This window comes from Erythrolamprus reginae, chromosome Z, assembly GCF_031021105.1.
Source record: "Erythrolamprus reginae isolate rEryReg1 chromosome Z, rEryReg1.hap1, whole genome shotgun sequence".
In the NCBI taxonomy this organism is placed as follows: Eukaryota; Metazoa; Chordata; class Lepidosauria; order Squamata; family Dipsadidae; genus Erythrolamprus; species Erythrolamprus reginae.
Window position 1 is genome coordinate 124,665,028 of NC_091963.1, and position 144,179 is coordinate 124,809,206.

General features: G+C 40.2%; 3 protein-coding genes across 3 annotated transcripts; all 3 read left to right on the plus strand.

Moving 5' to 3' along the window:
- Positions 1 to 9,309: 9,309 nt before the first annotated feature.
- LOC139154072 (origin recognition complex subunit 4-like) lies at positions 9,310 to 48,816 on the plus strand. The gene is given in 9 exon segments (XM_070728503.1): positions 9,310 to 9,369; positions 10,273 to 10,472; positions 10,614 to 10,843; positions 31,462 to 31,812; positions 40,738 to 41,022; positions 45,482 to 46,120; positions 46,123 to 46,352; positions 46,354 to 46,486; positions 48,533 to 48,816. Coding segments are annotated over 9 exon segments (2,412 nt in total).
- A 530-nt stretch (positions 48,817 to 49,346) lies between these two features.
- LOC139175864 (erythroid membrane-associated protein-like) lies at positions 49,347 to 104,294 on the plus strand. The gene is made up of 9 exons (XM_070767210.1): positions 49,347 to 49,439; positions 50,218 to 50,244; positions 74,687 to 74,713; positions 81,966 to 81,992; positions 82,987 to 83,013; positions 83,806 to 83,832; positions 89,463 to 89,483; positions 101,439 to 101,465; positions 103,358 to 104,294. Exons 5-9 carry the CDS (start codon positions 83,001 to 83,003, stop codon positions 103,870 to 103,872), a joined length of 603 nt encoding a protein of 200 aa, XP_070623311.1. The 5' UTR covers positions 49,347 to 49,439; positions 50,218 to 50,244; positions 74,687 to 74,713; positions 81,966 to 81,992; positions 82,987 to 83,000; the 3' UTR covers positions 103,873 to 104,294.
- Positions 104,295 to 105,407: 1,113 nt separating this feature from the next.
- On the plus strand, positions 105,408 to 105,713 carry LOC139154073 (brain and acute leukemia cytoplasmic protein-like). The gene has a single exon (XM_070728504.1). The coding sequence runs from the start codon at positions 105,408 to 105,410 to the stop codon at positions 105,711 to 105,713; it is 306 nt and encodes a 101-aa protein (XP_070584605.1).
- Positions 105,714 to 144,179: the final 38,466 nt, after the last annotated feature.

A 144,179-nucleotide genomic window follows, 5' to 3' on the forward strand; every position in this document is an offset into this window, starting at 1 on the left:
ATTCAATTCTATTTATGCATTAATCCAAATCAGTATCACCTACTACATATCTTATTATAATAAATACTTCTAACTTCATTAAAATATATCAACAATTCCTAGATTTATATATCTAAATAAAAAATAATAATTAAAGTTAAAAAAGAGTAAACAAAACAATACTCCAAGCTTAATCAACCTGTCATGCAATACCTCATTGATCAGTTGCATGAAAACTCCTGGTGCCCCCTGCAGGCCAAAAGGGAGTACCCTAAATTGGAAGCATCCCAACGGAGTGTTGAAAGTGGTTTTCCACTCATCTCCCTCTTTTATACTCACCCGATAGTATGCTTTGCATAAGTCCAACTTTGTGAAGAACTTCCCTTTCGCCAGATAAGTTAACATATCCTTCATGAGGGGCAGGGGGTACACATTGTGTGTACAAATGGCATTTAAATTTATATAGTCCGCCACTAGGTGGAGCGAACCATTTTTCTTCTCTCTGAACATGATGGGGGCCGCCATTTGAGGTCTGGCTGGTTCTATAAATCCCCTTTCCAAATTTTTATCAATGAATGGCCGTAACTCAGTCAGTTCCCCAGGGGTCAATGAGTACATCCGGGGTTTGGGCAATTTTGCTCCAGGTGCTATATCAATGCGACAGTCTGTGGCCCTATGGGGAGGCAGTTTGTTGGCTTCCTTTTCGCTGAAAACTGCCTTAAGATCCCAATATTCTCTCGGTATTTTTTTCTCTCCTGCAATTTTCTCCACTGGGGGGGAGCTTTCCTTCCCAATTCTGCCAGTACAAATCCCAGTTCCTCTTTCCCCTTGTAGGAGATCGTGACCACTTCAGTGCACCAGTTTACTTCTGGATTCCCTTTCTGTAGCCAGGGAAGCCCCCAAATGACTGCGCTATCAAGCACAGGTCCCACAATAAATTGCATAGTCTCTTGGTGGGAGCCCATGGTCATAATTAAAGTCCCGGTCTCCTGAGTGGAGGGCTTCCCCCCTGCTATGGTTCCATCCAACTGGGTGAAGGAAATGGGGTCCCTTAATTTCTTGAGTTTGAGGCCCAAACTCTCTGCCACCTCAGGGGCATAGTTCCCTCTAAGCTGAGCAGTGAGCAATGGCTCACTTAAAAATCATCATCAACTCAGAGTTTTTCAAACCTGCCCAGAAGCCGAGAGGGAAAGAGTGAAAGGGAAAGAGTGCCGCCCAGTCCCGAAGGGACTGCCGCTCAGACACTATACTTTTCCGCCCACCCCAAAAAAAAATTAGAGGGAACACTGCTCAGGGGACATCAAATTCCTGGTGCAGCCTGAATCCAGTAGGGCTACCATGTTTCCCCTCATCCCCCCGTTCGGGTCCCTTAAAGTTAGGGGAATATATACACAACCAGGGGGGGACTTACCGAGAAAGCTTCTTCCAGCTCACTTTCCAGGATGTTAGGACGATCTGGAGATCCCAACTCCTCCCTTTTTGGGAGGGCGACCTCTATGATTTCTTTTCCACTTTTGGCAGCCTCTGGGGATTTCTTAATCCATTGCTCTGACTTTTCCCCACCACTAGGTGTCACCCTCAGCACAGGTTTGGCAAAACATTTCGCAGCCCGGTGACCTTTTCTCCCACACTGGAAACATGCTGTAGATTTGGGCTTGTATGGGAAACTTTGGGGCATTTTCTTCAGGACCCTCTCTCCCCTAGGTGGGGGGCTTTTCTCCCGTTGATTTCTCTGGAGATCTATCTCCACCTGTGCCACCAGCTCGAACCATCTGCTAAGGTTTCTAGGGGTTGCTCTGCCTCTGCAATGCCGGTAAACCTCATCATCCAACCCATCCATGTAGTATTCCATCAGAATATTCATTGGGTACGAGCTCAAATAAGCTATCAGTTCCCTGAACTCCTGTGTGTATTCAGTAACTGATCTCCCTCCCTGCTTCAGGGTTTTCGGCTTTGATCTAGCTTTTCTCCCCACCTGGAGATCCTCAAAGCGTGCTCTGAGTGCCGTCATAAACTGATCAAAATTTCTGAGGACGGGGTCTCTCCTCTCATGTAATGACATCATCCAATTTGCGGCTTCAGCATCCAACGCCCGGGTCACCACCCTAACCTGGGCTGGGTCATTGGGGAATTTATCCTCATAATCTTCCATGTATTGATTTACATGGGCCAGGAATTACCTCAGCCCTGCTGGTGCTCCATCGTAATGCTGGGTGAAGGGGGGGCAGTTGGGGCCTTGCTTCTGCGGGCTCCTTCTGTGCAGGACATCTTGGGCTCACGGGGCTTTGGCCTCTGGGGGGGAGGGTTCTGGGCGGCCTCCTGTTGACGCTGTTCTCCCTGACCAGAGGGTCCTGGCATTTGATCCTCCTCCCTCTCTCCCTCACTCGGAACGGCTTTTAGGGAAGCCTGACTTTTCTTTTCCACCACTGCCAGGACATCCCTAATCCCTGACACCAATTCTATCAGTAGATTATCTTCCTGGTTAACCACCCACTTCTCCTTACTTTTCTTTTTCTGATGGGTCACATTTGCATCCAAATCTCTCATTCCCTCTCCAAGGAGACTTTTTGAGCCTACCCTGATGGACCATTATGGAACCCGTCTGGCAGGATCGTCTCCGCTGAGGTCTGAGGTCCGCTGAGGCTCTTAAGAGCAACTTCTTCTGAAGTCAACCCCTCACTTTCATTTTGAGACATCTTTTGCCAGTCCCTGATAGATTGTTCTCCAGGAGTGACTGTTAAGGCAGACTTTGCTTAATGTCAGATGCTGCCAGTCAGAATTCCGACAAATAAAACTCAGAGTCCTTCCATTTTAGGTTCAAAGTGAATTTATCAAAATCAGAACTTGAAGCATCAAAAGCAAAGCAAAGTCTGAAGAAAATGAAACTAAAACCTCTTTTTCAACCCCCCTGTTGGGCATCCGTCGAATCTCCATTGTCCAGATGCATCAGGTGGTCCAAGATGCTCCTCCCGGGCTTCTCAGTAATTTGCCCATCTAACAGTCTCGCTGACTTCTGGGAAATCGAAACTTATCCTAACAAAACTTTTCTCCTCCTGCACACTTCCCAACCCCCCTTATTATCTACTCGTAGCCCATCTCTATGACAACCAAGCAAAGAATGCAGCAGAAGGCAGCGCAGGTTGACACAACCCTTCTCAAACTCCAATTTCTTTAATTTGAGCAGAACTTTGATCTGAACCCTTTTCTTTTTAATTTTTTTGTATCCCCTTTTAATCACCTTTTCCATTTTATTCTTTCTATTTTTCCTTCTAGAAAGGAAGGACTTTGTTAGAAAAATAAAGGGGTTATTGGATCAAACTTTGGACACTTGATAACGTAGTTATGATGGTGGCCATGTCCCAGGGTTATGTGAACATCTTTTAGGGTCTTCTGACAAGCAACTGCAGGAATTCACTTAACCACTGTGGGAAGAAAGGTGGTAAAGTGAGGCAGAACTCACATAATAACCATCTTATTCAGGAGATAGAAACTTTGGCCTCCATTGTTTCTAACTGATCCACGCCCAGGCATGAAAATATGTCACTCAGACATTATACTTTTCTGTCCACACCAAAAAAAATTTAGAGGGAACATTGGTCACTACAATGATTACAGTTCTTCCTCCTGCATTGGGTTAGGCCTAATCTTGAAACAAACCGGGACAATTTAGTAGAGAAAAACATTTTTTGTAGTATATTCCAAGGATGCATATTTCACCTCAAAGTCCTTTACAATTCATAAACTATGCAGTGATTCGAGTAAAATGTGCTTACCAGGAATCTCTTTCCAGGAAGAAGCCATTTCAGTTTTTTATTGCACAAAACCACCCAAAACTGCAAGATCTGAATTTATAATGTGCCATAAATCCTAATAAATATATTATCATCCACTTTTTTGTGAACAAGGCAAATATCAGGTTTTGCTTGCTAATAATATCTCTTTTCAATTTTACAGGCATTCACTATTCAAGACAAGGCAGCTGTAATTCCCCATGTGAATTTTGCCCCTTTATATTCCTTTAATCTACAAGAAATTGTTTTTTCCTCAAAATTATTTCACAGCTCATTGTTTTAGATTTCACTATACTTACCAATTGCAATTTCCTATTTTTACAGAGAGAAAACTCACTGAATCCATTGACAAAACAGGAAAAACAACAAGAAACTCAAACTTTAAAATAAATATCCTTAGTTAAATTTGATTTGTTTTTAATCTTCATAGATAATCTTACTTCACCTCAGATATTTCTGAAATGTTCTTCATAGATAATCTTACTTCACCTCAGATATTTCTGAACACTTCATCTAATGATGGAAATACAATTTTGGTGAAATTTTATCAAACTTTTCCCGAGTAATTTTGTGTGAAGATGGAAAGGAAGTAAAAAGTCTGGAACAAAAAGATAATACATTTACATATAACTTTTATTACAAAATATCAGAAGATGGTGCAGGAAATATACAATTGGTAAAATTAAGAACATCAGATTGAAACAGAAATGAATAGATTCATTATTTTCTATTTATATCTTCTTCATTTTGAATCTCAATGAGCTTTAACAATATTATTCTTATTTTTCATTACATATAAAATTATCTTGCAATTCTCCTTCAGCACAAATCACATTATTTTTCATAATACAACATTTGTTTTCAGAAAAGTTAATTATATAAGCTTCAGCAGCTAGTTTTCCTACACTTAGTAGACAGCATTTAAGCGTAGGTACACAAATTACATTGTCAATTAACTTATCTAAACATGAAACATATGCTGATCTTGATACTTGGACATTTGACTTAGTTCCATCTGCCAAACAAACATGGCTTATCTGTGAAGACTTTAAACCACCATGTAAAAAGTTTTTATTATTAACAATATGTTGAAAACATGCAGAATCCAGGATCCATTTTGCTTCTTCCGGACTATCTCTGCCAGACACCAGCATCGGTGAACTTTCTGCAGCTGTGTGCCCCTTCTTGGTTGTAAACTGCTGGTTTCTTTTCTCATTGAAGCAATTCCTAGCTACATGGCCTATTTTACCACACGTGAAGCATTTTATTACGGCAATGTGCTCAGTTCTCTTTTTAACAGTCCCTTCTTGACTCTCAGCCATAAATTGTCTCTGTTTATCACAATCTAACAACTTGGAAGTCACAAAGTCCAAATTCAATGAACTTCCAGAAACACTCTGCATACTTAACACAAACTGCTCCCAAGTATTATCTAACGAGAATAACAATATATATGCTTTATGCTCCTCTGAATAATTCAAACCATGTGAACTCAATTCTGCAAACAACATCTTCATGCTTGTTAAATGTTCATTTATACTTTGGCCTGGCTACAGCTTCATATTATACAAACCTCAAGTCAAAATGACCTTGGCACCAGCTGTGTCTCTCTGATACAGCTCCTTAAATCTTTGCCAAACTTCAAAAGCATTATGTTCACTTTTCACATTAACATCATCCAAAACCAGAATAATAGTTGCCTTCACTTTTTGAATTAACCTCTGTTTCTCATCTTTATTTTCATCATCTTCCTCAGGAGGAGCCTCTATCACTTCCCAAAGTTTTCCCTAATTAACAGACTTTTCACCTTTATGCTCCATGCATGATAGTTTGTTTCATTTAATCTGTCAAATGGCAAATTTACTGCGGAAAACACCATTCTTAAACAGCAGGCAGGCCCCTTCCTACTGAGAAACAGTTCACTTTAAACAATTCTTCAGCAATCCACCAAGCTCTGTCTCTTACATAAACCTGGCTTGCCATACTTTAACTTTTACTTGCTTGTAGCAATTCTCACCAGCACTGACCACCAATCCTGGCTTCCACCAATCCTGGTCTTTTTGCTTCTTCTCCCACACAGGAACACAGGAACACTGTATCTTCAGTCTGGGCTAGTCTGGTATGAGCTTTAACTTGGTTACTTTGGGCTTATCTTGGCTTACTTTGAACCTAATCCTGGCCTACTCTGGATCTAATCCTGGTTTATAACCTATCAGACCCTGGGGGCCTGGTTTGGGCCCATAACCTATCCGAGCTTACATTTGCAGAAACTAGTCTGTTTGGGCCCAAGCAGTAAACCAGTCCAGCCTGCCCATCAGCCCAACCAGCCAGCCAGCCAGCCAGCCACAGACCAGTAGAAATGGAGTTGAAGTCTTCAATGAAACACAGCAACAGTAGGAAGTTGTGGAAAAATATATTTACTTCTTTATACTACTACTACTACTACTACTACTACTACTACTACTACTACTACTGTCTATACTATACATGCAATAAACTAGTATTACTAGTACCTTGCTACAACAATCTTAGTTCAATAATTCACAGGAACCAACTTTTATAGCATTACAGCTCCTTCAAAGCATACTTCCATGAACAGCAACAGCACATAAGCAACAGTGAACAGACAGAGAGAAAGAGCAAGGAGCTCTTGCCTAGTGAAATACTTTTTACATAATTGCTAGGTTGCTGCACGCTCAACTGCCTTCTTAACAGAGGCCTACTTTCTGCATTATGTTATTACCTCAGGGTTTTTAATTTCTGACATTCTAGTGTAAATAGGCAGAATAAAAATCAAAATATTAAATAATTACTGTGTCTGTTAAATTTGTATTTTTACCTAATGCAGTCTTTTGTTTTAATTGTACTGTTATTCAGTCAAATCTGTTTTTATGTTCTGTAACTCATCAAAAGATCCTATATATAATGGATGGGCTATAAGCATTTGCTAAAAATAAATAAATTTATTTATAGACTAGACTAGTTAAGACAAGCAAAGACAAGCAAAGCAAACCATTTGTGAAGAAACACATATGCACAAAACATGCATTAATTGCTTTAATTGCACTATCGTTAGAGATAAAGAATCAACACAGCCTTTGTACTTTAGAGAACAGGGTGTGGAATTCCACCTTTTCTCCACACAAAGTATTAGAAAATGAAAGTCAGTACTTTGGGCATGAAAGAACCATTTAGCAGAAAAATAAATGAAGTACAGAATCTAAAGAGTATATCCTGGACTTCTGCTTTTCAGGTAAGAAAAATGTGTTTAAAACTTTCAAAAAAAATAGCTGAGTCAAATTGATTACCATTCCCAAATCAATTTAATTGTTTAATTGTTTGAAATTAAAGAATTAATAACACACTCTTTGAAGCTCAGATTTTTTTCTGACATAGGATTAAAGAAATTGCTCTGTAGTTTTTGCTAGTCTGAAATCCCAGAAAAATTGCTATTTCATTTAGAGAAGAATTTATCACAATAATTAAAGAAAAAATAACTAAGTTAATTCAATATATACCATGTTTTTTAAAATGTCAATGAATTTTCATTATTAATGTATTGTGTGAGTGATAAAGTAGTAATTAGCAGCAATTAGTAGAAATTAGCAGTCAATGCATCTTGAAACATGGTGTTTTATTTTACAGAATCACACCTGAAGTCTTGTCCTTTCTCCAGCTCCATGTATTCCTTCTTTTCTGCAGTTTCCATCTTGATACTTATACAGATTTCACATATAGCAGGTAAACTATTGGCTTACAAAAAATCCATGGCAATGACAAATTTGATTTCAAGTAGCATATTACTTACTTACTTACTTACTTACTTACTTACTTACTTACTTACTTACTTACTTACTTACTTACTTACTTACTTACTTACTTGACTATTATGCTGCCCAATTCCATGGGACTCAGGCCGGCTAAGTAGCATATGAATGTATTTCACCACTGGGAGCAGCCTGAGGATAAATCGTCTTCTTGTTAATATTATGCCACCTCACCTAGAGAATATGACAATGATTGGGAACAGGGGGTCATCACATCAAACTTCATTTAAGAATCTATTCCTGATAGTATCTCACTCTTGCATCCCAATGCAATTCAAATGTGTGGGTTTTGTTTTGTTTTTAATTTCAGTAGTTACCAGCATTGCATTACACAATGAACCTGATATTTTAATCAGAACAAAAAGTCAAAATTTTAAACTAGCAGTCTGATGCCAAGAACAGTGCTCCCAGATTTGGACCCAAATGGAGGAGCAGGGCCATGAATTTAACTTCCAGTAGACCGAGGTTCTGGCCCTTGACAAAACAAAGGGAGGCCATCTCCTGAAAGAAGCCTGGATTTCAAATAAAAACCCTCTTAATTGACACACTGATATACCACAGGCATATCAGGCATTAAAATACCAGCAAAGGCCTAGGGGGATGGATCATTAGGATTAGATGGAGATCTGAAAAAAATCCCTCCCCCCCAATAAGCATAAAGAATAGCCTAATGAAGGTGGGGCAAACTCCAATTGCATGCAGGAGAGCAAGCTGGAAGAGCACAGAGACAGTGGGGGTGTAGAATAGTGCAGACTCAATACACAATCATGGGCAAAAAAGATGCTATAGGAGACAATGTGGGTACCTAAAGAAGGGAGGCATAACAACAAGGGGGATAAAATGGTGATTAGCACATCCCAAGTATTGCCTCATAACCCTACTCTATCCCCTGGGGAGAGAAAGAGGCAATACGCAAAAGATAAAGAGGGACCAGCAATTCCACCTGTTTATATGACTAAGCCAAAAACAACTAAACTAATTACAGGAGGGAAGGAAGGGTGTGGATTCTGATCAATGTTCCCTCTAAGGCATGTGGCCACATGGCCATACACACAAAAACAACCGCCAATGCAGTCTTTTCTAAAGCTGTGCAGAGGAGTCAGGAGTCAGAGTTGGGGGGAAGCGACAAGGAAAGTGCGGGGAAGTCTGCCACCAGCAAAGGTTTTCCTGCTCCCCATTCCACTGTCAGCCCACCATGCACTCCTGGGGTAGGTGGGAGGCTGAGCGCTCCACCTTGAACTTTACAGAGAAAGGCGGAGCCGGAGAGTCTCTCCCAGCAGCCGCAACTGGGAGGCTTGGCATCGGCCCACCCGCAGTGGGCAGTGTCGGGGGTGGCCATGGCTCCCTCTTCTCCCACCCCTATATCTACCACCAACACCTCCCGCCAAGCTGTCGGCTGTCACCGCAGGTTCCTCAAGCAGGAGCTGCCGCATCCCTCCAGGCAGCACAGTCATGCAGCCATAGAAAGTGCAGAGGGGGAGGTGGGCAGGGTCAATGGCCATGACGACAGGGAGCTTCCCTTGCTCTCATGAGGGTAGCTCTGAATCCCCATCGTCTGGGAGTCTTGGTTCTTCTGAACTGAGCCCTTACTTCCTTGCAAGGGAGGTGACATAGGAGATGCTGCTGGCGGTCCAATTGGGGGATCGGTAAACTCCCATCAGACAAATTGGCCTGTCTTGCACCAGCGGTGGTGCGAAGTTGGCCAGACAGCAATGGCTGTGCCGACAATAGTTGTGGGAAGACAACGCAATGCAGGTGATGAAAGAAAATCGGTAACATCTGGGAAGAGAAAAAAAGCTTGAGCATAGGCAAAGTGAAGAAGTACCTAACGGTGTGCTGGTGAGAATGGAGTGCTAAAGACTTTAAAAAAAAAATTATAAAAAGGAAAAAGAAAAGCCAGAAATGGGAATGTAGAGGCTGCTTAATAATGGAGGTGTGCAGCGAAAGCTACGATTCAGCAAATTGCCCAATATTTTCTCTTCTGCTTGGAAGGGCTTTAAAGGCTTTGTAAAATTGGAACTTGGCTTTGATTCGATTTGATTTGGATGATATTGGACTTTTTTTTTGGTTCTTTTTCTTGTCAGAATTATTTCCCTCTGTATTTAAGGAAGTGACGAATTGGTGTGGATTGGGTCTGCCGTCTTTTTGTCTTGAGGAGCTATTGCATTGCGATTCAAGATTTGCATTTCTATAGGTAAAAGAAGCTAATAGAGGATTAACAAATGGTTGTTTATTGGTTGTGTATCTTGCAAGGATGGAATCTCTTTGTAATCTTCTTAACTTCATGAAGAGAAGAGGACATTGGCATCTAAGTTTGTATACGTTGAATTCTATGTGGTAGAGACACTTTTGAATTCACATCTGGAGCTACAGTGGGAGTGGAAACATGAACGATAACAGCAACAGCAATCGTGGACGAAGGAATTTTGCAGAGACATGGTTACATAACTTGGTTATATAGTTCAGCAAGAAACTTTTACAAAAACTGCTTCTTTTATAATTAGTCGGAACTACAAATGGATTTATATTTGGAGAAAGATTTATGGACTTGAAATATGTTTGATAACGGATTGCACATGCGTCAAGGCTAGCGCGCCTCATTTTTTGAGCTCTAATTATTACATATTAAATAAAGGTGAAATTTCTCCTTAAAACACCATAAATCCTTCTTGAAGGAAAGTAGAAGAGTAAAGCATTCTCAGGAGATCAAAGAGAATCTAAAATCTGAGTTTCTAAGGAAGACGGGACTTCTTTCGCTATTACGAGTGAGTACAATCAATCTTAATAAAATGGCTGAAAGGTCTGAACCGAGCCTCGGCAAAATCGAGACAAAGCTGGATCAGCTATTACAAATTGTTTCAGGCTTTGAACAGAGGTTTCAGAAAGTGGAATTGGCTTTGGGAAATCTTTTTTTAGACTTTAAAACTGTTAAGAAGGAAGGAGAGGTGGCGGCAGAAAAAAGTTTGGGGGGAAAAGCTAAAATTCAGGATCAGACTTTTAAATAATTGAATTACAGAATTGCTAATTTGGAGGATTGTCAAAGGAGAAGGAATTTACGTCTGTGTGGATTTAGACCAGATTTTGCTTCAGGATCAAAATTAAATGAAGCAATTCTAGGTTGGATGCAAGCACAGGGTGTTCAGGTTCTTTCTGATGATATTATACAAGAGACCAGAGAAGAACAAGAGCCCAGTGGAACAAGAAAGCGAAGAAGTGGTTTCATCAGAGATGTTCTTGGACTGCAGTGTTAACTCTTATTTTTGTTGGGGGGAGATGGGAAAAAGGTAAAGGAAGTTAAAAAAAGTAAAAGAAGGAATCTTTTAAATGGATAAGGGAGAGTGGGAGAGGAATTTTTCTCTTTAATTATATTTAAAAGTGGTTGAAAGTGGAGCTCAGTAGGGTGGGACCACAATCCGGAGTAGTGCCTCATGATTCGACAAGATTTTTTCTTGTCCTCTCCCCTTTTGGTGGGGGGGAGCAGGGGGAAGGCACTTTGGGGGGAGTAACTGGGGTAAGGAAGGAGAAAACAAGCAAACCAAGAGTGAAACAAGAGGGGGAAAGGGATATTATTGTATATTATGAATGAGTGTAATATAATGGTTTTAAATGTAAATGGTTTGGGGTCTGATTTAAAATGCTACAGGATATTGAGAATGGCTAAGCAAAATAAGGTGGATATTATGATTTTGACAGAAACACATAAAAGACGGGGAGGAAGGGATAAATTGATTAATGATAGAAATTGGAAAAGGGATATGAATCTCAAGGAACGCAAAATAGTAGAGGTACAGTAATTTTTATTCACCTGAGGGTTTTATTTGAAGAGGTTGGAGTTCAGAAAGATAGAGAAGGAAGGTGGTTGTTTGTTAAAGGGAAAATTAATCAAAAGAAGTTGACATTGGCAGCAATTTATGGCCCGAATGTGAAAACAAAACAATTTATAATAAATACAAAAAGGAAGCTAGATAGCTTTATGGAGGACACAATGCTTTTGGCAGGAGACTTTAATATGCAATTAACAAATGGGATCAGAAATAGTAGGATGTTATACTTAAATAGACTTAATATGGTGGATCTCCATGCAAATATCCCAAATAGTTACGTATTATTCAGCAAGATATCATACATTTAGCTGCATTGACTATATATTAATGAATAGAGTGGGCAATACACAAGTTAAAAAGCTAGATATCAAAAGTATTTGGTTGTCAGATCATGCCCCACTATTGGCAAAATTGGAAATAGGTCAGGAATGCAATTAAAGAATTTGGAGATATAATGCAGTTGTAACTGTTAGTGAACAAGATAAAGATAAATTGCAGAGTTATGTGAATATTTTAGAATTAACGATATAGGTGATATTAAACAATCAATTGTGGGATGAATGCAAGCCTTTTATGAGGGGACAATGTATATGTATGGAAGCAGATATTAGAAAGAGGTAGGGTAGAGAAAGGGAAATGAAGATAAGTGAAATAGACGATACAAGAGCAGCTAAGATTAACTAATAGTAGGGATTGGAATAGTTTATTGACATTGAAAAGGAGACAATTGATGGTATATGATGAGATCTAATGGAATAAGATGAGAATGATGATGAGATAAAAAACTTTGAGTTGGGGGACAAAACCAATGCAACAAATGGCAAGATATTTGAAGAAGAGGAAAGAAAAATCATGTATATTAGCACTGAGAGACCCTAGTGGAGAGGTTAGATATGGTAATGAGCAGCTAGAGAAGATAATGAGAAAATATTATGAGGATTTGTATAAAGAGGAGCAGGTTAATATAGGAGTCCTCAGTGTTGGGAAAATAGTAAGCGAAGAAGACAAACAAATATTGAATGCAGAAATCACACAAAAAGAAATTGCTAGAGTAATTAAAGGGTTAAAACAAGCCAAAGCACTGGGCTCAGATGGGTTTACAGGGGAATTTTATAAAACTTATATGAATGTATTGTTGCCGTACCTGGGGAAACGAGATCTAAGAGAGCCTGGGTCCTACCGTCCTATCAGCTTGGCAAATCAAGATTATAAAATATTTATGAAGATATTGGCAAATAGACTTGAAAAAATTTTACTAAAAATAATTGGAGAGAATCAATACAGATTTGTGAAGGGAAGGAAAATAAGTGAACCAATTAGAAATGTAATAAATGTGACGCACCATGCTACCGTTACTAAAAGAAAATTAGGAATTTTGAAGTTAGATGTTTATAAAGCTTTTGATAAAGTTAACCACAATTATTTATATAAACTATGTAAGGAATTAAATATGGGGAATATATTTTGTGAAAGTATAAAAAGATTTATAAAGGGAATGAATGGACAAAGTTTGGGTCTGTGAGACCCGAAATAAAAGTTTGAGACCCTGTAAAACTTTTCCCCTGCATATCTGAAACTTGATATTTCACAGCTTTGCAAAATTTCAGGCGTTCTCTCTATGATAATTTTTTTTGGGGTGTGGGGGGCTTCTTTCTTGCTGAAAAAAAAGTCCCTAGAGCTCTGTTTCCAGGTCATTTGAAGAGCTTATGTGTGGTCAAATTGAAAACATTTTTCACTTGGAAAGTAGTCTGAACATTTCAGCACACAATGATATGAAATTTGAATTGAAAAAAAATATGCATATTGGTTTATTTTGATTATAAAAGGCAGACCCCCCTTTATTTGTGAACTTTTTTTCAATTTATAGATAGTTTAGCTTGCAAAATGTGTTCAATTTTACTAAAGTTGGTGTGGGATTGGTAGTTTGAACATTTATGAATATAAGAAAAATATAAATGAACTGAAAGAAATGATGCTTATTGGTTTTATAACATCAGAAATAAGGCTCTCCCCCGGCTGCTTGTAACCATTTTCACTTTAAAAAAATTTTAGGCTCCAAATCTAAAATATTTTTAATATCTTAGGCATTCATTTACTCAATTTAACATTGCTGATCATCATAAAAATATTTTGAGGGGTGGGAGCTAATTTTTTTCTGGGCAAAAAAAAATCACATTGAGTCTGTTTCTGGTCGTATACGACCCGGACAAAAAAGAATTTTTTTAGGGACTTGAATTTGGTCTTTTTGAAAATGTTTTTCACTGGGAAACTAGTTTGAACATTTATTAATGTAATGATATGAAAACTGAACTGAAAAAATTGATCCTTATAATTTTATTTTGATCAAAAAGCCTCCCTCCCCATTTTTTCAGAAATTCGTGTGAGTTTATATTTTTTTAGGCTACAAATCTCTAAGGAATTTCCCCCCAAAAGTTTTGATATACTAAATTGAACATTCCTGATAATAAGAAAAATAGAAATGAACTGAAAAAATGATGCTTATTTGTTTATTTTGGTCACAAAAGGGCCCCACCCCCCTCGCCCTTACTATGTGCCATTATTTTCACTTTTTATATATATTTGTCTAGAAATATTTGGAATATCATTTTGAAAAGCAAGCATTTTGATAGCCAGACAACTAATTTTATGAAAGAAATCCATTTTACTAAAAACAAGTATGTAATTTTTAAATTAACAGCATAGTTTCTATATAAATTGAAATAATTGAAAAAAGTGTGGGGAAGACTTTTATGTGCAAAATAAACAAATAAACATCAATTTTTTCAATTCAATTTTCATATCATTATGTTTAGAAATGTTCAAGCTACCAATCCCACACCAACCTTAGTAAAATAGAACGCATTTTGCAAGCAAAAGTATCCATAAATTGAAAAAGAAAATTCACAAAAATGGGGGGGGGGGTGCAATTCATCACCAATAAGCATTAATGTTTTCATTTCAATTTTCATTTCAATGTGTGCAGAAATGTCCAAACTTGTTTCCAAGTGAAAATAGCTTTCAAAAAGACCAAATATAAGTATCTAAAATGAACAATTTGCGGTCCATGTCCAATAGACCCGGGAACAGAAGATTAAGGTGTTTGGGTTTTTTGGTAAACTTTTACCTACACTTTTACTGTTCAGGTCAATTTGACCCGGGGGGAAAATTATTTTAGGTACTTGAATTTGGTCTTTGTGAAAACTTTTTTTACTGGGAAACTAGTTTGAACATTTATAAACGTAATGATATCAAAATTGAACTGAAAAAATTTATGCTGAAAAAATTTAAACAGTGGGGGGAGACTTTTATGTGCAAAATAAACAAATAAGCATAATTTTTTTCAGTTCAATTTTCATATCATTGTGTTCAGAAATGTTCAAACTACCAATCCCACACCAAATTTAGTAAAATAGAATGCATTTTGCAAGCAAAACTATCCATAAATTGAATTTTTTTTTCACAAAAACGGTGTGTGTGTGTGTGTGCATTTTATCAGCAAAATAAACCAACAAGCATTAATTTTTCATTTCAATTTTCATTTCAATGTGTGCAGAAATGTTCAAACTTGTTTCCAAGTGAAAAAAGCTTTCAAAAAGACCAAATATAAGTACCTAAAATAAACAATTTGCGGTCCGTGTCAAATAGACCTGGGAACATAACATTAGGGTGTGTTTTCGAACAGAACAGCAGGGTTAAATTAATATGTTGATTTAAAGTATTAATAATGTATTTTTTTTCTGTATGGAAATTTGACTTCTAGAATAAGAGGGGAAATTGCAACCCCAATTTTATGTTAAATGTGTGTTTGTATGTTTGTCAATTTTTGTGAAAAATCAATAAAGTTTATCTTTAAAAAAAGAGAATATAAGGAAAATCTAGAATACAAGAGTTAGGGAAATGAGAAGGAAAATATTACATAAGTGGTATTACACACCCGTTCAACTTGCACACTTTCAGCAGAACGTTAAAGGTATCTGTTAGCATGGGTGCCAAGATAAAGGAGTGTTTATGCATATGCTCTGGGAATGTGATCCAAGGATTGATTAAATGGTGGCAAAATGAGATACAAGTAGAGGTGCAAGAGATGGAAAATACAGTACAGAATATAAGGAAAATCAAGAATACAAGAGTTAGGGAAATGAGAAGGAAAATATTACATAAGTGGTATTACACACCTGTTCAACTTGCACACTTTCAGGAGAACGTTAAAGGTATCTGTTGGCATGGGTGACAAGATAAAGGAGTGTTTATGCATATGCTCTGGGAATGCCCAGTGCTGCAGAACCTTTGGCAAAAAGTGCAAGAGGATATTAATAGGATATTAAATATAAGATGTACGATTACTAAGGAAATGGCAGTATTAGTAAAAAGTAGTGAGATGGGAGAATACAGAGAAATAAAACAAGCAGCGATAGAAAGCGCTCAGGCGGTAATAGTCTTGGGGTGGAAAGATGCAACAAAATGGACAATGCAAAATTCAATTCGAGATTATGGATAAAAGGATGAATTTGATTAATGAAACTGATTTGCAACAGCTGATGGGGCGATAGGACAAGGTAAGACAATATATGGCGAGTTGGATCTGAGACCAAGGTATAAGAAACAAGTTGGAATCACTCTATAATATGTAAACAATAACAGCATCTTTAAAGAAAAAACATCTTTCTATTGCAAAGATGGCAACTACCTTAACTAAAATTAAATTTTAAGGAAACTTTTAGATTAGAGGGATTGTATTTTGATTGGGAGATAGAAGGGCTTGATGAAGGGGGAATTTACTAACAGGAACAAAGATAATTATGTTGTGAATAATATATAATTAAGATGTCTTTGCTTGCATCTATAAAACTATCTTTAGGGTAAAACTTAAAACATATTTTTTTAAAAATTTGGAAACAAGGGAATGAGACAAGTGGAGGTGGGCTATATTTTTTCTTGGAGGAAAATTAATATTAAGGTGTAATACAATCATATTGTTTTAAATATTCGGAGAAGGGGGGTGGAGTAGAGCTAGCATGTCGAAAAATGTAAGGGAAATATATTGATAATAATTGGAATTCACAGCATTGTCATCAGGTTTTTGTTATGTATAATCAATATGGAGCATGAAAGGATTGTAGAATTAATAATGGACTTAATGGAATTAATAGTGGAATTAATGGAGGTGACTTAGTAATGAACTGAAATATTACAGATAATATTTGGAGATTGAATTAAGATATTTAATTTACTGATTTATATTTAAGAAATTTGGAAATAGAAGATTATGTTGGTAATATTGGGAAATTGAACTAAGATTTTTAATTTAATGGTTTAAACTATAAGAAACCTGGAAACAGAAGATCATGCTTGATTTCTTTTTCTTTTTTAAAGGCGGTAAATTCCCCCACCATTGTCAGTGGTAATCACTGAATTTAGAACTTAGAGAATTATAGATTTTACAGATCACAATTTAGAAAGAAGGTTGAATTGAGGAAGGGGAACTTTCTTTTAATCTATTTGGATCAATACAATTAGAGTAGGGCACAAAGATTACGCTGGGTAAGCAGTGACAAAATTAGGATAGGGCATAAAGAGTCAGCTGGGTATGCAGCATTATACAGTGGTACCTCGAGATACGAGTTTAATTCGTTCCGGACCTGGGCTCTTAAGTCGAGCAGCTCTTATCTCGAACGACTTTTCCCCATAGGAATTAATGTAAATAATTTTAATTGGTTCCAGCCCTCAAAAAACTCACAAAGTTAGTCTAAATTATGCAGAAAGACATGTTTTCAATGAAGAAATGTACATGTACATATAAATGAATAATGAAGTTTCTTTCACTTAACTTGTAAACTTTCTTAAACTTTTAAATTTACATATGTTCAACTTCTCTGCCACCCAATCCTGTAGGACAGAGGTCCCCAACCCTTTTTGCACCAGGGACCGGCTTTAAGCGATCAAGAGAGGAATGGGTGAATGAATGGACGGAGGGTGGGAAGGAAGGAAGGAAAGAGGGAAGGGACAGGAACAGAGGAAGGAAGCAAGGAAACTTATGAAAGGGGAGAGTAAGAGAGGAATGAGTGAAGGGAGGGAGGGAAGAAGGTGGGAAGGAGAAAGAAAAGAAGAAATAGAGGAAGGGAAGGTAAAAGAGAGAAAGAAAAAGAGCAAGAAAGCAAGCAAGCAAGCAAGCAAGCAAGAAAGAAAGAAAGAAAGAAAGAAAGAAAGAAAGGGGGAAGGGACAGGAACAGAGGAAGGAAGCAAGGAAACTTATGAAAGGGGAGAGTAAGAGAGGAATGAGTGAAGGGAGGGAGGGAGGGAAGAAGGTGGGAAGGAGAAAGAAAAGAAGAAATAGAGGAAGGGAAGGTAAAAGAGAGAAAGAAAAAGAGCAAGAAAGAAAGAAAGAAAGAAAGGGGGAAGGGACAGGAACAGAGGAAGGAAGCAAGGAAACTTATGAAAGGGGAGAGTAAGAGAGGAATGAGTGAAGGGAGGGAGGGAGGGAAGAAGGTGGGAAGGAGAAAGAAAAGAAGAAATAGAGGAAGGGAAGGTAAAAGAGAGAAAGAAAAAGAGCAAGAAAGAAAGAAAGAAAGAAAGAAAGGCAACTTCAAAGAAAGGCTCACTGAGCATCTCTCACTCTCTCTCTCTTTCTATCCCTCTCTTTCTCTCTCTCCCCCCTCTCTCTTTCTCTTTCTCTCCCCTTTCTCTCACTCTCTCTTTCTCACTTTCTCTCTATCTCAGTATTTCCCAACCTTTTTTGAGCCGCGGCCGTTAGCCCGGCCGATTTTTCCCTGCTGCCGTTTTCGCGCAAAACTGTCCTGGACTCCCGGATCGCTCGCTTCTCCGGACCCCTCAGGCTGCTCCGCCCGGGATGAGGATCCTCTGGAGGGGCGCACGGGAAGGGCTTAAGCCGCCGCCTTTTCCCTTCCCCGTGGGAGCGCCAGACCTCTTGTCTGCCCGGCCCGAGGCACGAAACCGCTGCTTATGCCGGGCGGCTCGCCTGGAACACAAGCAATGCCGCCCGGCATAAGCAGCGATTTCGTGCCTCGGGCCGGGCAGACAAGAGGTCTGGCGCTCCCACGGGGAAGGGAAAAGGCGGCGGCTTAAGCCCTTCCCTGTGCTTCGGAAGCCGCCGAACGCCGTCAGAGGGGCGCGTCAGCGGCTTCTGAAGCACAGGAAAGGGCTTAAGCCGCCGCCTTTTCCCTTCCCAGTGGGAGCAAACATGCTTTGCACCTTCCTAACTCCCTCCCCCCCAGCCAAACCCCCAAAGCATGTTTGCTGCCACACGATTTAGCCAGGACAGGAGCGAAGTAACATGGAGGATTGGGGAGCTGAAACCGGGCGGTTTCAGCTTTCCAATCCTTCACGTTACTTCGCCGCTAACTCCTGAGGCGCGGAAGTTAGGAGTTAGCTCGCAAACGGCGCGGCTGTTTTAAAACGTCGCTGCCGGCCTGGGAGGCTTCCTAGCCCCCCACCGAACCCGGATTGGGGGTTGGGGGTGATCTGGAAAGCCCCCCAGGCCGGCAGCGACGTTTTAAAACAGCCGTGCCGTTTGCGAGCTAACTCCTAACTTCCGCGCCTCAGGAGATAGCTCGCAAACAGCGCGGCTGTTTTAAAACGTCGCTGCCGGCCTGGGGGGCTTTCCAGATCACCCCCAACCCGGGTTCGGTGGGGGGCTAAAAAGCCTCCCAGGCCGGCAGCGACGTTTTAAAACAGCCGCGCCGTTTGCGAGCTATCTCCTGAGGTGCGGAAGTTAGGAGTTAGCTCGCAAACGGCGCGGCTGTTTTAAAACGTCGCTGCCAGCCTGGGAGGCTTCCTAGCCCCCCACCGAACCCGGGTTGGGGGTTGGGGGTGATCTGGAAAGCCTCCCAGGCCGGCAGCGACATTTTAAAACAGCCGCGCCGTTTACGAGCTATCTCCTGAGTGTTTGGCCCACTCGGAATGTGAAATTCAATCCCCCCACCCCCAGCAGAAGCCAAGAACCCCCAGAGTGGGGCGGCAGGGGAGGCGACCGCCTCTCCACTCACCAAGTGCCGGGATACGAGCCGAGAAGAGCCGGACTGGCTTACTTTCCTTCCTTTCCGCGCTGATGCAGAGCCACTCGAACAAAGCGTCACGCCCCCCTGACGCTTTTGGCGGCAAAAGAGCCCAGCGTCACTTCGGAAGCCGCCGAAAGCGTCAGAGGGGCGCGACGCTTTGTTCGAGTGGCTCTGCATCAGTGCCGGAAGGAAGGAAAGTACTGTAAGCCAGTCCGGCTCTTCTCAGCTCGTATCGCGAATTTGAGCTCGGGAAACGAACAGAAATGTCTCTCCTCTCCCAGCTCTTATCTCGAGTAGCTCGTAAGTAGAGCAGCTCGTATGTCGGGGTTCCACTGTATTGAGAAATTGATTCCAGTGGGTTATTGGAGTTTTTTTCTTTCTTCTCCTCTTTTCTTTTCTGTTTATATATAAAGAAAGAGAAATTATTTTAGTGGTAATTATTGAAAACAGAATCTATGGAATTATAGAAAATACAGATCATAAATTTTGAAAGGTGTTTTAATTTATGGAAAGCTATAATTAATTTATATATAATGTCCAAGGATACTTTACCAGAAGAGCCCTTCATTCCTCCACTCAAAATAGAATACCCTACGAGACTAGACTTTCAATCCTGGGCCTAAAAAGCCTAGAACTAAGATGCCTTAAACAAAATCTAAGTATTGCCCACAAGATCATATGCTGCAACGTCCTGCCTGTCGGTGACTACTTCAGCTTCAACCACAACAACACAAGAGCACACAACAGATTTAAACTTAATATTAATCGCTCCAAACTTGACTGTAAAAAATATGACTTCAGTAACTGAATTGTCGAAGCGTGGAACTCATTACCAGACTCCATAGTGTCATCCCCAAACCCCCAACACTTTACCCTTAGATCATCTATGGTTGACCTATCCAGATTCCTAAGAGGTCAGTAAGGGGCAAGTACAAATGCACTAGAGTGCCTTCCGTCCCCTGTCCTGTTGCTCTCCTATATCTCCTATACCTTTCTTCTATTCCTATATCTCTTCTTCTATTCTTTCATTGATATGTTCTATTACTATATCTTCTTTTCTATTCTTTTGTAGATATATTTTACTATGAGTATCTCCTCTATAACCTTCATAATGTATTTTACTATGTGTGTGTGTGTGTGTGTGTGTGTATATATATATATATATATATATATATATATATATATATGTGTGTGTGTTAAATGTTTTTTTAGCTGGAATTTTTTTAAAAATTAAGGGAGACTAGTATGGTCCCATTTCGGCCTTGTTCTGGCCTCATCAGCTAGCCACACCCTTTCTTTATATATATATATATATATATGTTTTCGTAGATTTTCACGGGTACAGGTATGACGGTCTTGGTATATTCGGGTTTCTTCCCGTGTAGGATTTGGAAATTTCTGGCGACGTTTCGATGAGGTCTCACTCATCATCTTCAGGCTGGTGTTTCTGTCCTTTTTCTCAGGCGAAGACTGCGAGACCTGAGCTGCATTCCTTCTATAAATACTGGTGGCTGGGTGTGGTTTGATGGCTCAGTAATTGCCTGCTGTGTAGAAACTTCCTGGTGAGTCAGAGGGGTAACAATAGGGGTCGTTGATGTAGCTGAGGTATGCTGGTTAGTTAATGGTTGTAGATTAGGCGTGATGTCCTGTGTAGTTAGAACTTGTAGGCTGCTTGATTGCTTTACAATGTGTGTCCTGAGTCTGGTTTCTGTGGCTGGGATATGTTTGAGGGCTGGTTTCCAGATGTCTGGTAAGCGAGAGGTATCATCCCGCTTGTTCATATTTTGGGGATGTTTTTCTATCTCGATCGCTTCCATGATTATTCTTTTGCTGTAGTGTTCTGTTTTGGAAATTAATTTGGTACTGTCAAAATCAATTTCATGTCCTGTGGTTTTGAAGTGTTGGAAAAGGGAGGAGGTTTTTTCTTTTTTCTTTAATGCATTCTTATGTTCTGCAACACGTGCATTAACTCTCCTGTTTGTTTGTCCAATGTATGTGGCTGGGCAGATTTTACATGGTATTTGATAAACTCCCTGGTTTTCAAGTTGGATATTGTCTTTTGGGTTTCTTAGGATTTCCAGACATCTGGAAACCAGCCCTCAAACATATCCCAGCCACAGAAACCAGACTCAGGACACACATTGTAAAGCAATCAAGCAGCCTACAAGTTCTAACTACACAGGACATCACGCCTAATCTACAACCATTAACTAACCAGCATACCTCAGCTACATCAACGACCCCTATTGTTACCCCTCTGACTCACCAGGAAGTTTCTACACAGCAGGCAATTACTGAGCCATCAAACCACACCCAGCCACCAGTATTTATAGAAGGAATGCAGCTCAGGTCTCGCAGTCTTCGCCTGAGAAAAAGGACAGAAACACCAGCCTGAAGATGATGAGTGAGACCTCATCGAAACGTCGCCAGAAATTTCCAAATCCTACACGGGAAGAAACCCGAATATACCAAGACCGTCATATATATATATATATATATATATATATATATATATATATATATATATATACACACACACACACACACACACACACACACACATATATACCCACTAAAACTCTCATTGTGTGTTGGACAAAATAAATAAATAAATAAATAAATAAATAAATAAATAAATAAATAAATAAATAAATAAATAAATAAATAAATAAATAAATAAACAAACAAACAAACAAACAAACAAACAAACAAACAAACAAACTTTAAATTGGAATAAGGAAGGGGAACTTCTTCTTTTATCTATTGGGTCCAACACTCTTACATTAGGGCATGATGATTCCGCTGGGTTTGCAGCAATAAAATTAGAGTAGGGCATGAAGATTCCACTGGGTATGCAGCGATATACTTAGATTTGGTCATCAGGGGTTTCTTTTTTTTCCCTCTCTCCTTTTTGATTTTCTTTTTTTCTTTTTGTTGTTAAAAAATAGGGCAAGAGATTCTCAGGAAAGGAATGTAATTATTTCATAGGATATAGACATTAGGAAGGTTTGAATCGACTTCCGGTTTGGCGGAGATCGCGGCGGGACATCTTTGGCAGGGCTCTGCCAGGCGATCCCTTCTACCCCCTCCGAAGGTCGCATTTGCGATCGGATCGGGCTCGGATGGCCCGATCCCAGAACAGGGGGCTCCCCTCTGCCCGAGGAGCCATCGCTGAGACTCCGGAGGCAGCGGTTCGCCCCGCAGCTTCGAAGACGGGAGAACCGATCCTCTTTGCCTAAGAGGACCGGCCAGCGCTTTCTCCCCTCACCCAGCGGGAAGCTAAGAAAAATTTTTGAAGTGAAAGTTCTACATTTAACCGACTGAAAAAGAATACATTCGATAAAGGACTCAAGGTAAAAAATTTCCTCTTTGTTTCAAGACTAGAATTAGAAGATTCGATCGTTCTGAAGCCTCAAGGGAAAGCTTTCTTTAACAAGACGAAAGCGAAAGTTTTTTCTCTCTTTGAGACTCATCCGCAAATAACAGCCGAGACTAATTCTTCTCATTTTCATTGTTTCCATTTTGCATTTGAACTTTGGAACCTATAAAACATCTTTTCCATCTTATGCTCTAATAAAAGAACTTAAACTGGAAATGACTATTTAGAAAATTATAATGGCTAAAAGAAATCAGTAATGATGAGCAAAATTTCTTTTTTATAGTCTGCTAAAAACATTGTGTTCCGGGCTGACATTTCAACAGCGGAGGAATATAACTTTGTTGCCTTATTTTTTTTTCTCATCCTGCTGTCTCTGCAACATAATATAACAACTTGATAATAAAAGGGAAATAGAAGGAATTGACACCTTTCCTTTGGAATATTCACCCTTGGATTAACCTAGCTGGATTATCTGCTGATTGCCTTTGGATTACTTTGGATTACTTGCTGATTGCCTTTTTCTTGGGATTATTTTTTTTTGAGAACCTTTTCACATCTGCCTGGTCATATGAACTTCTGACTTCTAACCCGACTCCATTTTGAGATCTACTTTTTTTGCCTTTGTCTTGAATTTGGAAAAGAACATAGACTCCATTTTAATCACAAAGAAAATTATTAATTTGACTTTCTTTCTTTTTGAGACCTGCAACTGGGATTAAGTATAACTGTATCTTCTGACATTTGGATTTACATTTTCCATTTATTTAGTATAATTTCTTGATTTATAAGAAGACTATAACTACATATATTGTGTTTTCTTTTTGATTAATTAATCCTTTTTTGACCCCCCTCTGATTTTCCTTCTTTTTACTCCTATCTGTAAAAGAAGTTTGAATTGAAGACTATGCACTGTTAACAAACCTTGGTTTCCTGCTCTATTCTAATTATTTGAATTGAAATATTCCCCCTTTTTTCTTTCTCTCCCCTTTTTTCTCCCTCTTTTTACTTTCTTATTAAGTCTCTTTTCTCTTCCTCTTTTTTCTTCACCTCCTTAGAATCTCCCTTTTTAAAATAGTTATTATCTTTTCTTCGCTGTTATTTACTCTGCCTTCTTATTAGACCATTTATTTTTAACCTTTACTTGTTTTTTATTCCTAAAAGTCTCACATTTGTTTTCTTTGGTATTATATTTTTAAATTTTTAAATTTTTAAAATAATAACAATAATAATAACAATAATATATATTGGATTTTGAATTTTGAATTTTCTTGACAACTGAATAGTTATAATTTAAGGGTAATTGTTAATAAAACAGATTGAATAGATTTGGAATTTATAGAAATTTTCTCCCTTTTACCACACACAAATTTAGATTGATTTAAATTAATTTGAATTTTAAATAGTGGATTCAAAATTGATAATGTCAAGTTCTTCAACTTTTGTTAAAACGGTTAAAAAACAAACTACTGCAACAATCTCTTCTCCACAAGTGTCGCCGCGTCCTTCCCCGACGCACCAGGCGTTAGTTATGTCTTCCAAGGATAAAGAAAAAGATAAAACAATGCAGCCCAACTTTGCAACACTACAAGAAACTTTAAACAATATGCAGGACTTTATGTTTAAATCTCAAGAAAATGCTACCCAACAAAGAGAGGCTATAAAAGAGGATGCAACACAACAAAGAGAAGCTATAAAAGCAGACCTGACAGAATTTAAAAAGGAGATGGCCCAATTGAAAGCTGATATGGGCGAGGTGAAAGACCAGATAAGGGAGATTCAACAAACACTACAAGAAAGTGATGATCGAGTGAAAAAGGTTGAAGAGAAATCTGACAAAAATGCAAAAAGAATAGACTATCTTGAAGGGAGAGCTGATGCAAGACATAGAAGACATGATGAATCAATCATTCAGTTGGAGATGCAACGTGCTTCGTATGGACTATGATTTCAGAATATGAAAGAGGAAAAAGATGAAGATTTAAAAATGACTATGGCGGAAACTATTGGAGGAATACTCCAGGAGGATCCTGCTGCGCTAGCGAAAGAAATCGATGAAGTTTACAGAACTTCGAATAGCTACATCCGTCGCCACAACCTCCCAAGAGAGATTCATATCAAATTTACCAGGAAAACTTTGCGAGATGACATACTCCACTGGGCAAGAAACTCCAAACTCCAACATCAAGGAGTTGAAATAAAAATATTAAAACAAGTTCCAAGAAGTGTCAGAGAGAGCAGAAGAGACTACCATTTTCTTACCAGAATTTTGATCAAAGAAAATATAACCTATCGTTGGTTAATCCCACAAGGTCTTTCTCTGACATGGCGCTCTACAAGATACAAGCTGGAAAACGTAAAACAAGCTAGGTATTTCTTTGAAAATAGTGGCATTAGTCACATGGACTTTTCAGATAAGCAACAAGAGGCTCAACAACAACCAGCACAACAGCAACCAGGGGAGAAATTAGCAATCCAACAAGAAGAACTTCTGGGGGCCACTGCCCAGGCAATAGAGCAGGACCAAGGTGCTAGAAGAGTTCAACCTCAGCGAGAAACCAAAAAACCTACTAAATGACAACAAGTAAAGATCTAAAGATCTTTTCGGTAAATGTTAATGGACTTAATGAACCACGGAAAAGGAAACAAATCTTTTCTAAAATCAGAAGTCAAAATGCTCAAATTGCAATATTACAAGAAGTACATATTAAAAAAGAAAATCAAAAATTATTGTTGAATCCTAAAATTGGAAAAATGTATGCTGCATTAGCAGATCAAAAAAAAAGAGGTGTGGTGATGTATGTAGAGAATTCTATAAATTCCAAACAAATATACAAGGACAATGACGGTAGAATACTGATTGTACAAGTTGATATCGAACCTAGACCTATAGTGGTTGTTTCAATTTACGCTCCCAATGAAGATCAAATGACATTTTATAAAAATTTACATCAAATAATAATAGATTTAGCTATTGAGAATGTATTAATAATAGGTGATTTTAATGCTATTGTGAACAGGCAACTAGACCATTCAGGGGGGGGAAGTAATAATAAAAGGAAAAAAAGGAAAAAAACAAGAAGAAATTTACTACCTAGTACTTTCCAAAAAATGAAAGCAGAATTACTGTTAAATGATATATGGAGGGAAAGACACCCCCATAAAAGACAATTTACGTTTTATTCTAACCCCCACAAAATCTGGACAAGAATAGATATGGTATGGACACCAAAAATGGTCGCAGAACAAATAAGGGAGGTAGAGATAGATGTTAATACATGGGCCGACCACAATCCAATAGTGGTTTATATAAGAATGAATAATAAACAGAATATTTGGCGGATGAACAGAAATATATTAAACGATAAGAAATATAAGGATTGGATCGAAAAGGAATTAAAAATATTTCTTGAAATTAATAAAACTCCAGACACCACTCCACAGAATTTATGGGATACACTCAAAGCTTATATAAGAGGGTTAACAATATCCTATATAGCAAAATACAACAAGGAAAATAAATTAAAGTATGTACAATTAATAAATGAATTAAAACAATTGGAATTTGCATCGCAGCAACACACCAAGAACAGAGATTTTAAAACAGAAATAAATGTAATTAAACATAAAATCAGAATTATAGAACAAAATCAAATAACTGAAAAAATTAAAAGAGCAAAACAACATTATTTTGAACATGCAAATAAACCAGGCAGATGGCTAGCATATAAACTTAGAAAGCAGAGTCAATCCAAATTGATAAAAAAATTAGAAGATAAAGATGGTACAATAAAATATGATACAGAAGGAAAGGCGGACATTGTGTATAATTTTTATAAAGATCTCTATGCCAAAGATAATGTTAGTGAAGATGAAGTTTTTAATTATTTACAGGCTTCAAAATTACCACAAATAACAGAAGACCAACAGACTATTTTGGATGGACCAATAACAATGGAAGAACTCCTAACTATAATTAAAAAACAGAAAAACAACAAGGCCACTGGTCCAGATGCTATACCGGCAAAATGGTACAAGATAGAAAATGAAATAATAAGAAACCATATGTTAGAAACTTTTAATTTATGTAGACTTGAGGGCAAAATTCCGAAATCTTGGTCAGAATCGTTGACAACTTTAATACACAAATCCGGCACCGACCCAGTAAAAATCAAAAATTATAGACCCATATCTTTATTAAATGTAGATTATAAAATATTTATTGCCATTTATGCAGATAGACTTAAAAGAATTATAAATGGAATAATACACCAAGACCAAAATGGATTTCTACCAGGGAGACAAATTAAAAACAATCTTAGAACTGTAATAAATACATTAGAATACTATGAACAACATTCAGATAAGACAGCATCTTTAATGTTTTTAGATGCTCAAAAGGCCTTTGACAACGTCAACTGGACATTTATAAAAATGCAATTAAATAGAATGAGATTTGGCCCAAAATTTGTTAATTTAATAGATACTATATATTCAAAACAAACGACTAAGATAATATTAAATAATAATCAATTACCAACACTTGATATAAATAAGGGAGTTCGTCAAGGATGTCCTATATCACCATTGTTATTTATTATGACTCTTGAAACTTTATTAATTAAAATAAGAGCGGATTCTGAAATAAAAGGGTTAACTATAGGAGACGAAACTTACAAACTTCAAGCCTTTGCAGACGATTTAACGTTTATAATTGAAGAACCGATAACAACAGTTCCTTCTTTATTGCAAACTATTGAACAATACGGAAAGGTAGCAGGTTTAAAGATAAATAAAAGCAAAACTTTTTTCTTAACTAAAAATATGAATAAAATACAAGAAACTAAATTAGAAAATATCTCTGGAATAAAAACCGTAAAGAAAGTAAAATACTTAGGAATAAATTTAACAGCGAAAACAATAACATTAAAAAATGATAATTATATAAAATTATTATCAGAAATTTAAAAAGATTTAGAAACGTGGAATAACCTGAAAATATCATTTTTAGGAAGAATTGCCACAATCAAGATGAATATTTTGCCTAAGGTTTTATTTCTCTTTCAGGTAATTCCAATAAATCCAGGGGGAACTTTTTTTAGAACTTTGACAAATTTAGTTAAAAAATTTATATGGCAAGGGAAAAAAGCAAGGATAAAAATAAACTGTTTAGAAGACATTAAAGAAAGAGGAGGATTTGGTCTTCCAAACTGGAAATTATATTACCAGGCCGCCGCCTTAACATGGATTAAAGATTGGATAACTTTAGAGAATAAAAGAATATTAAATTTAGAAGGACATGATCTCATGTTGGGTTGGCATGCATTTATATGGTACGACAAGGAAAAAAATCACTCATATTTTAAAAGACACACATTAAGGAAGTATTTATTAGAGGTTTGGAAAGACATAAAGAAAAATCACTTCTTAAATGTTCCAGAATGGATAGCCCCCCTAGAAGCAATAACACATCCAAAGTCTATAAAAGACACGAAAATATTTTATAGATATAAAGAACTATTAAATGACCAGATGAAGCTAAAGCCTAGGAATAAATTACAAGAAGAAGGGATAATAATAGACTGGTGGCATTATGCCCAGATTCGATCCAGATACCAGAAGGATAAAACTCTTTACATTTTTAATAAAAGTAAGAATTTGCTAAGTAATTTAATTACCACCAATTCAGTAAAAATGATAGGGAAAATATATAAATTTCTTATTGCTCACAAAAATATAGAGTTGACTTTAAAAGATACTATGATAAGATGGTGCAGAAATATAGGTAAGGAAATAGATATAGATACTTGGGAAAAAGTTTGGATTAATAATTGGAAAATGACCAAGTCAGTTTCATTAAAAGAAAACCAAATTAAAATGTTTTATAGATGGCATCTCCCACCAAATAGGATAGCAAAAATGTTTCCCAAAACATCCCCACTATGTTGGAAATGCAAGAAAGATATAGGAACTTATTACCATCAATGGTGAACATGTGGTAAAGCTAAAATTTATTGGAAGATGATTGAGAAGATATTAAAAGAAATATTAAAGCATGATATAGATAACACCCCGGAATTTTACTTATTAGGAATTACCAATCAGACTTACAAGAAAGAAACTCTTTATTTAATCATACACATATTAACTGCGGCTAGAATAATATATGCGCAAAACTGGAAGGGGGAGGAAATCCCCAAGAAAGAAGAAGTTATAGCTAAAATATTAGATTGCGCCGAAATGGATATGATGACAAGACGATTAAACGATCAAGAAGATACTAAATTTTATGAAACATGGAATAATATATATAAATGGTTAGATAAGAAAAAATAAGAGATGTATCTGTTTTTATTTAGGTAATAACAATATTAATATTAGTTCAAATGTATTTGTTGATGATTATGATATAATAGTTTATTCACAAGCAACATATTAAGAATTTTGGTTTATGTATGTTTAGTAACTGAGACTTGTTTAAATGTTTGATTAGATGAATATATGGTTTATGTATGTTTAGTAACTGAGACTTGTTTAAATGTTTGATTAGATGAATATATTACACATAAGCAACATATTAAGAATTTTTACTTATACCGTACTAACATTGCACTTAAGATTTGAAAATTTTTTACTAGACTTTTTAACATTTAACAAATATTTGATTATGTATTCTTTTTTCTATTTGAATGTATACTTTCAAAAGAAGCGGGGAAATACATCCCCACTCTATGTTTAATGTTTGTATGTCTGTATGTCCATTTTATGAAAAATAATAAAAAAATTAAAAAAAAAAAGGAAGGTTTGAATCAATGTTTTTTTTTCTTTCTTAATTAGAATTATTGTTTCATGATTTAGACTGGGATGGAGGAGTTCAGTGGTTTATAGATGAACTTTAAGGTTCGGTAATTTTTGATGGTGTTATACTGAGCTATTTTGGGAAGTTGATGAGAGGAGGAGGAAAGATTCTTTTCCCTCCTCTTCCCTCTTCTCTTTTTGGTTTGATTTATCTCTTTCTTTTTTTCTATTTTTTTAGTAGTACTTTTCTCATTCTCCTTTTTTTCTTTTTACATATACTTTCCTCTTTTTTCAACACATGTTTCTTGCCTCTTTAAATTCTACTTTATTTTTTAAATTCTTACACTTTTTATGATTCCTATAAAGGAATTATTACTAATTAGGTTTTACAATATGGCTAATTTGGTGAATTATTTCACCAATATTGAGATTTTAATTGGTCCCCCCCCCTCCCTTGATTTGTATATTGGAAGGTGTTGGTGTTTTTATCTTTATTCTTTTAAAAAATTCCTTTTATTTTTTTATTTTTAAAAATTCCTTTTTAATGGGCATTTACTAATAAAAAAGGTTAATAAATATATATGAAAATTGAAATGGAAGAAATGTGGAGAAATTTGAAATACTACATTTTAATTAATTTGACAAATGAAAGAGAGTAAGGAGAGGGAGAGGTACCTGGGAGAGGGAAAGAATGAGAGAAAGGAAAAAGAGGGAAAAGAGAGAAAGAGAAGTGGAGAGAAAGAAAGAAAAGGGAAAGAGAGGGAGGGAAAGAGAGAAGGAGAGAGAGAAGGAGGGAAGGAAGGAAGGAGAAATGGAGGGAACAAGAAAGGAAGGAAGCAAGGAAGGAAAGAAAGAAGGAAAGGAAGAAGGAATGAGAAATGGAGGGAACAAGGAATGAATGAATAAAGGAAGGAGGAAGAATGAAATGAATGGAGGGACAGAGGAAGGAATAACTTTTTGTGGGGGGATTATTTTTATTTTTCTCTCAACATATATTCAAACAATACAGTGTACCATCTAATTTTCAATGAATAAAATGCAGTACTGTATTTTGTTAGTAACTAATATCAATCATCCAAAAAGTTGCAAAAGTTTTTTTTTCTAATTTTGTCATCCAGTTACATATATCTTCTTTTAGTTAAATTCCCTCCTTAACATTCCTTCAAAAAGTACAACACCAATTATATTTCTAACTTAATAATCATTATGCCAAAACGTTTCCCTCTTTCTTTATGCATTTTTCTATAAACCAAGAAAACCTTGTATAGCCAATCAAACGTTAACAAAAGAAAATTAAGAGAAAAGACTTCCCAGGACCATGATGGCGAATTAAGGGAAAAGACTTCCCAGGACCATAATGGCGATCATGCCAGAGGTGGCACACAGAATCCTATGTGGGCATGTGTGCTGTTGCTAGCTGCTCTTCCGGTTTCTGATGCACACATGTGCTGGAGCACTGGGAAATGGCCTGGAAATGGCCAAAAGCAAGGACATTTTTCAGGACATTTCTGGGCCATTTCATGAGGTTGTTTTCAGCCATTTTCTTAGCAGAAAACTGGCCAGGAACCTGGCCAAAAAACAGGCATGTGCTAACCAGCCAGCTGGTCATCAGGTTTCTGATGATATGGTGCGCGCACATGCACACATGTTCTGGCTTGGGCACTTGGTCCCAAAAAGGTTCACCCTCACTATCCCAGGAGAAACCATAAATATGAAATGTTCTGTTATGTTCACTTAGAACCTCTGGATCAGTAATTCATATCTTACAAGCAAGGCAATAAAACTTGGAGGAAATGGGGAAAAGACAGCATATTTCTTCACCATGATGACCTTTTGTTTTTTTTTCTGAAGGTAAATATTCAATCAGAAGACCAAATAACCCTGTAATTGGATACCTTGGAAAGGAAGTAATTCTGCCATGTATGCTAGAAACTCTAGAGTCACTTGCAAAAGTCAACATCAGCATTCAGTGGGTTTTGGAAAAATCAGAAAAAATTGAAGTGAAAAACTATAACAAAAACTATGGAGAAATACAGAATAGACGATATCAAGATCGAACTGAACTCTTTGTTTCTGAGATTAATAAAGGCAACATGTCTCTACTTCTGAGGAATATAAGTCTCTTTGACGAAGGACTCTACACCTGTAAAATCTTCCTTGGCTATTGGTATGACAAGGTGATGGTTCAGCTGGCTTTAGCAGGTGAGATTATTTTTTTATGTTCTTAAAATAAGTCAACATTTTTAGAATGCAAAAGATTGTGCTGCAAATAAGCTAAACTCTTTTCATTGCGATTTTATCAGCCTTAAATCTGATATCGACTACATTGTGCCAAACAGCAAAGACTGTTCTGGGTCCTATTCTTTTTAATATGTTTGTGAGTGACATAGGGGAAGGTTTGGTAGGGAAGGTTTGCCTATTTGCCGATGACTCTAAAGTGTGCAATAGGGTTGATATTGCTGGAGGGGTCTGTAATATGGTAAATGATTTAGCTTTACTAGATAAATGGTCAAAGCAATGGAAACTGCAGTTTAATGTTTCCAAATGTAAAATAATGCACTTGGGGAAAAGGAATCCTCAATCTGAGTATTGCATTGGTAGTTCTGTGTTAGCAAAAACTTCAGAAGAGAAGAATTTAGCGGTAGTGATTTCTGACAGTCTCAAAATGGGTGAGCAGTGTGGTCGGGCAGTAGGAAAAGCAAGTAGGATACTTGGCTGCATAGCTAGAGGTATAACAAGCAGGAAGAGGGAGATTGTGATCCCCTTATATAGAGCGCTGGTGAGACCACATTTGGAATACTGTGTTCAGTTCTGGAGACCTCACCTACAAAAAGATATTGACAAAATTGAAGGGGTCCAAAGACAGGCTACAAGAATGGTGGAAGGTCTTAAGCATAAAACGTATCAGGAAAGACTTAATGAACTCAATCTGTATAGTCTTATGGACAGAAGGAAAAGGGGCATGATCGAAACATTTAAATATGTTAAAGGGTTAAATAAGTTTCAGGAGGGAAGTGTTTTTAATAGGAAAGTGAACACAAGAACAAGGGGACACAATCTGAAGTTAGTTGGGGGAAAGATCAAAAGCAACATGAGGAAATATTATTTCACTGAAAGAGTAGTTGATCCTTGGAACAAACTTCCAGTAGACGTGGTTGGTAAATCCACAGTAACTGAATTTAAACATGCCTGGGATAAACATATATCCATCCTAAGATAAAACACAGGAAATAGCATAAGGGCAGACTAGATGGACCATGAGGTCTTTTTCTACCGTCAGTCTTCTATGTTTCTATGTTTCTAAGACAATGCACCCATTTTAATGTACTTAATGTTTTTTTTTATTATTCCTCTTCAATTTAATAAAATATACCTTTTATCCCTAGTTTCTATTTTATGACTCTGTAATATCTTAATTTAGAGTAGAGTGAGTGAGAATAGTTAGAGCTGAGTGTTTACTGGCCAGATGCCCTTTCTGATGCCACACAGAGTTTGCAGCAGATATTTTTTCTTTGCTTTCTATGAGAGAAATATCTACTGCAACCTAGGATTGAAATCTTAATCTCTGAATGGAAGATAAGCATCTTCATCAATAGGCCAACATGTGGTTTGTGCCTCTTATCCCTAAAGAATATTTATTGATATTTTCATAAATGGGTTTCATGGGTTTATCTACAGCAGTAATGGGTTGCTCCCAGTACAGCCCAGTTCTATGAACTGGTAGCAGAGTTGGAAGGCTTCACTCACCTGTCCTAGATGCTTCTGCACATGCACAGAATTGTCATGATTACAATGTATGCGTAAATAGTTAACGATGAGATTTGCAACCCATTGCTGACCTGTAATATGATGCAGCTAAGAAATCTTTCTGTGAGATCTTATCACCAATAATTTTCAATAATTCTGATATCCTAGAACAGTGATGGTGAACCTTTATTCTCGGGTGCCAAAAAAGTGTGTGTGTGTGCTACTGCCCACATCCAAATTAAATGCCTGGGGAGGGTGAAAACAGCTTCTCCCACCCCCGGAGGCCCTCTGGAGGTGGGAAACAGCCTGTTTCCCAACTTCTGGTGGGCTCACTAGGCTCATGTTTCCCTCTCCCCAGACTCCAAATGTTTCCCTGGAGCTGGGAGTAGGGTAAAAATGCGCTTCCCACTCCCCCTTTGCCCAGAGGCTCTCTGGAAGCCAAAAACATCCTCCCAGAGTCTCTGTTCAAGCCAAAAATCAGCTTGCCAGCATACACATGCACATTGGAGCTGATCTAAGGCAACGGCTCTCGTGCCAGCAGATATGGCTCCATATGCCACCTGTGACACCCATGCCATAGATTCACCATCACTGTCCTAGTCTAAAATTAAACTCTAAGGAAAAAACAAAATAGCAGTTTATTTCTTTATTTGTTTATTTATTTATTTATTTATTCATTCATTCATTCATTTATCTATTTATCTATCTATCTATCTATCTATCTATCTATCTATCTATTTATCTATTTATTTATCTATCTATCTATCTATTTATTTATTTATTTATTTATCTATTTATCTATTTATCTATTTATCTATTTATCTATTTATCTATTTATCTATTTATCTATTTATCTATTTATCTATTTATCTATTTATCTATTTAAGATATCCTTCCTGGCCGGCCAAAATGTGGACTCCAGGAAGGATGTCTTCGTGACGTCAAAGCTCCACCCATGGAATTCCTTATTGGGATTCCCCACCTCCTTTCCAGCCTTCCGACCGGCCTGACAGCTCCGCAGCTCTTTTGAAAAGCTAACAGCCGGGTGGCGGGGCTTCTCAGCGTCCTCCTAAACCCGAATGCCGACCCCGAACTTTTGCTGAACTTCCGGGTTTGGCGTTCGAGAGAACACCGAGAAGCCCCCCGGCTGTTCCAAAAGGCAACAGCCGGGCGGTGGGGCTTCTCAGCGGCCTCCTGAATGCCGAACCCGGAAGTTCGGCAAAAGTTCGGGTTTGGCGTTCGGGTTCGGGAGGACACCAAGAAGCCCCCCGGCTGTTTCAAAAAGTAACAGCCAGGTGGTGGGGCTTCTCGGCGGCCACCCGAACCCGAACTTTTGCTGAACTTCCGGGTTCGGTGTTCAGGCGGTGGGTTCGTAAGATGGAAAAAGTTTGGAAGAAGAGGCCCAACCCAGGACCATTTCAAGGCAGTTAATTTATTCATAGCCGACAACTATATTCTGTATGTATCAGCTGGGAAAAAAAAATTCAGTTAAAAAAAAAATTCAGCTAAAAACATTTGATACATACATACATACATACATACATACATACATACATATATATATATATATATATATATATATATATGTAGATTGTTCTGAGTTCGGGTTTTGCCCCGTGTAATATTTTGAGTGTCTATGCGATGTTTTGGTGAAATCACATTCACCATCATCAGGCTGAAGTTATAAGCTTCGTGCTGCTGTAAATATAGTTTGTTTGCAACTGCCATTTGTTCCTTATATATAGTGGTGGGGGTGGAGCTTTGGTTTGAATGTAGCAAGTAGATTGGTTGTAGGTGACCTACTTGTGAGTTTCGATGTTATATCCCTTTTTACCCAAATACCAATTAAAGAAGCCTTAACAGCTATCCAAAACAAATACAAGCCCCCCAAGTATATCTTAGATCTGACCAACCACTGTCTGACAAATACATACTTCATCTATAATGAACAAAGATATAAACAGATAGAAGGAGCCCCCATGGGATCACCCCTCTCACCTGTCATCGCAAACCTCTACTTGGAATATTTTGAAAACAATGCATTGGAACAATCTAAACACAAACACAAACTTTGGCTGAGATATGTAGATGACACTTTTGTAATTTGGCCACATGGTAAAGAAAAACTGGACAATTTCCTCATACATCTCAATAGCCTACACCCCAAAATACAATTCACTATGGAAACAGAAGCCAATGATCAACTTCCCTTTCTGGATGTCCTAATCTATAAAAAACCCAATGGCACCCTAAAAGAAAACCCACACCAACCATTATTTAAATGCACACTACCACCACCACCCTGCACCTCAGTAGCCAAAACTCTCATCACCAGAACCAAACGCCTAGCTGACCATGAGCACTTAAAAACTGAATTGAACAAACTCAAAGATGTATTAATGTCTAATGGATTTGAAAGAAAAACAATTACAAACCTAATCAAAAAAGAAACATCCCCCAAAAATCAAGACCAAGAACAGGATAATGGCACCAGCCTCCTCCCTTACATCAAGGGCACCACAGACAAAATTAGTAAAATTCTACACAAACATAATATCAAAACTTCATTTGTCACTAACCCAAAAATATCAAACATCCTAAGAAACCCAAAAGATAAAATCCAACTCGAAAACCAAGGAATCTATGAAATCCCTTGCAAAACATGTGCAGCCACATACATTGGACAAACTAATCGAAGAGTAAACGCACGCATTGCAGAACATAAGAATGCAGTCAAAAAAGAAGAAAAAACTTCCTCCCTTGTCCAGCACATTAAAAAAACAGGGCATGAAATTGACTTTGAAAAAACTAAATTACTTTCCAAAACAGAAAATGTATACAAAAGAATTATCATGGAAGCCATAGAGATAGAAAAACACCCCCTCAGCATGAACAAACGAGATGACACGTCCCACCTACCAGAGATTTGGAAACCAGCCTTAAAACCCTGCTGTTCTGTTTAAGAAAAGTAACAAATCTTATGTTCCCGGGTCACCCTGACCCGGACCGAAAACTCTTCATTTGCAGTGCTTATGTTTGGTCAATTTGAATACTTTTTTCACTTGGAAAGTAGTCTGAACATTTCTGCACACAATGATATGAAAATTGAACTGAAGAAATTAATCCTTATTGGTTTATTTTGCACATAAATATGCCCCCACCCGTTTTTGTGAATTTTCTTTAGGTTTATTGATAATTATGCCTGCAAAATACATTCTATTTTACTAAAGTTGGTATGGGATTGGTAGCTTGAACATTTCTGAACATAATGATATGAAAATTGAACTGGAAAAATTGATGCATATTGGTTTATTTTGTTGATGAAATGCACGCCCCCCCGTTTTTTAAAAATAGTCTTCACTTTATGGATAGTTTTGCTAGAAAAATACATTCTATTTTACTAAAGTTGGTGTGGGATTGGTAGCTTGAACATTTCTGAACATAATGATATGAAAATTGAACTGGAAAAATTGATGCATATTGGTTTATTTTGCACATAAAGTATGCCTCAATTATTTCAATTTATATAAAAATTATGCTGTTAATTTCAAACTTACATACTTTTTTTTAGTAAAATGGATTTGTTTCATAAAATTAGTTCTCTGGCTACAATGTGGTTGATTTTCAAAAGGATATTCCAAATATTTCTAGACAAATATGTATAAACAGTGACAATAATGGCACACAGCAAGGCCGAGGGGGGGTGGCCCTTTTGTGGCAAAAATAAACCAATAAGAACCATTTTTTTCAGTTCATTTATATTTTTCTTATATTCAGAAATGTTCAATTTAGTATATCAAACCTTTTGGGGGAAAATTCCTTAGGGATTTGTAGCCTTAAAAAATAGAAATTGACACGAAATTTAAAAAGGATGGGGGGAGGGGCTTTTTGATCAAAATAAAAATATAAGTCTCAATTTTTCCAGTTCAATTTTCATATCATTATGTTCATAAATGTTCAAACTAGTTTTCCAGTTGAAAAAGTTTTCAAAAAGACCAAATTCAAGTACCTAAAAAAAATCATTTTGGTCCGGGTCTATATGACCCGAACAGACTAAACGTGACTTTTTTTTTGGCCAGAAAAAAAATTTTCCCCCCACCCCCACAAATATTTTTTTGATGATCAGTATTGTTAAATTGAGTAAATGAATGCCTAAGATTTTAAATAATATTTCGGATTTGGAGCATAAAAAAATAAAAAGTGAAAATGGTTGCAAGCAGCCAAGGGGGGGGGAGGCCTTATTTCTGATGTTAAAAAACCAATAAGAATCATTTTTTTCAGTTCCTTTATATTTTTCTTATATTCAGAAATGTTCAAGCTACCAATCCCACACCAACTTTAGTAAAATAGAATGCATTTTGCAAGCAAAACTATCCATAAATTGAAAAAAAAATCACAAAAACGGGGGGGGGGGGCGTGCATTATATCCGCAAAATAAACCAATAAGATTTACTTTTTTCATTTCAATTTTCATATCATTGTGTGCAGAAATGTTCAGACTACTTTCCAAGGGAAAAAAGCTTTCAAAAAGACCAAACATAAGCACTGCAAATGAAGAGTTTTCGGTCCGGGTCAGGGTGACCCGGGAACAGAAGATTTGTAACTTTTTTTGCCCAGCAAAAACTAAGCCCCCCACCCCCCCAAAAAAAATTCTCATAGAGAGAACCCCTGAAATGATGAACCTACATGAAATTTCAAGTTTCAGATATGCAGGGAAAATTTTTTACAGGGACTCAAACTTGGCTTCGGGTCACATACGACCCGAACAGAACAGCAGGGTTTTAAACAAAAAAACATATCATAATCATCACCATGTCAATCCTTCAACTAAATGTGATTCCACCAACCAATCAAATCATTAAAACATAGCCACCCAATCTATTTGCTACATTCAAACCGAAGCTCCACCCCCACCACTAAATATAAGGAACAAATGGCAGTTGCAAACAAACTATATTTACAGTAGCATGAAGCTTATAACTTCAGCCTGATGATGGTGAATGTGATTTCACTGAAACGTCGCATAGACACTCAAAACATTACACGGGGCAAAACCCGAACTCAGAACAATCTACATACATATACCCGTGAAAATCTACGAAAACAAATATATATATATATATGAAATTGGTGAGCAGCAAGTGATGTCAAGTTCTCAACACTAAGTTCTGGAATGATTAGTAATCTGTATTTTGAAATACATGAGTATCTTCTATTATCTTGCTACAAATGAATAAGTTTTAAATCAGCAGGTTTTGGACTTGATAGGTAGACAAAAAAGACAAATCCAGTCTGAACATCTGGCTGAATATGTGACAAAACATAATAGTAATATATTTTCCCTTGGTTGTTAAGTTCACTGCTTTAAAAAATAGGGTTTTTTAAATACAATCATCACCTTTTTTTTCTATTTAGTTGAAGTAGAAGTCTTCTTCCACATCTCCTAAATAGTCCAAATATAAGAGTACTGTATATTTTAATAATATTATTTCATTATTCCAAAATTTTATCCACCAGAGTAATTTTATGAATTTTGAATATCTTAATTAAACAATATTACATATGCCACTCAATTAAAATCCTAATCTTTAATTAATCCCCCTCAATCAGAACAGATTCTTCCTTGAAATTTCATTACATTTTCCATATAACAGAGTCCAATTAGAGTCCAATTAGAGTCTACTTTAAATTAATAGTCCAATTTTAAAAAAATTAAGTCCATTTAAGTCCTTTAGTATAAATCTTCTTTGAAAATCCTGTCAGCCTCCATATTTCCATTTTATGTTCCTTGCTCCATACTTGCCCAGATGTGACTCCAGTCTGTCTCCAATCTATCTCCAATAAGATTGTCCAGTATGTCCTTTAGATTGTGTCCAATATCTTCTCCCAGTTACAAATTTTTTTTCCAACTAGCCATGTTCCAAAACAAAGCTGGGAACAACCTTTTTTCAGCAGTATAAATAGATATCAAACAACTCCATCCTTCCAACAAAAAAAATAAAATAAAGAACCATCTGGCACAAATGGCATCGTAAAAACTCCTTGTAATGACTCCTCCGACCTGAAGGTGGCAGTAGATTATCATGATTGATCATTTTCATCAATTGTTATAAAGGGAAGTGACATCATCAAGAAAAAAATACCTTAATAAATCCAAATAGAACCCCAATTCAAGCTCCAAATCTTTAAATTCCTTAAATATCCTCCAAAAAAAACCCCCAATAACTTTGGGCAATTTGCTAAGTTTTTAGAGCTTTCTGCTAACTACCCCATAGCCAATCAGCCACTTCTGCTCGAATTTCAGGCATTTCTGCTTCCGTGAATACAAAAAATAAAAACAGTCCATTTTAAGTTTCTTTCCATCTCTCCACATTCACCAGCACATTGCTTAAGCTTTTTTCACCTCGCCATCGCTCAGATCCATTCTCTTTCCAGATGTTTCCTAGCTTCTTCAATCTCTCTGTTGCAAAGTCGTTTGTGGCTAGTATCGACCAAGCATGGCGACCTGGATGACCTCGCACCACCGCCGGCGCGAGACTAAGCCAGTTCGCTTGGTGGGGCATGCCAGCCCCAAACCAGGGCCCCGGTAGCATCCCCTATGTCACCTTGCCTGCAGGGAGGATCGGACCCAATTCAAAAGTGCCGGGACCCGTGGACGGTGGGGATTCGGGGCTTCCCTCATGAGGGAGCCCCGAGGCGCCACAATCATTGACCCCGCCCCTCCTTCTATTCCAATTGTAAACAGTTGGTTAGTTTCAATCATGGTACACTACTCTGGCAAGTGGATATGATCATTTGAAAGATTCTATAGCTGTCCCCCCCCCTGCAAAAAAGTGATTGCTGCAATTAATATTCTTGCTTATTTCACATTTAGGCAGAACTCATTACATATGAGTACAATTAAACAATTAAATATATACTACAACAATGAAAAGCAGTTAAAAACATACAAATGTATCATAAAACATGAAACTCATCATTTAAAAAATATAGCACAAACACTTTATTATATATATAATCTATATTATACATATAATCTATATTATATATGAACTGTGTCATATATGAACTATGTCAGTTTTCAGGTTCCTTCCTGAAGGATATTGTAGTCCAGACTCCAGCGATTCCTAAATATTTTGCTACCATAGATCTTCCCTTAAAAATCCAGAAACAAAAATGAATACAAATAAACAATAAAAAATACAATGAAACTTGGTTAACTGTGATTTCATTGTAAAATTATAAGTAAAGAGTTCATCACATCTATCCTGCCTTCTGTCTAAATGTGGTACACCTTACAGTTTAGGAAACCCTGTTTCAGAGAAATTATATTTTTTGTGGCAGTCAAAATTTAACATACACTATATTGTTTTGGTACAGCAAATGGAGATGACCCTACTATTACTTTGGTGGGTTACAATGGCCAAGGTATTGGACTCACCTGCAGTGCTGAGGGGTGGTACCCAACACCACAGATTTTTTGGCTGGACAGCAAAGGGAAAAACTGGACGGAGAAGTCAGCTATAGCAGACATGAAGATCATGGCAGGAATCTTTTTAGTTTTTGCTTCCATCACAATAGAACCAGGAGTGGATAGTGAAATATCCTGCAAAATCATCAACCACCTGGTAAACAGCGAGAGAGAATCCCGAGTCTATATTTCTGGTGAGTGGGGAGATAAACCAGGGGGCTGATTTTTAATAGTGGAGATTATTTGGAATGCAGTTTTTGAAAAATATATATTTGCTCATTGTTTTAATGATATGCTGCTTTTAAATATCTATTTGTCAGTGTCTTGTACAATAATAAAATATTGTCATAACATTTGTTTCAAAGAAAAAGATCAAGCTGAAAATCCAGTACAGACAGAATATTTTGCTCGGGTTTAATACCATATTAGCATTTTCTTTAAAATATGGATTGTGTCCACCTCTTTTAAAAATGACTACAGTGATCCCTCGAGTTTCGCGATCTCGATTATTGCGAAACGCTATATCGCGATTTTCCCACCCGATGACGTCACTCCCTTCCTTTCTCATCTTTCTTTCTCTCTCTCGTTCTCTATCTTGCTTCTTCCTCTCTCACACTCTCTTCCTCTCTCTCTCATCTCTTTCTTTCCTTCTCTCTCTTTCTCTATCTCTCCCCCTCTTGCTGGCGGGCGGCGGGCAGGCGAGCGGGGGCATCAGCGAGGAGCCGGGGTTTCCCCTTTGCGTGGGCGGCGGGGAAACCCCGATCTTTGTCTGCTCGCTGCTGCTGCGGCCGCCCAGCAGCTGATCTGGTTGGCAGCGCAGCAGCAGCAAGCAGACGAAGATCGGGTTTCCCCGCCGCCCACGCAAAGGGGAAACCCCGATTCGGCTCCTCGCTGCTGCCGCGCTGCCGACCAGATCAGCTGCTGGGCGGCCGAAGGAACCTTCCCTGGGTCTTCCCCTCCGCCCACGCAAAGGGGAAGACCCAGGGAAGGTTCCTTCAGCCGCCCAGCAGCTGATCTGGTCGGCAGCGCGGCAGCAGCGAGGAGCCGAATCGGGGTTTCCCCGCCGCCCACGCAAACTCCACCATTTGTGCATGCACCATGCGCAGATGGTGTTTTTACTTCCGCAACCCTACATCGCGAAAAATCGATTATCGCGAGGGGTCTTGGAACGGAACCCTCGCGATAATCGAGGGATCACTGTATATAGTTTTTTCTGCCTTTGTAGTTCCATCTTTAATCTGTAGCATATTCACACTTAAAAAACAAAAGGAAAGGAACAAAGAATGGGTGTCATATTTATGGTTTTAGACGTTGGAGCAGAAGAAACCTTGGGCAGAGAATTTCTGTCCTGCTAGTGCTCAATTCTTTAAACCTCCAAAAGCTGAAAGTGCCACAATATTTACAAACAGTTCTTATTTCTAGAGTAAGGTGACCAGACGTCCTGCATTCAGCAGTACAGTCACGCTTTTTAGCAATTTGTCCCGCGTCCCGGGGCATTTTTTAAAAGTCCCGATTTCCCCCCCCCCCCATTTTATTTTTCTTTCTTTCTTTTATTTGCTCACTCCCCCCTTCCTCTTCTACTGTTGCTTGCTCCTCGCCCCTGGCTCGACACCTTCCTGTGGCCACTGCCATGAGGCTGAGCCACCCAAGCAGGAGGGTTCGCTGGCCGCAACAGCAAAGGCGGGGGAAGGAAAGGGAAGTGCAGCTGAGGCATTCGCCCTCCTTGGGGGCAGGTGGAGGAATGGAGCAGCGTTTGTGCCAGGCGGGAGAATCCATCTGCTCACCAGCTCACCTAACAAATAAAAGTGGGTCCATTTGGCCCAGCATTTTTGCTTGCCTTTGCCCCAGTGCTGCAAGTGGAGAGACTGAGCATGCTTTCTCATTGATGGGGGGGAGAAAGAGAGCAAGATTCAGAGAGAGCAAGAGAGAGAGCAAGAGGGAGAGAGAAAGAGAGAAAGAGACAGAGAGAAAGAGAAAGAGAGCAAGAGAAGGAGAGTGAGAAAAAGAGAGAGAAGGATAGAAAGAGAAAGAAAGCAAGAGAGAGAGAAAGCAAGTGACAGAGAAAGAAAGAGAGCAAGAGACAGAGAGTGAGAGAAAGAGAGAGAGAGGGAGAAAAGAGAGAGTGTGAGAGCAAGAGAGAGCGAGAACAAGAGGGGGCAGAGAAAAAGAGAGATAGTAAGAGAGAGAAAGCAAGAGAGAGAGAGCAAGTGACAGAGAGAGCAAGAGAGAGAGAGCAAGAGACAGAGAGTGAGAGTAAGAGAGAGGGAGAGAGGGGAGAAAGAGAGAGAGCAAGAGACAGAGAGCAAGAGAGAGCAAGAGAGAGGGAGAGAGAGAAGGAGAAAGAGAGAGAGAGATAGACAAGAGAGAGGGAGAACAAGAGGGGGCAGAGAGAAAGAGAGAGATAGTAAGGGAGAGAGAGCAAGAGAAAGAGCAAGTGACACAGAGAGAAAGAGACAGAGAAAAAGAGACAGAGAATGAGAGCAAGAGAGAGGGAGAGAGAGGAAGAAAAAGAAAGAGAGAGAGCAAGAGAGAGAGCAAGTGACAGAGAGAGAAAGAGAGAGAGCAAGAGACAGAAAGTGAGAGAGAGTAAGAGAGAGGGAGAGAGGGGGAGAAAGAGAGGGAGCAAGAGACAGAGAGCAAGAGAGGGGGAGAGAGAGGGAGAAAGATAGAGAGAAAGAAAGAAAGAGAGAGAACAAGAGGGGGCAGAGAGAAAGAGAGAGATAGTAAGAGAGAAATAGCAAGAGAGAGAGAGAACAAGTGACAGAGAGAGAAAGAGAGGGAGAAAGAGACGGAGAGAGAGGGAGGGAGAAAAAGAGAGAGAGAGCAAGAGAGAGCAAGAACAAGAGGGGGCCGAGAGAAAGAGAGATAGTAAGAGAGAGATAGTAAGAGAGCTAGCAAGAGAGAGAGAGCAAGACATAATTTTTTTGTTATTTTTTTGGCTAAACTTTTTTTTAGCACCCTGCCCCCCACATCCCTATTTCCCAATCTTAAAATCTGGTCACTTTATTCTAGAGCAGTGGTTCTCAACCTTTATAATGCTGCGACCCCTTAATACTGTCACGTTGTGGGTTGACAGCCTCCAAAGACATTAAGAAACACCCTGTAGTTAAATGGTTAACTCTGTTTGTTAATGTAGCTCCTCCCTCTCTATGATGTAACAATGCTTTGCTCACTTCCTTTCTTATGCAGGAAGAGAAGCTGTAGCCATATTCTCTTCTTCTTACTTGCTAAGATGTAAGACATGTTTTTATGCCGCTCCGGCAATATAATATTTTTTTACTTTTTACAACTTCCTTTTAATAATGAATGCTTGTAGCTTTAATTCCTCGACCTCCGGAAAGCCTCACTTCAGTTCTAACAGGCTGATTTCTCTCAGTGGGATCCTCTTTCCATCAAATACAGTTCCTCATCTTGTGGTGACCCCCAACTATATGTTTACTGCCAATTCTTCCAACAGATCTTTAAGCCAATTGGCAAGAGGTCAGAGGGACACCTCCCTGTAAACGCCTGATTGGTTGGATTGTAAAAATATGTTCCGAGATGCCAGAATAGAAGCTTTAGTTGCTAACACCATTAGAAATTTGTCTTTTCCCATGGTCTTAGGCAACCCCTGTGAAATGGTCATTTGACCTCCAAAGGGGTCCCGACCCCAAGGTTGAGAACCACTGTTCTAGAGAAATAGATGGATACAGTCGATAGAGAACAATGGATATAGTTAATAGACAGAAAGACTTTAGCAAACCTTTTTCATACCACTGGAGGACATTTCCCCAATTTGAGGAAACATTTTTTACTTTTTTATTGAATCTGTAGATTAGACGCATTGTGAGTTTAACACATATTCTTGTTGTGACAAAACAGTGATATGATGTTGATATGATGCCACTGAAGTTTGGCAGCACAATCTTGAGTATATGCAGAGAAAATGAAATAGAGCTTAGGAGTTTGCATATAATATTGATTAAATAATTAAAGACCTTATGGTTCAATTATGAAATAATTAACTGTATTTTTATTATCCACGTGAAGCATAGAAATAATTTAAAATATGATAAAATATCATATGTGTACTATGGGGAGATAATTCCATTTTGAATTTGATGGTGGTGGCTGTTGAATCACATGGTCTATCTGGAAATCTTGACCTAAAGTGTAAATTAAATGACATTCAAAATCATTATTTAATTTAAATACAGTAAGTTTTAGATTATGATAAACTTAATTAAATTAAATTAACTTGCATAAATGAATTCAATTCATTTTAACTCAATTTAGTTCAATTAATTTAGTTAATAAATGAAATTATTACGGTAATTAACCTAAGTTTAATTGAAATATTTCCATCCCTCATGGTATAGCCTTACAAGGTATACTTTGAATTATTATTATTATTATTATTATTATTATTATTATTATTATTTATTGTATGCCGCCCCTCTCCACAGACTCGGAATACTGGAATAATTTTAGCTAAACTGTTGTCTGCCAATTTTTAATTTCTTTGGGATAAATAAAAATACTAAAAAATTTAGGAATGAAGCAATGCCCAAAGAGTCCACAATCCTACCCAGTCACATAGTCCTTGTTTTATGAATGGGATTTCTGAGAATGGCAAAGTTCTGCTCACGGTTCTGAGCTTTTGAGCACCCGAAGGAAATGAGCAGACTGGTCCTCGCCAGTCTTTGGAGGTTAATAGCTTTACAAATGGGGACTGCATTTCAAAGGTACAAAAAACATTATGTGAAAGATTCTGTCACATGAATCCAAATGGAAAGTTATTTGGACTTGAGGATCAATATAAACAATTACTTGATCTAATAAAACATAATGCCATACATGGTGAAAGCAATTCTGTATTTATTATTGGACCACGAGGGTCAGGAAAGACTGTTAGTTTGTCATGCCTGAAAAAATATTTTGGAAATAAAGGAGGTAAAAGAGAACATCTTGCAAGTACTGTACATTTAAATGGGTTGTTACAGACCAATGGTAGAATTGCTTTGAAGGAGATCACAAGACAGCTAAATTTGGAGAATGTGGTTAGAGATAAAGTTTTTGATAGTTTTGCAGGAAATCTTGCATTTCTTCTGGAAGCATTAAAGAGAGGAGATCATGATCACAGTTGCCCTGTTTTGTTCATTCTAGATGAATTTGATTTGTTTGTCCATCATAAGAACCAAATGTTACTATATAACCTTTTTGATATATCACAATCTGCACAGATGCCTATAGCTGTTATTGGTCTGATTTGTAGGCTAGATATCCTAGAACTCATGGAGAAAAGAGTGAAGTCAAGTTTTCCCATCGGCAAATATACTTTGATTTTAAAACATATTTGAATATTTGTAAAGAACAGTTATCCCTTCTTCCAGAATTTTCAGAAAAGTCCTTTATCCAGAAGTGGAATAGACACATACAGTCTCTTCAGGAAGACACAAAAGTTCAAGATGTTCTACAAAATAAATTTTATTACAATAAAGACCTGCAGTGTCTGTTCATGTTGCTGATGCTTGCTTCAAATAAATATTACTGCGTCCCACCCTTATATTCATGTCTCTGGCTTCCTGGAAGCCAGTAAACTCTGCAGAATAGACACAAAAGCAAATATTGTGCATGGTCTGTCCGTGCTGGAATCTTGCCTCATAATAGCTATGAATAGTGATGGGCAAACCGAACTCGCACAATTTGGGTTTGTACCAAATTTAGCACCATTCGTGATGCCGAACCCGAACCCGAATTTTACTGAAAATCCATGCTAAAGGTCGGAGTTCAGGCCGAATTCCGTGACGGAGCGACACGACGGACCAATGGACAGCCTTCTTCTTACCTGAAGCCATGTGGTCTCCAGACATAAAGGTAAATAAAAGGCTGTGATTGGCCATGTGTCCTACTGACCACTGATTGGCCAGCCGGATGCATGGCTTAGATTGGTCCCCAAGGACACCTGACCTGCCTCTATAAAAGGCAGCACCATGCAGTCCATCCCCATTGTAAGAGATACCAGCTAGGGAGGGAAAGTCTGTGTTAATTCTACTGAGAGGGAGAGATAGCTTAGGGAGATTTCAAAGACCAATTTGGCTGCATCTGCTTCACAGAAAGGGAGATATTGTTCATACAAGTTAAAGAGAGAAGAAAACTTGGGTGAGCAATGAGCAAACCAGCCTAGACAGCCAGACAGGCACAAGAAGAAAAAGACATGGAGGGCGGGAGAAGCGGGGGGCAGTTGCTCTCTGCTACACTTCAACTTTTAAAGTCATTTAATTTGATTTTGTTTTATTTAATTTGATTTTGTGTGCAAAGACATTGAAGGGACAAGAAACATAGTTTTTTGGGCAGGTGTGGGGAGAGTTGATCTCTGCTACACTTCAACTTTTAAAGTTTTAAAATTTGATTTCATTTTATTTTATTTGATTTTGTGGGCTGCAAGACTGCCACTCAGTAACACCCCCCAAAAAAAGGTTGCTGACCAAGCTGCTGTTCCTGTATAAAAGAGTTCCAGTGTGGCCAGCTGTCTACTTTGTCCTGGTGGGAAAGTCTCCCTGCCAGGACCCAAGCAATAAACTGTATCCTGAGTGAGGAAGACTACAGTTCCTGTCCAAAAGTGCTCCAGTGTGGCCAGCTGTCTACTTTGTCCTGGTGGGAAAGCCTCCCTGCCAAGACCCAAGCAATAAACTGTATCCAGAGTGAGGAAGACTACAGTTCCTGTACAAAAGTGTTCCAGTGTGGCCAGCTGTCTACTTTGTCCTGGTGGGAAAGCCTCCCTGCCAAGACCCAAGCAATAAACTGTATCCAGAGTGAGGAAGACTACAGTTCCTGTCCAAAAGAATCCCAGTGTGGCTTGGTGTCTTCTTTGTCCTGGTGGGAAAGCCCCCTGCCAGGACCCAAGCAATAAACTGTATTCTGAGTGAGGAAGACTACAGTTCCTGTCCAAAAAAGTTGCAGTGTGGCCAGCTGTCTACTTTGTTCTGGTGAGAAAGCCTCCCTGCCAGGACCCAAACAATAAACTGTATCCTGAGTGAGGAAGACTACAGTTCCTGTCCAAAAGAATTCCAGTGTGGCCTGGTATCTTCTTTGTCCTGGTGAGAAAGCCTCGCTACCAAGACCCAAGCAATAAACTGTATCCTGAGTGTTCACCCTCTTGCAAATATAATTTGGGGTCTACCACAGGGACACCTTCTTTCTCTGCCTTTCCTTTTTCTGTGTAATCTAAAGCCACTAGTGCTCTCTCTAAATGTAATTTGGGGTCAACCACAGGGACACCTTCTTTCTCTGCCTTTCCTTTCTCTATGTAATCTAAAGCCTAAAGCTGTTACTACTTGTCACAGTGGCCAGAGACCGATAGTGCCACAGAGCGCATGCCATTCCATCACACGAGATTTCTGTGAAAAAGCTGATGCCTGCTGCACAAAGAATTTCTGTACAAAAGCTGGTGGCTGCTGTTGCCTCCCCCTCTTCACCCTCTTGCAAATTTAATTTGGGGTCAACCACAGGGACACCTTCTTTGTCTACCTTTCCTTTTTCTATATAAGAAAAGCCATTAGACCTCTGTGTCAATTTAATTTTAATAAAGAATGGCTTCATTTCCAGAAGAGTTCGGAGTTCAGGTGTGGTTCGGGTTCGGGTTCATCGAACTCACCCAAACTTTATGGCGCAGTTTGGCCGAACTCGCAGAATCCGAACTCCATTGGGTTCGCCCATCACTAGCTATGAAACATTTAAATGATAGTTTTGAAGGAGAACCATTTAATTTTCAGATGGTTTATCATGAATATCAGAGGTTTATACAGAGGAAAGCACATACTGTATATAATTTTGCGGAGCCTGTTGTCACGAAGGCCTTTGAATGCTTGCAGCATCTTGAATTGATAAAATCCGTAGAAGGCCCATCTAATTGTGTACAAAAAGAATATTTGCTAATGAAACTGTTTCTGGATAACAGCCAGGTGTCAAACAATGTCAAACAATGGGCTACAACTTCAATCCAATGATTATATATTTACTAAGTTTGAGTTGCATTGAAGTTAACCAGTGATACCATTTGAAAAAAAATATTGAAATTATAGACTTGCTTAAATAATTGGAGGGACGGCTTCCTCTTCATTTTAAATAAAGTAAAAATTTCCAAGAAGCATATTATTTAGACCAAGATTAGAAATTACCATATTAAAATTTTCTCATGTATCAAATGAAAATAATCTTCATTTTAATTGGTTTTATTTTTTTCTGAACACTAGTTTCTATTGCCCAAAATGTTTTAAAAGAAACATCTTAGGCAAATAAAATTGTCAAAGGTGAAAGGTTTATATGATCTGAAGATAAACCAGATGGGATGGGATTATTTGTTGTATTGTTCTTTAACAGAAAAGATATAATTGTACTCACAATCTATGAACACAAGGATCTGTTAATGTGTGTCTTTTATATATGTATATAATTTAATAAACTTTATTTTTTAAAAAAATAATGCCACTAAAGTTTAAAAAAATAGGTAAGATTTCAATGTGTCTTTCAGATGTTTTTAATCCAACGTCTTCCCCTTGGATTGGGCCCTTCATAATCATATTAGTGCTTTTTGGATGCCTGATTGCTTTTGTGACATATAAATTGAAACGTAAGTGTTATAAATTTATTACTAGAGATACATGTGAAGTTATATCCCCAAAATATTTTAGGAAATGTCTAATTTGTGTTTGGACTAATACATTTGTTGTTTGTGGTATAAACACAGAAATACACCCAATACGTATCTACCATGATTTTTCTTCAAAAAGCATGATAACCTTGGTCTAATTGTAATAAATAATATGCTCATTTAATGACAGCGATTTCCCAACATGGAATTCCCAGGGCATACAAATAGAACAGATATTACCAGTGTGTGTTGTGTTTGAAGATCTTGACCAAGAACTTTCAGTCTAACAGCCAAAAATGCTGCTTTCTTGGTCAAAGATAGAAGATTGGGGTCCTATGATTTCTCCTGTGATTGTCCAGTGCAAACCCACCAGCTCCCAGTCATATAGGTTGAACATAAATCTTAATAATCATAATAACAGGATTGGAAGGGACCTTGGAAGTCTTCTAGTCCAACCCCCTTCTCGGGCAGGAGACCCTACACTACTTCAGAAAAATAGTTATCCAACATCTTCTTTAAAATGTCCAGTGTTGGAGCATTCACAACTTCTGGAGGTAAGCCATTCCACTGATCAATTGTTCTGTCAGGAAATTTCTCCTTAGTTCTAAGTTGCTTTTCTCCTTGTTTAATTCTTGATATTTTGTTCCCTGTGAAATAATTGGGGATCTCCAAAACTTAATATTTGAAAAGATATTGTCATAGAATCTGTTTTGTGTTTTGAAATCTAATGAGTTTATATTTCTCTACTTTATTTCAGAGAACTTGCAAAAAATATCTCAGTTCAGTAAGTAACTATCAGCTGCAGTTTTTCCCACATTATAACAGTACTTAAAATAAAGTTGGTATATTTTTTTTAAAAGAAGGACAATGCCTACTTAAAAATGTGTTCCTCCAGCCCATACACATAAAGAGGTTAATCAATGATGCTTAAGTTCACTGAATATTTCAGTTTTTCACATTATGTTTATTTTCGGATCTATAATTGCAATGCATGTTTCTCTCTGAACCTACATTTTTGTTTGAAGTTTCCCTAGTATATTGTAGAAAACAAGGGATAAGAAGTTTTTAGGTATTTCTGGAAGATCAATAAATAAAGTTTACTTTTAGTTGTCAATAAAAGAGGCAAATATCTGTGTTGGCTTAGAAACATATACATTTCTCATTCTGGTGATGATGTTCATCTATCATGTTCAAAGAGATCTAATGGGTTGTGGGCTGTACGCAATGTGTTCACAGGTGCTGGTAAGGCCTATACAGGAACAAAATGTTCTGCCACGTGTTTGGTAGACATGTGTGAGCACCATTGTCACAGCATTTTCAGCTCTGGCTTTGCGGAGTGCTTGCTTCTCTTCTGCTATGAATGTTCTTCTGGCCTCAGATATTTGACAGCCTTGATAGATCAGCATGCACCATATTGGTCTTGTGCTTGAAGAAGACTTTCAACATGTCTTTGTATCACTTTCCTCTAGACAGCTCACCATAGAGGAGCTGTTTAGGGACAGCTCACCATTCATTTTTCTTCAAATGAAGAAAAGCCTTGTCACTTCCCGCCCCCAACTCCAATGCCCAGCTCAGCTTTGCCTCCTCTTCTGCCACCACACTGGGGGCTGCCCACCGCCACCCAATTCCAGTATTGGAGCCAGGGGCGATGGGCCAAACTTCACCTCTTCCCCTGCCGCCGCGCTGGGGGCTGCCAGCTGCTGCCCAATCCCGGTACAAGACAGTGGCAGCCCTCATCAAGATCATGGACCCAGCTACCATTAAAAGGTAGGAAGAGGGGGGAGAGAGAAAGAGGGGAAGAAAGAATGGGGGCAAGAGGGGGGAGAGAGAAAGAGGGGGCAAGAGGGGGGGGAGAGAAAGGGGGCAATAGGTGGGAGAGAGAAAGAGGGGGCAAGAGGGGGAGAGAGGAGGGGGAAGAGAGAAATGGGGCAAGAGGGGGGAGAGAGAAAGGGGGGAGAGAGAAATGGGGCAAGAGGGGGGAGAGAGAAAGAGGGGGCAAGGGGGGGAGAGAGAAGGAGGGGAAGTGAGAAAGAGGGGGCAAGAGGGGGGAGAGAGAAAGGGGGAGAGAGAAAGAGGGCAAAGGGGATGAGAGAGAGAAAGAAAGCAAGAGAGAGAGAGAAGAGAGGAAGGAAGAGAGAGAGAGAGCAAGAAAGAAAGAGTGTGAGAGAGAGATGAGAGAGGAAGGAAGAGAGAGAGTGAGAGAGGAAGAAAGCAAGAGAGAGAGAGACAGAGAAAGCAAGAGAGAGAGAAGAGTGGAAGGAAGAGAGAGAGAGAAATGATAGAAAAAAGGGGAGGAAAAAAGAGAAATGAAAAAATAATTGAGGCAGAGAATGGCAGGAAAGAGAGAGAAACAGCGAGGGAAGTTACTCTTGATTTAGAGCATATGGTAAAGGCACTTAAATAATAACAGAGGAAAAAAACCAGCCCTCACCTGTTTTTATTAATAGTTATGTTTTGTTTTTGCTGGTTGTTTTAGTTTTAATAGTAATGGATTTTGGTTTTTTTTTTAATTATTAATTTCTTTTAATAAAAAAGAAGGGATTATTTATCTATCTATCTATCTATTCATCTATTCATCTATTCATCTATTCATCTATTCATCTATTCATCTATTCATCTATTCATCTATCTATCTATCTATCTATCTATCTATCTATCTATCTATCTATCTATCTATCTATCTATCTATCTATCTATCTATCTATGCCGCCCAGTCCCAAGGGGCATGCTGCTCAGACACTATACTTTTCTGCCCACACCGAAAAAAAATTAGAGAGAACATTGGTGCTAGGTAGACTTTGAGCAGGGCTTATTTCACATCGGTTCCACAAGTTGGTCATTAGTCTGCCAAATGCAGAACTTGCCTTGGAGATTCTACAGTTGACCTCAATGTCAACTGTCACTGCATAGGAGAGGGTGCTGCCAAAGTATATAAATTGGTCCACTGCTTGTAGCTTTTGTCCCTTTACTGTGATGGTGGGCTCGTGGTATTTGGCTTTCGAGATTGGCTGATGCATCACTTCAGTCTTTTTTATGTTGATAAGGAGACTAAAGTTGTTGCATGCTGCTGCAAAATTACCCACACTATCTTACATTTTCTGCTCTAATCCAGGTTTCCTGCATTTCCTGCTCTAATTCAGATCATAGTCATCAGCAAAGGGGAGGTCACCTAGCACAGTCTCCTTTATATTGGTGACAGCCTGGACTCTCCACAGGTTGAACAATTTCCCACCAGTCCTGTATCTCAGGCTAACCCCCAAGGAACTGTTCTGGAAGGCATCTTATAGCATGGCTGAAAACATTGTACTGAACAAGATTATTGCCAACATGTACCCTTGCTTAATGCCATTTGTGATGGAAAAGGCCTTTGAAGCTTCTCCATTGTTCAGCACATGGACCATCATAGTGTTGTGAAATTAACGTACCATCAGGGTGAATTTATCAGGACACCCAAATTTTGACATGATGTGCCACAGGCCTTCACAATTGACAGTGTCAAAAGCCTTAGTGATATCCATGAAAGTGGTGTACAATTCACAATTCTGCTCTTGACACTTCTCTTGGAGTTGTCAGGCTGTGATGATCATGTCCACAGTGACACACTTTTTGTGGAAACCGCACTGCCCTTCAGGTAATAGATCATATTCCAGGTGGTCAGTCAGGCACTTCAGCAACACTCATGCAAGGATCTTGCCTGAGATGGAAAGCAGCAATATTCTTCTATGATTATCACAGACATGTTTATTCCCTTTCCTCTTGTAGAGGTATATGATGGACACATCTTTCAGTTGTTGAGGAATGGTTCCTTGATTCCAGAAGGACTGGAATAGCTGAGTGAGTTTGTCAGCAAGCACTGCACCACCATTCTTATAGATCTCTGCTGGTATTGCATCAAATCCTGGAGCTTTGCCACTGGATAGCTGTTGTTGGCCTGTAGGGTTTCAGTCTTTGTCGGTGGAGAATCCAAGTTGTGGTTGATATCCATCTGGGGCATTCTGTTGATCGCCTCATTGTTGATGGAAGATGGGCGGTTCAATACAGATTGCTCAGCCCAACGCTGTAGAATCAAGGTCTTCTCAGTAGTGAGAGTTGCTCCAACTTGGGAAGAATACCTGCTGAGCCCTGGTAAATTTGTGGGGTGAGTTTCTTGTCTAACTGCTAACTTGGCTTTTTTTAGCAGCCTGCGCACCTATCCTGAAACAAGTAGGGGGGGGGAATCCAAAAATTAAACTAAGAGCAAAACAAAAAGTTGAATAACCTAAAAACCTGGGTTTTTTAATCGATAGAAGGGAGCAAGGGAATAAATTTATTAACCTTATCAAAAACATCAAAAAAGTATCACTATCTAGAAGAGGAAGTCAAATATCTTTTTAAAAAAAAAATAATTTGAATAGTAATTAGAAATGGAGAAAAATAGCCGGCAGGGGGAAGGGAGCTTCCCAGTGTTTTGCATTGAGTGTCATGAGTGACTATCTGTCTGCTAGACAGAAGTCTTGGATGTGTAATTGGTGCAATGATCTCCTGGCTTTCAGGGGACAGGTTCTTTCCCTTGAAGCCAAGATAGCAGACCTGGAGGATCAGAGAGAGATAGTGAGACAGGAGAATATCTTCAGGGATGCAGTAGGAGCATCTCACTCCATGCTGAGCAGCTTTCCAACTGCTTTGGAGAATGGGTATCTTGGGCAGGGAGGACATCAGTCTGTGGAAGAGGGACAGACTCCCTTGGTTGGGACCCATTCCTTGGAGAATGTGCCCATATTCTCTTGCACCAAGGATACTTCTCCTCAGGTGGTGGAATGGGGGTTTCTTGTAGTGGATAGTTTGATTGTTAGGAACATAGAGAGAGAGGTTTGTGATGGAAGTGTTGACCACAAGCGTTGCCAGGTGCAAACATCACAAGGCAACTAGACAGACTGATAGATAGTGCTGGGGTGGAGCCAACTGTCATGGTACATGTTAGTACCAACCACATTGGGAAGGCTAAGTGAAAGGTCCTGGAAGCCAAATTTAGGTTGCTAGGTAGAAGATTAAAGTCCAGGACCTCCAAGGTTGCATTCTTAGAAATGTTACTTGTTCCACCTGCAGGGCCAGTTAGACAGGCAGAACTCAGGAGCTTCAATATGTGGATGAAGCAGTGGTGTCAAGAGGAAGGGTTTAGATTCATTAGGAACTGGGAAACATTTTGGGACAAGCCACACTTGTGGAAAAAGGATGGGTTACACTTGAACCATAATGGAACCAGACAGCTGGCGATTAATATTAAAAAGGTTTCAGATCAGCTTTTAAACTGATCTCTAGGAGCAGGTCAACAGGAACTTGGCAGCTCTGAGTTTGAGAAGGTACACTGCCAAATATGGAGGGTGAAAGTTATGCACACATTGATGAGTCAACAGGAAAACTAGACTGTATTCAAGCAGAAAGACATGGTAGGTCACCTACAAATTCTACAGTCACTTCCGGTTTGGAGGAGATCGCGGCGGGACGTTTCTGGCAGGGCTCTGCCAAGCGATCCCTTCTACCCCCTCCGAAGGTCGCATTTGCGATCGGATCGGGCCCGGATGGCCCGATCCAAGAACAGGGGGCTCTCCTCTGCCCGAGGACCCATCGCTAGGACTCCGGAGGCAGCGGTTCGCCCCGCAGCTTCGGAGACGGGAGAACCGCTCCTCTTTGCTTAAGAGGACCGGCCAGCGCTTTCTCCCCTCACCCAGCGGGAAGAAGGAAAAAAACTCAAGAAGTGAAAGTACAAAATATTTTTTATTGAAAAAGAATACAGCAGAGAAAGGACCTAAGGTAAAAAATTTCCATTGTGTTTCGTGTTTAAAAGTAGAAGATCGTGAAAGCTTTAAGTGAAAGTTTTTTTTTCTTCAGGGCGAAAATGAAAGTTTTTCCCTGTTTGAACTCATCCGCAAACAACAGCCGGATCTAATTTTTTTTCACTTTTACTTTTCCATTTTGAGCTTGAACTTTGGAACCTACAAAATAATTTCTTGACTTTATGGTTTAATAAAATAACTTAAATTTGACATGACTATTTAGAAAATTCTAACTGCCAAAGGAAATTGCTAGTGATGATTAGAAGTTGGTTTTGATAGTCTGCTAAAATCATAATGTTCTGGGTTTAAATTTTGAAAGCGGAGGAACACAGTCTTGCTGCCTTTTTTCCTTTCTTGTTGTTCTTTTTCATAACATGAAATAATTCAATAACTATGAAATAAATGGAATTTAGAAGAGATTGAAATCTTTTTTTTCTTGGATTACTTATTATTTGATTAACCTATTTGGATTACTTGCTGAGCCTTTTTGGATTATCTGCTGACTCCTTTTGGATTATTTGTTGAGAATTTTTCTTTAACATCTGCCCTGCTGCACGGATCTTAACTTGACTCCATCTTGGGATTTGTCTCTTTCTTCCTGCCTTGAACTTGGAAAATAAACTGACTTCATTTTGAATACAAGAAAGCTTTAGACTTGTCTTTCCCTTTGAACTTGGAATTGAAATCAAATACAATTTCATCCTCTGAGACTTGGATTTTCATCTTTACTCTCTAGCAAAATTACAGGATCCATAAGAAGAATATAAGTATATAATATTGTTATTGTGTCTTTTGAATAACCATTTTTCTTTTGCTGACTTTTCTTTGATTTTCTTTTCTTCTTTATTCCTTGTGCATTGTTATTATTAAAAGAAGTTTAGCTTGATTCATATGCATTGTTAACAAGCCTTGGGTTCCTGCTCTATTCTAATTAGTTGATTTAAAATAGTACCTCCTCTTTTTTTTTTCTTTCCCCTTTGAACAATTTCTTCCACCTTTTCTTAATAACTTTTACTTTTTTCTTCTCTCCCTTTCTTTCCCTCCGCTCAAATTTTTCCCTCCTATGCTTCTCTTTCTGTTTTCCATATATAGCTGATTTTTTTTTTCCTTCCTTTATTTCTGGCCTTCTCATCACATTACTTATTTTTAACTTTTACTTCTCTCTTTTTCGCAAAAGTTAATACTTGTTTTTTTCTTTCTGTGGTATTGAATATTTTAATTTTTTTTAAAAAAATAATAATAATAATAATAATAATAATAATAATATCTTTTGAATTTTGTTATTAACTGAATTGATACTGAATTGGTACAGTTATATTATAAGGGAATTTTCTTTTTAACAAAATACATTGAACACATTTGGAATTTATAGCAATTCTTTTCTTTTTTACTATACATAAATTGAAACTAATCTAAATTTGAAATAGTGGATTCTAATTTGACAATGTCCAGTACCTCAACCCTTGTTAAAACAGGAAAAAAACAAACTATACCAACTACTCTCTCTCCACAAGTCTCACCGCATTCTTCCCCCTCACACCAGGTGTTAACCATGTCCACCAAAGATAAAGACAAAGACAAAATAATGCAGTCTAATTTTGCAACTTTACATGAGACTTTAAATACTTTGAAGGACTTTATGTTTAAATCACAAGAAGACGCCACTCAACAAAGAGAGGCCATAAAAGAGGATGCAACACAACAAAGAGAAGCCATAAAAGCCGACTTGGCAGAATTCAAAGTGGAGATGGCCCAATTGAAAGCTGACATGGGCGAGATGAAAGACCAGATAAAGCAGATTCAACAAACACTTCAAGAAAGTGACGAACGAGTCAAAAAAGTTGAAGAGCAATCTGACAAAAATGAGAAAAGAATGGACTACCTCGAAGGGAGAGCTGATGAAAGATACAGAAGATATGATGAATCAATCATCCAGCTGGAGATGCAACGAGCTTCGTACGGACTTCGATTTCAGAATATAAAAGAGGAAAAAGATGAAGATTTAAAAATGACTATGGCGGAAACAATTGGAGGTATACTCCAAGAGGATCCCACAGCTTTACTGAAAGCAATCGATGAAGTATGCAGAATCTCGAATAGCTATATCCGTCGACACAACCTCCCAAGAGAGATACACATTAAGTTTACAAGAAAAGCGTTGCGAGATGAGATACTCCATTATTCAAGAAACTCCCAGCCTCAACATCACGGAGTAGACATAAAGATACTAAAACAAGTTCCAAGAAGTGTCAGAGAAAGCAGAAGAGACTATCACTTTTTAACTAAAATTTTGATCAAAGAAAACATCACTTACCGTTGGCTTATTCCACAAGGACTTTCTCTGACATGGCGTTCTACAAGGTACAAACTGGAAAATGTAGAACAAGCTATGTACTTTTTTGAAAAGAGTGGCATCAGCCATTTTGATCACACAAGTAAGCAACAAGTGGTCCAACTACAACCAGCTCAACAGCAATCAGGGGAAGAATTACCAACTCAGCAAGAAGAAGATCTGGGGGCCGCTGCTCAAGTAATAGAGCAGGACCAAGGCGCCAGAAGAGTTCAACCTCAGCGAGAAACCAAAAAACCCACTAAATGACAACAAATAAAGACTTAAAAATCTTTTCCGTAAATGTTAATGGACTTAATGAACCAAGAAAAAGGAAACAAATCTTTTCTAAAATTAGAAATCAAAATGTTCAGATTGCAATATTACAAGAAGTTCATATTAAAAAAAATAACCAAAAATTACTGTTGAATCCCAAAATTGGAAAAATGTACGCTGCATTAGCAGACCAAAAAAAAAGAGGTGTAGTGATGTATGTCAAGAATTCTATAAATTCCAAACAAATATATAAGGATAAAGAGGGTAGGATATTGATTGTACAAGTTGATATTGAACCTAGACCTCTAGTGGTTGTTTCTATCTATGCCCCCAATGAAGACCAAATGACATTTTATAAAAATTTACATCAAATAATAATAGATCTAGCTATTGATAATGTATTGATAATAGGTGACTTCAATGCTATTGCGAATAGACAATTAGACCATTCAGGAGGGGGAGGTAACAAAAAAAGGGAAAAAGGTAAAAAAACAAGAAGGAATTTGCTACCTAGTACTTTCCAAAAAATGAAAGCGGAATTATTACTAAGTGACATTTGGAGGGAAAGACACCCTTATGAAAGACAATATACCTTCTACTCCAACCCTCATAAAATTTGGACAAGAATTGACATGTTATGGGCACCAAAAACGGTTGCAGAACAGATAAGAGAGGTTGAGATAGACGTAAATACATGGGCTGATCACAACCCAATAGTGGTCTCTATGACGATGAATAATAAACAGAACAACTGGCGGATGAATAGATATATATTAAATGATAAGAAATACAAGGATTGGATTGAAAAGGAACTAAAAATATTTTTTGAAATTAATAAAACCTCAGACACTACTCCACAGAATCTATGGGACACAGTTAAAGCGTACATAAGAGGCTTAACAATATCTTATACAGCAAAATATAACAAGGAAAAGAAATTAGAATATCTACAATTAATAAATGAATTAAAACAATTAGAATCCTTATCGCAGCAACACACTAAGAACAGAGATTTAAAGACAGAAATAAATGTAATTAAACATAAAATTAGAGTCATAGAACAAAACCAATTAACTGAAAAGATCAAAAGAGCAAAGCAACAATATTTTGAATATGCAAATAAACCTGGCAGATGGCTAGCATATAAACTTAGAAAACAGAGCCAATCAAAATTAATCCAAAAATTAGAAGATAAGGACGGTATAATAAAATATGATACAGAAGGTAAGGCAGACATTGTGTATAACTTTTACAAAGAACTATATGCTAAAGATCATGTTACCGAAGATGAAGTTTTTAACTATTTAAAAGCTTCAAAATTACCACAAATAACAGAAGACCAACAGGCCACCATGGATGGACCAATAACAATGGAAGAACTCCTAACAACAATTAAAAAACAAAAAAGCAACAAGGCCACAGGCCCAGATGCCATACCCGCAGAATGGTATAAGATAGAAAATGAAACAATAAGAAACCACATGTTAGAAACCTTCAATTTATGTAGACTTGAGGGTAAAATCCCCAAATCTTGGTCAGAATCACTGACAACTTTAATACATAAACAGGGCACAGATCCAGAAAAAATTAAAAACTATAGGCCTATATCATTATTAAATGTAGACTATAAGATATTTATTGCCATTTATGCAGAGAGACTCAAAAGAGTTATAAATGGAATAATACACCAAGACCAAAATGGGTTTCTACCAGGGAGACAAATTAAAAACAATCTTAGAACGGTAATAAATACACTAGAGTATTATGAACAACACTCAGACAAGATGGCATCTTTAATGTTTCTAGATGCTCAAAAGGCCTTTGACAACGTTAATTGGATATTCATAAAAATGCAATTAAATAAAATGAGATTTGGCCCAAAATTTGTTAACCTAATAGATACTATATACTCAAAACAAACAACGAACATAATATTGAACAATAATCAATTACCAACACTTGATATAAATAAGGGAGTTCGTCAAGGTTGCCCTATATCACCATTGTTATTTATCATGACTCTTGAAACCTTATTAATTAAAATAAGAGCGGATCCTAAAATAAAAGGTTTAACCGTAGGAGAAGAAACTTACAAAGTCCAGGCCTTTGCAGATGATCTAATGTTCATAATTGAAGAACCGACAACAACAGTTCCTACTTTACTGCAAGCTATTGAACAATATGGAAAGGTAGCAGGCTTAAAGATAAATAAAAGTAAAACACATTTTTTGATTAAAAATATGAATAAAACACAAGAAACTAAATTAGAAAGTATTTCTGGAATAAAGACTGTAAAAAAAGTAAAATACTTAGGAATAAACTTAACAGCGAAAACAATAACATTAAAAAATGATAATTATATAAAATTATTAGCAGAAATTAAAAAAGACTTAGCAATGTGGAATAATCTGAAAATATCTTTTTTAGGAAGAATTGCAACAATTAAGATGAATATTTTACCCAAGGTTTTATTTCTTTTCCAGGTAATACCAATAAATCCAGGGGGAATCTTTTTAAAAACTTTAACAAACTTAGTTAAAAAATTTATATGGCAAGGGAAAAAAGCAAGGATAAAAATGAATTGCTTAGAAGATATTAAAGAAAGAGGAGGATTTGGCCTTCCAAATTGGAAACTATATTATCAGGCTGCCGCATTAACATGGCTTAGAGAGTGGATAATCTTAGATAACAAAAGAATACTTAACTTAGAAGGATATGATTTAATGCTTGGATGGCACGCATTTTTATGGTATGATAAAGATAAAAATCATTCGTATTTTAAAAGGCACACATTAAGGAAATATCTACTAGAAGTCTGGAAAGACATAAAGAAAAATCACTTTTTTAATATCCCAGAATGGCTAGCTCCTTTAGAAGCAATAACGCATCCAAAGTCTATAAAGGACAAGAAAATAACGTATAGATATAAAGAATTACTAAATGATCAGATGAAGCTTAAATCTAGAATTGAACTACAAGAAGAAGGGATAATAATAGATTGGTGGCACTATGCCCAGATCCGATCTAGATATCAGAAGGATAAAACTCTTTACATTTTTAATAAAAGTAAGAATCCTTTAAGTACTTTAATTACCACCAATTCAATAAAAATGATAGGGAAAATATATAAACTACTCATTGCTCATAAAAATATAGAGCTGACTTTAAAAGATACTATGATAAGATGGTGTAGAAATATCGGCAAGGAAATAGACATAGATACATGGGAGAAAGTGTGGATTAATAACTGGAAAATGACTAAATCAGTTTCATTAAAAGAAAATCAAATTAAAATGTTCTATAGATGGCACCTCCCACCAAATAGGATAGCAAAAATGTTTCCCAAAACATCCCCAGTATGCTGGAAATGTAAGAAGGACATAGGAACCTATTACCATCAATGGTGGACATGTGGTAAAGCTAAAATATATTGGAAGATGATTGAGAAAATTTTAAAAGAAATAATAAAGCAAGATATAGATAATACCCCGGAATTTTACTTACTAGGTGTTACAAATCAGACCTATAAGAAAGAAATTCTTTATTTAATTATACATATATTAACCGCGGCTAGAATAATATATGCGCAAAATTGGAAAGGGGAGGAAATCCCCAAGGAAGAAGAGGTTATAGCCAAAATATTAGATTGCGCTGAAATGGACATGATGACAAGAAGATTAAACGATCAAGAGGATACTAAATTTTATGAAACATGGAACAATGTTTATAAATGGATAGATAAGAAAAAATAAGACATATATTTTTATATCTAGTTAACTTTCTGCATTTGCTTTTACCTAGGTGATAACAATATTAATATTAGTTCAAATGTACTTTTTGACGGTTATGACATAGTAGTGTATACATAAGTATAAGTAACATATTAAGATTTGTGATGTATAACAGTTGAAATTAGTTTAAATGTTTGGTTTGATGGTTTGATATTATTTTATCATAGTAACTAGGATTACATTAAAGGTATGTTTTGACGATTATGTTATACTAATCTTATCTAACATCTACATTGTATTCAAGACTTGTAAAACTTTAACTCAAATTCACTAATTTTTTTTTTAATAGTTAATATATATTTAACTATGTATTCTTTTTCTATATTTGAATGTATACTTTCAAAAGAAGCGGGGGAAATACACCCCCACTTTATGTTTATTGTTTGTATGTACCTGTTTGTTTTTTTATGAAAATTAATAAAAAAATTGAAAAAAACAAAAAAAAAACACATCAAATTCTACAGTCAAATTCTACATTCAAAATCTACAGTCAAAGTTGAAAGTGCACCAGAAAATTACATATAAATGTCTGCATACGAATGCTAGAAGCCTTCAAGCAAAAATAGGGGAATTGGAATGCTTGGTTAAAGAAAATATTATTGGCGTCATATTAGATATATATATATTTATTACATTTGTATGCCGCCTGTTATGTTTGTACCTTTAAATAAAAGCGACCACTGATTGGCTTAAACGCAGCCAAGGGAAACCTTGGCGCGAAAGTTTAAAAAAGAGGAACACACCGCTTTCCCCGCGCCAAGCAAAGGTATATAAGGCGTGGCTTTGGCCATTAGCCAGCAGTCACTTTCCTACCTAGGAGCTGGTCATTTCTACTGTTCTGTTGCCTAATAAAGAGCTGTTAACCTTCCTCGGCCTCCAGCTTCTGATTTAACAGTGGTGACGAGGGGTTCAAGCCTCCGTGTTCCAGAGATGGTTTCAGCAATGCCTCATACGTTGCCATTCTTCAACCCAGACGAAGATACGTGGATGGCTTACATGTCCAAATTTCGCATCTTCCTCCAAGCAAGCAATTTAAACAATGCATGAGACGACAGAAAACGGGCCATATTCCTGCATTACTGCGGTCCGGCGAATTACAACTTGGCTACCACGCTCATTGACCAAGAATCTATCAAGAGCGTAGCATGGTCAACTCTTCAAGCAAAGCTCGAAATCCATTTCAAACCAACAACTCCTGCCCGCATCAGCCGTAACCAATTTTCGCAAATGAAGCAGGCTGATGGGGAGTCTATGAACGACTTTGTGACCCGACTGCGAGCCCTCTTATCCAAATGTAAGTACACAGATCCAGAGGAACAACTAGTTGACTGCCTAATCTTTGGCATGAACAATTTAACACTGCAAAAGAAATACCTCATCGACAAGGAAGCCACCCTTCAGGACATCATAAAGGCAGCTAAAGCCACTGAGGTCTCCAAAGCATCTGCCGCCGAACTCAAGCGCTCAAACCAGATGATCCACAAGGTGACCGAAAACAACCCTGCACCCGGAGAAGGCACCACGGAAACGACACCCGACCCAACAGCTGAGGACGACTACTGCTGCCAGATTCACCGCCAGCCGCAATACAACACCCCACAACGACCCTTCCCACCGTGTTTTGGCTGCAATGGCTCCCACGCCTGCTCCAGATGCCCCTTCCAAGATTCCCTTTGCCGTCACTGCCACAGAAAAGGCCACATCGCCGAAGTCTGCCGAGCATCCCTCTCTGGGGACTTTTTCCAACCCTGGCAATGCCAACTGAAATCAGCCGCAAACTTCAACATGCCCTATAACTGCGGCAATTTCAAACAAGCCACGGGTTTCCGCCCAGGATTCCGCAAAGGTAACTCTCCATTTACTATTAACTATAATTCTTCACCGACACTGGGGAAACTGTTTACTTCGCTTTTCATAAATGATTGACCCTGTAAAATGGAGATCGACATGGGATCCAGACATACTATAATGACGTGGCATAAATTTCTTCTGTATATGCCACACGTTCAAAGGGAACATTTAACCCCTTGGACTTCCGGGTTGTCAGATTTTCAGGGAAATGCTATTCCTGTGTTGGGTTCTGTAAATGTATCAGTATGTTGTGAAGGTTTTAAGGGATTATTACCGCTTATTGTTGTAGATGGTCCCAAGTACACCTTGCTGGGATTAGATTGGTTCCAGGTATGGGGGTTATGGGAATCCACTCCATTGCCAGCCAAACCTCAGCCCCTATGGAAATCATAAAGGAATTTCCCGAGGTATTTAAACCAGGGTTGGGGAAGGATAAGGGCACTCCAATTTTGTTTAACCTTGACCCGTCAGTGGCCCCAATCTGCCCAAAACCCCGTAGGGTACCTCTCCCGCTATTCCCAAAAGTTGACCAACAACTAGATAAGTTAATTGCCCAGGGGATATTAGTACTGATAGACCATGCCATATGGGAAACCCCAATAGTCCTTCCCTTGAAGCCAGATGGTTCAGTTCGCATATGCGCTGATTACAAAGATACAATTAACAGAGCGTTGCAACATAATGCCTATTTAATACCAGTAGTGCAACATTTGTTGCACACATTAGGGAATGGATCCATTTTTGCTAAGATCGATTTGGCCCAGGCATACCAACAGTTAACCATGTCGGAAGAAACAGCGGAAGCCCAGACAATAGTAACTCATTGGGGGGGCATTCAAATGTATCCATTTACAATTTGGGGTTGCAATTGCCCCCGGCATTTTTCAAAGCTTAATGGTGCGCCTATTAAATAAAATTCCCGGGGTGGTGCCATACTTCGATGATGTGCTTATTTTGGCTCAATCTGCCCCCCAATTATGGGAAAGAATCTGGGCAGTTCTAACTAAATTCCAGGAAACAGGCCTCCGCATAAAACTGGACAAGTGCTCGTGGGCAGTTTCCAGTGTTGAATTCCTAGGGTTCGCCATAGATAGGAATGACATCCACCCCACAGAAGAGAAGGTCCAGGCCATTAAAAATGCCCCCATGCCGACAAACAAAACAGAACTGCAGTTATTTCTGGGTTTACTAAACTTCTACTCCATATTTCTCAAACAGAAGGCCATGGTAGCAGAACCTCTACATCGGCTTCTTAAGCAAGGCACAGTCTGGACATGGGGACACATCGAGCACAACGCTTTTCAAAACATAAAAATATTGTTATCTTCCGACAGTTTCCTTGTTCAATATAATATAACAATGCCTGTAACATTAACTTGCGATGCTTCCCCCTTCAGCATAGGAGCTGTCCTCAGCCACACATTCCCAGACGGCACAGATGCCCCAATCGCATTTTACTCCAAAACCCTTTCACCTGCAGAAAGGAATTACTCCCAACTAGATAAGGAAGCATTAGCTCTAGTTGCAGGCGTTAAACATTTCCATGGATATTTGTTTGGCCGCTCCTTTACCTTGATTACGGACCATAAACCCTTATTAGGAATTTTAGCAGGAGATAAGCAGATCCCCACATTTCTCTCTCCAAGAATGACCCGTTGGACGATCTTTTTAGCAGCCTATAATTATGTACTTAAGCACAGAGGGGGAAGGAAATTGGGCACGCGGATACGTTAAGTAGGTGCCCTCAGGCAGAATTGGTAAAAGACCCAGCCCCAGCATCCGATATATTGTTAATAGAAATGCAGGAAAACCCATTAATAACTGCAGCAGAAATTGCCAAAGAAACAGAAGTAGACCCCGTGCTATCCCAGGTAAAACAATGGGTACTTAAGGGGTGGCCTGGGGAAATTCCAAAAGAAACATGCCAGGTATTCAGGAACAGACAAACTGAATTGAATGTATTAAGGGTTTGCATATTGTGGGGTGACAGAGTGGTTATTTCTAAACAGCTACAAAAGAAAGCATTGAAATTGTTACATCAGGGTCACCCAGGCATGGTAAAAATGAAAAGCCTGGCCAGGAGCCACCTTTGGTGGCCACGGTTGGACCAGGACATAGAAACCTGGGTAGCTATGTGTCACCCGTGCCAACAAACTCACCCAGACCCACCAGAAACCAAGCCAATGGAATGGGGGACACCCAAAGGACCGTGGTCTCGCATACATATAGACTTCACAGGACCACTAGTGGGACAATCATTCCTCATTGTGGTTGATGCATACTCCAAGTGGCTAGAGGTTGTCTTAATGACCTCAACTACAACATCAGCTACAATAAAAGCGCTGCGGAGACTGTTTTCAACACATGGACTGCCGGATGAGCTCGTATCTGAAAACAGCCCACAACTAACCTCCAGGCAAATGGAGGTCTTCCTGGCTGAAATGGGGATCCAACATGCGTTGACATTGCCCCATTTTCCGGCTGCTAATGGCCGGGTTGAACGCATGGTGAGGTTCACAAAATAAGCCCTGCACCGGTCAGCACCTGGAGACTGGCAACAGTGGCTGGATGAATTCTTACAAGTTCAGCACATTACCCCGTCGGCCAGCACAAACAAAAGTCCAGCTGAACCTCTTATGGGAAGGAAACTCCGTTCCCACCTGGACAGGATTCACCCAGAGTATTCCGAAAAGAAAGACAAGCCCACAACGGAACCAGAACGGAATTTTGAAACGGGCGACCCAGTCTATGCAAAAGACTTTGATTCAAATCTCCGCTGGAGAGAGGGGACAATTGAATCTAAAACTGGACCCAAATCATACACAATACAACTAGCCAATGGGAAAATCTGGCAGAGTCACATAGACCCATCAGGAAACAACATCCAAGTGAGTTAACACAAAGTAACAATAACATTTTTCCCATAGATCACATGTGAAGGAATTTCCAAGAACAACCAGACTACTCACCGCGTCCTCTTCAGGCATCCAGCAGTGGCTGCCCTGGAACCCTGGCGGCTGGTGTTGGTATAGCTGCGTCAACATCCATAGGCCAAGACAATCTTTACCAGGATGGAGCAGCACAGGAGCCAGCCGACCAGGAGGACAAATCCCTGCAAACTGAACTGTGCAGGTCTGGGCGAGTAAGCAAGCCACCAATCAAGTTACAGGACTATGTTACAGGGGCGGCATACAAATCCAAATAATAAATAAATAAATAAATTAAGTGATTGACAGTATGTTCAACCTATGGGGGGGAGGGGTGTTATGTTTGTACCTTTAAAAAAAGCGACCGCTTATTGGCTTAAACGCAGCCAAGGGAAACCTTGCCGCGAAAGTTTAAAAAAGAGGAACACACCGCTTTCCCCATGCCAAGCAAAGATATATAAGGCGCGGCTTTCGCCGTTAGCCAGCAGTCACTTTCCTACCTGCAAGCTGGTCACTTCTACTGTTCCTGTTGCCTAATGAAGAGCTGTTAACCTTCCTCGGCCTCCAGCTTCTGATTTAACACCGCCCCTCTCCGAAGACTCATAGAAACCTGGTGGATGAATGAAAACCAATAGCTCTGCTCACTTCTTCTTTCTGATATTTTTCAACTGCTCCTGCTGGCACCTCATCTTTCTCATTTGAGCATTCAGGATACGGTCCCTTATTTCCTCATCCTCAGACCCTAGCAAAGCCCCAGTTGGGGGCTGCACATTCCAGTTGGGGGATCTATATCCTCGGTAGGCTTTTCACACCAAGACTCTCCCTCTTCCTCTGGATCACTCTCTGATGCCTCTGGCAGCCACACAGGGCGGTCATGCCCATATGGCCCTGGCTCATTAGGCTCAAATTCCATAGCCAGAGACCCTGGCTGTGAGCCAACCACAACACTATCCCTCCCCAGAAGGTCTCTCCACAGGTCCTGCACAGAGGACCGGGTTTGGACGGATGCTGCAAATGAAAAGCCTGGATCAGGTCAGGAGCATCAACAATACCAGTGTCTACCCAAGTGCAATTGTCCACACACACACACCTTGATTCACTGCACCAAGTACTGGAAAAGGTTCTGAAGCCAACAGTAGTCCTGGAAGGTAGTGATCTCCACTTCAGGCAAATTCTTAATCAAATTAATCATTTTTTTCTAATTATTTATCCAATTATTTATTTATTTTATTTATTAGATTTGTATGCCGCCCCTCTCCATAGACTCGAGGCAGCTAACAACAATAATAAAACAGCATATGACAAATCTAATATTTAAAATAAATAAAAACTAGTGATGGGCAAACCCAACGCTGTTCGGGTTCAGCAAGTTCGGATGAACTTAATGCAAAGTTCGGCCAAAACCAAACCCAAACCCAAACGGTCTGTGGTGTCAAAGCTCCACCCCAAGAATCCCATCGTGTTTTATTTTTTTTATTTTTTTAATATTTTTATTGAATTTTCAAAAGGACAAACAAAGACATACAACACTTAACATTTAAGGAGCTACCATTGCTCCGCTTGTCGTAGAAGTCTAACTAATACAAAAATATAAAAAATCCTAACTGTAATCAGATCAAAGCAGAAATGCCACACATGTAAGTTACATTCTTATTAAATTTAACTCTATATTTTTAATATTAAACTTATTAATTAAATTTCTTCATATTTTAAAATGTTCTATGCTTATACAAAAGGAAAAGAAAAAGTTATTAGTAATACTATTTACTATACTTTATCCCATATTTTATAATATTCTGTTTCAGTTTGATTATTTAAACATTTAGTCATCATATCTAATTCTGCACATTCTATAATTTTTTTAAATACTTCAGTATCTTTTGGTATTGTTTTTTCTTTCCATTTCTGTGCGCAACCAATATATGTATTATTAAATAATAAGTTTCTTTTTTATACTTTGTATTTGAAATACCCAATAAAAAGAGTTCAGGAGATTTTTTTATCTTCTCCTTTGTTATTTCATTTATCCAATTCTCTACTTTGTTCCAAAATATTTTTGTCTCAGAACATGTCCACCACGCATGGTAATATGTACCAATTTCTTTTTTACATTTCCAACAAATAGGCGATACAGATGGAAACATTTTGGAAATTCTATATGGTGGAAGGTGCCATCTGTAGAACATCTTAATCTGGTTTTCTTTAAAGGAAATTGATTTTGTTATTTTCCATTTATACATCCATATTTTTTTCCCATGTATCTAAATCTATCTCTTTGCCTAAATTTTTGCACCAACTGATCATATTGTCTTTCAATATCCAACCTATCGTTCTATAATTTAATAAGTATTTATACACATTTCCAATTGTTTTTGGATGATTTTGAAATAATAATTTACTCAATACGTTATATTCTTTTAAAAAATATAAATCTTTACATCTGTTTGATATCTAGAACTGATCTGCATATATTGCCACCAGTCTAATTCAATACTTAAATCATAGAAACATAGAAACATAGAAGTCTGACGGCAGAAAAAGACCTCATCGTCCATCTAGTCTGCCCTTATACTATTTTCTGTATTTTATCTTAGGATGGATATATGTTTATCCCAGGCATGTTTAAATTCAGTTACTGTGGATTTATCTACCACATCTGCTGGAAGTTTGTTCCAAGGATCTACTACTCTTTCAGTAAAATAATATTTTCTCATGTTGCTTTTGATCTTTCCCCAACTAACTTCAGATTGTGTCCCCTTGTTCTTGTGTTCACTTTCCTATTAAAAACACTTCCCTCCTGGACCTTATTTAACCCTTTAACATATTTAAATGTTTCGATCATGTCCCCCCTTTTCCTTCTGTCCTCCAGACTATAAAGATTGAGTTCATTAAGTCTTTCCTGATACGTTTTATGCTTAAGACCTTCCACCATTCTTGTAGCCCGTCTTTGGACCCGTTCAATTTTGTCAATATCTTTTTGTAGGTGAGGTCTCCAGAACTGAACACAGTATTCCAAATGTGGTCTCACCAGCATTCTATACAGTGGGATCATAATCTCCCTCTTCCTGCTTGTTATACCTCTAGCTATGCAGCCAAGCATCCTACTTGCTTTCCTACCGCCTGTGTAATAGCTTCAATGGGTGAAACCCATTCTGGCATTACTAAAAAATGGTTTTTCTTTATTTCATTCCATACTTCTATCAATGCTTTCCTAATAATATTATTTTTAAAATATGAATGTATTTTTAATTTATCGTACCATATAAATGCATGCCATCCAACAATCAGATCGTGACTTTCTAGGTTAAGCATCTTTGGTTTTCTAGGGTCAACCATTCTTTTATCCATGTCAAGGTGGTGGCGTGATAATATAATTTCCAATTTGGGAGACCTAGGCCTCCTCTTTCCTTACGATCTTCTAATGAATTTTGTTTTATTCTTGATTTTTTACCTTGCCAAATAATTTTTTTTTATTATCTTATTTAATTCAGCAAAAAATTCGGTCCTGGGTTTATTGGAATAACTTGAAAAAGAAACAAAATTTTAGGAAGGATATTCATTTTAATTGTGGAGATTCTTCCTACCAAGATAATTGTAAATTACTCCATATTTCTAAATCTTTTTTAACATGACTTAATAATTTTAAATAATTATCATTTTTCAAAGATACAGCTTTGAAGGTCATCCATATCCCTAAATATTTCACTTTTTTTGTAATTTTCATGTTAGATAAATCTCCTAAATATTTTTTTTTGTGTTTCGGTCATATTTTTTGTTAATATCTGCGTCTTTTCTTTATTTATTTTCAATCCTGCAACTTTCCCATATTCTTCAATTTAATTTATTAAGTTTAAAATAGATTCTATTGGATCTTAGAAAAAAAACACCACGTCATCTGCAAATGCTTGTATTTTATAAGTTTCTTTTTTAATCTTCAATCCTTTTATTTCCTTATCTGCTCTTATTTTTATCAACAATACCTCTAATGTTAAAATAAATAATAGTGGCGATATTGGGCAGCCTTGTCTTACTCCTCGTTGTATATCTACTTTTTTAGTCTGTTCACCATTTATTATTATTTTAGCTGTTTGTTCAGAGTATATAGCATCTATTATGTTAAAAAACTTTGTTCCTACCTCCATCTTGTTTAATTGTATTTTCATAAAGTTCCAATCTACATTGTCAAATGCCTTTTTCGCGTCCAAAAATATAAGCGCCATTTGCTTTTCTGGACGTTGCTCATAATATTGTAATGTATTTACTATTATTCTTAAGTTATTTTTAATTTGTCTTCCTGGTAGAAAACCATTTCAATCACTTTGTATCATATTATTTATAATACTTTTAAGTCTATTAGCAAATATTGATATAAAAATTTTATAATCTACATTTAATAATGAGATAGGTCTATAATTTTCAATTTTGTTCTTTTTCCATATCAGCTTTATGAATTAAAGTTATTAAAGTTTCTGACCATATTTTTGGCAATTTACCTTCTACCAATATTTGGTTATATGTCTCAAGCATGTTTGAGAAAAGTATTTCTATCTCCAGTTTATAAAATTCCGCTGGTATTGCATCTATGCCAGTTGCTCTTTCTCTAAGATCAGGCACTGTACCTGAGGATTGGAGGGTGGCAAATGAAACCCCAATTTTCAAGAAAGGATCCAGAGGTGATCCAGGAAATTATTGACCAGTTAGTTTAACCTCAGATCCAGGTAAAGTGATGGAAACCATTATTAAAGATAAAATTACTGGGCACATAGAAGAACAGGCATTGTTGAAATAAAATCAACATGGTTTTTGCAAAGGCAAATCATGTCTTACTAACTTGTTAGAATTCTTTGAGGGTGTAAATAAATACATAGATAAAGGGGACCCGGTTGATATTGTATATCTTGACTTTCAAAAGGCTTTTTGACAAAGTCCCTTATGAAAGGCTCCTAAAAAATCTCTTCAGCCATGGAATTAGAGGACTGGTCTTGTCCTGGATTGGTAACTGGTTAAATTGTTTGAATCAAAGGGTGGCAATAAATGGACAGTTCTCTAGATGGAAAGAAGTGAGAAGTGGTGTAGCCCAAAGTTCAGTTTGGGGATCTTTACTTTTTAATTTATTCATTAATGTTCTGGAAGTAGATTTAAATAGTGAGTTAGCAAAGTTTGCAAATGACACTAAATTGTTCAGATAGTGAAAAGTAAAATTGTCGTGAGCTCCAGAAAGATCTCTCAAAATTGAGTGAGCGGGCAACAAAGTGACAAATGCATTTTAACCTAAACAAGTGCAAAGTAATGCATATTGGGACAAATAACCCCAATTGTACCTACCAACTGATGGGGACCAAGTTTTCTGAGACAACCCAAGAAAGGGATTTTGGGATTTTGGTGGACAGCTCAATGAAGATGTCAACCCACTGCACAGCAGCAGTAAAAAAAGCAAATTCCATGCTTGGCCTGATTCAGAAGGGAATTGAAAATAGTTTGGCAAGTGTTGTATTGCCTCTGTAGAAATTGATGGTGAGACCACATTTGGAGTACTATGTACAGTTCTGGTCACCACACGCCCAAGAAGGATATAATGAAACTGGAAACGGTGCAAAAAAGGGGCAACAAGAATGATCAAGGAAATGAAGCACCTCCCTTATGAAACCAGCTTGCAATGCCTTTATTTTATTTTTATTGATTGATTTGTTTTGTCCAATACACAATAATAAACAATGAGGGTTATAGATGATATAATCAGGTAGAATGTATTAAAGGGGGAATAGAGGAGAAAATAAAGGAGTGAAATATAACTATGAGAGAATAGCAGAAAAGATATAGGTATAGAAGAGAAGATATAGGAGAGACAATAAGACAGGGGATGGTAGGCACTCTTGTGCACTTATGTATGCACCTTACGGACCTCTTAAGAACTTGGTGAGATCAACCATGGATAGTCTAAGGGTAAAGTGTTGGGGGTTAGGGGATGATACTACAGAGTCTGGTACTGAATTCCATGCTTCAACAACTCGATTACTAAAGTCGTGTTTTTTACAGTCAAGTTTGGAGCTTTTAATGTTAAGCTTCTAACTGTTGTGGGCTCTTGTGTTGTTGTGGTTGAAGCTGAAGTAGTCTTTGACAGGCAGGATTGTAAGTCTAGTTTCATAGGTTGTTCTGTTACAGGTAGAAGAGTGAAGAGCTCTTCTGGTGAAGTATTTCTGGACATTTTCGAGGGTATTAAAGTCAGAAATGCGGTATGGGTTCCAAACAGATGAGCTATATTCCATGACTTTACATAGGACACAGCATAATGATATTGGTCTGTAGTTATCGACAAGAGAGGGGTCTCCTTTTTTGAGCATTACTTACCAGAGCTTACAAAAAAAGTTTTCTAAGCTCTGGTAAGTAATGTGAGATTGCCAGAGTGGAAGCTACATAGGATTAGATTAACAACTCTTAAAACCTTCTTGGCGATGTTGTTGCAATGGGCTTTGGCACTTAAGTCTTTAATTGTTAGTACTCCGAGGTCCTTGACCGAGTGGGGATTATCTGTGATAATTTGTTGATTCAGTTTGTATTTGGAGTTTTGATTCTTTTTGCCGATGTGAAGGACAGAGCATTTGCTGGTTGAGATTTGAGTTGCCATGTGTTAGACCAATCAGAAACAGAGTCTAAGTCATTTTGGAGAGCAGTTGTGTTATCGGTGATGTTGAAGAGTTTTACATCGTCTGCAAAGAGGACACAGTTGCTTGTGATGAGATCGCAAAGGTCATTGATGTAGAGAATGAGAGAATTGGTCCCAGAACACTACCTTGGGGGACACCGCTTTTAACACGGACAGCGGTAGATATGGTGCTTCCTATTTTAACCACTTGTTGTCTGTTTGACAGGAATGCTGTAATCCATCTGTGGAGGAATCCTGAGATGCCATAGGATTTCTGTTTTAGAAGTAGTTTGTCGTGGACCACTGAATCGATGGCTTTGCAGAAGTCAATATAAATTGCATCTATAGATTTTCCTTGATCAAGATGAGTTGTCCATAAGTTTTTGCAGTGGAGGAGCTGCAGGTTGCAGGATAGTTATTTATGAATCCAAATCATTTGTTAGAGAGCAGATTATTAGTTTCTAGGTGGAGAGTAATTGATTGATTTATAATTGATTCCATGACTTTACATAGGACACAGCATAATGATATTGGTCTGTAGTTATCGACAAGAGAGGGGTCTCCTTTTTTGAAGATGGGGATGACCATAGCTTTTGTTCTCTTCAGTCTTGAAAGATGGCATTTAAGAGGTGATTTGATTGAAGTGTATAAAATCATGCATGGGATAAAAAAGGTGGATAGAGAAAAATTATTTTCTCTATCACACAATACTATGTGGAGGGGGCACTTCCTAAAGCTCATAGGTAAGAAAGTGAGGACAAATAAAGGGAAATATTTCTCCATCCCAAGGGTCATTGGTTTATGGAATTCATCTCCAGAAGAGGTTGTGACAGCTGTCGACCTGAATAGCTTCAAGGCAGGATTAGACAGATTCATGGATACCAAGTATATCGGTAGTTATTGAAATGCCTCCAAGTGCTGCCTCTATGTTGGCTGAGACAGGCAGGATTCCCTCAGGTACCATTTTTGGGGGATCAAGGGAAAGGGAGGATTTTGCCTTCTCTTTCTGCTCAAGATCCCCATGTACAATTGGTGGGCCACTCTCTGACACAGAATGTTGGACTCAATGGACTTTGGCCAGATTCAGCCTGGATCTTCTTATGTTCTGGCTCTTTTTGTGTTGTATCTGTATCCAGTAGAGGGAAGCTCCCTGAGGGCTGAAGTCCATACATGGATCTGAGGGCTTCATAGTATCATTTAACATTGTTTCTATCAGCAGACTTCTGAATTTCATCTGTTTTTGTAATCAACCAGGAGTCTTGCATCTTGCAAAGTTTGCTCTGTACAATCTTGTGAGTGCTGCTGAAGGCATTTTTCTTAGCTGTTGATGACAGGTGATTTTGATAAGAATGATGAAAGCAGTGCTATTCAGCAAGTAGGCCCTTGATCCTGTCATCATTTTCGTCAAACCAGTCCTGCTGTTTCCTGTGTGAAGATCCTAGAACCTTTAGTGCAGAAGAGTGCACAATGTCCCGAAAGTGTTTCCAGTTTTTCTCAGCACTTCCCTCTATTTCTTTTTTTATTTCTGATAATAATATACTGAATGCAATATATCATTACAGTTTTAAGGAATAATAATTGTATTACTTTCTTCAGAACAAGAAATAAATGAAAAAGAAACCGGTAAGTGTGTTTTTAAAATATATATTCTATAATATAAAATTGTCCTGCAATATACCTCTCAGTATGTTAATAAGAACAACTTTCTAATTTAAAAGGTTTAAGGAAGAAATAAACAAACAGACCCATAAAAATGTTATAACAAGAATTTCAAATATTTGGTTTGCTGGAATAATAATAAATGTATTATTTTGTAACTTTAAAGGTTTGTAGAAAAAAAACCCTCTATACAGTGATCCCCCGATCATTGCGACGGTTCCATTCCAGGACCCCCCGCAACGAGCGGGTTTTCGCGAAGTAGCGCTGCGGAAGTAAAAACACCATCTGCGCATGCGCAGATGGTGTCTTTACTTCCGCAGCGCTAGCGAGGAGCCGAAGATTGGGGGCGGCGCGGCTGTTTTAAAACATCGCCGCCGGCATGGGGGGCTTGCCAGCACCCCCCATGCCGGCGGCGAAGTTTTAAAACAGCCACGCCGCTTCCCAACTGAGTCCCGAAGACAAACGTCAAAGGCGAACTTCCGCGTTTGTCTTCGGGACTCATTGGGAAGCTGCGCGGCTGTTTTAAAACGTCGCCACCGGCATGGGGGGCTTCCTAGCAGCCCCCCAAACCCGGGTTGGGGGTCCGGGGGGTGCTGGAAAGCCCCCCCAGGCCGGCTCCGATCATTTTAAAACAGGCACGCCGTTCTCCGCTGACTCCTGGCGAACTTCCCCGCTTTAGGAGTCAGCGGAGAAGCGGCGCGCCTGTTTTAAAACGATCGGAGCCGGCCTGGGGGTGCTTTCCAGCAACCCCCGAGCCCAGGTTGGGGTTCGGGGGTTGCTGGAAAGCCCCCCCAGGCCGGCTCCGATCATTTTAAAACAGGCGCGCCGTTCTCCGCTGACTCCTGGCAAACTTCCCCGCTTTAGGAGTCAGCGGAGAACGGTGCGCCTGTTTTAAAACGATCGGAGCCGGCCTGGGGGGGCTTTTCAGCAACCCCCGAGCCCGGGTTGGGGGCTCGGGGGTTGCTGGAAAGCCCCCACAGGCCGGCTCCGATTGTTTTAAAACAGGCGCGCCGTTCTCCGCTGACTCCTGGTGAACTTCCCCGCTTTAGGAGTCAGCGGAGAACGGCGCGCCTGTTTTAAAACGATCGGAGCCGGCCTGGGGGGGCTTTTCAGCAACCCCCGAGCCCGGGTTGGGGGCTCGGGGGTTGCTGGAAAGCCCCCACAGGCCGGCTCCGATTGTTTTAAAACAGGCGCGCCGTTCTCCGCTGACTCCTGGCGAACTTCCCCGCTTTAGGAGTCAGCGGAGAACGGCGCGCCTGTTTTAAAACGATCGGAGCCAGCCTGGGGGGGGCTTTTCAGCAACCCCCGAGCCCGGGTTGGGGGCTCGGGGGTTGCTGGAAAGCCCCCCCAGGCCGGCTCCGATCGTTTTAAAACAGGCGCGCCGTTCTCCGCTGACTCCTGGCGAACTTCCCGGGCGAAGGGCGAAGGGCGGGCGAGCGGCGAAGGGCGGGCGAACGGTGGGTGGCCGGGCGAAGGGCGGGCAAGCGGTGAATGGCGGGTGGCCGGGCGAACGGCGGGCGAGCGGGTGCTGGGGGGGCTTCGCCCTCCCGCCAGCAAGAGGGGGAAGACCCAGGGAAGCTGCCCAGCAGCTGATCTGCCCAGCGCCATCTACGCATGTGTGCCCATAGAAAAAAGGGCACGCATGCGCAGATGGTGTTTTGACTTCCGGGTTGAAAAATCGCAATTTAGCCTGTTCGCAATGGTCGGGGACGCAATAACCGGGGGATCACTGTATTTTTTTAATTTCAGCAATCTGATTGGCATTCTCTGAACCAGATTGCTATTCTTTCTGGAAGATATGGATGGCTAGAGAGAGAGATGAAAGGTGATAGATAGATAATAATAGATGATTTAATGTTATGAAAAAAAATAATGCTGCTATGGTAACTGTAGCAGCTAAGATTGCTGGAGGTTGTATATGTGTTGAAGATTCTTGGAGAGAAATCTGCCAGATAGGCAAAAGAATATCTTCCATATCTCAGGACTGGCCTGAATTTACAGAGGAGGGATTTAGGACCCAAGAATAATGAATAATCACTATAACTTATATGAGTTCAGACAGGGCCACCATCAGGAATTTTGGGGCCCCATACAGCCTAAGTGTCTGCCCCCCCCCCCACCATTTTAAAACTATTTTAAGTCGCCAAGCCACTCCATCCCCCGGGGATCATTTCCCGCTTCACGCCAAGCGAGGCGGTCCCACAGGCCAGTGTTTCCCAACCTTGGCAACTTGAAGATATCTGGACTTTAACTCCCAGAATTCCCCAGCCAGCAAATTCTGGCTGGGGAATTCTGGGAGTTGAAGTCCAGATATCTTCAAGTTGTCAAGGTTGGGAAGCACTGCCATAGGCTATTTCAGGAACTGGGTTAAGCCGATTGTGTGGACTCATCCAGGAGAAAGAAAGAAGCGGGAGTGACAAGGGAAAGAAAGATCCTCCTGGCATCGGTCAGGCAGAGCGAGGCTTATTTACGGCTTCTTGGCACTTCTCCCTTATTGTTGACAAAACCATGTGCTTTCTAGCGAGGGGAGGGGGAGGGGGATCCCACACCCGGCAGCCACCGGTGAGGAGCTGGAAAGGACGAGGGGAGAGAAAAAGCAGGGTACCAGCAGTCGGGCGGGTGTCTTGAGGGGGCACTCCCATCTGGAAGGAAGGGAAGAAAGGTGAGGGCGAGCTATGAAGGAAGGAGGGAGGGTGGAAGGAAGGAAGGAAGGAAAGAATGGTAAAAGGGGCGATCAAGAGAGGAATGGGTGAATGAATGGACGGAGGGTGGGGAGGAAGGAAGGAAAGAGGGAAGGGACAGGAACAGAGGAAGGGTGCAAAGAAAGCAAGGAAAGGTGTGAAAGGGGAGAGTAAGAGAGGAAGGAGTGAAAGAAGGGAGGGAGGGAGGAAAGAAGGGAGGAAGGAGAAGGAAAGCAAGAAATGGAGGGAGGGAAGGAAAGAAAGAAAGAAAGAAAGAAAGAAAGAAAGAAAGGGGGAAGGGACAGGAACAGAGGAAGGAAGGAAGGAAACTTATGAAAGGGGAGAGTAAGAGAGGAAGGACTGAAGGGAGGGAGGGAGGGAAGAAGGTAGGAAGGAGAAAGAAAAGAAGAAATAGAGGAAGGGTAGGTAAAAGAGAGAAAGAAAAAGAGCAAGAAAGAGAAAGAAAGAAAGAAAGAGAATGAAAGAGATACAAAAAGAGAGAGGGGGAATGAAAGAAATGGAAGGAGGGAAGGAAGGAGAGAAAGAAAGAGGAAGAAAGAAAGCAAGAGAAAGAAAAAAGAATGAAAGAGCAAGAGAGAAAGAGAGAAAGAAAGAAAAAGAAATGAAAGAAAAAAAGAGGAAAGAAAGAGAATGAAAGAGAAATAAAAAGAGAGGGGGAATGAAAGAAATGGAAAGAGGGAAGGAAGGAGAGAAAGCAAGAGAAAGAAAGAAAGATAAAGAAAAAAGAATGAAAGAGCAAGAGAGAAATAGAGAAAGAAAGAAAAAGCAACGAAAGAAATTGTGATTTTTACTAGGCAGAGCGGCTGAGCCCGCCTCCTCGAAAAGACTACAACTCCCAAGAGACACCGGGAGGGAAGTGTGGGCGAAGGGGGTGGGCGCCCGCTGAGTTGGTCGTGGGAATAGTAGAATGAAAAGGCAGCCAAGTCGGCAAAATAAAGGCGAGTGAGGGAGGGAAGGGAATGTCGGGAGGGAATGGCTCACTGCTTTTCCACCCAGCCAGCCCCTTCCCACTGAGACGAGGGGGGTCATGCAACTGCGGCCCCCCCTAATTGTTCAATTTCGCCGGGCCCGTGACACCACTCCCAGTAGTACTGGTCTATCGGCGGCCCTGAGTTCAGATATTCAAACAAAGCTCAGGAAGAAAAATAATTTTGGGGTCCAGAAATAGTTATTGGTTATTCTAACTCGGTAATCCTAAATTATATTTGGAAGGATGAAACTCTTTCCTCGGCAACAGCTGATCGTCCGCTGCCTTTTCTCCCTTGCCCAAAGGGCCCTAGCTCTTAGCCCCAGCCCTTTGGTCACAAAAATCCAAATTCAGCCACAGCCATTTGGCCGCATGGGACACATCGCCACCATCCAATCAGAACAGTTGTTACAAAATGCTACTTTTGGAAGGAAAGAATGGGACAGTTTGCTCTTTCATACACAAACACACATATTGAATAATAGAGATGGAAGGGACCTCGGTGGCCATCTAGTCTGACTCCCTTCTCATTCAGGACACTTACAGAATGATAGAGAGGGAAGGGACCTTGGTGGCCATCTAGTCTGAAACCCTTCTAATTCAGGAGACTTACAGAATGATAGAGAGGGAAGGGACTGCAGTGGCCATCTAGTCTGACCCCCTCTTCTCATTCAGGAGACTTACAGAATGATAGAGAGGGAAGGGATCTCAGTGGCCATCTAGCCTGACTCCCCTTCTCATTTAGGAGACTTACAGAATGATACAGAGGGAAGGGACCTTTGTGGCCATCTAGTCTGACCCCCCTTCTCATTCAGGAGACTTACAGAATGATAGAGAGGGAAGGGACCGCAGTGGCCTTCTAGTCTGACCCCCTTCTCATTCAGGAGACTTACAGAATGATAGAGAGGGAAGGGATAGAGAGGGAAGGTGGCCATCTAGTCTGACCCCCCTTCTTGTTCAGGAGACTTACAGAAGGATAGAGAGGGAAGGGGCCACAATGGCCATCTAGTCTGATCCCCCTTCTCATTCAGAAGACTTACAGAATGATAGAGAGGGAAGGGACCTCAGTGGCCATCTAGTTTGACCCCCCCCTTCTCATTCAGGAGACTTACAGAATGATAGAGAGGGAAGGGACCTTGGTGGCCATCGAGTCTGACCCCCCTTCTCATTTAGGAGACTTACAGAATGATAGAGAGGGAAGGGACCTCAGTGGCCATCTAGTCTGACCTCCCCTTCTCATTCAGGAGACTTACAGAATAATAGAGAGGGAAGGGACCTCGGTTCCCATCTAGTCTGACCCCCTTCTCATTCAGGAGACTTACAGAAAGATAGAGAGACAAGGGGCCACAATGGCCTTCTAGTCTGACCCACCTTCTCATTCAGGAGACTTACAGAATGATAGAGAGGGAAGGGACCTCAGTGGCCATCTAGTCTGACCTCCCTTCTCATTAAGGAGACTTACAGAATGATAGAGAGGGAAGGGACCTCAGTCGCCATCTAGTCTGACCCCCAGCTCAAGCAGGAGAATGGAGGGGACCGCACAGGCCATCTAGTCTGACCCCCAGCTCAACCAAGATAATGAAATAGAATGACAGAGATGGAGGGGACCTTAGAGGCCATCTAGCCTGAACCCCAGCTCAAGGAGGAGAATGAAACAGAATGATAGAGAGAGAGGAGACCTCAGGGACCATCTAGTCCAACCCTCTTCGCAAGCAGGAGAATTGGTCTTCCGGTCAAATTCTTAGGCTGCCAAATTTGCTGGTGGAACTTCTTGCCTCATATAAGCTAATCCTTTAAAAGCTAATTTGGGAACCCAATCAGAGCAGTCCTCTCAAAAGAAGGTTGGGAGAGACTGCTAGGTAGCAAAGGACAGAAGTGAAGGCTGGTTGCTGTCTGGGGCCTCTTTATGACCTGCTCCTCCTGGTAATCTTTGGAATGTTTACGATGCATGGAGCATTTATGACAAAAGAAAGTGTCAAGACAGGCAAAAATTTGGAGGACCCAGACGTTGGGGTATGGGGCCACCCCTGCCCTCCACCCATACACATTTAACAGGAGTTGGAAGGGACCTTGGTGGTCATTTAGCAGCCCAAGAATTTGACCGGAAGACCAATTCTCCTGCTTGCGAAGAGGGTTGGACTAGATGGTCTCTGAGGTCTTCTCTCTCTCTATCATTCTGTTTCATTCCACTGCTTGAGCTGGGGGTCAGACTAGATGGCCTCTGAGGTCCCCTCCATCTCTGTCATTCTATTTCATTCTCCTGCTTGAGCTGGGGGTCAGACTAGATGGCCTCTGCGGTCCCCTCCATTCTCCTGCTTGAGCTGGGGGTCAGACTAGATGGCCACTGAGGTCCCTTCCATCTCTATCATTCTGTAAGTCCCTTGAATGAGAAGGTGGGGTCAGACTAGATGCCCACCGAGGTCCCTTCCCTCTCTATCATTCTGTAAGTCTCCTGAATGAGAAGGTGGGTCAGACTAGATGGCCACCAAGGTCCCTTCCCTCTCTATCATTCTGTAAGTCTCCTGAATGAGAAGGTGGGTCAGACTAGATGGCCACCAAGGTCCCTTCCCTCTCTATTATTCTGTAAGTCTCCTGAATGAGAAGGGGGTCAGACTAGATGGCCACCGATGTCCCTTCCCTCTCTATCATTCTGTAAGTCTCCTGAATGAGAAGGGGGGTCAGACTAGATGGCCCCTTCCCTCTCTATTATTCTGTAAGTCTCCTGAATGAGAAGATGGGTCAGGTCAGACTAGATGGCCACCGAGGCCCCTTCCCTCTCTATCATTCTGTAAGTCTCCTGAATGAGAAGGGGGGTCAGACTAGATGGTCACTGCGGTCCCTTCCCTCTTTATCGTTCTGTAAGTCTCCTGAATGAGAAGGGGGGGTCAGATTAGATGGCCACTGCGGTCCCTTCCCTCTGTATCATTCTGTAAGTCTCCTGAATGAGAAGGGGGTCAGACTAGATGGCCATCAAGGTCCCTTCCGTCTCTATCATTCAATGTGTATGTTTGTGTATGAAAGAGCAAACTGTCCCATTCTTTCCTTCCAAAAGTAGCATTTTATAACAACTGTTCTGATTGGATGGTGGCGATGTGTCCCATGTGGCCAAAAGGCTGTGGCTGAATTTGGATTTGTGTGACCAAAGGGCTGGGGCTAAGAGCTAGGGCCCTTTGGGTGAGGGAGAGAAGGCAGCGGCCGATCAGCTGCTGCGGAGGAAAGACCTTCATCCAACTGGCAGAGGCTAAATCTCCTAAACCCATATAGGATAAAGAATAACATTATTCTTTCTGATAACATAAGATGTTTTAGCACATCAGGAAGCCATCTGTGCTGGTACTAGCATATTTATTTTTGTCTTTAAGTATAAAATGAGGCTATCCAAGAGGCAAAGTAGCAGAATGGATCCTTTTCTTATGTTGGGGAAAGTAAGGTTTTGATTCACCATTTGTACATGTATACTACTCTAAATATAGTATATCTAAGACTGCAGTATAGGAAAGTTTTATAAACTTATACTTTTGTCTGATAACATTTCTGTTCTTTTCAGAAAGAAATCATGAAGAATATGCAATTGGTAAGATAGGAATATTTTCCTTCGATATATGTGGATAGGATTGGGTTTTGTAGCTGTAAAACTATAATGTAGGTTTTTAAAACATAAAGGTATAATTCATATTGCTGAGAAACCATAACCTTAGAAACATTTTGTATCACTCTCAGACATTTTAAGAACTTAGAACAGACAAGAAATTTGTAGAGAAAAACACAATAAAAACAAAGTTACTGATTATAAATAAAACAAGAAAAAAGTAATCATTTAATTTAGGCTTTTGGAAAAAATTGAGAGGGCAAATTAGAGAAAAACACACATTGTGTTAAATTACTACTTTTCTTGAGGTTTATTAACTTTGTGACACAGGAACCAACGGATCTAAGTTATGGCTTATTTCACTGAAGTTAATATTATATTTCCACTTCCATTCAATCCAAACAAACATAAATTGTATGTTTTTTATGTGCACTTTCAAACATTTTTTCTTTCAAATTTCACCATCTTGAAAAATTAGGCATTTATTGAGGATTACCAGAATTAAACCAATGCATTCCAAAAAGTTCCTCAATGGATGAATGGATAAAAATACTGATAGCAAAAGCAGAAATGACTAAATTAAAGTACCGTAAGAGAAAATAAGACATCCAAATTCATTTCTAGTTGGAAAGCTTTTCTGGATTTTGTGCTTGAGATGGCAAAAAAGAAAGAAAGAAACTTTGACTTTGGGTTTTGATGGTTAGATAAATACAGTATGTTACAGAAATGGATGGTACATATAAAGTATGTAAAAGTAAAAACTTGAAGTTTATGTCTTATTTTACAATGCTAAAATTTCCTTTTTCTTTTTTACCTACACTTCTCTTACTTACTTCCCTTCCCCATTTTCACACTATTTTTATTTGTATATTATAATTTAATAAGTTTAATAAAATTATTAAAAGCACACAATGCATTCTTAAAATTGTATTCATTTGTATAAAAGTACCAGCTCTAATAAACATAATATTTATTATAGAAACAGAGAAAAAAATGTCTGAAGCAAGTAAGTGTCCTTTTAAATGATGAATAATCATAGTATGCTTGGTGAATTCACCAAATATGAACATGGGTCCATACATGTGCAAGTTATGAGTTCTAGCATTACTAATACTCTTGGAAAGTGAGAAAAAGTAATCATATTGTGAAGAAAAATAAAGGGTACAATCAAAACATAACAGTAAAATATTATACGAAGATAGCTTAAAACCATAGATGGGTTTCTTTAATTTTATCTCCTACATTCATAATACCAAAGATGTTCTGCAAATAGCATCAATTCCAATTAAGAGTAACATAATTTCTATTAATTTGATAGACATCTGGTACTGGAGACCATAAAGAGAGCCCCTGGGTTAAGATGGCAATTGAGTTTATAAAGTTCAATATCATGTGACTATATCATTTAGCAATGGTAACTACAGCAGTCCTCATTGTCATTAATTAAATGAAGATTGTGGGTCACTAGGCAATGGACCTCATGTGAACAGGACTTGTGACTTCTTACAAAGTCAATGGGAGATCTGTGAGGAAGTTGCAAATCCCAGGCACAACAAATCCCAGGCAGTTTGCAAGCAGGGCAATGGGTGGATAAGTACTACACATTTCCAATCTGGAGGGTATTAAATAATATTCCTTTTTTTATATAAAAATATTCCTTTCAATCCTTGTTAAAAATGCTATATGGTCAGGATTGCTTATTTGTTTTATAAATGGGATAGTCTTATTTGAGACATTAAATTATTTTATTAATTTATATCAATGATTTATTATAGTAATTCAAACTATTGTTTTATAGATGTTAATGAGATTCAGGAGCTTCAAGGTAGGAGGAGATACAATATATACATATGGACTAAATGCTAACTTGAGGGATAAGAAGCAATAGAGATAATATCATGGCATTTTATACATATTGAATAATTCATTTTCTTAATTTATTTCAAGTTTAGTTCAAATAACTTTACTGTACAATTACTGCATGAATTAGCCATGGTGGCGCTGTGGTGAGAATGTAGTACTGCAAGCTATTTCTGCTAACTGCTGACTGCCTGCAATTTGGCAGTTCAAGTCACACCAGGCTCAAGTTTGATTCAGTCTTCCATCCTTCCAAGGTGGGTAAAATATGGACCCAGATTGCTGCAAGCAATATGCTGACTCTGCAAACCACTTAGAGAGGACTGTAAAGCACTGCAAAGCAGTATATACCATATTTTTCGCTCTATAAGACGCACCTGCTGATAAGACGCACCTGCTGATAAGACGCACCTAGATTTTAGAGGAGGAAAATAGAAAAAAAATATTTTGAGCCAAAAAAGATATAACGATATTTATATACAGGATACTAGTAAGAAGGACTATAAAAAATTTAAATATTTTAAATAATATTTAAGACAAAATAACAATTGGCTCAACAATTCAGGCTTATAGTCTCTCAGATTTATTTTAAAATAGGCAGAGGGTCGAGGGGGGAAAAACCTCAATGGTGAAGCTGTGCCCCAAATGTACCCCAGCACTTCTACATGACACCCAAAGGACAAGGGGCTAAGTGTGCAAAAATTGATCCAACCTCGCAGCAGCAGCAGCAGTCGGGATTTGGAAAAAAGAACTCAAAGACTCAAAGGCTTCCGCTCCCTTGCAGCCTCTCACCTCTTGATGCCTTTATCCATGAGGCTGAGCTCCCCGGGAGTTGCGCAGACCTCAGCCATGCCTCCGCCTCCGCTAAGCGACCTCTTCCCCAGCCCTGAACCGTGGCGATTGCCGCCCTCCGCTTTGAACCCCACCCACCCGGTCCTCCTCTTCACCTTCCCAGCGGCTGCGAAATGGAGGCGCTGCGTTTGCCAGATAGACGCGGACGGTCCGGGGGCGGAAAAGAGGAAAAAAACGGCTTAAAAAGTTCAGCAAGTGATTCGCATTTGTGGATGCGTGACACGAAAAGAGTTAAAAGTTATGAGCAAGGGACCGCCTGCCGGTCTTTTCAGCTGTACCTGCGAACACACCTCATGTACTTGCCTTTTTAAATATTACAAATAAAAAACCCGGTCAGCCAAAGCAATTCCAGACCATTATTTTTTTAAAGATGTGAACCCGAAATGGTCGGTGATTGGCTATTTTTATTGGGGGGGAGGGAGGCTATTTTTATTGGGGGGGAGGAAGAAACTACCCTCTGCTCCAGCGCCTCCCCCCCCTCCCTGCCTGCATCTTCGCTCCATAAGACGGGGCTGATTTTTCATCCTACTTTGGGAGGAAAAAAACTGTGTCTTATGGAGCGAAAAATACGGTAAGCCTAAATATTATTGCTATATATAACTTGCAGGATGGACTGAGGTGACTATGACAAGTCTTAGTCCAGTTGTATGGGGCAAATTTGAACTTGCAATGTCTGATGAAGTGGAAAACCTGTTTAATGAACCTGTGTCCCTTTTGGCTGGTTTCAGCCAGTAAGGAAGTGGCACGAGGCTGGATCCAGGTGGTTCTCAATGCTTCTTTAAGAGAGGGACACTTTCCACCTCCATTAAAGGAGGTGGTTTTATGACCTCTTCTCAAGAAGCCTTCTCTGGATCCAGTTATTTTAAACAACTACCATTCTGTCCCGAACCTTACATTTTTAGGGAAGGTTGTTGAGAAGGTAGTGGCGCTCCAGCTCCTGCAGTCCTTGGATGAAGTGATTATCTAAATTCTTATCAGTATGGTTTCAGCCCCAGTTACAACACTGAAACTGCTTTGGTTACTCTGATGGATGATCTCAGGTGGGCTTTTGCTACCAATAGACCATGTTATCCTTCTTCGCCAACTGGAAGGGCTGGGAGTGGAGGACACCATTCTGTGCAGGTTCTCCTCCTACCTCTCTGGTTGGTTGCAGTCAGTGTGAGTGGAGGGACATAGGGTATCTCCTAGGCCTCTTCTTTGCGGGTTGCCTCAGTGGTCAGTTCTTCTCCCCTACTGTTTAATATAAGTACATAAGAAGACCCATGCTGAATCGGGCCAAACTTAGGTCATGCTTGATTCTGAAGAAGATGAACCAGGCCCCTCAGGATACCCTGGGCCAGGGGGGCTGCCAGAGGAAGCTGAGATTAAGAGTGAGGCAGACAGTGACTGGGGAGAGCCAGAGGGGGATGATGTGACAATGGGAGATTGGTCTCTGTCAGATAGTGAGGAAGACATATTAGTGGAAGATACATGGATTAACCCACGCTTTTGAAGAATGGCTAGAAGGCGAGAGGAGATCCAGAGTAAAAGGTATTAATCCACAGCCTTAACTCTTTGAGTGTGATGTCACTTCCAGGCTATATAAAGGAAGGTGTATGGGTAATGGGGGCATGGACTTTCAATGCTTGTTACATAGAAAAGCCGAGAAACTGTAGCAAGCCTGAAAAGAAATGCTAAAAATCATGGTCTCTGTCTCCCAAGAGGCCATTCTATTCTGTTTTCTGTGTTAGAAAAAGTTTGCGGTGAGCTTCTATGTTTCAATTTATAAGAAGAGAGTTATCTTGGAATGTGACAAGGATTTAGTTTTGGCGCGCTTCCTAGATCCAGAGTCAAGGCTGGTTTCTTAATGAGATAGAATGTTTGGTTCATTCTACTTAAACTCTGCACTGCAATTATATACTTTGCTTGATTGAAAATAAAGAGTTAATTTTATTACCAAGAAGTGATTTTCTGGGAATTGGAATTTATCAGAGGCCTGAGAGCAGAACAGAACCCAAGGGAATCCTGCCTGCCTCAACCAACATAGAGGTGGCACTTGGACATCCATACCTATCTACATGAAATATCTACATGAAATCCCTGGGTGATATCACCCATTGGCATGGGGTGAGTTTCCATCAGTTCACTGATGATACTCACCTGTACCTTTCCACTCTGTGCCAATTCAGTGAAGCAGTCAAAGTGATGTGCTGGTGCCTGGAGGCTGTGAGGGTCTGGATGGATATCAACAGGCTCAAGCTCAACCCTGACAAGACTGAGTGGTTGTGGGTTTTGTCTCCCAAACACAATCCCATCTGTTCATCCATCACTCTGGGGGGAGGGAAATTTAGACCCCTCTAAATTTTGGGTCCACAACTTGGAAGTACTCCTAGATTCACAGCTGAGGTTAAAGCAACATCTCTTGGCTATGACTAGGGGGACTTTTGCACAGGTTTGCCTGGTGCATGGGTTGCGGGCCTGTTTGGACAGGGAGTCACTTCTCACAGTCAGTCACTCATGCCCTCATCATTCCTGAAATGCGGTCTACTTGGGGCTACACTTGAAGAATGTTTAGAGACTTCAATTAATCCAGCATGCAGCCACGTGAACCATGTTGGGTATACAGTCACTGAGACATGTGAGGCAGACGACAGTCCCATAGATAATTTATCTAGGCCCTCAGCAGTCAGGATTCAGGCCTGGCTACAGCACAGAAACTGCTTTGGTTGCATTGTTCGATGATCTCTGGCGGGTCCAGGACAGGGGTTTATCCTCTGTTCTGGTGCTTCTTGACCTCTCAGTGGCTTTTGATACCATCGACCATGGTATCCTTCTGCGCCGGCTGGAGGGGTTGGGAGTGGGAGGCACTGTACTCCAGTGGTTCTTCTCCTACCTCTCCGGTCAGTCACAGTCAGTGTTAGTGAGGGGTCAGAGGTCGATCTCTAGCCTTCTCCCTTGTGGGGTGCCTCAGGGGTTTGTCCTCTCCCCCCTGCTATTTAACATCTACATGAAACCACTGGGCTAGATCAATCAAGGGCATGGGGTGAGGTATCATCAGTATGCGGATGATACCCAGTTGTACATCTCCAGCCCATGTCCAGTAAATGAAGCAGTGGATGTGATGTGCCAGTGCCTGGAAGCTGTTAGGGTCTGGATGGGTGTCACAGACTCAAATTCAACCCTGATAAGATGGAGTGGCTGTGGGTTTTGCCTCCCAGGGACAATTCCATCTGTCCATCCATCACCCTGGGGAGGAATCATTGACTCCCTCAGAGAGGATCCGCAACTTGGGCATCCACCTCGATCCACAGCTCACATTAGAGAAACATATTTCGGCTGTGGCGAGGGGGGCGTTTGCCCAGGTTCACCTGGTGCATCAGTTGCGGCCTTATTTGGACTAGGAGTCAATGCTCACAGTCACTCATGCCCTCATCACCTTGAGACTCGACTACTGTAATGCTCTCTACATGGGGCTACCTTTGAAAAGTGTTCGGAAACTTCAGATCGTGCAGAATGTAGCAGCGAGAGCAATCATGGGCTTCCCTAAATATGCCCATGATACATCAACACTCCGCAGTCTGCATTGGTTGCTGATCAGGGTTGGTTATGACCTATAAAGCCCTTCATGGCATTGGACCAGAATATCTCCAGGACTGCCTTGTGCCGCACGAATCCCAGCGACCAGTTAGGTCCCGCAGAGTTGGCCTTCTCTGGGTCCCATCGACTAAACAATGTCATTTGGCGGGACCCAGGGGAAGAGCCTTCTCTTTGGTGGGACCCTCTGGAACCAGCTCCCCTCAGAAATCAGTATCTCCCCCACCCTCCTCGCCTTTCGTAAGCTCCTTAAAACCCACCTCTGTCGTCAGGCATGGGGGAATTGAGATATTCCTTTCCCTCCAGGCCTATACAATTTATGCATGGTATGTTTGTGTGTATGTTTGGTTTTTTAAATAAGGGTTTTTAGTTATTTTAAATGTTAGATTTGTCATATGCTGTTTTATTATTGTTGTTAGCTGCTCTGAGTCTACAGAGAGGGGTGGCATATAAATAAATAAATAAATAAATAAATAAATAAATAAATAAATAAATAAATAAATAAATACCTAGGTACACCCATATCAGTCCAGCACTCCATGAACTACACTGGTTGCCAATTGGTCTCTGAATGCAATTCAAGCTGTTGGTTATCATCTATAAAACCCTACATGGCAATAGACCAAATTATCTATGGGACTGTCATCTGCCTCACACGTCCCAGTGACTGTTTAAGTTGCACAGAGTAAGCCTTCTCCAGGTACATCAGCCAAACAATGCCGACTGGTGGGTCCATGAGGAAGAGCCTTCTCTTTTGCAGCCCCAGTCCTCTGGAACCAACTCCTCCCAACTCCATCCCTACTCTCCTCAACTTTCAAAAGTAGTTAAAAACACATCTATAGCCTGGGTCTATGAGCAATAGTTTTCGCTCCAGCCAGTAGTATGAATGATGATTGTGTTTAAACTGGGTTTTTATTTTTATTAACTTTTTAAACTGTTTTGCACTGTTTTTTATCCGTTTATATTTTTATCCTTGTAAGCCACCCCGAGTCTGCAAGGAGAAGGGCAGCCTACAAATCTGATAGATAGATAGATAGATAGATAGATAGATAGATAGATAGATAGATGATAGATAGATAGATAGATAGATAGATAGATAGATAGATAGATAGATAGACTTTATGCTGCACTTCTTTCAAAAATATAATCACTGTTGATACCTTTCTATTCCAGAACGATTCACCACATCATTAGGTAAGTTGGAGTACCTTTGATAAAACATTTATAATTATTGATTTCTACATAATTAAATACAGCTTTATTAAATAAAAAAATTAAAATAGTAATCCTTAGAAAAGGAGGAAAGGTGAATTAAAAAGTGAAAAGGTTAAAAAATAAAAGGATATGTAAAAAAAGGAGCGTGGAAAAAGGCTTTCAACTTTTTTGCACATACAATATACAATATAATCAAGTAACCTCTTAATTTAAATTAAATATAGCACAACCAATATCTAACTCCAAATTTAACAACATATTTATTATTTTATTATTTGGATTTGTATGCCGCCCCTCTCCGAAGACTCGGGGTGATACGTAATCTTATGAACTTAATTCATTCCATGACGAGGTTCATAAGTAGAAATGTTCATAAGATGAAACAATCTTTCCCATAGGAATCAATATAAAAGCAAATAATGCGTGCAAACCCTTTAGGAAAATCCAAACTTTAAGGCTTAAAAAAAAGTGACGGGCGAACAAAGTGAATACTGCCCCAAATTGCTCCCAAAATCACCTCTCCAAAAGCTTCCTAAACCACCCCAAATCACTCCTAAAATCACCTCTCCAAAGGCTTCCTATGCACCAAATTGCTCCCAAAATCACATCTCCAAAAGCTTCCTATGCTGTTAGTACAAGGTACATGGTTGTTTGGGTTTGCCATTGTAAACTACCTATTGTAGTCTTTTGTACTATCACTTAAAATATTTTGGCTGGTTCGCCATAAGAGGGCACCAGTACTCCTTCCCTCAATGATGCTTTAACGCTCATTCACTTTTGCTTTGCCTTGAGGGGAGGAGTGTATTTGCTTAGTGCTTATTATATTGGATGGCTTAGTGCTTGTTATGGATTGTTTCTATTTTGTGTATATGTAAATAGTACTTATTAAGCATAATTAAGTCTGTGTCTTTTTTTCTTTGGCTTTACCACACTCTGTTAAGATTCTCTGCTCAGTGTATGTCAAAGGTCTCATAGCCTAGCTATACCGAGACATACCAACATTGGTTATGGGCCCAGTGGCAGAGTAATTGTGGTTTGTTAATGTGTGGTTTATTTTAGCCAGCATTGTATCACAGTTAGTATTTTTGCTGTAAGTATTATTGAAGAAGAAACAAGAAGAGAAAAATAGCAACGTTCCAGTCCTCTAAAAATTTCTCCATTGCTCATATGGATGGAAGCAACTACAGCACATGGGCTGAAAAATGCACTATGTTGTTGCAATGTGAGGGACTGTGGGATATTGTTGCTGAACCCCCCAATTTGGATGACTTGGATCCTAAGGTTGAGGAGGATGCCAAGAAGGTAAAGGACTTTAACCGGGACAACTTGAAAGCTCGCAGTTTGATTGGACTTACGCTTGCAGACCAGCAATTAACTCACATAGGTGGTGAGAGCTCAGCTGCCAAGTGTTGGGACATTTTGTGACAGAGATATGTGCAGGACAGTGTTGGAGCACATATAAAAGTGTCCAGAGATGAACTTATTGTTCATCTGAGGTTCCTGGGTGTTTATTGGAAGAAGAGAATCTTTGGAGAGACCGTTTGCAGTTTAAAGAAGAAAAGTCTCAGCAAAAGACTTTTGTGGCTAAAACATTTCTGTTAGGCTACATATGTAAACAAAAAGGTCATATCGCAAGGTTTTGTCAACAGAAGAAGAAATCTGGTGATAGCTTTATGACTACCAGAAATGTAAAACAAACCAGGAACATTAAAAGTGGTTTGTGGGTTGTTGATAGTGGGTCGATGCATTGTTTAGTCAATGATAAGAAATGTTTTGAGAAGCTAAATGCCAGTAGGAAAAGTATTTCTTTAGCTAACGGCTGGAAAATTAATGCTTCTGGGGAAGGGAATGCACACTGTTTATTTCTTAAAGGAACAGTATTCTATTTATATATTCCTCAAGCAAGGTATAATCTGCTGTTTGTAAATATTCTAACTAAATTGGGTTACACTGTTTTATTTAAAAATGAACATTGCATTATTGAGAAAGAGGGGTGTAAATTTGTTGCTGAATTTAAAGATGGTTTATATGTAATTAATGTAGAGAAACAAGCAAAATCAAATGCCATGTTTAGCAATGTAAAATCTCATGATAATTGTATTCATCTTATGCATAGAAAAATGAGGCATTTGAACTTTCAATTGGTGAAAAGGACGATTGGGCTTGTTGATGGTATCAAACTTAAACCATGTTCTAGATATGTAGATTGTAATATTTGCCTTGAAGAGAAAAGCAAGGTTACCCCTGCAAACCATTATGGAGGGTTTGAAACTAAAGCTATCTTGGAGCTAGTGTTTATTGATGTAATAGGTCCAATGAGAGTAACTAGCTATGATGGTTCACGGTTTATTCTGAGCATTGTGGATCATTATTCTAGGTTTGGCTTTGTGTATGCAATGAAGACAAAGGCAGATACCTATCGGTTGTTTAGTGACTGGCTGAAATTTGTGGAAAGAAAAATGAATAAGAAGGTTATTAGTGTGGTCTCTGATAATGGAACAGAATTCACGAGCAAGAGGTTTGTTGGTTTGTTGAAGGATTGTGGAATAGAACACAGGCTGTCAGCGCCTTATAGGCCACAGCATAATGCATTTGTTGAGAGGAGAGGCCAGACCTTACAGGCCATGATGAGAACCATGATTAGGGATTCTGGTTTGTCAGGACAGGTGTGGTCTGAGGCACTACTATGTGCAAATGTGGTCTTGAACAATGTAGTTCACTCAACTACTGGAGAAATACCATTTATTAGGTGGTATGGTAGGAAGCCTGACTTGAGCGATCTTCATGTATTTGGAGCACCAGCAAGGGTGCATATTCCATCTCAGGTTAGAAGGAAAGGGCAACATAGAGCAAAGTTGTTGTATTTTGTTGGTTATCATAATAACCACAGATCTTTTAAGTTCTGGGATAAGAATACTGGTGTTTGCAGGCACAGTGCAAGTGCCAAGTTCCTAGAACATACAGGATGGAATAGGGTAGTACATTGTGAGGGGACAAGTAAAGAAGTTATTGTTCAGTCTCCTTTGTTTGTAGAGAAGGAGGAAAGCTGCAAAGTTAGAGATGAGTCTGATGGGTCAGGTAGTGAGGAGTTATTGGCTGAGGAAACTCCTGGTATAAGTGAAAGTGCTCCAGTAGTGGATGTTAGGAATGAAGTGAAGGAAGAGCCAGTGCCAAGTGCTAGCGATGTTGTTGTTCCAAGAAGAGGTTCTAGCATTAGGAATGAGCCGGATAGGTACAAGGCTTTAGTAGCTTGTGCAGGTGTGGAACCATCACATTATGGAGAACTTAAAATGTTTCCAGATAAAGAGAAGAGGCATTGGCATGATGCTATGAGAAAAGAGTTAGCTGCCATGAAGGAGTTGGATGTTTATGAAGAAGTACAGTTACCTCCTTGAGAGCATATGGTGGGATCTCGTTGGGTCTATAAAGTTAAGACTGAGTCCAGTGGTGCTCTGAAGTATAAGACTAGATTAGTAGTGCTTTTTTAGTAGGGTTTTTCCTGGATGGAGGGTGACTATGATGAAGTATTTGCTCCAAGTTTGAGAGCGGCAACTCTGAGGACAGCATTAGTGTGGGCTGTGAAGCACAAATATTGTGTGTACCACGTTGATGTGGAAACGGCATATCTGCACACGCCATTGCAGCATAAAATTTTTATGATAATTCTGCCTGGTGTCAAGCATGACAAGGGGCAGTGTTGGAAGCTTAAGAAAAGCTTGTATGGATTTCCACCCTACTGTATATGTATTATATGTATTTATACACATAATCTCTGATTTTTCCCTATTGACCAATCCTGATTCCTGTTTAAACTCTTGCAAAATATTTCTTACACCTTTAATCATCTCCATCGGGGTCTGGGTCAGTATAATTGCATCATCTGCAAATAGGTTTAATTTCATTTCTAAATCCCCTATTTATTATCCTACCCAAGTCTTATCTTGTCTTATCTTATTAGCTAATATCTCTATTGCTATTACAAATAACATTGGAGATAAAGGGCATCCCTGCTTGGTACCGTTTTGAATTTTAATTCTGTTTGTTCTTTGTCCATTCACTCTTACATATGCTTCATTCCCATTATAAATCTCTTTTATAGTTGCGCAAAATTTGTCCACCATATTTAATTCTTTACATAATTTATATTATAAAGTTAACTGTGGAAAGTTGTGTTTTAAAAATTTTTTAAATGTATTTCCCATTCATTTCATTCCTTTTGTTTCTTTCATTATACCAATATATCATTTCTGCTTTAATAAATCATAATCTATATATCTTCCACTGTCGTTCTTAGTGTAATGATCTTCCCTAAGCTATAGGTTCCACTGCCAAGCCCACTGTAATTATTTTCCCTATTCTATGTGTCACTGTTATAGCAATGCAATAATCTTCCCTATTCTAATTGCTTTCACTGCCAATTGCAGTGCAAAAATCTTCCCTAATCTATATATTTCCCTAATCTATATATTTTCCCTATTCAATGTACTTTCCACTATCAAACTCAGTGTAAATAATCTTCCATAATCTACGAAATTCAGCTTTTACCTACTCCATCCATTTTTACTATCATACCCAACATAATCAATATTAATTATTATCCCATATTAATCCTCCTTTAATAATCCTTTCCCCCTTTCCTCCTATTATTTATCACTGCAAATCACATGATGAATTTATAATTCAAATAATCAATAAATAATCAAATTATAGTTCAAATAATCAATAGAAACTATCAAAAGTAGAATCATAACTATAATCACAACCATTTTTGAATTTTTCATCCATAATAATCATAATCATGACCTTTTTCAATTTTCTTATTCATAACCATTCTTAGCCATTTCAATTTCCCCTTCTTATTCCATCATTCCATTTTACCTTTTTTTAATCTCTAATTTTGTTTTCGGTAAATAACTCCAATAGAATTAAATTATAATTAAATCATTAAATCATTAATAATTCCAATTCATTTAGTTCCACAGTAAATTCTTTTTAAATTTTTGGTTTCAAAGGGTAAAATTCAGTCCTTTCCTCTTCTTTGGAGTACTAGTATCTTCTGCAGTCTTCTGAGTTTTCAATGGGGGGGGGACAGAATAACCTCCACAGTGAAAATTTAAAGGGTCCCCATTCAAAAAAAAATAAAAAATGATTTTAAGAATCTTGAAAATCAAGTCCTGGACAATTGCTACTTTCAAAAGTCCTCGCCCTTTGCCTCATTGCAAGAACAGCTGCTTCCTGCCTCCATTTTGGGCTGTTTTAGCTCCATTGGAATAAAATCATGCAGAAAAAACCCCCAAAATCCTTTCAGCAGCCTCAACTCACCAGCACAGCTTTAATCCCTCCTTTTTCTCTAAGAAAATAACACCTCCAGCTCATTCCAGATGTCACCAATCATCTATCCATCTTGGCATTGAATTGTCTCTACAGCTATGTCAGTTCAAGCATGGCTGCCTGGCCAGCTTCACACCACAGCCGGTGCGAGACCAGGCCAGTTCATCTAATGGGGCATGCCAGCCACTAGCAGACCCTTGGAAGTGTCTCATGTGTCATCTTCTCTTCAGGAAGGTTCTGATCTGGTCCCAATGGGCCAGAACCCCCGGGCAATGGGGATTTGGAGCCATTCCAAGGAAGAGGAAAGGCTCCTGCTGCCATGGCCATCAGACTCTGCCCCTCTCTCCCTCTCTTCAATTATTTTGGGTAAGATATTTTCAAGTCTATTTGCCAATATTTTCATAAATATTTTATGATCTTGATTTGCCAAATTAATAGGACTGTAGGACCCTAGTTCTCTTAAATCTCAGTCAATCTTTGGAATGGTAACAATCTCTGAAATTTCCATGCCTGCAAGATATCACGAGTTAACAATATATTATTAAACAATTTCCCCATATGCGACAACAATTAATTCATATAGGTTTTATAAAATTCTCCTATGAACCCATCCAGGCCCAGTGCTTTGGCTTGTTTTAACCCTTTAATTACTCTAGTAATTTCATATTGTGTAATTTCTGCATTCAATATTTGTTTATCTTCTTCACTTACTATTTTCCCAACATTAAGGACTCCTATATTTACCTGCTGCTCTTTATACAAATCCTCATAATATTTTCTCATTATCTTCTCTAGCTGCTCTTTACCATATCTAACCTCTCCACTAGGGTCTCTCAGTGCTAATATACATGATTTTTCTTTCCTCTTCTTCAAATATCTTGCCATTTGTTGCATTGGTTTTGTCCCCCAACTCAACATTTTTTGTCGCATTGCTATTCCCATTTTATTCCATTGCATCTCAACATACACTTATACACTGTATAATACATCATACAGTTGTTTCCTTTTCAATTTCAATAGGGTATACCATTCCCTACTCTTAGTTAATCTCAAATGCTCTTGTATCAGATCTATTTCCCCTATCTTACTCTCCCTTTCTCTACCCCACCTCTTTCTAATATCTGCTTTCATACATATACATTGTCCCCTCATATAAGCCTTACATGCATCCCAAACAATTGATTGGTGAATATCACTTACATCATTAATTCTAAAATATTCACATAACTCTGTCTGCAGTTTATCTTTATCTTGTTCATTAGAAGTTACCACTGCATTATATCTCCAAATTCTTTGATTACATTCCTGACCTATTTCCAATTCTGCCAATAGTGGGGCATGATCTGACAACCAAATACTTTTTATATCTACTTTTTTAACTTGTATATTGCCCACTCCATTCATTAATATATAATCGATGCAACTAAATCTATGCTATCTTACTTCTCTTTGATATATCTGCATGGAGATCCACCATATTAAGTCTATTTAAATATAATGTCCTGCTATTTCTAACCCCATTTGTTAATTGCATATTAAAATCTCCTGCCAAAAATGTTGTGCCCTCCATAAAGTTATCCAACTTCCTCTTTGTGTTTATAATAAATTGTTTTGTTTTCGCATTCGAGGCATAAATTGCCACCAATGTCAATTTATTTCAATTTATTTTCCCTTTAACAAACAGCCACCGACCTCCTCTATCTTTCTGAACTCCAACCTCTTCAAATAAAACCCTCTGATGAATAAGAATCGCAGTACCTCTACGATTTTGCGGTACTCGAGATTCATATATCCATTTACAATTTCTATCATTAACCAATTTATCCATTCCTCCCCATCTTTTATGTGTTTCTGTCAAAGTCAAAATATCCACCTTATTTTGCTTAGCCATCCTCAATATCCTATAACATTTCAAGTCTGATCCCAAACCATTCATATTTAAAGCCATTATAATACACTCACTCGTAATATACAAAAGAAACCTTTTTCCCTCTTGTTTTGCTCTTGGTTTACTTATTTTCCCCTTCCTCACCCCCCCAAAAGTGCCTCCCCCTGTGCTCCCCCCACCAAAGAGGGGGATGACAAAAATTTCCCTTGTCCAATCATGAGGAACCTCCGCTGATTACCTCCCTACGTCACTGAGCTCCCCTTGCAACCACTTTTTGATATATATTTTTTGGGGGGGGAACCCTCCCACCCTCCTATATTTAATCTTTGAATAATACCTTCTTTTACTTTTTTCCCATTTCTCCCTCAAAGAGAATAAAAATTGACAATAATTTCCAGAAACACCTCATAAAAGAGGAGACAGAGTCAGTTTCAACTCTTCACTTCTTCACTTTCCTCTTGTGCTGGGCTATTGGTTTTCTCTTCTGCTCCCTTCTAATGGCCTCCATCTAACCCAACAGCTCCTTTAACTGCCCCTCCCTTTGCCTTTCCTCCTCGTCTGGAGTACCATGACTGCTGAAATAATCTTCTCCTCCTTCTGCTCCTTATGGCTCTCAACTGCTCCACTTTCTCCTCCTGCTCCTTGTGGCTCTTCAACTGCTCCGCTTTCTCTGAATTCGATACCCAGTTGGTTAAATGGTAGCTTCCTCTCATCCAGTGATCATGCCTTAAAGATCTTATTTTCCTGGAACACCAAAAATGACAGTAGGGAAAGCCCAGGTAAACTTTATTCCACTTTGATATAAACGGCTTGATATTGGGCATAAAGCACCTCTCTCTTACAAAGTTTCCTAGGAGAGATCTCTGAGAACTCTTATCTCATTTCCATCTTCATTAAGGCTAGCACAACTTTTCAAATACTTGTAAATCATTTCAGCCTTCTTCTCACTGGCCAAGGCCATAACAATGTCTCTTTGCTTCCCCGGGTTTCTATGTAGAATGCCCCAATGAACACGTTCTATGTCATCAAAAACAATTTAAGCAAGTTCACTTTCATCCAATCAAGAAGTGCTGAAGGAGCCTGGACGAAAATCTGGTTTAAAACCACACAGACATAAATTTCTTCGCCTTTGATGATCCTCCAGATTGGTAAGCCTATAATTATATTGCTTATATTCATCCACTTGGCTTTTAACTTGTTGCTCTAATTTGCGAATTGTTCCAGCCATCTCTTCTTGCTCCTTTTTAAACTATTTTAGTATCTTGGGAAAGGAGAGCCAGCACCCCCTCCACTCGTTGAAATCTTTCTTCAAAGCATCCAACTATTTGAAGCAATTTATCTAATTTTGCTTCAACTTTCCTGAGGCTTGGATCTCCTCCTTCCGCCATTTTTTCCCCTTTGTTAAGATTTATTGTACTCACTTTATGATAAGGAAAGAAAGTCCATCTTCCCTTGCAGCCGTAAATCTTAGATTCTCTTTGAACTTCTGTAATTGCTATACAGCTCTGCTTATCTTTAAAGAAGATTTATGGTGTTTGGGGGGATGTTTTCAACTTTTTTCAGATGTTCATATTGAAGCTCCCATAGAAGCGTCTATAGCTGTCTGTGACACATGCATAATGTCCTTCTAAAGTTAATAGTCTAATATTTTTAATGTGATCCATTCACTAATCCACTGCAATCCTGCTGCTTGGTAATATAATTCTATATCTGGTACTCCAAATCCTCCTCGCCTTGCAGATCTTTTAATTTCACTATCACTTTTTTCTTTGCCCAAAAGAATTTCATTATCATCTTATTTAAATCCTGAAAGTATTTTTTGTCTAATTTAATTGGGATACTTTGAAATAAGTAGAGTATTTTTAGGAGTGTGGACATTTTAATAGCTGAGATTCTTCCTAATAATGAAATTGGTAGTTTATTCCAATTCTCCAATTCATTCGCTATTTGTTTACTTAATGTCACATAATTATCATTTTTTAATGTTGCACATCTTGCAGATATAACTTATTCCCAAATACTTGTTTTTTTAACTACTTATATTCCCAAATTTCTCTCTAATTCTTGGTTCTGTTGATTAATCATATTTTTAGTTATTATCTTAGTTTTAATTTTATTTATTTTCAAACCAGCTACTTTTCCAAATTCATTTATTTCTTCAAGGACATATTTCACTGATTCTAATGGGAGTAAACCCAGTTTTATAAATGTCATCTTACCTCACTAAAATAAATAAAATAAAATAACCTAACATCAAATAACATTTCAACCCTTTAACAAAGTAAAGTTTAGTCCCACCCAAAAAGATGAAACATCCAAATCTCTATTTACTTTTTATAGGCTAAATCCAGGTCCCAGATTATTTTTAAAAATTATTTTTTTTATTTTTTAAAAAAAGCTTTAAAATACTGAAAGCCATCAATAGAGCCAAAAGCAAGCAAACAAGCAAGTTGTGGATGAGTTGCCCAGAGGGCTTCTTTAGTTCACCAGTTCCTTACTGGAAGTCAATTATTTATTTCTATTGGAAAACAATTACACCTTACTAAAATATCATATTTTTTGCTAAGCAATATTTCTCAGAAATCAATGCTGTACCAAACTTTTTGAGAATTGTGTACAGTCCCAGGATATGGTACAATTTTAGCCTATCTCTCTGGATCATATTCAATATTCCCAAACCCTTCAATTTAAAATAGAACATTGGACCATTACAATTTCCTTTTGTACTTCAAAAGGAGTTTAAGATGTTAGAGAGACAGAATATTTTGTACAACAGAATATGTAAAGCCTACATCCAAACTCAGATGCTGTAAGGAATTACTAATGAAAGTATCATTAGTAGTTTTGTTTCAGTCTTTCAGATAAACTTTGCATTTGAGAGAGAGGTCTCAAAGAGTCACTTGCAGCCGTGACTCCAAAATGATGTCAGTCATTATAAATTTGTGTTTTGACACTTCATGCAAGTACACAAACATGTGTGTGATGACAGTTGTGTGATGAGGACGTAGATTCTTTGTGACAATATGCTATCTCTGTAATTCAATTAGAGAGGACTGTGAAGCACTGTGAAGCGGTAAATAAGTCTAATTGCTATTGCTATTACCATTTCATTTCCCCCAATATTCTATTTAACTACAGAATAAGAGAAAGGAATTTGTACCAATCACTACAATATCATAATGATCTTCAGCTATAGCAGAAACCACCCAGCACAGGAATAACTGATGCTTATCATTTTCTTGAAATTCATGTTTTCTTGCTGCCAGACATTATACTTTATAGAAACATAGAAACATAGAAGTCTGACGGCAGAAAAAGACCTCATGGTCCATCTAGTCTGCCCTTATACTATTTTCTGTATTTTATCTTAGGATGGATATATGTTTATCCCAGGCATGTTTAAATTCAGTTACTGTGGATTTATCTACCACATCTGCTGGAAGTTTGTTCCAAGGATCTACTACTCTTTCAGTAAAATAATATTTTCTCATGTTGCTTTTGATCTTTCCCCCAACTAACTTCAGATTGTGTCCCCTTGTTCTTGTGTTCACTTTCCTATTAAAAACACTTCCCTCCTGGACCTTATTTAACCCTTTAATATATTTATATTTATTTATTTATATGGTGTATATTTATTTATATGGTGTATATATATCTGTTATGGGTGGGTTCTAACATACCTTGCCACCGGTTCACTTCCTCCTGTGCAACATGGTTGCAAGTGCATTGCGTGCCACATGGGCACACATGCTCAGAAGACAAAAACAAGTCCAGGAGTGTGGCCAGCCAGTTTGGCAAGCAGGGGAAAAATTCCCACTACCAATAGAACCAGTCCAAACTGGGAACAACCCAGTGTCTCTATGTGTCTGTGTCCTTCATTAGGCTAATGAGCTGGGGTGGCACAGGAGGTAGAGTGCTGTACTGCAGGCCACTGAAGCTGATTATAGATCTGTAGATCAGCAGTTCAAATCTCATCACTGGCTCAAGGTTGACTCAGCCTTCCACCCTTCCGAGGTGGGTAAAATGAGGATCCGAATTGTGGGGACAATATGCTGGCTCTGTTAAAAATTGCTAACATGTTGTTAGCCGCCCTGAGTCTGAGGAGAAGGGTGGCATAAAAATTGAATAAATAAATAAATTAGGCTGCAGAAGCGAAGCTCAAAACTTTGAGATCACAACATTGTTTCTCCAGCCCAGCACAGGAGTTCCTTTCCCAGTAGGGAAGGAATGTGACCACTTCATTGAATAAGTGAAAACCTGGCTATGTAACTAGAAAGAGCTGTTAAGTGGTTGCAGCAAAAGAGATGCCTACTGAATCAAAATAACAGAGATTCCCATATAGTTTCTCCAGTCCAGAACAGGAGTTCTCTCCCTTCCAATGGGAGGATAATCATGCATTGGACTGGAGAAATGGGTGGGGATCTTTGCAATTTTGTTTTAGTAGGCAGTTCTTTTGCCATAAAAGTTCCCTTCTACCCATACCCTCCATTGGCTGGCAGTTCTCTAATTCTGTCCATTTAATAATCTGCACAGTTACTAAATGATTGCAATTCGAAAAGCTGGAATTGTGGTTAATTAGTGAAGCATTCATGTGGGCCTCTTGCTTACAGGCCACTTCAATCAGAAAACTGATATTCTGGTCCCAATTGTGGTTGCTACTTGAGGATCACTTCTGTTGTAATCAGCTATCAATTGATTTTCTTTTCTTTTTGTAGAACTTGAAAGAAATAAGAGTCATGCAGGTAAGAGGTGATTACGTACAGAATTCTTTCACAAAGTGCCATGAATGTTAACTTATTAACAGTTGAGTAAATGCATCCAAGGACATGAATAAGGACCTAGATCACTGTTCCCCCCTAAGGTGCACAGGTGCGCACTGGCACACCAAGCAATGGCCTGCCACACAGGGTTTTTCAACCCTGTGCAGGAGCCGATCACCTACCTTTTGCAAAAGGAGATTGCCTATCTTTTGCAAAAGCAACACCAGATCTTCCACCAGCACCTTGTAAATGGGCTTAAGCAGTGGGGCAGTGGAAGAGGAGGCAATGGAGGCGAGGGGCTTGCAAGTGACCACCCCCCTGCAGCACAAGACGAGCACAGTGGTTGGTGGTTTGCTGTTGGGGCAGCAGGGGCCTGCTGACATCAAGCCTGGTGGCAGCGAGTAAAGCCGCCCGCCTAGAGAAATGGCGCATTTGAAAAGCCGCGGCTTGGCTTCCATGCTCACCAAGCCACAGCTTTTCAAACGCACTGCAAATATATCTTTTAAATCTATTATTTCCAATCATAAATTAGTTTGGTTAACAAACAAGATATAAACAAGCTTAACATGGTTTCTTCCCTTGCATATCATCTGATCCAAATTTGCCTATTTTTAGTCTTCCGTTCTTTAAAATAGTGATCATGCTAATTTCAGTTGGAATCTTTGTGTACTAGTGATATCAATAATTAGGCAACCAGAATAACAGAATAACATAGTGAGAAGGGACCTTATTCTGCCCTAGCCCTAGCCCCAGCCCCAAAAAATTACACAAGTTGGCTTGGGTGAATCTGTGAAAAAAAATCAGGTGCTCAGGCATGAAAAATTAATTATTATAATTATTATTATAATTATTATAATTATTTTATTATAATAATAATAATAATAATAATAATAATAATAATAAAATTTAATTAATTAATTAATTAATTTGACTTCCATGCCGCCCAGTCCCAAAGGACTCAGAAGTCCCGAAAATAATGTACTGCTCAGACACTACAATTCCCCCCACACACACTGAAAAAAAATTAGAGGGAACATTGACCAAGATAGAGAGCATTTTGGGGACCTCTGCATTTTGCTTACATGTGTGAACTTATGCTTACGAGAAGATATATATTGGATGTAATCCTCTCTTACAAGAGAAGCTAGGAATCTGAATGTTTGGCTTCAGGTTTGCTTTTTATAACAGCAGTTAAACTGATTATAGATAAATGGTCTAATGAAAAGAGTATATCAGAAAAGCTATTCAGAACAAATTTACATGGAGAACATTAGGTTTGTCTAACCATAGTATAGGGAATATAGGGCCTCCCAAAACTTCAAACTAAGACTATGGGCTATTTCATGTTATCAGATAAACCGGATACTTTAAAAATATAGTTTGGCTTCAAAATTCAGCAACAACATCCTTAAAAGAATAAAGAGTGACAGTTGGATTAGAAAGAGAGATGTGGAGGAGATTAGAAAGAGAAAATTAGCAAGCTCAGGAAAGAGAAATGGAGAAGATACAAATATTTACAGGAAGCTTCTGCCCAGCAGAGATAAAAACATAAATAAATAATCATGTCTAATCTTCATTCCTGTGAGAATGTAACTGAAAAAAACCTTGACTTATTTGATAGCATTATAATCTTTTTATTAGGAGAACCTTATAAATAAAAATAGTGCATCCATTTTAATGACTCGTTAAATTACAATTATTGTTTGAGATACCTTGAAAAACCATAGTTACTATACCTTCAGTTGTATTCAGTTTGTATCAGAGATGCGATCAAGTCATTTATAATATTAAACACTTTTAGTAAAGTCTATTTAAATATTTACTTTTCTGAAAGATGTTTCTCTCTCCTACTGTTTTCTCCTTTTTATTTGTAGTTGCCGTTTATTTGGATTCAGAATGTAAACATCCAGATCTCATCATCACAAAGGATCAGAAGAGAGCCACTCTGGAGGCTTTTGGAGAAGCAAAATCTGCTGGGGGTTCTCTAGTGGTTGTGGGGAAAGAAGGTTATGTTGCTGGGAAGCACTACTGGGAGGTAAGGGTGGGGGATCGGCTGGACTGGGAGCTGGGGGTGCTAACTCAGGCTCAAAGGGATAAAGCCAGAAAGGAGAACTTTTCTATGCCCCTTGGAGAAGGACACTGGGCACTAAGAAGTGTCAGAGGAGATTTGTTTTTTAGTCAAAGTAAGGAAAATGTTGAAAAAAAGACTTACTCTTATTCAAATATTGGCTTGTTTCTGGATCAAGAATCAAGAAAATTGTATTTTTATAATGCCTATATAAGGGCACCATTTCTTATAACCACCATTACCATTCACTCAACTGAGAAATTGTACCCTTTTTTAAGTTTCAATGAGTGTGCCTCAGAGCATGTGAAAAATACTTTATAAATTACTCCATATGAAAATCCCATTTCCCTTTCATTATTTTTAAAGAAATAAGAATGTAATCAGATTTCTCTGAGAAGTACGTATGTTTCCATACAGTATCAGAATTACTACAGTGTCAAAAGTTCCAGAAATTTCATCCAAGTACATATTTTGTTTGGTTTACTATTTTAAAAAAATATTGCTTTATGGGTTCCTATGTTCAGTAATACCCTGAGGCCCTTCAGGATAGCTAAAACTCTTTTTGGAGTCTTCCAGCTCTAAACAAACAAGGCTGCTTGCTTGGAATCTTATTACTCATATCCATTTCAAGCCTAGGAATGGTTTGTGATTGGTCTTTATTGCATTTTTTCATCTATCTTCCCATTTCATTGCTCTATAAAATGCATATGTATAAAATAAAAGCAATAAAGTTTGTATTATGGTGATATGATTTGACTAATTCTTTGCAGTTCACTCTCATAACCACATGTAAAGATGAAGAGGGCATGCTCAGGTATCTTTCAATTCTGTGAGCAGCAGTGGGTCCCAGGTGGAACAGGGCAGAACCCTGTTCCGATAGTGAAATTGAAGCTGCGCGCGCAGTTCCAGCTAAACCATGTTAGTTATTTCCAGGATTCCCCAGTCACTCATTTTTCATTTTTCATTTTATTTTTTTCAAACAATCTTCTGTGCATGTGCATTGATTGACGAGTCAGCAGCTTCCTGATTTGCTGGCTCATCAATCAGTCACTGGCATTTTAAAAAAAAAATATTTTTTTTATTTTTCAAAAAATAATTTGTGCATGTGCAGGAAATTGCTTGATGAGCCAGCAGCCTCCTAATTCGCTGGCTCATCAATCATGCCCACCCACCTCGCCTTGGCGCACACACACTCCTGTCCTGTGTGAGGGAGTGGTATGCAGACGGGAACTTGCTTTGGTTGATTGTGTTGGCTGCCCTTAGCCATTTACAACCCACCCTTTTTTATTTTCATTCATTAGACAAGGAGAACCAACCCTCAGGTAAGTGTGTTATTTTATTGGAGGTGGGCGGACGGGCGGGCGCAGGAGTGCTTTATTTTTAATTTTTCCATCTGGTCGCTGGCCACATGGTTGAGAAGATGGGGGGGAAGCTGCTCTTCCTCCATTCCCCCCCTCATTGTCACAGCCCCATGTCGTGCCCCTGTTAATTTCTTTTTATTTTCCTCCCCCATGTCATGCCCCACTGAATTTGTTTTTATTTTCCCTTCTGGTCACTATAAAAAGATTGGGGGGAAGCAGCTTGCCCCCCAATCTTCTCAGTCATGTAGCTGGCAGTGGTGGGAAAATAAAAAGAAATTCACAGGAGCACAACATGGGGCTGTGACAATGGGGGGGGAGGAAGAGCAGGTTCCTGGAAGCCCCACGTCTCTGTAAAAGTTGGTGGTCAGCCAGGGGCACTTAGGCTCACAGGGCCCCCGCAGCAGGCAAAGGGCAGTCAGTGGTGGAGGCAGAGCACATCAAAGGAGGTGGTGAAAAGGAGCTGCTGCCAGTGCTGCTGCCAAGGCCGAGGCCAGGATGGGCTGCAGCAGGAGCCGCTCCGACACCATTGAGCTGCGCTACTACGAGAGCTTGACTGAGTCCACCTGGCTGACCAACATGGACACCGAGCCTCAGCAGCAGCCGCTGCCCGCTGCCAGCCCAGAGAGTGCCGACACCAAGGCCAGCTTCAAGAAGAGCCCCAGTGAGACAGGAAAGCGCCGGACTGGAGGGCCGCCCTGCCACCGTGGGGCAGCCACCGAGCAGTGCAGATGTTCAGGTCTTCCTCCCTCGCCCTGTCCAGCCACCCCTCAACTCAGTCAGAGCCAGACTGGGATCCTTTGAGACCTTCCCATTAATCACCTAAGCAAAGTCCTGGCTCTGCTGCCTGGTGCAGTGATTATGCAAGGAAATTTCAGTTTCCCCTCTTTGAGATGCTTTCTGAACTGCCTTGTGATAGCAGATGAGATGCTCTTCTTCCAGAAAGAAGATGTGTGTGTGAGAGAGAGAGAGAGAGAGAGAAAAAAAAAACTGGTGACAGCCTGCCTGGGGGCTAACTTAGCCACAGTTTGCTCAGTGTAAATTTGAGGGCTTCTTGGTGATGCAGCCATAATAAATTTGTTTGTTTGTTTGTTTATTTGATTTGTATGCCGTCCCTTTCTGTAGTTCCTTGCCCCCTTTGCCAGTTGGATACAATTTTAGGCCAGTATTTCTCAACCATGGCAATTTCTTCCAGAGTTGGAGCGCAGATAGATAGATAGATAGATGGATGGATGGATGGATGGATGGATGGATGGATGGATGGATGGATAGGGATAGGGATAGGGATAGGGATAGTGAAGTAGACCCAGAGGCAGGGTTAGTTGAGAACAGTACTTTTATTCAGCTCAGAATAGGTAAGTGACTTTCAGCTAGTACCGTCTGCTCTGCTTGGGAGAAACCGCTTCTTTTATACATTGCGGTTCCCGCCAAAGCAAGAGCAGAGCGCGTCTGAGCCAATCAGGAGCGACTTCCTGATTTCCAGCTCAGACAGCGCTTTAGCAAGGAACAAACTATTTACAGAGATACAAGGTAGCCATTACAGGATACAACACCCCTCCCTCCTTAGTTGGATACATCCATCACGAAAGCCATGTGATGAAGTCGTCCAATCTGTTGGGTCACCGCGAGGCTCACTCCGACCTGCGCAGTTCAGTTGCGTCCTCGCTACCGACGGTGGAGGTTGGTTCGCTGTTGCTCCCCCGGCGCGGCTGGGGCCTGGTTGGGGCTCCGGCCTGTTGATTCGGCCTGGCAGGCACGACGCTGGCTTCGGAGGAGGACGATGGTTCGGCGTCGCTGGAGGATTCTCCCTGACCCGATAAGTCCATTTGAATGTCTAGTAAATCGGGTTGCGAGTTATAGTCTGTTGAAATGGGAGAGTCTTTGTCAGCGGTTTGCTCCAGGGGGTTTTCCATGCGTTTCCGAATGTGGTCAATGTGCCGCTTCCACATTCGACCATCCTCCAGTTTTACCATATATGTTTTTGGAGCAGTCTGTTTAACAACAATTCCCTTCATCCAGTTTACACCACCATCAAAATTTTTTACAAATACATTTTGTCCCAAATACATTTGTCTTTCCGGGTTTACATATATTGGGTTATTAGTACAAAACCTTGGGTGTAACCTATCCAGTGGGGACCTTAATTTCCTTCCCATTAGTAACTCAGCAGGACTCACGTGCGTGTGAGAGTTTGGGGTAATGTGCTGGGTTAACAAGAACTGGTCCAAATTCTGTTGTACATCTCCCGGGCCTGACCAGCGTAATGCTTCCTTAGCCACGCGAACATAACGTTCCGCCAACCCATTAGCCCAGGGCGAGTAAGGTGAGATGAGTGCATGTCTGACCCCTAGGTTATCTAAGAATAATTCAAACTGCCTGGTCGTTAATTGAGGCCCATTGTCAGACACTAGGATATCGGGGCAACCATGGGTAGCAAACAGCCTGCGCAAAACCTTGATGGTGGCACTTGTGGTTATGTTGTTCATTGCTATGATTTCCACCCATTTGGAAAATGCATCAACCACTATTAAGAAGTATTGTGACCCCACTGGCCCTTCAAAATCAATATGGACCCGGGACCAAGGCCCTGCAGGTTGCTCCCACTCTGCTGGAGTTGTTTTGGGGGGGGTTAGGCCGTGATTCTTGGCATGGATCACATTTGGCTACCCAATTTTCAATATCAGCATCCAAACCTGGCCACCATAAATGCCCTCTAGCTAGGCCTTTCGTCCTGACAATCCCAGGATGGCCCACATGTAACATTTCAAATACCTTTTCCCTTAGGCTTTTAGGAATGATCACTCTATCCCCCCACAATAGAAAACCTTTTACATATGACAATTCAAGTCTTTTGGTTTTGAAGTCACACAATTCAGGTTTCACAGAGTCATTTTGCCATCCCTTAAGTACACAGTTAACCACCTGTTTTAGGATTGGATCTTGCTGCGTATGTGCAGCCACCTCCCTTGCAGTAGTTAGTGGGTTGTCTTCGAGCTCTATCATTAAGACATCAGCAGAAGGGGCAGGGTCCTCCACTAACTCTGCCACGGGGCACCTACTGAGGCCATCTGCGTGGTTGATGGTTTTACCCCCTTTATGGATGAGCTCGTACTGGTATCCTGAGAGGAAAAGGGCCCATCTGATTAATCTTGGGGACATAAATGGAGGAGTAGGCTTGTTGGGGGCTAAAAGGCCTAATAAGGGCTTGTGGTCGGTAACCAATTCGAAACTCCTCCCAAAAAGGTAATTATGAAACTTTTTTACTCCTGCCACTAGAGCTAGAGCCTCCTTATCTAGTTGGCTATAATTCCTTTCAGTATTGGTCATCGTTCTGGAAAAGAAAGCAATTGGGGCCTCTGTTTTGTTAGGCAAAACGTGAGCCAAGACTCCTCCCACGCCGTACGGGGAAGCGTCGCACATAAGCCTGATAGGTAGCGAACTACTATACTGGACTACCACACTTTTAGAAGTCAATAATTGCTTTATTTGTACAAAGGCTTCTTGTTCAGTTCTCCCCCATGTCCAAGGGGTTTCTTTCTGTAGCAAACGGTGTAGAGACTCTGCTGCTGTTGCCTTCTGTTTTAAAAAAACAGAGTAAAAATTAAGAAGGCCTAAAAAAGCTTGCAATTCAGTCTTATTTTGTGGCTCTGGGGCTTCTCTAATAGCTCTCAGTTTTTCAGTCGTGGGGTGGATACCTTCCTTGTCGATTTTATAACCTAGGAATTCTACACTGTTGGTTCCCCAGACGCATTTATCAGGCTTAATTCTCAACCCTTTGTCTTGAAGTCTCTGAAGTACTTCCCTTATCCTTTTGTTGAGCTGTTCTTGGTTTTCCCCTGCAATTAAGATGTCATCAAAATAGGGAATGGCCCCTTTAATCCCTGATAACAATCTTTCCATTATGCTTTGGAATATCCCTGGGGCTATGCTTACTCCAAACTGTAATCTGGTACATTTAAAGGCACCCCTGTGGGTCACAATCGTTTGCGCGTTTGCTGTCGCTTCATCGACAGGCAGCTGCTGATAAGCTTGGGCGAGATCGATCTTTGCAAACCTTTTCCCTTCCCCCAGGGAGTGCAGGAGTTGTTGTACCACCGGAATGGGGTAAGGGTGGTGTTGGAGGGCCTTATTTAGCGTAGATTTATAGTCAGCGCAAACTCTTAAGGAGCCATCCGGTTTTAGAGGGGTGACTATGGGTGTTTCCCATGGTCCCTGCTCCACAGGAACTAAAATGCCTTGGCTTATGAGCTTATCCAGCTGCAGGTCAAGTTTGGGAAGTAGCAGAAGGGGTACCCTGCGAGGTTTGAGCCGGACAGGCGGGACCTTGGGGTCAATGGAAAACGAGATAGGGGGCCCTTTATATGACCCCAAGGTGGGGCTAAACACTTCAGGGAACTCTTGTAAAAAGTTAGGCATGCTATCACAGTTAACAGTACAAATCCCAGAAATTTCTATTCCCAAAGGTTCCATCTAAGCCAACCCCAGGAGAGAGTGCTTAGCCCCTGTAACAACAATCATGGGTAGGGTACATTTAACATTCTTAAATACGATAGGTACATTCACTTTGCCCAGAACAGAGATTATCCCCCCTTGAAAATCTCTAATTACCAACGAGGTTTGCAATAGCTCAGATTTAGACAGGCTAGGCATGTACAATTTAAGCTTTTCCCACGGCATAATGGTGTATTTAGACCCCGAGTCAAGCTCCATAGAACATGGCTTGTTATTTAAAAGTAATGAAATAACAATCTTGCCCCCATTTTTTGTTGCCGTGTTATTCACGGAAAATTGAGTGTTACCTCTTGAGTAGTCGCGGTTAGCGGCTGAGTAGTTCTTACGGCTCGAAAAACGGAAAGGTCGGTTTTCTCGCGGTTGAGGTGTTTGATTCTGGGGTCATTGGTGGTGCGGCGTGGAGAAGGTTTCCTCCGGTGCAGATGCTCTGCAGGCTTTGGCGATGTGGCCGCGTCGGTTGCAGCGGCGGCATATGGCGTCCCGGAAGGGGCATCGTTGGTGCTGATGGTTTCCTCGGCAGCCGGCGCAGGGGGCGGCGGGGTGAGGAAGTCTGTGTTGTCTCGGCTGGTCTTGCAACAGGAAACAGCTGTCCTCGTTGCGAGCTGGTGGGCTGCGGTCATCTGGGTCCTCAGCGCGGGAAAACGTGGAGTCTATCTTGGCGATGACTTCTTTCTTTTCGTGATCCATCAGCTCTTTAGCAGCGGCGTCGGCGACCTCTGCGGTTTGCGCTAGCTTAATCACTGTTTGTAGGGTCGGTTCGTCTTCGGTGAGGAGTTTGTTCCTGACCGCGGCGTTTCTCATGCCAAAGACTAAGGCATCAGTGAGGCGAGCTTCCGGGTTGTCAAACTTGCATTTCACAAGCACCGTTCGAAGTCGCGTTGCAAATTGGTTGATTGATTCCGCTTCGCGCTGAGCCATTCTAGAAAACTGGTGCCGGAAAACCATGGCTGGTTTTGTTGGCTTGAAATGGCTCGCGAGCTTGTCTTGTAGGACATCCCAAGCGACGGATCTTGCCGGCAGCGGGTCGGTGAGAGTCTGGGCGAGGACGCGGATTTCTGGACCGCAGTAATTTAGGAAGATGGCCCGTCTTCGATCGGCGTCGGCGTCCCGTATCCCTGCTGCCTCGAGGAAGATCTCGAAGTTGACTAGGTAGTCGTCACAGGAAGTCTTTTCAGGGTTGAATAACTCAGGAGCCCGGCCGATTTTGAGATTGTTCATGTTGCACGCGTAGTTTCTTTCGTCCGTCGTCGCCAGTGAAGTAGACCCAGAGGCAGGGTTAGTTGAGAACGGTACTTTTATTCAGCTCAGAATAGGTAAGTGACTTTCAGCTAGTACCGTCTGCTCTGCTTGGGAGAAACCGCTTCTTTTATACATTGCGGTTCCTGCCAAAGCAAGAGCAGAGCGCGTCTGAGCCAATCAGGAGCGACTTCCTGATTTCCAGCTCAGACAGCGCTTTAGCAAGGAACAAACTATTTACAGAGATACAAGGTAGCCATTACAGGATACAACAGATAGGGATAGGGATAGGGATAGGGATAGGGATAGGGATAGGGATAGGGATAGGGATAGGGATAGGGATAGGGATAGGGATAGGGATAGGGATAGGGATAGGGATAGGGATAGGGATAGGGATATACAGTGAACCCTCGATCATCGCGAGGGTTCCGTTCCAGGACCCCAAGCGATGATCGATTTTTCGCGAAGTAGCGGTGCGGAAGTAAAAACACCATCTGCACATGCGCAGATGGTGTTTTTACTTCCACCGCCCTTCGCCCGCCCACCCCGTTGCTCGCGCCTGGGGTTTCCCCGCGCGCGCGCCGCCTGCCCACGCCATTGCTGGGGCCGCTTCCCAGCTGGGAAGCGAAGCTGGGGTCCCCGCGCGCGCGCCCGCCCACGCTACGAGCGGCATTTCACCTTCCCTCCCAGGCAAAAAGATGCCGGCATTCTGGGCTGATGGGGTCGGACTTCCCAGGCGGAAGGCGTGCCCCTCTCCCCGCATCTTTTTGCCTGGGAGGGAAAGTGAAATGCCGCTCGTAGCAGCTGCTAGAGCCGCCGGCATTTCACTTTCCCTCCCAGGCAAAAAGATGCCGGGGAGAGGGGCACGCCTTCCGCCTGGGAAGTCCGGCCCCATCATCCCAGAATGCCGGCATCTTTTTGCCTGGGAGGGAAAGTGAAATGCCGGCGGCTCTAGCAGCTGCTATGAGCGGCATTTCACTTTCCCTCCCAGGCAAAAAGATGCCGGGGAGAGGGGCACGCCTTCCGCCTGGGAAGTCCGGCCCCATCAGCCCATAATGCCGGCATCTTTTTGCCTGGGAGGGAAAGTGAAATGCTGCTTGTAGCAGCTGCTAGAGCCGCCGGCATTTCACTTTCACTTCCACCCCCTAGCCAAACGGCTTTTTTCGTGTTTAGCGCTCGAACGCCGTGCCTTTCCTTCAGCTCTAAAGAAGCGGCAACTGCCCTGCCTCCCCCCAGCCGGTTAACTTGAAGCGCTCGGTTAACCGGCTGGGGGAGGCAGGGCAGTTGCCGCTTCTTTAGAGCTGAAGGAAAGGCAGGCGACTGCCTTTCCCTTGGTCGATTCCCGGAGACCGCTTTGGAACATCGCTTTGGGAGAGGGGGCAACTGCTCCCGGTTAAGAAGCAAGAATCCACCCCCTAGCCAAATGGCTTTTTTCCTGTTTAGCACGGCGTTCGAGTGCTAAACATGAAAAAAGCCATTTGGCTAGGGGGTGGATTCTTGCTTCTTAACTGGGAGCAGTTGCTCCCTCTCCCAAAGCGATGTTCCAAAGCGGTCTCCGGGAAGCGACCGAGGGAAAGGCAGTTGTCTGCTTTTCCTTCAGCTGGAAAGAGGAGGCAAATGCCCTGCCTTCCCCCAGCCGGTTAATCGAGCGCTTCAAGTTAACCGGCTGGGGGAGTAGCCCCCGCCCGGCTCCCTTCAGCCCCCCGGGGTCAAGCGGGCGGGGGGCGGCCGGGACCTCGCCTGTCTCCGCCGCCCGCATCGCCCCTCCGACGGGCCGGCCTCCCCCGCCCACCTCTGCTGCAGCCACCGCCGCCTCCCCGACTGGCACAAAAGGGCCCCGCCCGCCCCGCCCCAAAGTTTACCTTGCGGCGGGATTCAAAGTGCTGGGGTGGGGGGTGTCACTTCGCCGCTCGTGTCCTGGCTAAACCGGGCGGCAGGAGACAGGCTTTGAGTTTTTAGCTGCGGGGAGAGAAGTAGGACTTTCCTAACTCCCTCTCCCCGCAGCCAAAACTCAAAGCCTGTCTCTTTTTTTTCTTGCGGCGAGCCCAAGCCGTTCCCCTCTCGACCGCAGCCGAGCTTCCCTCGGCCCCCTTTGGCCCCGTCGCCTCCTCCCCGCCTGCCTTTCCTCGCCAAGCGCACGAAAAAAAAGAGAGAAGGCTTCTACCAGAAGCCGGGGACGGCGGGCAGGGGCATGAAGGATCTCTTGCGGGGGAAAAGCCGCTAGCCAGCTTTCGGAGCTCCTCCGCCATCACCCGCTTCTGGTAGAAGCCTTCTCTCTTTTTTTCGTGCGCTTGGCGAGGAAAGGCAGGCGGGGAGGAGGCGACGGGGCCAAAGGGGGCCGAGGGAAGCTCGGCTGCGGTCGAGAGAGAAACGGCTTGGGCTCGCCGCAAGAAAAAAAAGAGACAGGCTTTTAGTTTTGGCTGCGGGGGGAGGGAATCCCGCCGCAAGGTAAGCTTCGGGGCGGGGCGGGCGGGGCCCTTTTGTGCCAGTCGGGGAGGCGGTGGCGGCTGCAGCAGAGGCGGGCGGGGGAGGCCGGCCCGCCGGAGGGGCGATGCGGGCGGCGGAGACAGGCGAGGTCCCGGCCGCCCCCCGCCCACTTGGCCCCAGACCGGTGCAGCAGGAAAGGGACGGAGAAGGCTCACTGGCAGCCCTTGCCCATCGCCGCGCCTTCGCTTCCCCCCCTCCCCCGCTGGATCCGGCAGCGTGCTGAGGGGAATTGCCGCGGACTGGAGGCAGTGAGGCAGACCGGCTCCGAGGCGAGCGGCCGGAGCTGCGCCCTCCTTCACCCGCCAGGTGAGGCGAAGGCGAGGGGCGCGCGGCTGCAGCGAGGAGCCGAAGATCCGGGCGGGGAAGACCCAGGGAAGGTTCCTTCGTCCGCCTAGCAGCTGATCTGCTCGGCAGCGCAGCACCAGCGAGGAGCCGAAGATCTTCGGCTCCTCGCTGCTGCTGCGCTGCCGAGCAGATCAGCTGCTAGGCGGCCGCTCGAGAGCAAGAGGGGGAGAGATAGAGAAAGAGAGAGAAGGAAAGAAAGAGATGAGAGAGGGAGGAAGAAAGTGAGAGAGGAAGAAGCAACATAGAGAAAGAGGGGGAAGACCCAGGGAAGCCTCTGCCCGGCGGGGAAACTCCACCATCTACGCATGCGTGGAAGGGCACGCATGCGTAGATGGTGGAGTTTACTTCCGGGTTGAAAACTAGCGAAATAGCCCTTTCGCGATCCTTGAGGACGCGAAACTCGAGGGTTCACTGTACTGCTCAAAAAAATAAAGGGAACACTGAAATAACACATCCTAGATCTGAATGAATGAAATATTCTCGTTGAACACTTTGTTTTGTACAAAGTTGAATGTGTTGACAACAAAATGAAATTGATTGTCAATCAGTGTTGCTTCCTAAATGGACAGTTTGATTTCACAGAAGTTTGATTTACTTGGAGTTATATTGTGTTGTTTAAGTGTTCCCTTTTTTTTTTTAGCAGTGTAGATATAGATAAATAGATATATAGTAGGAGGGAAGGAAGGAAGGAGGGAGGGAAGGAAGGAAGGAAGGAAAAAAGAAAGAAAGGAAGAAGGAGAAATGGAGGGAACAAGGAAGGAAGGAAGGAGGAAAAATGAAATGAATGCAAAGAATAAAAACAATCAAAACAACCTCCTTAGGTGCAAGTCAGCTGAAAATCCTAGAGAGGTTGAAAGTAGATAATTCATTAAGAATCAAGGCATGTCAAACTGATCTGTATTTCCTAAACAAGATACTGGACCCTGGATATTAGATGTAGAAGTTGTTTATGGTTATTCTCAGTTTCTAGAAGTACTCTCTACAAGGTGGGAATCAGTATTGCTGCCCAGGCTTAAGACAGCTTCCAAGCTCTTGTCCTGAGGGTAGGCTTGTGTAAACCTCCTCTGCTTGGATTCGTTTTTGTCTCCTTTAAGCTGCATTAATTTCAGCAAGAATAACTACATAGCCCATTCATTCAGAACTTGCAGTTCAGAAATATTTTTGTACATCTTTCATTGCCATAGAGCTTGTAGCTGAACTTTTTTTTCAGAGAGATCACACTTTTAAAATGGGCACAGTAATTTTTGAAAACTCACACTGTCTATCACATTATATCTATCAACAGAAACATGCATTCTGCTGTACGAGACAGTTCCTAGTAAGCAACTCCATTTATGAGCCAGATTCAGAACTGGTAGCAGAGTGACTTTCTTTTTGTATGTTATTTGGCTTATGCTCTGTTCTAGGCATGGGAATACATTTTAGATATACACATTTGGAATTCATGTGTTGCCAATAGCTCCTTCTTGCATTTTATATTTCTATGCCTTCTGGAAAGGGGTGATCTTTTATCACGATATGACTTGTGCTGCTAAGGATGTTATGTTCAAAGAAGGCTGAAAGTGCCTGCGGCTGGGTGGGTCTTCAAAGACCCCTGCCCTTTCTTACTGGTTTGCATTGGTTTTCCCTATATTCTGCAAATGGAATGGAGTGAGTGAGATCCAACAATATTCAATCTCCCATGGACTGATAATAAGAAATTCCTGTGGTCAATTTATATTTAATTATAGGTACTGTTTATTCAATATCTGGCCTCTTAAAGGATATTTTGGTCCATTTTAATTAAACTGCATTTTTCCTGATTTTATACCATATTCTACTTATATTGATATATGAAATATGGTCATGTTTTGATCAATTGGGCTATAATGGGCCAAAAATAAAGTGTATGTACACATTAGTTTTAAATTAAAATCCTTAATTGATCTTGCTAAACAATTCAGAAAATCACAGAACAACCATGTATACCTTCATCACATTCAGAAAATATTTTATATAGAATTGAACCATCAGATTTAGAACTTAGATTAATATTCAATTTCTCAGTACTAAATAGTACTGAGTTTAGGAGAGCTTTAAAATACTTTTTAAAAAGGTTAAATTAATAAATATTTATTTAGATCAAAAAATTGCAAACATTCTGATAAAAAAAGAAATTTGGTTGGTTCTGTGAATGAAATGATAGAATAGAATAGAACAGAATTTTATTGGCCAAGTGTGATCAGACAAACAAGGAATTTGTCTTGGTGCATATGCTCTCAGCATACACAAAAGAAAAATATACATTTGTCAAGAATCATGTGGTACAACACTTAATGATTGTCATAGGGGTCAAATAAGCAATGAAGAAACAATCAATATTAATAAAATCTTAAGATACAAGCAACAAGTTACAGTCATACAGTCCTAAGTGGGAGGAAAAGGATGATAGGAATGATGAGAAAAACTAGTAGAATAGAATTGCAGATTTAGTAAATAGTCTGATAATGTTGTGAAGCATGTGTTGAGCTATCTTGTAATGAAATTTTCTTTCCAAATACTTGTTGAAAATTATATAAAGAAAGGAAATTATTTTGTAGCATCTGCTTTGTAGAAATTAAAATTTCCACTTCCATTCTATTGTTATTCCTCAGCCAGTTTGTTGTTCCTCACACCAGGAAGGCACATATTTTTAAATACCACCAATTCATACTCCTTAAATCAAGGAAATGGGGGATTTTTCATTTATACTGATTTGTTTATTTTATGAACTAGCATAATCTGTCATCCACCAACACAGTGTCTTCTTTTGTATTTAAATTTTCATTCTAGAAAAATTTCAGAAAGTGCAAGTTTTTCAGTCCTACTGACTCACACTGCTTTTAATTTATAAGCAAAAGCAGGAGGGAAGAAGGGAGAGAAAGAGAAAGAAAGAGAGGAAGAGAGGAAGGAAGGAAGGAAAAGAGAGAGAGAGAGAGAGAGAAAATCAAAATCTATTTTGAAACTAGTTCAACTATTTAAGTGGAATTTTGATACTTAGCAGAGTTGTCATCTGATTATCTGTTAGTCAGGCCTTTTGGGGAGGATTTACAAGGCCGTGTATGTAACCAAAAGCAAATTGGTCATGTTTAATGTTTCTATGCAGGATAATGACAAATTCCCTTCTAATTGGACTAGAGGCGGAATAAGAACTCGGACACCAAGAGCTGGGTTAAAATGGGTCACTTTTTTAAAGATAAATGAACATTAACTGATTTGGCCAATAACTAGGACCTGCAAAGGCCACTAAAAATTTGGGGTGGAAATAATTCACGAATAACCTTCCTGGGCAACTATGGGTGTAGCTCCTTGCTGAACAAGGTGAAGGTACCACGCCTTCACCTGGTTCCTGGCCATGCCTTGGCATGTGGGAGGGCTCACCATCCAATCCCCTTCTGGTTATTGGAATAGGTGATTCCCAAGGGCACTCTCTCTCCAATTTCCCCAGCCGCTTGGTACCGGGGGCTCCTGGCGCAAGATTGCCCATCATCCTCCAAAAGATGCCCTAGAGGAGAAAACACAGTTGCTACTCCTGCCCATTTCCGCCCCTCACCTGCCAACCCCAGTGACCAAAGAGAAGTCAAATATTGAATTATGACTAAATGTGCCACATCCCCTAACCAGTCCATCCTCACTCCCCAGTGTGTAATAGGCGAAAAAACAGTCACTGCTAAAATGCTGATACCACAAAAAATTCCTATTCAGCCCCCCCGGGTGACCCCTTCAAGGCACATTGAAAGATAGGGAGTGCGGGCAGGTGTCTGCTTCTTTTATTTATTTATTTATTATTTGGATTTGTATGCCGCCCCTCTCCAAAGACTCTTCTGTAGCTGGGGGGATGAGAGGCAGGAAGCCTGGGCATGCCCCCCTCGGCAGGCCTGACTGATCATGGCCGTTGTCCAACCAAGGATGTTGCCACAAGAGCAGACTGGGTGGCACCACGGTAGATAACTGCCCCATATAAAAATGTGGGAGCCCCATGGCTTCCAGTGGCAACATGACTGTGCTAGGAGGCAGAAGAGTGGGACTCCACTCGTATGCCTCTTCTTTTTCATCTGAAGTACCATTTTTTTGGTGCGATCGGGGTTGGAGGATCCCGATTGTTGAAGGGGAGTATCTGTAGCCCATAAGGCAAATCGCCACTGCCTTGGGGGGGGGGGGGCGGGGAATAATCCCCAAAACATCATTTGAAAAGAACTGGCGTTTTGTATCCGGATGAAGAAGCAGCAACCACACAGCAGGAAGGAGAAAAGTGTCAGAAATTAGATCGGAGAAACAAGATACATCAGGAAAGAAACTCAAGCTTTACGGAGATCGAGTAACTCCCAGGTATTTCAAAAAAAAACTTAACATTGAAGGCGATTGAATGGAGAGAGATCAGAGGGTCCGCAATTCACAAACGCCCAGAAAACGAAGGAGTTTTAAACTTACAGCTGAAAAATTGCTTGTAGATTTGGCACCTCATTCCTATTCAATTAAATCAGAATAGAAAATAAATAAATAAATAAATAAATAAATAAAATCTGTACCTTGCAGACTTATAGTGGAAGAGAAGTGACTATTAGCTTAAATATTGGCAGCAACGAATGGAGATTGTAGGAAGGAAAGAACATACAGGAAGTCATCAATTACGGACACCATTGAAACTAAGTTGCAATGTGAGAGTGACTGGGCAAAAAGTGAAAGTCCATTGAACATGTGGAAGAATGAGAGACCGGGTTCCAGCAAAGCGCGAAAAACTGAAGTTTTGACAGAAGAAGATCTGTATTTATAATTTTCCATTTCTTTTCACTTTTTTTCACTTTTTTTCTAACTATTTCTCTTCTACTTTTTGGTCCTCCCCAGCTTAATTGGACAAACAATTTTATAATTTTTTTCTTTATTTTTCTTTTCTTTTTTCTTTTTCTAGATTATTTTTTCAATCTGCTTAAAAGGCTAGAAGGAACAAGATAAGGACTGAATAAAGAATTGAATAATGTACTGAAATATATTAAGGAGCTTTCTTTTTCTTTTTTCTTTTTGAATTTGAATTTTGCTCAAACTTATTTTTTGATATTGTATTTTTTATTTTGTCCTTTTCAGTTTTTCTTTTTTTAACATATAAATCTTTTGTTATGAATAATCAGTAAAACATTTTGTTTTCTTCCTCCCTCCTGGCTTCATTTTTATTCTTATATACTAAACCTGTCCCCAAATTTTTTACATCAGAAATTTCTGGCAACGTTTTGACAAGATCCCACTTGTCATCTTCAGGCTGGTGCTTCTGTCCTTGTTCTAGGGCGAACACAGCGAGACCTGAGCTGCCTTCCCTCTATAAATACTGGTGGCTGGGTGTGGTTTGATGGCTCAGCAATTGCCTGCTGTGTAGAAACCTCCTGGTGAGTCAGTGGGGTAACACCTGGGGTCATTGATATAACTGAGGTATGCTGATTAGTTAATGATTGTGGATTAGGGGTGATATCCTGAGTAGTTGGAGCTTGCAGGCTACTTAGTTGATTTGCAATGTGTGTTCTGAGTCTGGTTTCAATTTGTATGGCTGGGATACATTTGTTAATGAGGGCTGGTTTCCAGATGTCTGGTAGGCGGGAGGTATCATCATGCTTGTTCATATTTTGAGGATGTTTTTCTATCTTGATGGCTTCTGTGATTATTATTTTGCTGTAATGTTCTGTTTTGGAAGTTAATTTAGTTCTGTCAAAATCAATTTCATGTCCTGTATTTTTGAAGTGTTGGAAAAGGGAGGAGGTTTTTTCTTTTTTTCTTAATGCATTATTTTTTATGCCGCCCTTCTCCTTAGACTCAGGGCGGCTTACAACATCTTAGCAATAGCCCTTTTTAACAGAGCCAGCATATTGCCCCCACTATCCGGGTCCTCATTTTACCCACCTCGGAAGGATGGAAGGCTGAGTCAACATTGAGCCGGTGATGAGATTTGAACCACTGACCTTCAGATCTACAGTCAACTTCAGTGGCCTGCAGTACAGCACTCTACCTGCTGCGCCACCCCAGCTCATTATCATACATGGTAAGGAAACATAAACAAACAAAAATTAAGCAGGAAAAATTGGACCAGGAATTAAAACGAATAGAAAAAGAATTACAAATAAATCTCAAAATTAAAAAAGAAAAAGAAAAAAAGAGACCAAATTATAGACGCCATTAATCTTTTACAACAGGAAAAAATAGAACATAAAATTAGGGCAGCTAAACAATTGTATTTTGAACAAGCTAATAAACCAGGGAGATGGCTAGCTCACAAATTGAGAAAACAAAAAGAAAGAAAAATTATAGATAGATTGGCAGATGAACAAGGTGTTATCAAATATGATAAAGAAGAAAAGAAAAGAATAGCAGTACAATTTTATAAGAAACTATATTCACATGAAGAAGTAAAAAAGGAGGAAATAGAAAATTACATTAAGTCATTAAATATGAAAATATTAACAGAGGAACAATTTTACATTAAAAAAAACCTTTAAAAAACCCTTATATAAAAAACATACACACAAACATTCCATACATAAAACTACATAGGCAAGGGGAGATGTCTCAGTTCACCCATGCTTGATGGGAGAGGTGGGTTTTAAGAAGTTTACGAAAGGCAAGGAGGAGGGGAAGTCCTAATCTCTAGGGGGAGCTGGTCCCAGAGGGTCGGGGGCACCACAGAGAAGGCTCTTCCCCTGGCTCCCACCAGCTGACATTGTTTAGTCGATGGGACCTGGAGAAGGCCAACTCTATGGGACCTAACTGGTTGCTGGGATTCATGTGGCAGAAGGCGATCTCGGAGATATTCTGATCCGGTGCCATGAAGGGCTTTATAGGTCATAACCAGCATTTTGAATTGTGAAACTGATCGGCAACCAATGCAGACTGCGGAGTGTTGGTGTAATATGGGCATACCTAGGGAAGCCCATGATTGTTCTCGCAGCTGCATTCTGCATGATCTGAAGTTTCTGAACACTCTTCAAAGGTAGCCCCATGTATAGAGCGTTACAGTAGTCGAACTTCGAGGTGATGAGGGCATGAGTGAATGTGAGCAGTGACTCCCAGTCCAAGTAGGGCCGCAACTGGTGCACCAGGTGAACCTGGGCAAATGCCCCCCTTGCCACAGCTGAAAGGTGTTTCTCTAATGTGAGCTGTGGATCAAGGAAGACGCCCAAGTTGTGGACCCTCTCTGAGGGGGTCAATAATTACCCCCCAGGGTGATGGACGGACAGATAGAATTGTCCTTGGGAGGCAAAACCCACAGCCACTCCATCTTATCAGGGTTGAGTTTGAGTCTGTTGAAACCCATCCAGACCCCAATAGCCTCCAGACACTGGCACATCACTTCCACTGCTTCATTGATTGGACATGGGGTGGATATGTACAGCTGGGTATCATTGGAATACTGATGATACCTCACCCCATCCCCTTGGATGATCTCACCCAGTGGTTTCATGTAGATATTAAATAGCAAGGGGGAGAGGACCGACCCCTGAGGCACCCCACAAGGGAGAGACCTAGAGGTCAACCTCTGACCCCCCACTAACCCTGACTGTGACCAACCGGAGAGGTAGGAGGAGAACCACTGAAGAATACTGCCTCCCACTCCCAACCCCTCAAGCCAGCACAGAAGGATACCATGGTCAATGGTATTGAAAGCCGCTGAAGGTTGGAGACTGGATGGTAGTTATTAAGTACGGCTGGGTCCAGGGAAGGCTTCTTGAGGAGGGGCGCACAAGTATCTCTTTGAACAGAGCCGGAAAGGACCCCTTCCCCAAACAAGCATTGAAAATCTCCTGGACCCAGCTCCGTGTCACCTCCTTGCTGGCTGAAACCATCCAGGAGGGACACAGATCCAGTAAACAGGTGGTGGAACTTACAGCTCCAATGGCCTTGTCCACTTCATCAAGTGTCACCAGATAAAACTCTTCCCAGTCACCTCAACTGACTTGTTGTCAGTCGACTCTGCTGTCCAATCGGAGTAGAGGTCTGCCCAGATCCGAGCGACTTTATCAGCGAAAAATGTGTTAAAGTCCTCAGCACTACTCTTCAAGGGCTCCCCAACTCCCCGAGTCTTCGGAGAGGGGCTGCATACAAATCCAAATAATAAAATAAATAAATAAACTCCCCCCTGGTTGAGAAGGGAGCAGGTCACCCTAAACAGAGCAGCCAGGCAAGATTCCGCTGATGCAATCAAGGCGGCATGATACGTGCATCTTGCTGCTTTGAGTGCCACTTTGTAAGTCTTAATATGAGCTCTTACAAGTGTTCGATCAGATTCAGACTTACTCTTCCTCCATCGCTTCTCTAGACACCTCTTCTGGCGTTTCAACTCCCGGAGCTCCATGTTGAACCATGGAGCTCTACGGGTCTAGTGCCGTGGAGAGGTCGCAATGGCGCAATCCAGTCAAGAGCCTCCACTGCAGCCTTGTTCCAGGCCTCAGCAAGAGACTCTGTCGAACTGTGGATTTGGTGTTGTGATCCACACATTGTAGGCTGGGAAAGGAAATAAAGTTCTGGGACCACAAGATGGGAGGATCATGAGTTCTCACTCAGGCTAAGCCAAGGACTAAGGGAAAATGAAGTCCTTTGGTAACATAGAATTGAATGGCCTCCTCATGTTGTCTGATGTCTAGATGTACCAGTTGGATCATGAATTTGATGGGTCTGGACAACAATACACACCCACCAATTGTCTCGACTATCAGGGGAGGTTTGACTGGACACAAGCGTATAGCATAATATGAGCAAAGGCCTCATCCATGAAATTGGTGGTAGCTTCAGAATCCACCAAGGAGTGGGCTGGGAAGGTTTGGGTGTTGTTCTTGAGAATAACCTTGGTTGCTAGGAGCAGGTGTCTCATCTGTAGAACTAGAACTCAGCTTGGTGCCTGCTGGACCTAATGTTTTCACTAAACTGAGCTTTGGTTTCTTGGCAGGATTGCCTGGAACTGTTGAGCTGGGTCACGAGCTGTAACTAGAACAGGAACTGTGGCATCACATGTCTCTTCTTAGGACAAGCAATGGCAAAGTAACCCACCTCCCCACAGTACAGGCACTAACCTTCAGCTTGGTATCTGGCTTTCTCAGCTTTGGTGAGGCAAGATCTGACAGTACTGAGATCCATCAGCTCATCTCTGGCAATGGGTGCTGGACAATTCACAGGGTATGCAGGTGGCATCTGGGAGACATGTCTTGGTGCAGGGATGGTTGGACTGACAAGTGTGCCTTAGACTCCCCAGCGAGCAGCAGGAACTGGTCTGTTGTCCTCGAAAACTGGTGTCTGTGGCCTAGTCAGATGGGCCTGGTAAGATTGCATTCTGGTTTTGATCTAAAACAGAGCTGGTACAATGCATCTAGTGTAGGTGGAATAGTAGAGTGTATGAGCTCAGTCAGGATTTTGGCAGACAGTCCATCTTGGAACATCTCCAAAAGTTGGGTCAACTAACCAACTCAGGATAAAAGCAATTTCCATCTCATCATGCATAAAGTCAGCTGGGCACGCTGCAATGTACATATGACTTTAATTTAGAAAAGGATTGAATTTATGATGGCCTCTGCTGAATCTCTCTGGTAAGGCCAGGTGGCATTTTAATCTCAGAGGCAAAACAAAAGGTGTCCCTTCTCCAAGAAGGGTGTAGCTAGGTTCCAAGAGTATGGGACATACCAAAGCTAGGATCTATCTATGGGTGGGGCACTTGGGCTTGGTTGAGACCCTTCCATTGGAATTATGTATTGCAGTATCCCATGGCCAAAGTCTGTGTCTTCAGCAGCATATGTGTCTATCTTATAATGTCAGATAAAGAGTGTTGGAGAAGCCTACACAGCCTCCTTACAAATTTTCTGGATAGAGACGCTGGTCCACCATGCCGCCAACGTGGCTGCACTGTGGATGGAATGGATGATAATCCGTCCTGGTGGGGAGAGACCCACTTCTTCATTAGTGAGGGTAGTGGTTCTGTATAGCTAGTTACACTTTACGGCTTTATGGCTGAGTGAAAATGGTTGGAAGGAAATGAACAGCACTTCTGATTTACAGGTCACGTTTGTCTTTCTGATGTAAATGGATAGAATTCTGCAAACATCCAGATTGTGCCAAGTGGCTTCCTGCTCTGTCCTATGTTTCTTGTAAAAGAAGTTCAATATCACTTTCTGTTTTCTATGGAAATTGGAGTCTACCTTCAGAGTAAATGTGGGATCTAAACAGAGAATCACCCTGTCTGGGTAGAAAGTGCATAGGTCTCCTCTGACTGATAGTCCTCGTAGCTCAGAGATCCTACGGGCTGAGGTAACTGCCACTAAGAATGCTGTTTTGAAAGTCAGGGGAATGACTTAAATGGTCCCTGCTGGTTTGAATGACTCCCTAGTAAGGGCTTTACAAACCGAGGCCAGATCCCATGTGGGAAACCTGTGAACTACTGGGGGACACCGTTTGGAGGCCTCTTTAATGAACTGTTAGATTAGGTCATGCTCCGCTAGTGACTCCAGAGACTGACACTTAAGGACAGTTAAGCGGACTGCCACCTGATGCCTCAAGGTGTTAATAGTCAAGGTCAAGCCCAGTCTGAGGAACCTCAGTATGTCTATGATCGAAAGGTCCTGTGGAGACCATCCGGTCTCCCCGCACCACTTACAGAAGCTCCTCCAAGTGGAGGAATATATGTGCTCAGTGGGTGGCTTTCTGGCTGTGAATATGATATCAGAGATATCCTCCTGGACTCTAGGAAATCTTAGGGAGAGCCGCTAAAGCCCCTGGTGGTCAGTTGCAACCAGCCTGGATCTGGATGTGGGATGGATCCTTGCAATATTTGATTGATTTGATTTTATTGGATTTGTATGCCGCTCCTCTCCGTAGACTCATGGCGGCTAACAACAGTAGTAAAACAGTATATGACAATCCAATATTAAAACAGTTAAAAACCCTTATTGTAAAACAAAACATACATACAGACATACCATGCCTGTATCTCAGTTCCCCCATGCCTGGCGGCAGACGTGGGTTTTAAGAAGCTTACGAAAGGCAACGAGGGTAGGAGCAATTCTAATCTCTGGGGGGAGTTGGTTCCAGAGGGTCGGGGCTGCCACAGAGAAGGCTCTTCCCCTGGGTTCCCCCAAGCGACATTGTTTAGTTGATGGGACCCAGAGAAGACCCACTCTGTGGGACCTAACTGGTCGCTGGGATTCATGCAGCAGAAGGCGGTCCCTGAGATAGTCTGGTCGGGTGCCATGAAGGGCTTTATAGGTCATAACCAACACTTTGAATTGTGAAACTGATCGGCAACCAATGCAGACTGCGGAGTGTTGGAGTAACATGGGCATATTTGGGGAAACCCATGATTGCTTTTGCAGCTGCATTCTGCACGACCTGAAGTTTCCGAACACTTTTCAAAGGTAGCCCTATGTAGAGAGCATTACAGTAGTCGAGCCTCGGGGTGATGAGGGCATGAGGGCATGAGTGACTTTGAGCAATGACTCCCAGTCCAAATAGGGCCGCAACTGGTGCACCAGGCGAACCTGGGCAAACGCTCCCCTCGCCACAGCCGAAAGATGTTTCTCTAATGTGAGCTGTGGATTCAGGAGGACGCCCAAGTTGCAGACCCTCTCTGAGGGGGTCAGTAATTCCCCCCCCAGGGTGATGGACGGACGGATGGAATTGTCCTTGGGAGGCAAAACCCACAGCCACTCCATCTTATCAGGGTTCAGTTTGAGTCTGTTGACACCCATCCAGGCCCCAACAGCCTCCAGACACTGGCACATCACTTCCACTGCTTTGTTGACTGGACATTGGATGGAGATGTAAAGCTGGGTATCATCAGCATACTGATGATACCTCACCCCATGCCCTTGGATGATCTCACCCAGAGGTTTCATGTAGATATTAAATAGTAGGGGGGAGAGGACCAACCCCTGAGGCACCCCACAAGAGAGAGACCTCAGGATAAAGACTCTGCAGCCAGGTTCAGCCATTGCTTGTCAATGGCATCCAGGAATAATTTTAGTGTCGTAATCAGCTCCATTGGGACTGTGGTTTCCTCAAAGAAGAGATCTGGTTGAGAGGGAGGGGCCTTAGGGAACACTGGTGCAGACATTAAGTTAGTGGTGGCCCTTGCCTTTTGTAGGAGGATCTAGAATAAGGCTGGGTGGAAAAGCCCTGAAGTGGACAGTGGCTCTGGGGCCAGCATCTTGTCCTCTGAAAATGGCAAGTCTGGTTGCTCATCTTGAGAGCTGTCCTCCTGTAACTGACCCTCCTCCAGATCTGACAGTGGATCAGAGGTCCCCTGACTTAGAAATGGGTAACTGCTTGGCTCCCCCTGGGTGGCTGGGTGAGGAGCTGCTTCATAACCACTGGGTTTGGATAGCATAGGATTTGACTGCCACCTCTATGCCTCTTTGGAGAACCTCATTAAATTGGACTGGTCCCTAGAGGTTGCCTTGTTGGTGGGGTTCTGGGCTGAGGCTGGGATTTAGATCACTCATTGGCTAAGGGCCCCTCTCACATGCTGGAGTCCCCTAATCCCAGTGCCAGAATGTCCGTTGAACAAATGTGTGAGGAGGCATTGCTTCAAGAGGACCCAGTACTATGCCTCCCCTGGGACCCCATGGGATGCACCGCCAGTGCCAGAGCCCAGCTATGGTTGGGATAATTGGATCAGCTTCTGTGTCCAGTCTAATTGATTTGGCCTTTGCCTTGCCCTGGCAAGTTCCTCTGTAGGCCATGCTTCTGATGCTGCAAGCCTGGAGTGAAGCATGTGACCTATTAATATACATTGTGAACAGGAGACATAATTTTTTGAAGGAAATTAATCACCTTAAAATTCTATCATCGCTTTAAAAAAAATATATGAATGATGTTAAGGGAATCACCCTCCAGACCAGACTGGGGCAAAGCTAGCCCCCTTGTGTGGCCAGATATCATTCCAGGAAAACATCCCCTTTGTGCCATTTGAAAATTTAATTTAATTCAAAAATGGGCAAAATGGTAATAAATTAGGCCTAAAGGTCATGCAAGGTTCCCCCCTATGGGGAGGGGGCTGGAGGGGGCTGGAACCTCCCCTTTCAGACCTGCCACCTCCCCCTAGTCCTCCTATGAGGATTACATAATGGAGCCGCCCATGTGACCAGGACAAAGGATTCCCCAGTCATGGGAATTGGGGGGTGGGGCAAAGAAGTAACCATGCAGTCTTTCCCAGATCCTTGGCTAACTTGCCCAGTCCCCTTCGTGACTATGTGCATTTACTGCCAATGTGCTTAGCAGCCGCCCTGAGCCACTTACAAGCTGAGCAAGGAGGAAAATAACATCCAGCAGTTTAAATCTCCCAAGTAATGCATGCTGCTCTGGCGGCATGAGCCAATAGGTGTGAAACAGCTGAGCCAGGAGCCACCTCTGCATGCCCTTTAAATGCTTCCCAAGCCGTAAAAGTCAGGAAGAGGTAAGGAGCATAATACTCCAGTGCCAGCATCGCTAGGAAAAAGAGAGAGGGGCAAAGGGGAAAAGGCCCAAACAGTCTCTCCTCCCTGGTAAGAAGCCGGAGAGATGAAGAGGCATTCACTCTCATAGTGCTTTCCCCCATATGACAATGAAAACGAGCCAAGGAGAGGGGGGGTTAGGGAAATGGCAACTCCCTCAAGCAGCGCAGCATTGCTAGAATCCCCTCCAAGCCAATAAAAGGTAGAGGGAGGGAGGAAATCACCCAGGGTTAAAAGGGGGATTCACTCCCCCCAACGAACAATGTTTACCAAATTCAAAGTTGTGAGGGGCTGCTGGAGCAAAAGCTTCACCGACATTCAAGGCCCTGCCCGACCGATTGGCTGGCTTAGTCATTGTGAAAAGGCTCCTTCCTAATTAACATATACTTGTCTAGTAGCAGTAAGGGGTAAGAAAACCAAGCTCAGATAGTCAATGGAGATAGTGGGTAAGGCTCCAAAGCCTGTTGTTCTACAAAGAAGAAGCATATGTCCTGTTAGTCACGGACTGAATCAAAAGAGGGGGACTAGTAGGGGTCAATCCCTTTTATACACCTTTATTCAGTCCTATATGTCACTGGGCGGTCCTAAACCCATGCTCTTGGAGCCTAGCTCCACCCTTCTTGGAGAAAGTCTGTCTTCATAACTTTCTATCGGCACAACTACAGTTAGTGTTAATTTCCCTCACTTACTGATTTGGAGACATTTATAGCTATGGAATGTATCAGGGGAAATTAGTGTTTTCATTAAGAAATTTTTTTTTGCAATGGAGAATCTCAGTTTTTTTGCAGGATGGAGAGAAAATGTTTAAAGCATAGGCATGAGAAATTCAAGTCCCTTCACAAATCCTCTAATTCATAAATGATATTCAGAGTATAAAAGATAAATATTTTGTCTTTTATTAAAACAAAGTAAGTTTTAAACATAACATAGAATAGCTTGTTCTAAAAGGCATAATGGCTGTACATTCAAGTTCTACTTTCTATGTTCACAAAGCAATTAATATTAAATTCCAGACCCTATAAAAATTCCAGTTGAGATCTCATTTTACAAAAAAAAAAACCTATTGAAAAGAGAGAAAAGCAGTCAAAGTTTCAATATGTTTTATCTGTACAGAATAAATTAAAAACAAATAGCCATATATATTTTTTGTTATGAATGAATGCAGATTGTAAAGCCTGTATTCAAAGAAGATTTGATGGCAGTATAATTTCATATTTCATTTCAAATCTGCCCACAATCTTATTCCACAGATATTAGAAGCCACATTTTGGGAAGTACATCTTCCAGAATGGGCAGTATGCTTTATACCATCATTTGAATTTGAAGAATATTTTGCAACAGATAATTTCCTGAGTATTTGTGAATCTTTATATTGTGTTTTGAAATAAATTTATATGATTAAAACTATGGCACTAAGTTTTCTTCAATTAATAAGTTTCATTATCAATCATAAGTAATGAGTTCCTAATGTATAATCCTCACTGGTTGCTGGAAAATCAGGAATATTTTTAGATTCATCAGAACCTAAGCATCAAACATTTCAACATCTTTTAGCTATGGGTAGGAGAAAGAAATCAAGAAAGACCATATCAAGTTAAAATCAATATGTATCACCACCACTCAAAACAATCCCCATAAAAAACAAGCAAAACATCATATTGTTATTTAGCTTTTTCTCCAAGGTATACTAAATATGAAGGGATATTCAATGGGCGAATTTCCAAATACATTTCATCCTTCCCAGGATTGAAAAATGGAAACATTTTTCCAGAAAATTTGGCAGGGATGGACTGAATGGCATACATTTGCTCAGCATCAAAAAATGAGAGTGAATGCTCTTCTCTATCCATGTCCAAGAAAACACCTACGACTTTGCATTCTTTATTTTCACTGTTGATTATACTATTTCCTCCTAAGCAGTGATATTGACCTTTGAACCATCTCATAGACACATATCCATCATCCAACGGCTCCTCCAGTTTCTCTTCTACTAGTTTATTTCTTTTCTCCTCAGAAAGTACTCCCAACTCCCAATCTTTTTTTTGTCCAACTTCCACTTCCCAATACATTTTATTTTTATCAAAACACTCATTTGCCACTGCAATTGGAATTCCTTTAAGATTCTTTGATCTTGAATCAGATGGATTAAGTCTGACTTTATATTTATCTTTAATATTGAGCTTGGCATGTGAGCATTTAGGATCCAGAGAGATATTGACTAGAAAAAAGAAAACAGAATAATATCATTGATAAAAAGAAAGAGTACTATAATTCTTAACACATTATTTCCATATTAGAATCCCTGCTGAATAGAAAACTGTTTAAAATTGTTCAGTATGTCAGTATTTTTCATTCTCCCCTCAGAAAATTATTATCAGTCATTCATGGTTCAATGTACAAGGTTATTAAAAGAGTTTTATATTCTGTTTAATGACGCATGTAAATGTTTATTTATTTAATTTATCATATTTGTAAAGCCAGTCATCTCTCAAGATGTGTTGCAGGGATGGGGAAACAGTTTCTCCGATTATCACTGGATTATGACAATTATCCATTGGGTGGCATAGAAGTCCATTGGGATTGGGTGACATAGAAGTCAAATTAAATAATAATAATAGATAGATAGATAGATAGATAGATAGATAGATAGATAGATAGATAGATAGATAGATAGATAGATAGATAGACAGACAGACAGACAGACAGACAGACAGACAGAGACAGATAGATAGATAGACAGACAGACAGGTAGGTAGGTAGGTAAGTAAGTATTCTTTTTCACTAGTACTGCCAATTGCTATTCGTAAGATTATAGACCTGCCTCATTCTTATAAATTGTTTCATAGCCAATCTCAGTCAAGTTGCATAGAAAAAAACCCTGTCGATTTATATTAGAAGTTTCACTTGTGCATTTTTTAAAAGAAAAAACAACAACAATAATAATGATCAGTTATACTTCACTAATAATCTCTAAATATATATTTTGCTAAATTTACTTCCTAACAAATTAATCCTAGAAATCCATACATTTAAAAAATATTTAATAAATTCAATTTCCGTATCTTTCGGTATATAAGACGCACCAGTATATAAGGCGCACCCAAATTTTAGAGCAGGAAAACAAAGGAAAAAAATATTCTGAACCAAATGGTGTAGTATTATATTGTTTAATAAAATACCAGTGTAACAGAATGCTTTTTATAAACTTCAAACTTGACAACTTCAAGACTTGTGGACTTCAGCTCCCAGAATTCCTCCACTGGTCATGCTACCTTATGAATGGGAGCTGAAGTCCACAAGCCTTAAACCTGCCAAATTTGAAGACCAAAGTCAAGTTTCCCCAACCAGCTTATTTGACCCCTATGACAATCATTAAGTGTTGTACCTCATGATTCTTGATAAATGTATCTTTTCTTTTATGTACACTGAGAGCATATGCACCAAAGACAAATTCCTTGTGTGTCCAACCACACTTGGCCAATAAAAGAATTCTATTCTATTCTATTCTATTCTATTCTAAACAATGTCCCACAAAGCAGAGAAAGTAAGTAGTAAGTCTAAGAAATTAAAGAAAGGAAAAGAAGTACTATTTATATGTTTCTGCCCTTAGAACAATAAGTTTATCATCCAAAAAGATGCTAAAACATCGAGATGAAATGTTTTACTATTAGGCAGTGAATACTGATAACAGAATGCTAAAAATCAAACTTAAGGAATAGGGGAAAAATACTGCATTGATTAATAAAAATATTTTTGGCACAGAAATTGAAGTGTCAGCAGAATACTCTGGCTATTTTTATTTTTGACCCTTTTTACAATTCGTATTAAGAATACATTTTTACAAATAAATATTAAAAAAATGGAACAGCTTTTAGAATGTTTCATGTAAAAGTTCATATTCTCTGTGAAACTTATCTATACATCTTCTGATTGTATTTTTGTTCATTGGTGCATCTGAGGGGAGATCTGCTAGTAGGTCATCTTCATTTGTATTTATTGAGATTTGGAGAGGGCTGTTGAAGTGAAAGAGACCTCCAAACACGCAAAATTTCTTTTAGAAATTTCTTTTAGATCTTGGAACCAATTTGCTGGTTCCTGAGGAAAACCCTATATGTAAATGCTTAGGTGAAGAAATCTTGCAAACAAAACAGTTATTGTGTAATTTCTTATTGGAATTAAACCCAAATAAGATGTGACATATTTAACATTACAGTTTCTATATTGCAAACAACAACTAATGGGGTGCCTACTAATCATTTGAACTAATTTTTCTTTCCTTCTTTACCTTATCCAACTAAATGAATTTCATTATTTCTCATATGCTCTTTCCATGTTAGTTGTTACATGAATTTTTAATACATTTTATCATTTTGGATAGTATTAAAGAGGTCTTATATTCATAAATAAATATACCTGCATTGGATGATGCCCTCCTGAAATCTGCAATATAAATCAATCAATCAAATAAGAATGATGAAATTTGCAGGGGGTTCTTATTTATTACCAAAGAAGACAGATCACTGAAGCCAATTAGGATCTATATAACTCACCTAATTCTGTTGAAATTTTTACTGAAAAAGAAACATCCAATATTACATTGATTATAATAGCATAATTACAATGGTTGTAAAAGAAAAAGTAGTATAACTATATTTAAATGTTTCTGACAAAAATGCTAAAGATATACCAATTCTATATGAAGGACTTGGAATTAAACATGAGCAAAAATGAAGAAGTATTATAGGACATTTTGCTGAATTCAGTTAAACAGATGGTCTTCAGGTAAACCATGATGGTCTTCCCTGTCTAGGAAGAGTTTGATCTGGTGACACCTGATGAAGTGGACAAGGTCATTGGAGCTATGAGTTCCGCCACATGCTTACTGGATCCATGTCCCTCATGGCTGGTCTCGGCCAGCAGGGAGGTGACACAGAACTGGGTCCAGGAGATTGTCAATGCTTCTTTGAGGAGGGGGTCCTTTCCGGACCCCTACAAGGAGGCACTTGTGCGCCCCCTGCTCAAGAAGCCTTTCCTGGACCCAGCCATTCTTAACAACTATCGGCCAGTCCCCAACCTTCCCTTTATGGGGAATATTGTTGAGAAGGTGGTGGCGCTCCAATTCCAGTAGTCCTTGGAAGAAGCCAATTATCTAGGCCCTCAACAGTCAGGATTCAGGCCCGGCTACAGCACGGAAACTGCTTTGATCACATTGATGGATGATCTCTGGTGGGCCCAGGTGCTTCTTGACCTCTCAGCGGCTTTCGATACCATCGACCATGGTATCCTTCTGCGCTGTATGGAAGGGTTGGGAGTGGGAGGCACTGTTCTTCAGTGTTTCTCCTCCTACCTCTCTGGTCAGTCACAGTTGGTGTTAGTGGGGGGTCAGAGGTCGACTTCAAGGTTACTCCCTTGTGGGGTGCCTCATGGGTCATTCCTCTCCCCCCTGCTATTTAATATCTACATGAAACCACTGGGTGAGATCATCCAGGGGCATGGGTGAGGTATCATCAGTATGCTGATGATACCCAGCTGTACATCTCCACCCCATGTCCAGTCAACAAAGCAGTGGAAGTGATGTGCCTGGAGGCTGTTAGGGTCTGGATGTGTGTCAACAGACTCAAACTCAACCTGGAAAAGACGTAGTGGCTGTGGGTTCTGCCTCCCAGGGACAATTCCATCTGTCCATCCATAACCCTAGGAGGGAATTATTGACCCCCTCAGAGAGGGTCGGCAACTTGGGCGTCCTCCTCAATCCACAGCTCACATTAGAGAACCATCTTTCAGCTGTGGTGAGGGGGACGTTTGCCCAGGTTCGCCTGGTGCACCAGTTGCGGCCCTATCTGGACCGGGACTCACTTCTCACAGTCACTCATGCCCTCATCACTTCGAGGTTCGATTACTGTAATGCTCTCTACATGGGGTTACCTTTGAAAAGTGTTCAGAAACTTCAGATCATGCAGAATGCAGCTGCAAGAGCAATCATGGGCTTCCCTAGGTATGCCCATGTTACACCAACACTCCGCAGTCTGCATTGGTTGCCGATCAATTTCCAGTCACAATTCAAAGTGTTGGTTAGGACCTATAAAGCCCTTCATGGCATCCAACCAGAATATCTCCGGGACCGCCTTCTGCCGCACGAATCCCAGTGACTGATTAGGTCCCACAGAGTTGGCCTTCTCTGTGGTGGCCTCGACCCTCTGGAACCAGCTCCCCCCGGAGATTAGAACTGCCCCCACCTTCCTTGCCTTTCATAAACTCCTTAAAACCTACCTCTGCCATCAGGCATGGGGGAATTGAAACATCTCCCCTGGGCCTATACAGTTTATGCATGGTATGTTTGCTTTTAATAATGGGGTTTTTAGTGTTTTTTCTTAAATTATTAGATTTGTTGTACATTGTTTTATTATTGCTGTGAGCCGTCCCGAGTCTACGGAGAGGGGCGACATACAAATGGTCTTCAGTTCCCTCTCACTAAACTTTCCATTCAATGACAAAAAGAGTAGAGCTTTCTACATTTGTTTGTTTGTTTATTTGTTTGTTGGAATTCATTGAACATAAATGAGAACAAGAATAAGAGAATAAAAATACAATGACAGGAACAATAGGCACATTAGTGCATTTATGTATGGCCCCTCTACTGACCACTTAAGTATAAAGTCCATGGAAGTCAATATATGAAACATCATTATATGATGAATTGACATGCATTCTAAAACTTCTGAATAGATCCACCCTAGATAAATGAATGTATTTTTCTGTCTGTGCCAGACATGGTTAAGACCAATACTAACTGAACAAGTGCCTTCATTTATGTTTTGGAAAAACAATTTGGAAGAACTATGCCCACAATCAACTTTTGAGACATATCCATTAATATGGGCATGCACATATATCCAAACATATACACATGAAGATACTATCTTATTTACATACAAATGTATTTAGGGTTTTCTTTCACCATTTTCCTAAGCATTAGTGCTGCTTATGTCATACAGAATTTAAACTTAAAATGGAACTAAGTTAAGCATGATTTAAGTTGAAGTCTGAAAGTAATTGGATATACTGTAATTCCATTTACACCTTCATTCGCCAACAACTGAAAATTACGTTAGAATTTGTTCCCTTACCATTATTCTCTTGTGCTTCTTTCAATTCTATAAACAAACAAATTGAGGAATTAATAAAAAACAGGAAACCCCTTTATGTCAGTTTTAAATTGCTAGTTCCACCAAATACCAGCAGTGATGATAGTCATTAAAATGTTTCACAAACCCTTCATAAAACCTGGGGCAATTTAACTAAGTTTTGGTTTCTCTGTTAGCAATACTGCTGCAGACCTGGCAGCTCTTCAATCTAGCATTGCTCAACTACCATTTTGATTTGCCAGGTAGCTCATAGCAATGGACATACAGTGGAACACAAATCTAAAATTTATATCAATAGCAGTGGTTTCAGAGAAAAGGGTGTCTTTGTCTCCCACTGTGTCCTTTGTAACTTTGATACAAAGTTACAGAATAAGCCTGTGATTGCTTTTAATACTGTACAGAATTTCCTCTAACAAGAGATTGAGAAAAGACTTGGAACAATCAGAAGTTATTGGTAAGCAATTTTCATCTTTGCAGAAAAATAAAACAGATTAGATTTACTTCAGGATGTACTCCAGCATTAGGGCATTTCATAGAAAGGTAACACTGGTAAATGCTGGTTAGGTTCATATGGATTATTTATTGATTTCAAGAATGCAGAAAGGAAACATGGCGTAATAAGGGACACTTGTTTGTTCAGCTTTGCTCTTCTTGGTTACCATTGACATTTAAAATCCTGAATGACATAGACTACAACATATCAGATCAACAAGCGAGACCTTTCTAAAGCTATTCCAACTGCCAACAGGAAATTCCTGATTGCTCAGGAAAGGATTTTTTTCTATGTTGGTTCCAAATAGTGATGGGCAGCAGCCGGAATGGCCAGAACTGCCATACCGCCAATGGAAACAGAGCATGTAGCTTGCTCCATTGCCACCAGGTATGCATGCGCTATGCATGTGCAACCGGAGCAATTCCGTTTAAAAATTACCAGGGTTTTTGCTGCTGAGCATCCATGGAAGCAAAGAAACTGGCAATTTTTGCTGCCAGAAGGACGTCTGTGTGTGAGATTTTGGCTGCTGAACATGCACAGCAGCCGGAATATAGCTGCGGCACCTAGAGCAGCAGCTGGCAAAAGCAACCTGCCCAAGCTCCGGCAATGCACCTGTTCTCTCGCGCTGAAGAAGGGAGATGCCTGTGGCACAGGAGAGCACAGAACAGGCTATGTGTTCGGAGCTTAGGGCCACCTGGCCTGCATGCTCTCAGCGCCCCTGCAGGAGGTCACCGGATCAAGATAAGGGTCGGGTGTGCTGCTCACAGTGAGGTGCGGCAGGAGGCAGTGTGGCAGAGTGAGCTGGGGGGAAGCCAGCCTGAGAGGTGCATGGGCAGGGGTGGGCTTCTAGCTGGAATGTAATTGGGCTCACCGCTATGGCTCATGAGTGCTTGTGGGGCCAGCACGATTTTGCTTCTGCACATGTGGAGGTAGCAAAATCACGCACAGAGCCACAGGTGCACCCGTGTTTCAGTATGTGCAGAAGCAAAAAAACCCTCACCAAAACATGGGCACACCTGTGGCTCTGTGCTCGATTTTTCTACATCCGCAGAAGCAAAATTGTGCTGGCCCCACAAGCACTAATGAGCCGTGGCAGCAATCCCAATTTAGCATTCCAGCTAGGAGCCCACTGCTGCATGTGAAGCAAATGGCAGCGAGGGGGTGGCGGTGTGGCAGAGTGGGCAGTGGGGATCGAACAGTGACGGGCAGCAGTGAGCAGGCACTTACCTTGTTTTTGCCTATTTCTGGGTTCTTCATGCGCAGGAGGAAAAAATCTCCAGAAATCTCGCATGCACGTGTCATCGCACAAGATTCAGATTCTGCGCATGTGCAGAAGTTGAATCCCATGCAAGGGCACACACACATGGGGGAGGGTTCAGGGGCACACTCCCAGCCCATTCCGGTAGGGCCGGGAATGGTAGCCCGCCCCTGGTTCCCAGTATATTAAATATGCTCCCTTTAAAGAGATGTCCTCCCCCCATTTAAGATAATAATAAAAGGAAGCAAACTTCACTCAATTTTTAATATTAAACAATTTAATAATTAAGTTTAAGTTTATTATTTATATTGGGATTCTTACTAACCTATTGCTTTGAAATTGGAATAAAGAGGAAAGGGATTAATATATTAAATAAGAAAAACTAAGCAACTATAAAATTACCTTTATCAGATTTGGTTTTTGCTTTATCTAGAAGAAAATAGAACAGAGTTAGCCACCTGCTAGTATAGCATTAATCATTAAATAAATAATTATTGGATTTGTAGGCTGGCGGAATCATTCACCAGACAGCATTTGCGGCAGGGCATGATAGCATGCTGCCCACCATACTCGCAGGGGGAATCTCACAAAAGAAGGTGAGATCCCCCAGTAGGCAGTGTGAAGGTGGTGCATGCTGCCTGGAGTCAAGGGGTGGGGTGTTAGGCCAAGGTATATAAAGGCCTGCCCTCCACGATGACGCCACTTTTGGACCCAGCCTCATTGGCAAGCAACTTGCCTGTCCTACCCCTTTTTCCCAGTGTCACTGCTGGTCGCCTATGGGGCTGAGTAGGAATTTTTTGTGGCTGCAGTGTCTTTGATGTCGCAGTCATTTTTTCACCTGTCCACACTGGGATTGGGAGACTGGAAAGGTTAGGGGGTGTCTTGCAAACCTAGCTTCATTTGACCCTTTCAATTGGCTTAATTTCCTTTGGTTACTGGGGTGGCAGGATAGGGTTAGTGTTAGAGTTAGGGTGAGGGTGAGGGCTAGGGCTGGGGTTAGGTTTTCTATTATATTATATTGTATTGTAAGCCATCTTGAGTCCTAAGGGATTGGGATGCATAGAAGATAAATAGATAGATAGATAGATAGATAGATAGATAGATAGATAGATAGATAGATAGATAGATAGATAGATAGATAGATAGATAGATAGATAGATAGATAGATAAAATTTCTAGGTTTGGTATGATTCAAAACTCCATGTAACATTCAATTCCATTCTAGAGATGAGCATTGTTAAAATGTTACTTCAAACTTTGAACAAAATAGTTCTATTGTAATCCAAAATGTATTATTTTGACTGTTATCCATTATGGAACAACAGGAACTTAACACAAACCTGTTTCTCAATCATTGTTTGGTTTTTTGTTTGTTTATTCTAAGGCAGTGATGGGCTCCTATGGGTACGGTTAGAAACGCAGTACCGGTAGCAAAATTTGGAGCCCTACCTTAGAGCACGCAATTTGCACTGAAAGATGTTGAAACAGAATGCATAAGCCACGCCCACACTGTGGTAGTAAAAATTTTGGTAGCCCATCACTGTTCTAAGGCTATAAATAAATATAGTTGGGGTAATAATCCCTGTTACCCACTACACAAACTAGTTTCCTCTAGCAAAGCAGCTTTTAAGGACATAATTAATCAAATATATATCTTGAAACAAAATTCTCCACTCTGATTGTTAGGAAGCATTAGGGGTGTGTTTCTCCCAGTTTGGACCAGTTTGCCCTTACTGGTAGTGCCCTGCTAGTGGTGTCACAATGATGTCACTGAACCCAATCAATCAGTGGTGGTCCATGAGCACCGCCATCTTTATATTTATTTAATTTTTTAAAAATCCTTCTGAGCATGCACAGAAGCCAAGTTCCAGCACTGTTTTTTAGCTTTGGGGGTTTTGGGGGGGGGGGGGAGAGTTTGCCACATGGCGCAGGAGGAAGAGAACTGGTAGTAAGGAATGTTAGAACCCACTCCTGCTTCCAGAGACCCTCCCATGCCCCTTTTGGTTCCCAGAGGGATTTAGGAAGGCTTGCTAGGCCCTAAATGGAGTGTGAGGTGGTGCTGTACCCCCTGTATCCTTTTTGCCTCCCAGGGGAATGTAGTAAGGTTGCTAGGCCCAAAATGGCAGATCATATTAGTGGTCCATGGGCATAGTTCCCTCTAAGCTGAGCAGTGAGCAATCGCTCACTTAAAAATCATCATCAACTCAGAGTTTTCCAAACCTGCCCAGAAGCCGAGAGGGAAAGAGTGAGAGGGAAGGAGAGAGAGAGGAAGAGAGGAAGAGAGAGAAACAGATAGAAAAAAGAGAGGAAGGAAAAGAGAAAGAAAAAGAATGGGAGTGAGGAAGAGAGAAAGAAAATAAAAATCTAGTTTGAAACTAGCTCAACTATTTAAGTGGCATTTTGATATTGATAGAGTTGCCCTATTATGAGCTCACTGTTATAGACACACAGTACAGTATTTTATTTTGAAATTCTCTGAGGCAAAACGGTGAGTTTTTTATTTGTTTGTTTGTTTGTTTGTTTATTTATTTATTTATTTTTTCTGTGCAGCCCAGTCCCAAAGGGACTGCCGCTCAAACACTATACTTTTCCGCCCACCCCCCAAAAAAATTAGAGGGAACACTGTCCATGGGATTTAAAATTATGAATTTAGTGGTCCCTGACATCTGAAAAGTTGGTAACCCCTAATCTAGTCCAATCACGTTCTACAGCAGGAAAGCTTACATTGTCTGGATTATTTTAGTGCCTCTAACAGAAGGACAATTGCCAAAAAGGAGGTGTTTACTAGGACAAGGCTGCCACACAGAGTAAGGCAGAGACTTGACTTATGATCACAATTGAGCCTTTCGACAGCTTGTTCAGTTCACTCTCCTCTCAATCCACTTTCGACAAGCTAGAGAGGGTTGTTGAGGGTTAACTTTTACTTTTCCTTCTTCATATGGGAGAGCTCTCCCTCGGTGCGTCTAGCTCTATCAGAAGGAGTTAAAAGTTGAAGCAAGTAACTTTTTTTAACGTGTTTGCGTGAAGAAGCGAGAACAAAGGGAAGATGGCGTCTACTGTGGAGTTGGAGGGGAAGATGGATTCGCTGCTTAAAGGTTTTGCTGACATGGGCAAACTGCTCCAAGATATGAAAAAGGATTTATCTACACTGGGAACTGGAATGGCAGAATTGAAACAACAAACCAAAACACAAGACCAAAGGATTGGAAAGCTGGAGGTGGGAAAATCTCGCCAGGAATTTCGCATCATAAATCTTGAAGACAGACAGTGTCGTGCTAATCTTCGCTTGAGAGGCTTCCCCAAAGATTTTGGGGGCAGTAAACAACTCATTCAAGAAATCCTTCAGTGGTTCATTGAGAACAAAGTTACATGTGAGTTGCAAGAATTTGAAAGAGCGCATTGGGCTTTTGGACCTCGTAAGGGTGACTCAAAGGACATTGTTATTAGATTTGCTTCAGAAAGAAGAGCTGCAGAAATTTTTAAAGAGTTGAAGCAGATTTTAAACTTACGTTACAAAGCTTTTCCAATACGCGTTTTAAAGGATTTGTCTGCTGAGACCCTCAAGATGAGAAATCAGATGAGAGAGGTGTCTTCTCAGCTGTATGAAAATGGAATTAAATTTTCCTGGTGATATCCTGCCACCATAATTGTGTTTAAAGATACCAAGTTTTTTCAGGCGAGATCATTAGAAGAAGGAAGAAAGCTGCTTTTCCAATTGGGATTAAATCCAGAGGGAGCAACCCAGAGCCAAGCATCGGTGGATCGGCCAGACGCAGCAGAAAAAGAGCCGTCTCTCCAACCGTTTCGCGAGGCAGAACAAAGCAAAGAGGAGAAGATTGCCGCACTTCAAAGAGAGCTGGCTTCGCTTCAAACGGAGAAGAAAGATGAGCCAAGAATCACTCGACAGAAGAAAAAATAATAAACTGAACTGAGTTGACTTGCTAACATGGTATTAAGTTTTTCAACTAATTAATCTTTTTTCTGTACTTCTTTTTGGGAGTTCACGCTAGTTAATAAGGGGAGAGGAGGGAAGGAGGGGGGAATCTTTTATTATGCTGTAAAATGGGGAAGAAGGGAGGGCTTTCTGAGGGAACGTAGATCCAGGAGTGCCTCTCAGTAACGGAAGGTTTTTTCATTGCCTTCCCCTGGGGGGGGGAGGTTAGGATAGAGGCACCAGGGTGGGGATTCATTGTAACAAAAAAACAAATTTCCGGTAGGCTGTTTTGTTGGAAGGGAAAATGTACTTAGATTATGTAAATGGGTGATTTAGGCCTTTTATCTCTCAATGTAAATGGGCTTTCATCACAGAAAAAGCGATGTAGAATCATGAAGCTGGCTAAGGACAGTAAGGCAGACATTTTATTCCTTTCAGAAACTCATAAGGGAAGGGAAAAAACAGACAGATTAGTTACAAATACTGAGTGGAAAAAAGTTTATGAGTCGAGAGGAACGAATAAAGCAAAAGGAGTCGCTATATTGGTTCACAGAAGAGTGGATTTTCAGTTAAGTAATATTAAGAGGGACAATGATGGCAGAATGTTATTTATTAAGGGGAAAATAAGAAACAAGTTAGTAACTTTAGTGGTCATTTACGCCCCTAACGTAAATGCAAAACAATTTATAATAAATGTAAAAAGGAAATTAGATAATTTTGCGGAAGGTATAGTGATTTTAGCAGGCGATTTTAATTTGGAATTAACAACAGGGAAGGGGGAAAAGAAAAAGTTACATTTAAATAAAATTAATATGATGGACCTTCATAAAAACGTAGTTAATAGAGATACTTTCTACTCTGCAAGACATAATAAATTTAGCTGTATAGACTATATGTTAATTAATAAAACAGATAAGGTAAAGTTTAGGAAAGCGGAAGTGAAAGCTATCTGGCTATCAGATCATGCTCCTTTGTTAGCTGTGTTAGAGACAGAGGTCCGTAGTAAACAAAGAATTTGGAGGTACAACCCCATTGTCTCAGCAAATGAGGAGAGTAGAATTAAATTACAAAGGGAACTTAATGGATTCTTTTGTACTAATGCAACAGGCGAGATTAAAGAAACAATAGTATGGGATACACATAAAGCAGTGATGAGGGGTAACTGCATTGGTACGGAAGCTTTCCTTAGGAAATCCTGGGATGTTAAGAGAAATAACTTATTAAAAGAAATAGATTTAATCCAAGAAACCTTAAAAATTACAAGAAACAGAGAATGGAATTTATTACTATCATTTAAGAAAAAGAAATTACAATTACTTGATGAGGAAAATTGGAATAAAATGAAGATGATTATGAAACACAGAATTAGAAGTTGGAATAATAAATCAATGAAGCAAATGGTACACTATTTGAAAAAAAGAAAAGAGAAATCTTATATTCTTGCTTTAAAAGATAAGGATGGTGTAATAAAACGTAATAATGTAGAAATGGAAAAAATAATGAGAGATTTTTATGGGGAATTATATAAAAAAGAGCATGTTGTTTCACAAACCTCAGAGGTTAAAAAGGAATTAAAGGAAGAGGATAGTCAAATGTTAAATGCAAAGATTACAAGTGAGGAGATATCTAGAGTTATTAAGGGATTGAAACCTGCTAAAGCTCCAGGTCCAGATGGTTTTACTGCTGAATATTATAAAGTGTATATGAATGAATTATTACCGCATATGGAGAAATTGTTTAATAATGTAATGGAGACTTTTGAAACTCCACAGACGTGGAAAATGTCAGAAATTATAACGGTCCCAAAACCAGATCGTGATTTAATGGATCCTAGTTCCTATCGCCCCATTAGCCTGTTAAATCAGGATTATAAGATATTTATGAAAATATTGGCAAATAGGGTGGAGAATATATTACCAAAAATAATTGGAGAAGATCAATATGGATTTGTGAAAGGAAGGAAAATTTTTGAACCAATAAGAAACGTGATCAATGTTTTACACCATGCTACCAGTACCAAAAGAAAATTAAGCATTTTAAAATTAGATGTTTATAAGGCTTTTGATAAAGTTAACCATGACTACCTATTTCAATTATGTAAAGACTTAAATATGGGAAATAAATTCTGTAAAGTTATAGAAACAATATATAAGGATAACGTGGCTCAAATTAGAGTAAATGGCAATAGAACAGAAATGGTTAAAATTCAGAATGGAACTAAACAGGGTTGCCCACTATCCCCAATGCTATTCGCACTAGCAATTGAGACCTTAGCAAACAAAATTAGAAATGATAAGGAATGGAGAGGCTACCAAATAGGGGAACTTGAATTGAAATTAAACTTATTTGCAGATGATGCTATAGTGATGTCTGAGACCCCAATTGAAATGATGAAAAGAATAATGATACTACTTCAGGAATTTAAAGATCAATCTGGTCTTAAGGTTAATATAGAAAAATCAGAGATAATATGTTTAAATACCAGCCCTAAAGAGCAAATCGAGATCCAAAAAATCTCAGGATTGAAATTAGGTTGTAAAAAAATGAAATATTTGGGAATTTGGTTATTTAATAATCCAACAAAAATAACAACAGCCAATTATAACTTAATATGGGAAAAAATCCAGAAGCAGATTAAAAATTGGAAGGGTAAAAATTTAGGAAGAATGGCTAAGATTAAGGCCCTGAAGATGATGATAATACCAAAAATGATGTATTTGTTTCAGGTTCTACCGGGTAGTTTTCCTGAGGCAAAATTAAGAGAATGGGATAATAGACTAAATTTTTGGATTGAAGGAGATAAAAAATCCAGAATAAGGAAGCATTGGCAGTTTGCACAAGAGAAAGAGGGAGGGTGGGGCAGCCCATGCCTAGTATTATATAGAAATGCATTTCAAATGGAAAGGTTAATCGAGCTACAGTTATGGGGGGAAAAGAAATGGGTAGAATTAGAAAAAGAAATTAATAATATAAATAACAAAGAACTACTATTTAAAAATTGGAGTAGAATTGAAATCAGTACCTTAAGTGATCCTTTCAAAGCATGTTTAGAAATATGGCTTAAATGGCAGAGGACAAGCGGAATAAAGGTATCCAAGCTATCAACGTTACATGTAATGAATATAGGGGATGATGCTAACTTAACTAGAATTATTAAAATACTAAATAGTAAAGGGGTAACGAGAATTGAACAATTATATGAGAAAGATGGAAGAGTTAGTAGAACTAGATTGGAATGGTGGATTGGTAAACAGAAATGGTTGCAAATCAATGCAATATGTACATATTTAAATAAAAGTGGGAATAAAGAAGCCTTCTTACGAGAAGAAAACAGTTTAGAAAAAATAATAAGTGAAAAGATAAACGAAAGTAAAGCACAAGCCAGCAATATATATAGAATGTTATTGCAGAGGGAAGAAGAAGTAGCTAAAAGTTTAACAAGATGTTGGCAGGATGATTTACAAATAGATGAAAGAGAAATGAAAGAAACAATAGAAAATATATATAAGATTAAAAATACGAGAGTTAAAGAGATGAGAAGAAAAATCTTACATAAGTGGTACTATACACCTGTACAAATTGCACACTTCCAGGGGAAAGAGAAGGGTAAATGTTGGCATGGGTGCCAGAAAAAAGGAATTTTTATGCATATGATCTGGGAGTGTGCAGAAATACAGAAATTCTGGAATGTAGTCCAGAATGAAATTAATAAAATGTTAAACATTAACTGGATTATTACAAAAGAAACAGCAATCTTAATTAAATATAGGGAATTAGGAGAATCGAAGGAAATTAAAACTGCAGCATTGGAAAGTGCTCAAGCGGTGATAGTTTTGGGATGGAAAGATTCTACAAAATGGACAGTACAAAATTGGTACTGGTATATGGTGGATCACATATATTTTGAAATTATGGAAATAAGATTAAATAATTTTGATGAGAACAAACTAGAGAAGCTGATGGTGCGATGGAACAAGGTAAAAGATTATATGTTAAGTAGAATCTGTGATGTAAATACGAAAAATAAATTACAATCACTCTTTTAGTAAAATTCGTTCAAGATAGAGCCAAGGATTAATAGATAGATAAACAAGTTAAATTTCTTTGAATCCTCTTGTAGGGGTGGTGGGGGTGATGGGGTGTGTGTGTTGTTTGGTGATGGGCACATGCACTGTGCACTGTTAAATATTTGTTTTTTGTAAACCTATAAAACTAATAAAAAATTATTTTAAAAAAAATGATCACAATTGAGCCCAAAATTTTGGTTGCTAAGCAAGAGCATCATTAAATGAGTTTCACCACATTTTATTGAATCCAGGACATTTTCTGGTTCTAACAGTTATGCGCAAGCTAGGGAAAAACATATGAAGCAGAGGTGGGTTCCTCCTAGT

What these genes read in the sequence shown, in the direction of transcription:
- LOC139175864 (XM_070767210.1), top strand. An exon ending in ACGATTCACCACATCATTAG is followed by an intron (nt 89,484 to 101,438) that starts GTAAGTTGGAGT and finishes TTCTTTTTGTAG; the next exon opens with AACTTGAAAGAAATAAGAGT. An exon ending in AAGAAATAAGAGTCATGCAG is followed by an intron (nt 101,466 to 103,357) that starts GTAAGAGGTGAT and finishes TTTTATTTGTAG; the next exon opens with TTGCCGTTTATTTGGATTCA.
- LOC139154073 (XM_070728504.1), top strand. Translation starts at nt 105,408, where the DNA reads ATGGGCTGCAGCAGGAGCCGCTCCGACACCATTGAGCTGCGCTACTAC.